The sequence below is a fragment of the Dasypus novemcinctus genome, chromosome 12 (assembly GCF_030445035.2).
Source record: "Dasypus novemcinctus isolate mDasNov1 chromosome 12, mDasNov1.1.hap2, whole genome shotgun sequence".
NCBI classification, from domain to species: domain Eukaryota; kingdom Metazoa; phylum Chordata; class Mammalia; order Cingulata; family Dasypodidae; genus Dasypus; species Dasypus novemcinctus.
In genome coordinates, this window is record NC_080684.1 from 15,605,232 (window position 1) to 15,727,127 (window position 121,896).

Here is a 121,896-nt window from a genome sequence, read left to right on the forward strand (position 1 = left end):
GTCCAAAGAAGAAATACAAATGGCAAAAAAACACATGAAAAAATGTTTGATATCACTAGCAATTAAGGAAATACAAATCAAAACTATAATACAATGATATATCATTGAACATTTATTAGGATGATCACTACTAAAAAGCAGAGAACTACAAGTCCTGGAGAGGATGTGGAGAGAAAGGAACGCTTATTCACTGTTGGTGGGAATGCAGAATGGTACAGCTGCTGTGGAGGACTGTTTGGCAGTTCCTAAGGAAGTTGAGTATAGACTTGCCACGTGACCCTGCAATACCATTATTAGGTAAATACCCAAAAGAACTGGGAGCATGACATGAACAGACATCTGCACACCAGTGTTCATAGTGTTGTTTTTCACAATTACCAAAAGATGGGAACAACCCAGGTATCCATCAACTGATGAATGGATAAATGGTGTATACACATGATGGAATATTACACAACTGTAAGAGGAAATGACATAGTAAAGCATATCACAACATGGATGAACCTGGAGGACATGATGTTGAGTGAAGCAAGCCAGACACAAAAGCACAAATACTGTATGATTGCGTTACTATGAACTAAGTATATTGTCTAATCTCATGGAGTTAATAACTTGAATATAGGTCACTAGAAATGAGGTTAGAGAATGGAAAGCTCAAGGTTAACTTGTGCAGAATTGGTAAAAAGGGTGTATGTTAATCTTTGGAAATGAGTAGAAAAGGTGAAAGCCCAGCATAATGCCTGTCACGAGCAGTATTATTATGAGGGTCTGAAAGCAATTGAAAGGGAAAGTCTAAGATCATATATATTACAAAAAGGAAAGATTAAAACAATGTAACATGGAACTGTATAGTATAGTAAAACCACATGTAAAATATGAATATGGGTAAAACTGCATATATAAAACTGGTTTTCTTTGAAATTGAACAAATATATGTTTTCATCAGACAAAAAAACCACAACATTATGCTAAGTGAAAGAAACCAGACAAAGTACTATACATTGTATGATTCCATTTATATAAAATTTGAATATGAATCACTTTATAAAGGTGAAGTTAGGTTAGTGGTTATGTAGTGCTGGGGAAAGACTAAGGAGTGTGGAGTTTTTCTTTTCGAGTAATGAAATTGCTCTAAAATTTTTTTGTGGTGAGGAATGCACATCATTGTGATTATACTAAAACCCATTGATTAAACACTTTGGCTATATTGTGTGGTATGTGAATACATCTCAATAAAACTGCTTAATAAGTAATTAAGTAATTATGCAAAAATAGCCAAAAATAGCAGCTATGTACAGCAGGGGAAGCATAGAGAGATTGAGGAGTGAAGCATTTTCTTGTGTTTTTTTTTTGTTTATTATTATTATTATTAATGAAATAGTAAAAATGCTATAATGATGAAGTGATGAATGCACAAATATGTGATTATACCAAATACCATTGATTATACACTTTAGATGAATTATATGCTTTATTAATATGCATCAATAAAATTGATTTAAATAAAAAACAGGGAGCAAATGTGGCTTCAGCAGTTGAGCGCCCCTGAACTTCTAGTTCAATCTTCTGATTCCCCGTATAAACTAAATAAACTAAAACAACCCATAAGCCTATAAAGATTAATATACCTTTAGATGATACACCCCTCAAAATACACAACTTAATTAAAATCTGAAATGACTGCCTTCTTCCTTCTTTTTGTAGTGCCTTATCACTAGATTAATTAAAATCAGAGCACATATAAACATCTGTAGCAAACACAATGAGTTTCCTCACAACTGGAAGCTCTCATTAAAGCTACTCCCTAAGAGAAGAAAGGAGGGGGAGGCTGATAATCTTATGTTTATTTAGGCCTTCTGCTTAGTTTTTGTTTCCAGGCACTGAACTGAACTTAGTTTTGGAGCCAGAAACTATCATTGTTTATATATCTAAATTTATGAATACTCTGCTTTTAGAAATTTTTAGATACAGTAAGATTCCAAGCGTATTTTGGGAAGTTCTCAGTGGTGAAATATAGATTGTGGTTCACTGGAAAGTCAAACATATACCCAAAAGAGTGATTGATAGAGTAAAAATTTGGAATATACGTAAGCCTCTTTTACGCATCTAGCACGTGGCACAGAGTAAGTGCTTATTAAAACTGAATGAATGAATGAATGAAAAGCACCTCAGTCCCTAGTTCTATTTCATTGGTTCACCCAAAATTTCTTTCAGCCCCATTCACAGAGACAGTTGTGCCCCCATTAGGTGGGCAGTTTGTTTTTTGTTAAATTTGCAATGGGAGGAGAGGAAAAAACACAGAGAACCAGAAACCAACTGTTCCACCATGCTCTGAACACTATCCTACCTGGTTGTGTGCCATAGCGAAGTAAGGCTTGTTCCAAATCACCCTGTGAGGAAGAAGCATTTGGTTGTCAATATGCTTTGGGACATTTGCACCACCCCCAGCTTCTATCTCAGAGAATGACAGCTGCTCACAGTGTCTGCTGGGAAGGATAGTCCTAAGTGGCCCTGACCCCATCCCACCTCGCCCCTGCCTGAGTAGACCAGAGGTCGTCTCGAGCAGCAGCTCTCAGACTCTGCCGGATCGGAGCAAGGTGCAGAAAGCACAGCTCGTGGTTGTGGGCTGGAGCTGAGAGGACACATCCAGCCAGGGCTGAGGTCAGCACCAGCACAAGCCAAAGCCAAGAACAATCCCAGGTGCTTAAGAGCAAAATTATAAATGAATGAGGAAGCCAAACACTATGGAGGGAAGAAACTAGCCATGCTTAAAAGAGCAAGGAGAAGAGTCAAAAGACAAAGGGATAGATAAAGACAAAGAGCGAGTCAGACCCTGGCACTGGTTTCTGACTTCTTAAGTCCTGCCTTGGTCTCTGTGAAGGGTAGCTGGCCTGTCTCCTGCCTGTGGATGTCGGTGAGGTTGCCAGCTTCATCTTTACAGTTAACTCCTCTTTTCTATTTAATTCGAGTGAGATTTGACTTGATACCTAGCAACCAACCATCTTCGACTAATGTGTTTTTCTCCTTCTCCCCAGGACAGGCAGTGCTTGGGTTTTGGGCCCTTCTCTCTCCTGTCAGGGAAGAGAGTGATCTGAAAAATGTTGATATTATCAAGGACAGTTCATTCTCACTGCTAATGGTACTTAAGTTCCATAAAGTCACCATAAGCATTGGATGAGCAAATACTGAACAACTGCTCCTAGGGGAGATAGAGGGTTAGTTTCCTGGGAGCCTCTAGTCACAACATGCTCATCAACCAATCAACACATAGCCTGGCTTTGTTTAAAGACACCTCATTTAATACAGATGGTGATTCATTAGCATTGCACTCGCAGCCCCCAGCCCTGTGAGTCAGGCCTGAGCGACGCTCACCACACACACAATTTCCCCATAAGGCCCATCACAGCCTTCTTCTGCTGAGGAACACCGCACAGCCCTTCAGCGCTATGCTGGGAACTTTTGAAACAACGAAGTCGTCCCCCTTCCCCCCGCCCCCCCAAAAAAAGGCACAAAAATGCAAAAAACCATGGCACTGAAAATACCGAGAAAAGGACACCTGTGTACCGTATGAGACCAGAAACGAGAAGGCGGAGCCGTGTTCCACGTCGGCTGGGAACACGCGTGTCAGTTGACTCAGGTGTTTAGCCGCTTGGTGTGTGTTCATGAATGACCGTGAAAGTGCCCCAAGTTTTGATTTGGGGGTTGCAAATAAATATTAGTGAGCAGGTGAACTTGCAAAGACAGAATTTACAAACAATGAGGATCGACTGTACTTAGTTTGCTGACCTTTCCAGCAACAATTTAGAAAAGTTACAGCAGTAAGAATGAAACATTGGACACTAAGGAATGACAATCCACTATATCATTTTTGGCATCAGTTGGAATATACTGAAAGAGGAGTCTTCCCACAGCACCAAATAGCATCTCAGTAGCTAACTACTTATTCTGCCTGAAAGGACTACTTGTCATTATATATAAACCTTTCCTTTTCCCCCAACCGTCCACACATGCTTACACATAGTAGGTTAACTCCTCTATGAACATGTCAGTGCCTAGAAAGCAGGGATTACGTCTCCACCATCCTGGCAGCCTCAGCACCTTGGTACAGTGTCCCACGTGTAGAGCAGTCCATAAGTGTCATTAGAATGGACAATGTCTCTCCCCACTCTGATGAAATTCTGAGAGTTTCTGGGCCTGATAGCCAGATAATGTCCTTTTTTTTTTTAAAGATTTATTTATTTATTCCTCCCCATCACCCCCACACCCCCCCGTTGTTTTTGAGCTTGCTGTCTGCTCTCGGTGTCCATTCACTGTGTGTTCTTCTGTGTCTGCTTGTCTTCTCTTTAGGCGGCACCAGGAACCTACTGATCCTGGGACCTTCCGGAGCGGGAGAGAAGCACTCAGTCTCTTGCACCACCTCAGCTCCCTGGTCTGCTGCATCTCTTATTGTCTCTTCTCTGTCTCTTTGTTGCATCATCTTGCTGTGCCAGCTCTCTGCACAGGTCAGCTCACCACGCAGGCCAGCACTCCCCGTGGGTCAGCTCTCCACTTGGGCCAGCTCGCCACACGGGCCAGCCTGCCTTCATCAAGAGGCCCCTGGGCATCGAACCCTGGCCCTCCTATATGGTAGACAGGAACCCAGTTGCTTGAGCCACATCTGCTTCCCTAAAGTCCTTGGAAACCCTCCTTTGCAACTTTGCCACTCCTCTGGTGTTTCATGTTCCCTTGATCTTCTCTGGGCTCTGCTCAAATTGTTTAAAGAGAAAGATGGGGAGCAGATGTAGCTCAAGCAATTGAGCACCCATCTACCACGTGGAAAGTCCTGGATTCGGTTTCTGGTGTCTCCTGGAGAAGAGGAGCAAGACTGCAAGCTGGCATGATGGGCAGACACAGCCAGCTGACACAACAAGATGACACAAGGAGACACAAAGAAGAAAGACAATGAGAGACACAACAAAGCAGGGAGCTGAGGTGGTTCAAGCAACTGAGCGCCTGTCTCCCACATGGGAAGTCCCAGGTTTGGTTCCCGGTGCCTCCTAAAGAGAAGATAAGCAGACACAGAGCATGCACAATGAAAGGACACAGAGAGCAGACAGTGAGCACAAACAATGGGGGAGGGGAATAAATAAAGAAAAATAAATCTTTTTTATAAAAAGGGAGAGAAAGACAGGAAAGCAGTATTAGTCCTTGCTTAGCCCACAAAAAAAGACTCAGAGGTGGGTCAATCACATTCATAAAGTGGTGATTTTTTAAAGGAATCAATAACGACAATCAAAAGGGACTTTCTGAGCCAGCACCACCTCCTATTCCACTGGGAGGTGCTGGCAGCATCTACCTGGTACTGGCAGCATCTACCTGCAACCCGTCAGGTTCACAGCCATTACAATCCACTGAATTTCCACCAGTGAAAACGCAGCAGCCGCACAGCACATTTGCATTCATGCAGGTAGAGGTGTCTAAGCCCTGTGTCCCCAAAGGCTTATATTGTTCTTGGTGAACTACTTACTCACATTGATTTGGTCTAAGGCCAAAGAGGGACTATTAGTAAGAAAATTTTAAATTCAGGGCTAGTCATAAATACAGGTTGTGAAAAATTATTTTCATGCATAAAAGAAAGCTTGTACTGACAGAAGGTCATTTACATTTTATTTCTCTGCGCTGTATTAGTAATGGTAAGGGTAATTGTATGCTCAAAAGTTGTAGACAGAAAATGAAGTTTGGGCTTGGTTTGCTTTGTTCTCTACCAAGTTATGTGCCAGTCTTTTCTGGTACAATAGTATGACTTATTTTCTAAACATTCCCATTTTTATGGAATTAGTCATTGTCATTGTTAAGGTATAAACCAGCTGAATCACCCATCCTTCAATTAACATACTTGTTTTTGTCTTTCTTCATGTTAATTATTATACTAAAAACATATAAGTAATTCTTCCATTTAAAGCACTGTTTCTCCCCTTCAGTTGTTTTGTTTGATTGACAAGTGATATGGCAAAACTATCATTAACTTTCTGTTGGTTCAGATTCCTATTCATGAACACTAAGTTGGAAGATTTAGTCATCTGCAGTCTTCAGATCTGTTGACTTCCACACCAGAGCTAACCTAAAGTCTAGAAAAGATAGCTAGGCAGGAAATCTTTTCCAGCCCTGAGAAAAATTAATCAGACTCTGGATTATGCTGATAAACCCACATCTCCTTTCCTAAGTCTTTAAGTAAGAGTTGACTTGAAAAATTAAAATCATTTTGTTTCCACAAATTGAAGAAACTTGTATATTCTACCCCATTTAAATATAACCATACAGGATATTTGTTTCACCTTAATATATTAATTTGTTGGACACATCTTTTGATCATTTGATTACCAGATGATTTCCAGAAAAAGAAGATATAGATAGTAAGGAGCAAAACATTACTTGGGACCAAACTATGATCTCAGCGTGTGAAACACATGGAGTCAGTGGAGTCCAGGAGTCAGTGGAGCTCGTGCTGAGTGTGCTGAATGCCTCTGTCGCGTCCTTGGCTTCCTTGCGCCTCAGTTTCCCCCTTCAGTACAATTAGATTCATCTCATGCCTGAAATCTCAGTGACCCTCATCTGACTATATCTTGACCCAAACTTGTGACACTACATCTTCCCAGGTATGCACTTCACAAGCCATTGTTCAGTAGACAGCATGTATTAAAAAGAACAATCATCATTAGCCACCTGACTCTTTCCCATTCTAATTATATCGATGAACTACATTATGAATTAAAAGGAAGATTGGGGAAATGACAAGGAAGATCTGGGGTTCTTATGCATTATTTCTAAGAGAATAACTCTTAGAGAAATAACTTATAGACAGTAACTTGTCTCCAAAGCACTTGGGGGAAACGGATTTGGCTCAATGGATAGGGCGTCCGCCTACCACATGGGAGGTCCACGGTTCAAACTCAAGCCCTCCTGACCCATGTGATGAGCTGGCCCATGCACAGTGCTGATGTGCACAAGGAGTGCCGTGCCACGCAGGGGTGTGTCCCGCATAGGAGAGCCCCATGAGCAAGAAGTGCGCCCCATAAGGAGAGCTGCCCAGCACAAAAGAAGTACAGCCTGCCCAGGAGTGGTGCTGCACACATGGAGAGCTGATGCAGCAAGATGATACAACAAAAAGAGACAGATTCATGATGCTGCTGACAAGAATACAAGCAGACACAGAAGAACAAACAGCAAATGAACATAGAGCAGACAACTGGGGTGGGGAGGAAAGGGAAGAGAAATAAATAAAAATATTAAAATTAAAAAAATAAAACATTTGGTGCCAAGAAGCTGAATTGCTCTTTCCAAATTAGCCTTTTAGTATATCCGTGCTATAGACATATAGGCTTCCTGCTCATTAAAACACATGATCTATCAAAATCACATTTAAGCATCATGGGTTTTTGTTTTTGTTTTTGAGGTACCGGGGCCGGGAATTGAACCCAGGACCTTGTGGGAAGCCAGTGCTCAACCACTGAGCCACATTTGGGTTTTTTTCTTTGTTTGCCTGCTTGTTGTTTGTTTTTTTGTTCTTAGGAGGCATCAGGAACCGAACCTGGGAGCTCCCGTGTGGGTAGCAGGCACTCAACTGCTTGAGCCACATCTGCTCCCAGCATTAGCTTTCCTTTTTTTAAAAAAAAGATGTATATATTTATTTACTTCTCCCCCCTGCCTCCACTGTTTGCTCTCTGTGTCCATTTGCTGTGTGTTCTTCTGTGTCTGCTTGTCTTCTCATTAGGCAGCTCCAGGAACTGATCCTGGGACCTTCCGGAGTGGGAGAGAGGTGATCATTCTCTTGCACTACCTCAGCTCCCTGATTTCCTGCATCTCTTGTGATTTCTCCTTTTTGTCTCTTTTCATCGCATCATCTTGCTGTGCCAGCTCTCTGCGTGGGCCAGCACTCCTGCGTGGGGCAGCACTCCTGCACCTACTCCATGCAGGCCAGCACTCTGCACAGGCCAGCACTCTGCATGGGCCAGCTCGCCACACAGGCCACCTTGCCTTGAACAGGAGGCCCTGGGCATCAAACCCTGGACCTCCTATATGGTAGGCAGGAGCCCAACTGCTTGAGCCACATCCACTTCCCAATTAGCTTTTAAATAAAATTAATTTCAATGCTTGGAAAAGTCTGGTGAACATGTGTACGTGTAGGGATTTTCAGATGGAATGCATCCAAGAATGCTGCCATTGTTATCTTGTGTTTACGTGTAATAATAACAATTGGTGCAAATGCAATAGGTGATAGTACAATCCTTCTCACCCCTCATTCCCAGGACTGCATTATACAATTTCCTTATCACAGTGCTGCCAGGCTGCAAGGATGACGTCAAGAGTCATTCTGGGTTTCCTTCCGAGGGTAACACATCGTAGTATTAGGCTGAACCACAAAACCACCAGTTTATTCAGAAATGTGGGAATACTGACACCTGCATATGCCTCAAGCTAAAAAGCCTTGGGTTTGAATTCTATTCCTGAGAGCCACTTGCATGTCAACTTAGGCTAGTTACTTAACTTCTGAGTTTTGTCTTGTGAAATGGGAATAACACCAACTCCTCCACAGGGCTGGTATGAAGCATAGCACTGACATATAGAATGCTGTCAATACATCAACAGTAACAGTAAATATTCAAGAAACAGTTAATAATATAATATTATTACCAATATAAGTAACCTAGGACATCCCCTTATTTTCTCTTCAGCAATTTCTGCACATACCGCGAAGGTGATGGTGGCTGCGCTGGTGAGGGATAAAAAATGTTAGGCATGCATCATTTTAAAAGCCCCGATAGCTTTAAAGACACCCCACTCCTGTCCTTTATAGCCTGGTATGTCCTAGTAAGGTCACAGATAAAGTTTGGTACATATTTCAGTGGAGTATCTAAATAGGAAATGTACTGAAGCAAAGCAAGAACAGAGTTTAAAAAAAAAAATCAAAGCACCGAGCAAACATTCTGAACTTTTGGCAGAGGGATCAGACTGCCTGAATCCCCAGACTCTTTGAGTTATTTATAGTGCCTCATTTTGCCATATTTTGGGTGGGTATATATTTATACACCATGTGGAATCTGTCTGTGGAGGCTTCCAGCGCTCGAGGGCCTTTTGAAAAACGTGTTGCCCTGGACGAGAGCAGGACAGGACAGTGGCATTGCATCATCTGCGTGGCACCTGTCACCCCGTGCTCATTAAATGCTAAGGGGAAGATGAGCCCTGCAGCGAGCCTGGAACGCGGGTCCCATCTGCTCGGCCAGAAGCCACGGTGAAGTCACGAGTTGCACAACGCTAGTAAATGCACAGTTATTTACGGCCATTTTAGTAGCGGAGGTCTAGATTAGAAGGCTGTGTTTACATGCTGTGCAACAGAATGGCTCCGGGAATCATTCTCACCGGCGCTTTCGGTTAAACCAATCAAAACCAACCAGTTGGTCCTGAGCTGTGAAGAGCAGGTCTCCCGGTTAGCCTTGACTTTCCCACCGCCGTGCCTGAGACTGGACCGACGCCGGCCCCCGTGCACAGCCCCATGGTCCAGCCTCCCCGCAGGCCCCTCAGCCCCTTCTCCACCCCCTCAAGAGGGCAGGTGAGTCAAAGGCACCCGGGAAACGCCCGAAGAGCACCTGTGAGCACAACTAAGCAGACATGTACAGCTCATGCTCGTTTTCTCATTGTCACTGCTCCACTGCGCCACTCTGGCTAGGGACTCTGATGGCTTATTTGCCTCAAGATCAGTAGAACCCTTTCATTTGTCCAATGAAACTGACTTGAGGTGTTTCGTTATCACTTCCTGACTGCTGGAAGGTTAGACCATCTCCTTTTGTTTCCCACAGCGGCTGCTCCCTCATTAAGAGTGATGAAAAAGGAATAACTAAACAATTCCGTGCTCACCTTTCAGGCGATGAGAAGACCTAAAATCCCAGAGGATCCCGGAAAAAGAGAAGTCAGTGAAGTGCTGAGGATCCTGCCCAGAGCAAATATCAAGTGAGTTTGTCTCCTCCGGCGTCATGGCAAAGAAGGTTCGGTTAAGCCTCTTCCCCTGAGTTAAAGCAAAACCAAGCAAAATGGAAACGAGCGTCGCTGGGCATCTGTCGTGTGGGTAACAGTGTGAACTCTGGCCCGTGGGCTCGGCCCTGCCACTCGCCAGCCGTGTGACCGGGAAAGGAGCTAACCTTGTTTTCTCTGTTGTAAAGTGGGGGTGATGCCGGTAACCCCGTTACAGAATGTCTGTGAGCATTCAATGCATTAACGAATGGCCAGGGCTTAGGACAGTACCTCCCACATAACCGTTAGTGAACTATCTAGACGTTTTCCTTATCACCTCGGGCACGTCATCCGCGGAGGGCTTTTGAATCACCCTTGATTCAAAACTGCGTTTCGGCCCTGGGTGAAGGGGAAATGTGTCGGGGGCTGGAGAGAAGACATCCAGGGACCAGCGCCAGGGCCTGTGGGCAGCCAGCTCTGACCAGTCCCCCTCTAATCACACTGAAAAGATCAGGGGTGGGGCGGAGGGTGGGAGGGGGGAGAAAGTCCTAGTAGAAGGGTCCCAGGAGACACCGGGTGGTGAGGAAGGGTGACCCCCGGAAAGCAGCCTGCGCTGTGCAATGTGGCTTCCTGCCACCAGTCCCAGAGCCGCCCCCCTCGACACTCACTGGTTCTCACGTCCCAGCCCCTGCGCCCCTCCAGTCCTGCCCCGTGGGGACCAGTCAGGGCTGCATCTTCGTACTTTTTTTTAAGATGTATTTATTTTTATTCATTTCTCTCCCCTTCCCTGCCCCCCAGTTGTCTGCTCTCTGTGTCCCTTCGCTGTGTGTTCTTCTGTGACTGCTTCTGTCCTTATCAGTGGCACAGGAATCTGTGTCTCTTTTTGTTGTGTCATCTTGTGTCAGCTCTCCGTGTGGGCGGCACCATTCCTGGGCAGGCTGCACTTCCTTTCGCGCTGGGCGGCTCTCCTTATGGGGTGCACTCCTTGCGCGTGGGGCTCCCCTACGCGGGGGACACCCCTGCGTGGCACGGCACTCCTTGCGCATCAGCATTGCACGTGGGCCAGCTGCACACGGGTCAAGGAGGCCCGGGGTTTGAACCGCGGACCTCCCATGTGGTAGACGGACGCCCTAACCACTGGGCCAAGTCCACTTCCCTGCGCCTTTGTACCTTGACTCCCGCATCATCTGACCATGATTTAGGACCACCTTAAGCTCCTGCAGACTACAAGTGGACGCGGCGCTACCACGGACATCCTGGTGCCACTAGGGGAAAACCTCAGTCTAACGTGGGCATTCCTTTTGCTGCGCCAGGCTGGGGACCGTGCCGAGGAGGGAGTGTGCCCTTCAGGAGGAGAGTTTCAGGGACAGCTCTAGAGTGGGGGACCTCTGGTGCATTTTCAAAGATCAGTAGGGTTTGGAGAGACAAAAGAAGGGAGGACGGTGTTTCAGGTAGGTGAGTAGGGTCAGGGAGTGGGGAGGGCCTCAGCTGTGCCCTGAAGAGGCTGGCAGGAGGCTCTGGGAGGGGGTGAAGGTGGCTACAGCTGCTCAGCACGACGTGCCCCAACCTGGAAGGGTGTGAGTGTTGGATCAGGGTCTTGGGCTTTGTCCTGCAGTCAACATAGATGTTGGAAGGGAGAGAAAGTGGGAAGTCCTGAGTTGCAGAAACAGCGAGGAGAGGCTTGAGGGGTGGAAGATTATTTAGGGAGCTAGGATCTGGGTAATGAGGACCAGGGAATGAAAAGGGAAAATAAAATGTATTGGGAGTCATTGTATGACTAGATGCATTGATTATATCCAAAGGGCGGTGGAGACCACTGCTCTAAACTGAATTTTTTTTTTTATTGTACTGGGTATTAAACCCAGGACCTCATATGTGGTAAGCCGGTGTTCAACCACCAGCTCCCCTGGGTAGGTTTTCCATTTGTTTTTCTTGTTGTTTGTTTTTGTTTTTTTAGGAGGCACCAGGAACTGAACCTGGGACTTCCCCTGTTGGAGGCAGGAGCTCAATGGCTTGAGCCACATCTGCTCCCCTTTAAACTGCATTTTTTTTTTAACACTTTTTATTTGTTTTTATTTATTTTATTTCTCTCCCCTTCCCCCCCCCCCCCCCCCCCCCCCCCCCCGCCGGTTGTCTGTTCTCTGTGTCTATTTGCTGCGTCTTCTTTGTCTGCTTCTGTTGTTGTCAGCGGCAAGCGAACCTGTGTTTCTTTTCACTGCATCATCTTGTTGTATCAGCTCTCCGTGTGGGCGGCACCATTCCTGGGCAGGCTGCACTTTCTTTCGCGCTGGGCGGCTCTCCTCACGGGCGCACTCCTTGCACGTGGGGCTCCCCCACGCGGGGGACACCCTTGCGTGGCACGGCACTCCTTGCGCGCATCAGCACTGCGCATGGGCCAGCTGCACACGGGTCAAGGAGGCCTGGGGTTTGAACCGCGGACCCCCCATGTGGTAGACGGACGCCCTAACCACTGGGCCAAGTCCGCCACCTAAACTGAATTTTAAGATTTGTCCTGTCAGTGCTTTTCTCAGAAGAGTCTTTCATTAAATCTTGGTTGAATTTTCATGGGGAAAACATTCTGCTCCTTTTAAAAAGTTTCTAGTAAGTTTCCAAGCTGCTTCTGGAAAAATAAAAGTCACAGAGGAAAGGGCAAGTGAAGAACTAGTGATTGAAAGTGGAAGATGTCTGTTGATAGAGCACACATGATGTTTAATATGACAAGTACAGTCTCATAGCTATTCATTCTTCAGTTTTGGGAAATACTTTCTACATCTTCTCAACAAGAATAGAAAAATAGTCTAATAATGATGCCGTTAACAAGTTTTATAGTCGTTTTTTTTTTAGGAGGTACCAGGGACTGAACCCAGGACCTTGTAGGTGGGAAGCAGGTGCTCAACTATTGAGCTACATCCACTCCCAGGTTTTTTTTGTTTTTAATTGAAAAACTTATAGGAAGGTTAGAAAATTAAAACTGGAAGAGAACTTAAATATCCTTTCACCATTTTACAGTAAAGGGACAAGAAAGTAAACAACTCACCCAAAGCCACCCAGCCCGTGCATGTCAGATCCTTTGCGAGAAGGTCAATGTTTCGACTCCCAGGCCCTTGCTCTTTCTGCTCTGCCTCAAGAGTCCAAAAAGACCGTTTTATTGCTGAAATAGAAGAGACGGTGTTCTCCATTTTCTCTTTCTGAAGTGAAAAACTTGACCGGAAAATCCCTCACATTTCTCCTTATTGCAGAATTTTTTCCTGTTCATTGAATTAAATAACTGCCGCCTGCGTAATCCTTGTGCTGAGGATTCCTTCACGCAGGGGGCAGGCTGCCTAGGGGGGAGACAAGTGGGCGCGCGCGGGAGAGGAAGTCTTCCAGGCGCCGCAGGCTCCCTCTGTCCGGGATCCGGGCTAAGGTTACTCCACGGCGAGGCATCGGCGGACACGGGCGGACGCTGGCTCGGAACCCACGAGCGCCGGCGCGGACCGTGCTCCCCGGCGCCAGGGCAGGGCGCGGCGCCTCCCGCAGAGAATCCGCAGAGGTCGCGCCCTGCCCCTTCCCTTTTGGGCCACCTCCTGGGTTTGCTCTGCTGGGGGCCTCTCTGACCTCCCAGGCGGCCCCACGCTCTTGATCGCCCAGAAGTCTCGATTCTCAGAGCGCACCCATTGGCCTCAATTCCCTGCTCCCCTTCTCCTGAGCTCCCCACCTTTCCTAGGAATGAGAGAAAGAAAGAAAGAAAAATCTATCCTGTCAGGGGATGCTCCTCTTCTTTTTCCTCCAACCTCTTTTTTTTTTTTAAAGAGGCACCAGGGATTGAGCTCAGGACCTCATACGTGGAAAGCAGGTGCTCAACTGCTGAGCTAAATCCTCCCCAGTGAGAGCTGGTTTTTCTTGGTTTGTTTTGTTCTTGGGAGGCACTGGAGATCGAAACCCGGGACCTTGTACTTGGGAAGCAGGAGCTCAACCAATTGAGCTACATCTGCTGCCCCCTCTAACCTCTTTTTTTTTTTTTTTAAGATTTGTTTATTTTTCTTTATTTATCATCCCTCCCCCAGATGTTTCTCTCTGTCTGCTCCTTGCCTTCTCCAGGAGGCACCGGGAACCAAACCCAGATTCCCGCACTGGAGGACAGTGCTCCACAGGCTGCAGCGTCTGCTGGCTCGTGGCACCTGCTCCTGGCAGCAGGGGCTGCGTCTGCTCATCTTTTTTTGGGAAGCACAGAGACCAAAACAGGACCTCCCATGCCGGAGGCGGGTGCCGATCTGCGTGAGCCACATCCGCTTCCCTCCAGCCTGCTTCGTTTCTCAGTCGCTGCTCTGTCTCAGGAGGAATTGCGCTCCTCCCTCCGGGCACACGGCTGCGGGACGCGGCTTCCTCTGCGCCCAGGGCCCGCAGCCTCCTCCCTCGGGCACCTTTTCCCCCAGACCATTTCTCTCTCCAAATCAAAGACCCGCCCTGGGGAGGCCGCGCGCCCTGAGCTGCCCGTTCCCGCGGTCTCTGTGACCAGGCCTGGCTTCGGGCGCAGGACGTCCTGGTCACAGGAGGCAGGGGCCTTAATTCACAGAACCGCAAGCAGCTGGGTTTTGTTAAAGTGTGCGCGGGGCAGAGCATGCGCAGTGAGGGTCTCTGAAAGGCCGTCGTCAGTGTAACTCAGCAGTGGTTTCCCTTAGGACGCGGCTCCAGTGAACAGGTCGGTTAGGAGGTGGGTCTGGATTTCAGGCCTCATGATGTTCCCACTTTAAAACTGAGTCTGGGGAGCGGCTGTGGCTCTAGTGGTGAAGCACCTGTTTCCCACGTGGGAGGTCCTGGGTTTGGTTCTGGCGCCACCTAAGAAAAATTAAAACCCAAACAAAACAAATGGAAAAACCAAAGCAGGAGAGCCGTTGTGGCTCAGTGGTTGAGTGCCAGCTTCCCCCGTACAAGGGCCTGGGTTCAATCCCCAGCCCTGGCACCTGAAAAACAGAACAAACGACTGATTTAATACAAATACAGTGAGAGGTGGCAAGCTGCTTAAACTTGACTCTGCAGCACTTACTTTTTTTTTTTTTAATTCCCCCCCCCTCCCCGGGTTGTCTGTTCTCTGTGTCTTTTTGCTGCGTCTTGTTTCTTGTTTCTTTGTCCGCTTCTGTTGTCGTCAGCGGCACGGGAAGTGTGGGCGGCGCCATTCCTGGGCAGGCTGCTCCCTCCTTCGCGCTGGGCGGCTCTCCTTACGGGCGCACTCCTTGCGCGTGGGGCTCCCCTACGCGGGGGACACCCCTGCGTGGCAGGGCACTCCCTGCGTGCATCAGCACTGTGCATGGCCAGCTCCACACGGGTCAAGGAGGCCCGGGGTTTGAACCGCGGACCTCCCATATGGTAGACGGACGCCCTAACCACTGGGCCAAGTCCGTTTCCCGGCACTTACTTTTTGATACTACCATATCTCTGTTCTGGATATTCCCTATAAGGCTATGCATGACAGGGCTAGTTGGATCTTCTAATTCTAAGCTTTCATCTTGTCTTTTTCTTTTCATCAGTGTTTCCCCTTTTTTTTTTTTTTAAGATTTATTTATTTATTTCTCTCCACCTCCTTGTTGTTTTCTATTTTCCTGTGTCTGTTTTGTTGTGTGCTGGTTTTCTTTTTTTTTGGAGGCCTGGGTAACCAAACCCAGGAACTCCCATAAGGGAGGGAGGTGCCTCATCACTTGAGCCACCTCCGCTCCCTGCTTTGCTGTGTCTCTCATTATCTTTTCCTCCTCCTGTCTCTTGTTGCATCATCTTATTGCATTATCTTGCTGTTGTACCTGCCCCTCACATCAGCCCACTGTCTTGCTTGTCTTCTTAAGGAGGCACCAGGAACTAAACCTGGGACCTCCCTGTGGTAGGTGGGAGCTCAATCGCTTCCCCACAGGTGTTTCTTAATTTGAGATCCTTTAACCAACTTTGTCAGAATCATCTGGTCCCGACTTATACTGAATCTGGCATGGAGGTTAAGTTGATTCCTCTTTCAATCGTTCACTGGATATGTTGGATGTCAGCCATGGGCCAAGAGTGTTCTAGGTGCTGAGGATATCACAGTGCTTAAAAGTGCCCATGGTTCCTGCCCTCATGGAGTTTACATTCTGCTTGGGCAGAGAGACAATAATCAAATGACCATACAATAAATATTTAATTAAAATTGTGGGGAGCCTATTTGGCTCAAGTGGTTGGGTACCCGATTCCCACTTGGGAGGTCCAGGGTTTGGTCCCTGGTGCCTCCTAAAAACAAAGACAGGGAAGTGGATTTGACTCAAATGATAGAGCATCCACCTACCTTATAGGAGATCCAGGGTTTGAACCCAGGGCCTCCTGGTTGTGTGGAGCTGGCTCACACGCAGTGCTGCTGTGTGCAAGGAGTGCCATGCCACAAGGGGTGCCCCCCACGTAGGGTAGCCCCACGCGCAAGAAGTGTGCCCCGTAAGGAGAGCCGCCCTGCGTGGGAAAAAAAAAAAGCACAGCCCACCCAGGAATGGAGCTGGATACACAGAGAGCTGACGCAGCAAGATGATGCAACAACAAAAAGAGAGACCTAGATTCTGTTGCTGCTGAGAATGCAAGCGGACACAAAAGAACACACAATGAACTGACACAAGAGAGCAGACAATGGGGTGGGGGAAAGGGGAGAGAAATAAATAAAATAAATCTTTAAAAAAATGAAATGAAAACAAAGACAAACAATAAGCAAACAAACGAAAAAACCAACTCAGGGGAGTCAGTGTGGCTCAGTGGTTGAGTATTGGCTTCCCACATACAAGGTCGTGGGTTCATTCCTTAGCCCCAGTACCTAAAAAAAAAATTGTGGTAAATGGCATAAAGGAAAAATATGGCTAATAAGGTGAAACCTAATTTCCAACAGTTAAGATTTTATTATTTGAGATTCCATTTGTAGAAACCCCTTTCATGGGAATAAAAATACCAAAACTGGCGATGAAAATTAAATAAAACCAATGTATATTTTACTTTTCTACCCAGAATCCCTTCCTTTTTTATGGTAACAAAGTCCTCTCCAGACAGTCACATGATCCAAAACAGTCAATCATAATCCTTTTCCAGGAGTTTTCTAAATGGAGCTTCTAGGAAATTCTTTTCCCTTGTTGGTCATGGAGTAGAGGGGATGGAAGTGAGTCTGGGTTACTATGCCCACCCTCCTAACTCCCCCAAACTCTCATTCATAGATATGTACTCAGACATATGACGCCAACATGCAGAGAGAGGCAAGTATGCTCTCAAATCAAGAGAATGCCAGGGAGTGAATGTGGTTCGGGTGGTTGAGCTCCCACCTCCCACATGGGAGATCCTGGGTTTTGTTCCCCATTCCTCCTAAAAAAACTAACATCAAGCAAAACAAATGGGAAGAAACAAACAACTCAGGGAAGCTGATGGGGCTCAGTGTTTGAATGCTGGCTTCCCACATGTGAGGTCCCAGGTTCAATCCCCAGCCCCTGGTACCTCAAAAAAAAAAAAGGAATCCCAAGTGGGAGTTACTGGCTTCAGCCATACCTGAGACCAGCCTCCATGGTTTTTTTCATGGGTTGGCTATAGGAGCCTTCAAATTCCTATTTAGAGCTTAAGTGAGTCTTAGTCAAGTTTCTGTCTCCTGCTAACAATCAGTCCACATTAATATAGAAAGCAAACATTTAATGTAATTATTTCTTAGGGTGCATTATTACATTGACAGGACTCTCGGGGGGGGGGGGGGTGCTCATGAAATGAGTCCAGTAAAGTTTTAACTAAAGAGAATTTCTGACTTTCTTGGTTAATCTCCTTGAAGTAATTCTTCACTATATGAAGTAGCTTGATTCTGCGTTCAGTATTGTAGGTCATCAGTCTTGAAGATGTTCATTGTTCATTCACGTGAATGAACGATTCCAAAGGTTCAGACTGGTGAATGCCTGGGTGACTGGCAAAGCCAAGTGCCGTCCGTCTACGGAGTCACCATGTAAGTCTGTGGAGTCACCACGTAAGTCTGTGGAGTCACCACGTAAGTCTGTGGAGTCACCACGCTACCTCCGTTTCAAAAGGCTGGGAACCGTGGTGGGGTCAGCCTCACTCATCTCCATGGTCTTTCCAGATCAGACCTGTGGGACAGGGGCAGCCATTGGAGGGAGGAGGCTCTTCTCTCCTCTTCTCCATGAGACACAATGGGAACTGACAGATATTAGCCCTTCGGGCCCAAATTTAAGAGGGTACATTGGGCCAACCTTGTTGAGGTTTTGACATTTTCCAAGAAGCAGCAGAAGGTGCCATGGATCAAAGTTAAGGCATGAGGGAGGGCCACAGCATGGGCCTGACAGCAGCCTGGGCAGAGGGACCAGGCTTTAGCCAGGGGCAGCAGGTGACCTCTCCCTCCAGTGACTGTAGAGGAGGTGACACAAGAACCAACATGCTGACAGAGCTGGCAGTGGTCCTGGCAAGGAAGGAGCCAATGAGCTGAAGTGGATGCCTGAGAGATGGAGAGCCTGGGGATGAACTGCGGTGACCCAGGCTTGGGGCTGATGAGGAACAACAGATCTTTCCCAATGACTTCCTCTACCAGGTTCTTCTTGGCTCCACCAACTCCTGTTGTTCATTGTTCAGATATGTCTGGAAGCATTTCTCTTTCCTTCGGTTGGATTACCTTGTTTTATTTGCCAAAGGGCTGCCGATCCAAAGTACCAGAAATGGGTTGGCTTTTATAAAGGAGATTTATTTGGGAGTAAAAGCTTTCAGTTCAAGGCTGTTGAAAGTCCAGACTGAGGCACCATAAGAGGTGCTTTCTCGCCAAAGTCAGCGAATGTTGACCTTGTTGTCCGGACATTTGGCAAAGCAAGATGGCCACCGACCTTGGCCAAAGTCTCAGCCTTCCCCTCCAGGCTCCCCTTCTCTCAGAGCCCAGCTCCCAGGGCTCAGCTGTGAGCAACCAGGCACAGGACTTCTCTCTTTCCAGGCCCCTCAGTCAGTCTCAGCTGTTCTGCTTTCTTCCTGAGTTCAGCTGTAAGCTGTCAGGTCTTGTCTCCTCTTGAGCTGCTCCGTGGGCCCAGCATCTTGGGGGCTTCTTGTTTAAATGATTCTCTAGTCCTCTCTCGCAAGGCAGGATCAAAAATGGTGTCTTTCCTCTCCTGTCTCTCTCTGTTTGTCTTCGTTTTTTATCAGACCCAACAAAAGGGCAGAGACTCCACCCCAGTCATGCCTCACTGACATAGTCCAGTTGAAAGGATCTCACACCCACAGGAATGGATTCGTTCACTAACATGATCTTTCTCTTTTAGGGATTCATAACTTAATTTCAAACTGACACATGCCTCTAAATGAAACATTGTTATGGGCTCTTTTTTGAGCTGAAAAGTAGATGAACAGAGAGAGGTCAATGCATGGACAGTCTCTCGTCTAAATCACTGATCCAGAGGACAGCCAACGATCACTCTTTCTGTCCCCACTTTGAGGTTGAAAATGTAAAATCTTGAGTTTAGAGGGGGTTAAGCAGGGGTCCGTGAGCGTGAATTGAAAAAAATCAACTTATTATCTTTCTTTTCACTGACCTCTACCTGACATCTAGCATTTCCTGCACTTTTGAATGTACGCAAGAAATTACAGTAGTATTCATTTCAGATCACACTACAGTTCTTACGTATCTCAAAAATCATGTGCGTCCATACTTTGAAATTACTGTAGTTGTTAGACTTGACGCTAGCTGAGTGTCATAAAACTATCTGCTGCTACATTCTGAGAAGGGGTCTGGTTGTCACCTGACTGCTGAAGGGTCTGTGGAACAAAAAAGGTTAAGAAGGCCTGGTATAAAGGGAACTTTGCGGAAATGGTTGTCAGTGAAGTGGAGATACAGTGTTTGCCATCAGACTTACTTCAATAAACTACTTTTTATCGGTAGCCATTCAACCAATCAATTATCAGTTATTATAGATTGTATAGATGATAGTTAGTGGTCATCAAGCATGACGTGTCCAACATAGAGTGTAGCCCAAATTTACTAAAGAAATCTGTTATCATCTCTGCTGCACAAGGATTTCAGATTATTCCTGGGGAGACAAAACACTGAAGATACAAAGTTATTCAATTATTTTCTTCTTAATTGTGCAGTGGAGACTATAAACGCAAGAAACGCAAGTTCACCTTGAGTGGCAAATGAGAAATGTTTGTAGGCCCTCTTTGTGGCCATTCGGGGGCATGGTCTATGAACTTGTATGAGGCTCCCCTAGAAGCTGCTTTGATCTCAAAAACATGAGCTTCGTTTTTGGATCAAACTAGCCTTTTCTTTCAGGTGATTATTGATCAGGCCCTTCTCTGTTTAGTCCATAACTGATGTGTAGTAGAGGTTAGAATTCCCAAGCCACAGATTCAGGGGAGCATGAGGTCCCAGCGCCAAAGATTTGAGCTCTTTAGCTCAGAACCCATAAGAAGCATGAAAAAAAAAAAAATCTGCTGGTGTTCTTTGAAGGTGGATTTATATAAATTCATGTTTCAAAAAGAAATATCTTTCTCCTACTGAGTTCTGTTGCTTTAGAAGTGGTCTGGTTTTTAAAACTTACTTTTGGGTAGAACCGAAGCATCCATTTCACATATGGACTGTCCTAATAAAAGTTCAGGAACATTGGGAGACTCATGTGGGGAAGACCTGTGCCCAGGAAAGGACAAAAAAAGAGCATCACTCTGCCCTGGAGGCGCTCCCACTCCAGGGCTAACCAACATCTCTATGAAAGGGCGTTGTGAAAGACTGCCATTAAAATGCTTCAGAAGCATTGACTGCACTGTATCACAGGGGAGGCATCGCCATGGTTTTCACCAACTCTCAGAGAAATAGATGCTTATTAGAGTTTTCTTAAGGAGCCAAGACTTTCAAGGGTCTCTTTGTTTTAGCTGAGGTGCCCCAGTATATTTGCAGGTCTTATGAGAAAGTCCCTTTTCTCGGTAGTAAAGGTAGCTGATTAGATGTAATTTTTTTAAAAACTTATTGATGTATATCACTCATACATAAATAATAAGTGTATAGTAATAGTTGTGAACTTACAAAACAAACATAGATACTATCATACAGGGCTCTCATACCTCACTCCATCACCAACGCCTTGCATTGTTGCGAAATGTTTTTAACTAATGATTAAAAAGAGCATCCTCAATCTGCAGGAAAGTGGACGTGGCTCAACTGATAGAGCATCCGCCTACAATATGGAGGGTCCAGGGCTTGATGGCCGGGGCCTCCTGGCCCATGTGGTGAGCTGGCCCACGTGCGGTGCTGCTGCGCGCAAGAAGTGCTGTGTCACGCAGGGGTGCCCCCGCATAGGGGAGCCCCATGCACAAGGAGTGTGCCCCATAAGGAGAGCCGCCCCATGCAAAAAGTGCAGCCCACTCAGGAATGGTGCCACGCACAGAGAGCTGATGGAGCAAGATGATGCAACACAAAGAGACACAGATTTCCTGGTGCTGCCTGACAGGAATGCAAGCGGACACAGAAGAACACACAGCTAATGGACACAGAGCAGACAACGGCGGGGGAGGAAGGGGAGAGAAATAAACCTTAAAAAATATTTATATATATTACTACGAACCAAAGTATTTTTCCCCCAACCCACCCTATTATTATTATTTTTTTATATCATTTACACATGAACAATACATAAACAATAAGTGTATAGTAAGAGTTGTGAACTTACAAAGCAAACATGCATCATATCATACAGGGGTCCCAGACATCGACTCTCCACCAACCCCTTGCATTGTCATGAGACATTTGGCACAATGATGAAAGTATATTGGCAAAATCTTACTACTAACTATAGTCCTATCTTACGTTTGGTGTATTTGATTAGATGTAATTTTGCACCCACGTCTGCACTCCAGGAGCTCTGTGAGTTTTTTTGTTTTGTTTTGTTTTTTTTGGTTATAAAAGCTTTTATTGAGGAGGTAGTGTTTCACAGAAGGAAAAACCTGGAACCCATTGATTTGGAGTATAAATACTCAAGCATCCTAAGAGAGCTTTATTCTCTCATATGGGCAAAATATAACTCAATCATTTAGAATGACACTAGTCTCTGTCTTATATGGTAGCCACTAATCGCATATGCCTATTTAAATTAATCAAAATTGAATAAAGTTAAAAACCCAATTCCGCAGTCCCGCCAGCCATGTTTCAAGTGCTTGACAGCCACGTGTGACCTCTGTGAGTTCTTGAGCCCTAGTAACCCTCTGTGGAGTTCGCACAGCTCCTCCCGAGAGGGCCAGGAGAGAAGGCCACCAGCCTGACTCAGAGCTTGCTGCGCCAGTCCTGGTCCACAGCGGCTCTGCACTCGATTACGGGTGTGTGTTGCCATCTGGCATGTGGGTTTAGCAGCAAGAATGGGAGAAGCAGGCTCCCCGTGTCACATGTTGCTATTATTTTATTTAGCGCTTGTTATATGGCCAACACTGCACCCAGCACAGCGTAAAACCTGGAATTATTAGAATCAGTCCTCGTCTATTATGCAAGGGACACTCCTGCCAAACTTGCTTCAGGGGCTTCCAGCCCATCCACTGCAAAGTTCATTTCCTAATGCCTTTCAAACACAGAGCCTTGATTGTTTAAAGTCTAAAAATAGTGCGGTAGAATTTTCTGTTGTTGTGCCATTTCACTAAGAGATGGTCTCTAGGCAGATTTCACTCCACTTCATTAGGTTTCTGTCTGAGAGGAAACCATATCCCTCCATATTTCATGGTTTCAGTGCAGGAAATGGAGCCACTCTTTCCACTCACTATTTCCCTTGCTGTTTCTGTTTGACAAAGCCATGATTTTAGCTGAAGTACATTTGTGAATTTAATCACAGCATATGTGCTGGACCTTAATGAATAGAATTTGAGTTTTCTTTATAGGAAAGCTGTTCCCAAGTGCATTGTTTCGCCATAAAGCCTTCTAATATTTTAATCCATTAACAAAAAATTTTACAAAGCCATATTATTTGAAAATTCTCAAACCCTACGTAATACCTGCCATTCTCTCATGCCCAATTCCCCTCGGGCTTCAGGGAGTATTAGAATTATTCAAGTGCCTCATTCCTTCAACTAACTAGTAAACTGAAGTTCTGTTTCTACAGTCAACAGCCTCAACCTGAAGCATGCAGTAACAGCTTCTTGAGCATGCAGGAGATAATCATTGATCTGCCCCAGGGGAGACACATAAGCTCTGCACATCCTGCTGGGTGCCGAAGCAAATGGAATTTTCCTTCTCTTCCTCTTAATTAATATTTCTCCACTCTTGGTAGTTCCCCAGCTGTTTTGGTTCCTTGCTGCTAAAACAAATACCAGGCAATGGGTTGGCTTATGCAATGGGAACTCACTGGCTCAGTTAGGAGGCTAAGAGAAGTCCAAAATTAAGGCCTCAGCAAGACAATGCTTTCTTCCCAAAGACTGTGGCCCTCTGGGGTCGGCTGCTGAGGAGCCTTGGTGCTTGGCTTTTTCAGCACACGGCAATGCCCGCGGCCGCCTCTTCTTTCTCTCCTGCCTTGTGGATGCTCCCTGCGGCTTCCCTCTCTGTTGGACTTTCACTCTGCCTGCAACGGACTCCAGTAATCCCGGGTAAAGCCCAGCCTGATTCAGGGGCTCCGCACTGGAACTTAAGTAACATCTTTTAAAAATTTTTTATTTATTATTATTTTTTAAAGATTTATTTATTTTATTTATTTCTCTCCCTGTCCCTCCCCACCCCGGTTGTCTGTTTTCTGTGTCTATTTGCTGCATGTTCTTCTTTGTCCGCTTCTGTTGCTGTCAGTGGCACGGGAATCTGTGTTTCTTTTTGTTGCCTCATCTTGTTGTGTCAGCTCTCCATGTGTGCGGCGCCATTCCTGGGCAGGCTGCTCTTTCTTTCGCTCTGGGCGGCTCTCCTTACAGGGCGCACTTCTTGCGCGTGGGGCTCCCCTATGCGGGGGACACCCCTGCATGGCAGGGCACTCCTTGTGCGCATCAGCACTGCGCGTGGGCCAGTTCCACACGGGTCAAGGAGGCCCGGGGTTTGAACCGCAGACCTCCCATGTGGTAGGTGGATGCCCTAACCACTGGGCCAAGTCCGCTTCCCTAAAGTAACATTTTGAAAAGATCTTATTTACACCAGAATGGGGACCAAGACCAAGCTCATGTCCAAACTGGGGTACCTACTTCAATACACCACATACTTACACAGCCTGCTATCAAAAACTAGCTACTAGACTTGGATTTCTTTAAAAATCACACTCAGTCCTCCCACCTATATGGGGATATCTTATTCCACAAATGAATTCTGGGCACTGGGTTTGATTTCTGGGATGTACTAAAATGAATCAGACAGCATTCTTGTCTTGGTGGCATAGGGGAAAGGATACACCCTCAATTACTGTAATACAAATCAGGACATAATACATCACATAAGAGAAGGCCGTGAAAATTCTACCAGGGGGATTCCCTGAATTTAGAAATCACAGGTCAGGAATGAAAATCACCAATTTTCATTGACCACGTGCAACACGTGTTCAACACCTAATACAAGAAAACCTGGCACATAGATGTTAAGCACTGCTAGGCAATTTACATTATTGCTTTCAATCCTCACAACCATGATTCGATTAGGCATTACTACCCCCAATTTAGAAGTGACAGAGCTGTGCCCTGGTCTGAATGTTTGCTCAGCTTTCATGCTTCTTACTGTACTATTCTATGCTGGTAACACTTCCTGCTATCTCATGTCCTACCATTGCCCTCATCCTGAACAACCACCACCACCAAAAAATAAGGAAAAATGAAACTTTCTTATAAGACAATTAGGTTTTACCAAATTTGAAAGCGCTTTTCATTTGTGATGGGAATTTGTGGGACTTGCATGCAGAGAAATAGACATGCCGAAATAATAGCCAACGATGTGAGGGTTTTGGTTTTTTTTTAAAAGAACATGATTTTGGGGACGCGGATATGGCTCAAGCAGGTGGGCTCCCATCCACCATATAGGAGGTCCAGGGTTTGATGCCCAGGGCCTCCTGGTGAAGACAAGCTGGCCCATGCAGAGTGCTGGCCTGTGCAGAGAGCTGACGCAGCAAGATGACACACAAAAAGAGGCACAGAGGAGAGACAATAAGAGACACAGCAGACCAGGGAGCTGAGGTGGCGCAAGAGAATGATCACCTCTCTCCCACTCCAGGAGGTCCCAGGATCAGTTCCTGGAGCTACCTAATGAGAATACAAGCAGATACAGAAGAACACACAGCGAATGGACACAGACAGCAGACAATGGGAGGGGGGAATAAATAAATTATTTAATGGAAACGGACTTTGGCCCAGTGGTTAGGGTGTCCGTCTACCACATGGGAGGTCCGCGGTTCAAACCCCGGGCCTCCTTGACCCGTGTGGAGCTGGCCCATGCGCAGCGCTGATGCGCGCAAGGAGTGCCGTGCCACGCAAGGGTGTCCCCGCGTGGGGGACCCCCATGCTCAAGGAGTGAGCCCGTGAGGAGAGCCGCCCAGTGTGAAAAGAAAGAGCAGCCTGCCCAGGAATGGTGCCGCCCACACTTCCCGTGCCGCTGACGACAACAGAAGCGGATGCAGCAAATAGACACAGAGAACAGACAATCGGGGGAGGGGGGGGAATTAAATAAATAAATCTTTTTTTAAAAAATTATTTAATTAATTATTTTTTGAAAAAGAGTGTGATTTTGAGCACACTTGGTATAGCTCAGTGGTTGAGCATCTGCTTCCTATATACGAAGTCCTTGGTGCACTTCCCAGTACCTCCTAAAAACAAAAATAAATGAATGTATTTTCAGACTCACCTATTTTATTTAGAGAAGCACACTGGTGAAGACCTTTTTTTATGCTCAATAATATTATTTTCTTCCTGTGATTCCACTAAGAAAGGGAAAAAAGACTAAATTGGGGACTTCGGTAATTTACTAAAGCGTCTCTGGGGATAGGGAGAGGCATAAAGCCATAATAAACAGAGAGGCACACTGATAGAGCTGTGAAAAACTCAGGGTCAGCATCCTTGTGCAAATGCCTGCTGTGCCCCACTCTATTAGGGGTTTATATTTTACCATGTCATCTTCATAGAAAACCCGGAAATTGGATGTTAATCTCCTCACTTGACACAAAAAGAAACTGAGGCCCCAATGGGTTCAGTGACTTGGGAAAAGCCACACAACTACTAAATGGTGGAGCTTAGATTCAAACTCAGGCCCTCTGCCTCCAAGTCCAGCTGATGATTTAAAAGCAGAAGAGTTTCAGATCCAGGCAGAAGCTTTTCAGCTAATTACAGTCTGACCTGCCACAGCTGGAGATTTGGCTTTCTCCACACTCTGGTCTGTTGCCTTAGCACACTGACCAAGAGAGAGAGAGCGGTACCCAGTACCCTTGAGAACAGGTCTGTCTGGCTTATAGCACATATGCACACAGATTGATTCTAGTTCAAAATTAGGTTGCCCTGGGAAGTGGCTGTGGCTCAATCAGTGGCTGTGGCAAGGGCTCCCACCTGCCATATGGGAGGCCTTGGGTTCGTTTCCCAGAGCCTCCTTGTGAAGGCAGGCTGGCCCGTGACTGCGGAGAGCTGGCGCAGCAAGATGACGCAACAAAGGGAGACAAGCAGACACAGAAGAACATGCCACAAATGGAAACAGAGAGCAGACAGCAAGCAAGTGGCAAGGGGGGGATAAATAAATACTAAAAATAAATCTTAAAAAATAAAAATTAGGTTGCCCTGGTTTGTAGAGTTTTAAGGTTTGCCTTTCTGCTACTCCTACTGCTAGACTTGTAGAACTTTCTCAAGAAAAAGCAAATGCTCCCATCCCAGAAGCCCTAGGATTGCTGGTACCAGCTCTAGCCCTCCAGCTGGAGCAGGTTACAAACCCTATCACCAGGGTTGCCACCAAGGTCCTGGCCTCAGGTTAAGTCTTTTTTTCTTTTATATATATATATATATATATTTTAAAGATATATAGATTACATAAAATGTTATGTTAAAAAATATATAGGGGATTCCCATATACCCGCTTTTCCCCAAAAAACAACTTCTTCCATTAGTGTGGTACATCCATTGCAATTGATAAATACATTTTGGAGCATTGCCACACTGCATGGATTATAGTTCACATTGTAGTTTATACTCTCCCATTCAATTCTGCAGATTATGGCAGGATATATAATATCCTATAGCTGTCTTTGCAATGTCATTCAGGACAATTCCAAGTCTTGAAAATGCCCACATATTACACCTCTTTTTCCCTCTCTCTGCCTTCAACAACTCCATTGGCCACCGTCTCACATCAATGATATTTCTTCCATTGCTAGAATCATAATACATTTATAGTAGAATACCAGTAAGTCCATTCTATCAGGGTTAAGTCTTTAAGAATTAATGATCATCTGCAATGCCAGCATGTGGCTTCCTGTGGCAATCACCTTATTCCAAGACACAGCTCATTTTAAAAGTTTCTACTTTCATGTTTCTTGGTGCCCATTCATTAAGCAAGTTGAATAACATCTGGACATACAGGTGGGAAGAAAGTTGGGGAACCCAAGAATTTGGGAACCCAGTTCTTTGAGGGAGGGAAAGTAAAAACTAGATCTATTTAACTTAAGTTGTATTTGCATTTCATAAGACTATGTGCAAATGAAGGATATGACTTTTGTCTGAATTACTCCAAAGGTGATATCTTGGTCAAAAATGGTAAAGAACAAATATAGCAAATTTAGAAAATTCTAGTCTGATTCACAGTGGTCTAGGTATAAAGTGATGTTACCAGCTTATCTAAGTATATAAAAGGGTATATATGAAAGCCTTGCACAAAGGTTATCAATTAATGTATAAATGGATAGTGGTTTTAAGGCCTTACCAAAATTAAGGATGACTCCCTTCTCTGGATTAGACCTAATTTTGAATCCTTATAATAAGGATGGTGAAGTTTCAGGCACAAGTATTAGAAACCAGTTAAAAGCTTCTTCTACCACTTCCTTATTCTCTGCCCAACACAACGTTGAACCACCTTCATATGGTGTCTTCTCTCCTTTCTGGCCTCTGATGTGTGGTCTCTTCCCTCGTGCCCCTACTCCTCCTCTACTGTCTGCGACGGTCTGGACCCTCCACTTTACACTTTTCAGGGGACAAATCCATAGCCACGTTCACGAGGTACTACTGGAAACTGTTTCACAAAAGGAAGCTGGAAGGCACACTCTTAACTTCCTCCCCGTGAGCAGAACGATGATCTCTGTAGCACCCAGCTGAAATTCTCTTAAGCCATTTGAGATGGGTTTTATGAACACATCTCTCTCTGGACACAAGGAGTTTCTTAGAGGAATTTTGAAGGTATCACAAGTTCTATCTGTTGTGATAGTGTTAATGTCCTCAGGAAAATGTGTGAGTAAAACTTTGAATGTGGTGACTGGTGCCGTTTGGATAATCCTGTTCTTTCTTTTTTTAATTTATTTTTAAAGGAGCTTTAGGTTACATAAATGTTACATAAAAATATAGGGGATTCCCATATGCCCCACTCTTTCCTCCTCCCACACTTTCCCACATTAACAACATCCTTCATTAGTGTGGTACATTTGTTACAATTGATGACCACATTTTGAAGCATTGTTACTAACTGTGGTCTATAGCTTACATTATACTTTACACTCTGTGTAGGTTATGACAAAATATATAATGACCTGGATCCTTCATTGCAGTGTCATCCAGGACAATTCCAATGTCCTAAAATGCCCCCATATGACACCTTTTCTTCCCTTTCCCTTCCCTCAGAACCTCTGGTGGCCCCTGCCTTTATATCAATGGCAGAAGTTCTTCCATTGCTACAATAGTAATAAGTCTATAGTAGAATACTAATAAGACTACTTCAGTCCATTGTTCATTCCCCAATCTTGAGGATTTGGGGATGGTGATGCCCACTCTGCTTCTATTTGAGAGGGCTTTAGATCCCCTGAGGCAGATGGATGGGACTGTCTTGCTTGCATTGTAGCCTCTCTCTGTTCCTTGGGATGGTCATTGCCCATTGTCATCTCCTTGTTAGTTGTCGTGGGTGAGTCCAATGAACTGGAGAGTAGGTATTGTAATTCTGCTGAGATTCAGGACTCAACTGGCACATGGACGGGCCAAAGAGTTAAGTCTCTGTGGCATATATTTAACAAGTATAGTGCTAATTACAGGTTCAAATAAGAGGGGCAGAAGAACCACGTGTAGGGAAATTATAAATGAGTCTAAATCTCTTACAATGGGTAGCATAAATTCCAAAGTAAGGCCCACTGTCAGGATGCCGAATTCCTGAGCTGTCTGCCCTGCTTATTGTGTCTGGATGTCTCTAGAGCCTTTAGGAGCCCTGCTATTTGAAGCGCTGGGTTGGACTATTCGTGGAATCCTGTTATTTTTCACAGGAGGAATGATAATCACTCATTGGTTCATGTGTGCTAGGGGCATCAGGCTTTAAAGGGGAATTTGACCAAGAGTGTCTCAAAACAATTGATAAACGAATGGATTAGTGAGTAAATGAAGTTAAGAAGTTGCCTCACTCAAGTAAGTGTATAGGAAGGCTTTATTTACCTGGCCTGCAGAGTCTTGCACCTCTTTTGACAACTCTTGGCTGGGAATCTAAAATCCTTACTATTTTGAAGAACTTTTCAATGGCGTTTGAGCTCACAGAGGTTTTTTGTTTTGTTTTGAGGTACTGGGGCCAAGGTTTGAACCCTGGACCTCATACGTAGGAAGCTGGCACTCAGCCTCTGAGCCACATCAGCTTCCCTGAGGTGATTTTCTCATTTGTCTGTTTGTTGTTTGTCTTTGTTTTTAGGAGGCACCAGGAACTGAACCTGGCACCTCCCATGTGGGAAGCAGCGGCTCAACCGCTTGAGCCACGTCCACTCCCCAGAGTTTTCATCATTAAGATTCTTCCTTGGTTTGTGTTAGTCCAAATTTATTGCAGCTCCAAGAAATATCTTCCTTTTAAAGATTAAAATTCAAAGTCTTGATTACATTTCTTTAAAAATATTCAGTCTTGAGTCACTTTTGTTTCAACCACGCATGAGCTCATATGGAACATTTCAGTTTGCAGCCTAAGTACATGCATAACATTCATATAATTGAGTTAGCTTTTCTATATTGGCATTTAAATACTGTTGTGCTTTTTAACTTTTTGAAAGTCATAGCCATCTGATGCCTACAAACAAACAGAGACCGAAAAACCAAAAAAACACAGTTGTTTAGTTCCCTTGTTTTTCCCCTTTTTCTTCTTGGTCTTCTTTTCTTCTTCCATTAGAAATGTTTTAAATTAGAAAGCAATCTGTTTCTTTGCTGTAAGAAATGTGGTATGAATCTCTTCATTCATCTTGGAGGTCAAGTTCTATATTCACCTAATGTGCAAACATGTATTCTCCAAGTGATGCGATGATTAGCCATAGCAATTTAGAGGCATCCTTTCAGATTTACACCTCTCACGTCTTCATATAATTCTTAAATGTGTGACTGCAATGAAAAATAATTTTCTGCAACAATTTGAAGTGTTATGCTAAGTCCTGATCCTAAGAAATTGTTGGCATCTAAAAGCATTGAGCTTTAGTTCAACACCAGTGAGACCATGGTCCTTTACATTAATGTACTTGAAATATATATTAATAACAATAATGAAAATTTTAAATATACATGGTATACAGACAATAAAAATATTCCGACACCAATTATTCCATGATTTATTAGTTTATTTCTTTGATGTTTTGTTTCAAAATATGACCTTTATTTCTCAGTATGTTTCTATTTTAATAAGAAATGAATACAATTTTGTCTTGGGTCTACATAGTTTCAAGTATCCAGGAGACGAATACAAATTTCATCCATCTAAATTTTTGCAGACACCCCTTCTGTGTGATGAGTCTTGACTGAAAAAGAGGCATTGATAAGTTCTGTCCATTCAAATAATTTTTTGCTTCCTTTAGATAGTTGCACAGCCTGCCAAAAACATGAATTATTTATAGTGTAGAAATAAATTTAATGGAGCAAATGGTTTTTAGGTCACTATTTGGAAACAGTGGCATCTTTATTATGAAAAGAACAAAGGTCCGTATTTTTAATCTGTTAAAAAATGAATAAATTTGCCTAGATGATGTCTAATTCATTTTCTTTTTTTAAGATTTTTTAAAAATTTATTTCTTCCCCTCCTCCCGCCATTGTCTGCTCTCTGTATCCTCTTGCATTATCCAGTGGCACTGGGAAACTGTGTCTCTTTTCTGTTGTGTCATCTTGCATCAGCTCTCCGGGTGTGCGGTGCGACTCCTGGGCAGGCTGCACTTGTTCACATGGGGCGGCTCTCCTTGCCGGGCACACTCCTTGCACGTGGGGCTCCCCTACACGGGGACACCCCTGCATGGCATGGCGCTCCGTGCACACCACAGCACTGCGCATGGGCCAGCTCACCACATGGGGCAGGAGGCCCTGGGTATGGAACCCTGGACCCTCCATATGGTAGACAGACACTCTATCAGTTGAGCCATATCTGCTTCCCTCATTTTCTTTTGCGATTTTTATTTTCAAAAAGTACAATCAGATAAGAAAATATGACCTATATTTGTCATACAAATATCCTACTAACCATAGCAGATAGCACCCATCTTTAAAATAGTTCACTCCCACTATAACACTGGGTATAAAATAGTTCACTCAAAAAAAAATTAAATTAAAGCAAAATAAAATAGTTCACTCCTACTATAGCATAAGGTATAATAGGTAGTTGGATCATTTGAGCCAACTTGTTTGCCAATCTAAATGCAAACATTTAATGAATGAATCATTTATTAAAATTGTTGGAGTTTCAAGGTCTTATACTGTTTCAACCATGCCTGTATGTAAAATCTTAGTCTTTACAAAGCAATAGTACAGGTATGGGTATAAGGAAATCAGATAGATCACTGAAACAGAATTGAGAGTCCAAAAATAAATTCCTTATCTATGGTCAAGTGATTTTCAACAAAGGAGCCAAGACCATTAAATGGGGAAAGAAGAGACTTTTCTAGAAACAGTGCTGGACAACTGGATACCCATGGGCAAAGACTGAGGTTGACCCAATTCAAAATGGGTCAGAGACCTAATATAAAAGCTAAGAGTATAAAACTTTTAGAAGAAAACATACTGGTAAATCTTTATGACCTCTGCTTTGGCAATGGATTCTTACATATGACACAATAGGCGTGAAGAGTAAAAAAAAAAAAAAAAAATCAAAAACAAACATTTGACCTTCACGGAAATTAAAAACATTTGTGCTTCAAAGACCACATCAAGAAAGTATAGAGTGGGAGAAAATGTTTGCAAATCATAGACCTGATAAGGGACTAGAATCTATAAACAATTCTTACTTAATGATAAAAAGACAACCAAATTTAAAAATTGGCAAAAGATCTGAATAGACATTTCTTCTAAGAAGATATATAAATGGTCACTACTCACAGGAAAAGATGCTCACCATCATTTGGTTAGCAGGGAAATACAAATCAAAATCACAATGAAGTACTACTACTTTATACCACTAGGATGGCTATAATCAAAAAGTCAGATAATAACAAGTGTTGACAAGGATGTGGAGAAACACTGATGGTGGGGATGTAAAATGGTGCAGCCACTGTGGAAAAAGTCTGGAACTTCCTTAAATGGTTAAACAAAGAGTTACCGTATGGCCAGGCAATTCTTCTCCTAGAGGAATGTTTATAGTGGCATTACTAATAATAGCCAAAAGGTGGAAACCACCCAAATGTCCATTCATGGATGAATGGATGAACAAAACATAGCATGCATATCAATGCAATGGAATATTATTTGGCCATTAAAATGAATGAAATATTGACATATGCTACAACATGGGTGAACCTTGAAAACATTATACTAAGTGAGAGAAGCCAGTCATAAAAGGCCACTTATTATATGATTTCATTTATGTGAAATGTCAACAACAGGCAAATCTATGAAGACAGAGAGTGGATTCATGGTTTCTTTTTTTTAAAAAAACAAATCTATTATACTGATACAAAATAATAAAGCATTCAATTCATCCTAAGTGAGCAATCAGTGATATCTGGTATAATCACATAGCTGTGCGTTCACCACTTCAATTGTTTAGTGGTTTCTTAGGGGCTGAGGGATATGAGGGCATAAAAGGGCAAAGGCTAAGGAGTACAGAGTGTCTTTTAAGGTGATGAGATGTCCTAAAATTGACTGTGGTGATGATTGTGTATCAAAGAACATATTAAAAATCACTGAATTGTACCTGCTGAGTGGGTAAATTTTATCCTATGAGAGTTATATCTCAGTGAAACTGCTTAAAAATGAGGCAAGTAATCCTCCTCTTTCAACACTGGGAAGGAAACCGTTGTGGTGGTAAAACTTGGGGATAGCTTATAGGTGAGACCCTGGCCAAAGGCTGGGGCCTCCGCCAGTATTTTTCAGGTTCCCTTTCTTAGCTACAAAGTTGGGGACTCATATGAGGGTGGGTCCTGCTCTGAAATCACTGACACTGTAGGAACCAAACTACTTTCAGATCTTGTGAGAATTAAAGGTAAAATGAAGCCCAGGACAAACTGAGTTTTTAAATTAAAGCCCCCTCTGCAGTTTTTCCTCAGTGTGCAAGAGTAAGAATTCATGTTTCCCATGCTCTCATACAGTTTATTATAAAACAATAATTTGACCTAGCTGTTGACGTAACAACTTGGTCAACCGGCCTGAGGAAGCTTGCTGGTCGGGGCAGTAGAGAAGTAATTAAGAGCATCACGGACTTGGGCTCCTGTCCTGGTGCTGTCAAAACCAGAAGCAAAGAAATGTTCTAAACTTCCCTTTCTTCATCTGTAAAGTGGGTATGATTATAGTTCAGGCTTCGTGTAGTTAATACTTAATACAACAGAATACTAAAATACAATCCCTCAGAATGGGATAATAAAAAGAAGCATTTAGTATATAGTAATCACTCTAAATACTTATTATTTTTTTAATTAGGCACTCTTCACTTGGACTAATAAGCACACCATCGGGGGAATATATACAATCTAGTAACTAACTCTGTCTTCTTTCTTTTAAAAAAAAACACCTTGGCAGATTTCCCACTGATTTCAGTGTTTACACCATAGAAAATTTGCCTCACTTATAATTGCAGCCAAAATGATATTTCCTTAAAGATGGGTAGAAAGCCAGTCACACAAACCCTTGGATCCGGAACTTGATAATTTCCTTTGCTAGAGTGTGACTTACGTCATAACTGCTCAAACTGTATTTTTTATGTGAAAAACAAATGCTTTTTTTATATCCTTGTTAATAGGAAGTCACTAAACTATCATACAGCTGCTTAATCATTTATCATGCTACATCGTATGAAAGACTAGATGGGTGGAATCTCTTCCCTCCCAATCTTGACTCTCAACACCAGTATTCTCCTTTAGAAAATGAACGATTTCCCCAGGGCATTGGACAGATTCTCTGTAGACTGTAGTTAGTCATCAGAACTCCTTCCAGTCTGGAAAATAACTTGGAGATGGTTAGAATCCTTGGTGCTTGAATGACAAGTGATTTAGAAGTCTATCTTGCACCCATTTGTAGAGCTTGGCTGTACAGTGTGAATCTTGTTAAAAACCTGTTCAAATTGATTGTAAGTCAGTGTCATTATATATAAGTGAATGAATCGTGTATATTAGCTACTTTTGGAAACTGAACAACATAAATTTTCACGGTTCATTAGGTGAATCCAGTGTTTAAACTTGTCACTATGAGTCAACATCAGTACATAGCAGCAAATGAAACAAGTATATTAGTTTTCAGAACTAAACAATATAGTGTTTAGTTCATACACTTCATGATATGAATTATGTGTTTTAACATTGTCAGTCAATATCATTATATAGAAATGAAAGAAGAAAATGTATATTATTTAGTTTTCAAAACTGAACAACAAAGAGTTTTCACAGTTTACTATGTGAATCTTGTGTTTTAAAATTGTTTGTAAATATCAGTACATAGAAATAAATGAAATATGTAATTTCTTTTTGAAATTAAAGAAGAGAGTGCTTTCACAGTTTAAAAAACAAAACAAACCTGTTCAATGATTAAAGATTCATTAAGTGCTCTACAATGTTCCATCCATTTTAGAGAACGCACAAAATGCGTCACTGACCTCCTGGAGATTATAACCCTAAATCAAAAGCAAATACTGGGAAACGAATGTGGCTCAACCAATTGGGCTCCCATCTACCATATAGGAGGTCCAGGGTTCGATACCCAGGGTCTCCTCCTGAGAGTAAGCGGGCCCACGCGGCAAGTTGGCCCATGCGGAGTGCCAGCCCACGCAGGAATGCGGGTCATTCAGGAGAGTCGTCCTGCGTGGGAATGCCATTCTGTACAGAAAACCACCCTGTGCAGGAGTGTCAGCCAACACGGAGAGCTGGCACAGCAAGATGATGCAACACGAGACACAGAGGAGAGAAAATAAGAAGTAGCAGAACAGGGAGCTGAGGTGGTGCAAGAGAGTAATCGCCTCTCTTCCACTCCGGAAGGACCCAGGATCAGTTCCCAGAGCCTCCTAATGAGAATACAAGCAGACACAGAAGAACACACAGCAAATGGACACCAAGAGCAGATAATGGGAGGAACGGGGGAGGGGGGGAGAAATTAATAAAATAAATTAAAAAAAAAAAGACAAATGAAAAAAAACAGAAACAAATACTAGGGAAGCAGATGTGGCTCAAGCAGTTGGGTGCCTGCCTACCTACCACCTGGAAGGTCCTGGGTTTGGTTCTGGTGCCTCCTAAAGAAAAAAAAAAAAAAAGCAAGCAGACAGTGAGGGTAACAGCAATGGGGGAGGGGAATAAATAAGTTAAATAAATCTTTTTTTTTTAAAAAGCAAATACCATAAGCCCAGTTTCTTTTGCTATTCTCATTAGGGTAGGGAACATCTGAACTTTCATGGGAAGCAGACCATAATGTGGGAAGCAGAATGAGGAAAATGAGGTTATTAATTAAAGAATTTAACATTTGCTTATTGTAAAAACCCTACTTTCTAGCATAATTCCACAGTTATGTCACAGTCTAGACCAGGGGTTCTTAACCTTTTTTATTCCATGGACCCCTTTACCAGTCAGATAAAATGAAAACTACTGTAATTTATTTATTGCTAACACTCATAAGCAAAGGAAATGCTAGCTTTCAATTAGAGGTCAGAGAAAATAAAGATAGTAAGTTGATTTTTTTCCAATTCAAGGTCACAGATCCCCTGAAATCTTTCCATGGACCCCCAGGGGTCCTGGCTAAGAACCCCTGATCTAGACTATTTGACCAAACATGGCACTTGTATGACTTCCATAAAAAGAAGTGCTACCTTTGCTAGTCGTCATGTTAAAGAGATTCATATCCAGTGATTAAAAAGAACTTTCTTACAACTTTCATTATTTAAAAAATGCTTTCACATTACTGAACACTGAATATTATTCTATAAAGAATAGCAAACATTATTTTAGCTCCAGAATGGTCCCTTCTAAACAGTGTGTAAATACAATCTTATATAAATCCAACTATGCCCAAGCATAGTTGGATTTTGCCCATGTAGAATTCAAATAAATGTGATTGATTTTTTTTATGAGGTTATAACAACAATTATCCATGGAGAACAGCGAGCACTAAAATATTGCCCTCTAAAGATCTTATTTGACCCATGGTTAAGATGTACATGCTTTCATTAAAATCAATCAAAACAATGCATCAAGATTATATAATAAGTCTAGCAAGAGAACCAAAAAAATTTAGTACCGCTGTCCTTTCCCTTCCTTAATGTATTTTATATTCAGGTGAAAACTAGGTGGCTATGGTAAGAAGTCCAGAACAGAAGTTGAGTATGGCTATCTAAGAGACCTGCTCCTGTCCCAGGTGACAGAGCCATTGCTTCACAGTGTTAAGCAAGTGACTTTTCCTCCCATTTCATTTCTTTTATACTTTTATTTTACAATATCAGGATGATGCCTACCTATAATTTTGAATTCTCTCTTTTATTAAAATTTGCATTGTAACATGACTTTATCCCATGTTATTGAGTATCCTCTGAAAATATTTTAATGCCTACATGATAATTATATTGTGTTAAAGAATCATTATTTAACCATTCTCCTACTGTTAGAAGTTTCATTTCCATTCTGAGGGTTATACTAATAGCAGTGCAATGAACTTCTTGTATATACATTTCTACCAGCTTTATTGAAGCATAGTAAACTGTACAAAAAGTATACATCTTGATAAGTTTTGATGTATATATAAAACTCATGACAATCAACATAATGTACAAGTTTATCACCCCAAAGAGCTCTCTTGTGTTCCTTTGTAATTCTTCCTTGCTCACTACCCCTATCTCCAGGAAATCATTTTTCTGCCTTCTGCCACTATAGGTTACTTTGTATTTTCAATAATTTTATATCATGGAATCATACAGTATGCAATCTTTTTTGTCTGGCTTCATTCATTTGGTAAAATTATTTTGAGATTCATACATGTTGTTCTATGTATCAAGAGTTCATTCCTAATCTCTTATGTTTTTTAATGTAACATTTTGTGTGATCTATTTTTTAAAAGAAAGAGTTCATTAGGGGGAAAGTGGGGTATATGGGAACCTCTTGTATTTTTTTTTTAATTTTTTTATTTTTATTGAGTATTTGTTCAGAGTTGTATTTTTAAATGTAACATTTTGTGTGATCTATATATCTTTTTTTAAAAAGACAAAAAATTTTGCTTCAAAAAAAAAAAGTTCATTCTTGGGAGCAGATCTAGCTCAATGGTTGAGTGTCTTCTTCCCATGTAAAAGATCCTGGGTTCATTCCCCAAAACCTCCTAAAAAAAATAAAATAAAAGAAGAGTCAATTCCTTTTTATTACTGAATAGTCTTCCATTGCATAGCTATGCCACAATGTGTTTATCTACTCACCTGCTGATGAACATTTGGATTGTTTCCAGTTTTTGGCTATTACAAATGTAAAGAGGTCTTTGTGTGTACATATGTTTTAATTTCTCTTGGGTACCTAGGGATGGAATGGCTAGGTCACATGGTAGTATATGTTTAACCTTTTAAGAAATTGCCGGCTGTTTTCCTAAGTGGTTGCTTCATTTGACATCTACCGCAGCAGCGTCTGGGAGTTCCGGTTGCTCTACATGCTCACCCACGTTTGTTATGGTCGGTCGTCAAGTCTGGTTGGTCTAGTAGGGCTTGGCGACGCTCACTGTGGTTTTAGTTTGCATTTGCTGATGCCTAATGATGTGAAGCAACATTTCATATGCTTTTTAACATCTGTATATCTTCTTTGGTGATAAATCTGCCCGACTCTGTTTGCTATTTTTTAAACCGCTTTGCTGTTTGAGTAATATTAAATTCTAAGAGTTCTTTATATACTCCAAATCTGAATCATTTATCAAATAGGTGATTCACAAATATTGTGGCATGTTTTCACTTTCTCTTAACATTGTCTTTTTCCTTTTTTTTAGATTTATTTTTTATTTATTTCTTCCATGCCCTCTGTTCCCCCCATTGTCTGCTCTCTGTGTCCATTCGCTGGGTGTTCTTCTGTGTCTGCTTGTATTCTCATTAGACAGCTCCAGGAACCGATCCTGGGACCTTCCAGAGTGGGAGAGAGGCGATCACTCTCTTGTGCCACCTCAGCTCCCTGTTCTGCTACATCTTCTTATTACATCTCCTCTGTGTCTCTTGTTGTGTCATCTTGCTGCGCCAGCTCTCCACATTGGCTGGCACTCCTGTAGAGGGTGGCTTTCCCGCAATGGGTGGCATTCCCACACAGGGTGGCACTCCTGTGTGAGGCGGCATTCCTGCGTGGGCCAGCTCTCCCTCACCAGGAGGCCCTGGTATCGAACCCTGGACCTCCTATATGGTAGATTGGAGCCTAATTGATTGAGCCTCATCCATTTCCCTTAACATTGTCTTTTGAAAAGCAAATGTACTTAATTTTTATGAAGTCCAACTTATCAGAATATTATTACATGAAAAAATTATAAATAAAATAAAATTTTTTAAAAGGGGAGCAGATGTAGCTCAGTGGTTGAGCACCTGCCTCCCACATACAAGGTCCCAGATTGAATTTCCGGTACCTCCTTAAAAAAAAAAAGAACTTTATTGTATGACTCAGATTATTGATGTCATGTATGAGAAATCTTTCCTTAAGTTCACAAAGATTTTCTCCTATGTTTTCTTTTGGATGTTTTATAGTTTTAGGCTTTACGCTTAGGTCTATGATCCATTTTCTGTTAATTTTTGTACATTGTGCAATCTATAGAATGAAGTTCTATTTTTGTGTTCGCATGTGGATTGTAAATTATACCATTTGTTGAAAAGACTACCCTTTTTTAGTGAATTGCCCTTGTACCTTTGTAAAAAATCAATTGACCATATATTTGTGAGTCTATTTCTAGACTCTCTATTCTGTTTCATTTATCTGTCTTTATGGAAAATCATGCTGTTTTGATTATTGTAGCTTTATAATAAGTCTTTTTTTTCTCTTCCCCTTCCCCACCCTGCTGTTTCTGCTGTCTATGTCCATTCGCTGTGTGATCTTCTGTATCTATTTCTCTTTTTGTCTTTGCTTCTTGTCTTTCTCCTCTAGGGTTCCATCCTGGAAACTCTGATGTGGAGCGAGGTTCCCTGTCAACTGCACCACCTCAGTTCTTGGTCTCTGCTGTTCTTCATCTTGACTCTCCCCATCATCTCTCTTGCTGTGTTATCATCTTCCTGCGTGACTCACTTGTGCGGGCACTGGCTCACCTCGTGGGCACTGGCTCACCATGCGGGCACTCACTCAGGCGCTCAGCTCACCACATGGGCACCAGGTCACCACGCGGGCACTCACATGGGCATTCAGCGCACCACACAGGCACTTGGCTCACCACACAGGCACTTGGCTCCCTGAGCGGGCACTCAGCTCGCTGCATAGGCATGATTTCTCTTCTTCTTTTTCACCAGGTCCCAGGGATCGAACCTGGGTCCTCCCATATGGTAGGAGGAAGCCTTATCATTTGAGTCACATCTACTGCCCTTTAGTAAGTGTTGATATAAGTTAGTATTAGCCCTCCCATTTTTACTTCTTTTTCAGAGTAGTTTAGACTATCTAGATCTTCTGCATTTCCATATAAATTTTAGAATCTGCTTTTCAACAAAAAGCCTGTTGGGATTTTTATTAGAATTGTATTGAATCTATAGGTGAATATGAGGACAATTAACATCTTATTGCATCTCTGATGCACACAGTATATCTCACCATCTATTTAAAACTTTTCAAATTTTTCTGAGCAGTGTTTCATAGTTTTCAGTATATATGTTTTGTACATCTTTTGTCAGATTTATCTTTAAGTATTCCCCAGGATTATCTACATAGACAACAATGTCATCTGTATAAAAGACAGTTTTACTTCTTCCTCTCCAATCTGAATGCTTTTTATGTCTTTTTCTTTTCTTATTACACTGGCTAGAACCTCCAGTAAAATGTTTAATAGAAGCAGTGAGAATGGACATATTTGCCATTGCTTCATATATGAGAAAAAATATCGTCAGTCTTTTATTATGTATTGATCTTCTAAAAGAAAGTTTTTTTGTTGTTTCATTCATTTTCTCTATTTTCTTATTTCCATTTTCTTATCATGATGCACGGAAGCATCTTTCCTTAACTATGTGTGTGTGTGTATATATATGGAAACAGTACCTAGAAAAGTTACCTAGTAGATTTAGATCTTGAAATAATGCCAATTGACAGTTTCAGTAAGAGCAACTATGAAGTGATATCATGATAAGAACCCTGTACTCCAAATGCTGATGATATAGTAATTTTGTGACTTTAACTTTTTTTTTCTTTCTGGTTGCAAACATATTCCTCAAATAAGATTTTACTAGGATCCTCAATACATATAATATAAATAATTGCTCAGCCTCACTTTTTATTTATTTATGTATTTATTTACTTATTTCTCTCCTGTTCCCCCCCAGTTGTCTGCTTTCTGTATCCATTCACTGTGTGTTCTTCTGTGACCACTTCTATCCTTATCAATGGCACCGGCAATCTGTGTTTCCTTTTGTTGTGTCATCTTGTTGTGCCAGCTCTCCGTGTGTGCAGTGCCATTCCTGGGCAGGCTGCACTTTCTTTCACAGCCTGCTCTCCTTTCAGGGCGCACTCCTTGTGCATGGGGCTCCCCTACACGGGGGACACCCTTGCGTGGCAGGGCATTCCTTGTGTGCATCAGCACTGCACATGGGCCAGCTCCACACAGGTCAAGGAGGCCTGGAGTTTGAATCGCGCACCTCCCATGTGTTAGGCGGACGCCCTATCCATTGTCAGCCTCACTCTTGACTCCACTCTCCTTCCCCAAGAGGCAACAGCTAAGATATCTTAAGTCACTACGGAGGTCATATTGAAAACCAAAGGCGGCCCTAAACACTCTGCTCCACAAGACAAGACATGATCTCATTCAAAATACCTCCTAAGGAAGCCGGCTTGGTCCAATGGATAGGGCCTCCTTGACCAGTGTGGAGCTGGCCCATGCACAGTGCTGATATGCGCAAGGAGTGCCCTGCCACGCAGGGGTATCCCCCATGTAGGGGAGCCCCACGTGCAAGGAGTGTGCCCTGTAAAGAGAGTTGCCCAGTGCAAAAGAAAGTGCAACCTGCCCAGGAATGGCACCGCACACATGGAGAGCTGACACAACAAGATGATGCAACAAAAAGAGACACAGATTCCGCTGACAACAGAAGCGGACGAAGAAGACGCAGCAAATGGACACAGAGAACAGAAAACTGGGGGGGGGGGGGGGATAAATAAATAAATAAATCTTTTTAAAAAAACAGTAATAAAAAAACACCTACTGAAGTGGGATGGTAAATAAGTTTCGACTCTTGTGTCAAGTGACTTGGATTGATGACCTAGAGAACTCTTTGAAAAAAAGTCTGAAGTTACTTTCTGTCTCAGCAAGAAAATAAAATATTATGTTCAGCAGGAATGGAAACCAGAAGAATACATGCCAACTATTTGATATTCCTGGTCTTGAGATAAAGACAAGTCTGGTTTCAAAATCTGGTTTCACATGATAACCAATGATATCATGTAATATCCTTGATATCAGCTCATAATAATTCAATGAGTTGAATTATAGTTCTGATAAATTAGGAAAACTAAGCAATAGAATTACTTGGGCTTGTCCAAATTGAAATCAAAAGAGAAATGCTTAGGAAACCTTGTTAAGATCTAGAGTTTTATAAAGATATGGGAAAGTGAGGAAGTGTAAGAATCCATCTCAGAATTTCTTTGGAGGCAGGTCACTAGGCACAGGGGTCTGGCAAAAGAACTCTGGAGCAGGCTACTCTGCTCCCTGCCCGGGGCTCTGCCATCATGCCTCAGCTGCTCTCTGCCTCTTCTTTTACTGCTCCTGCCATAACAAATGCACTCCAATTATCATTGCCTCAAGGCTTCTGCTTTCTGCCATCTTTCTATGTCTCCCTACTGCATTCTTCTCCATATATCTCAATTGCAAATTCCCTGCTAAGAGTGATAAATCAGCAAGTGACCATGCGGAATTGGTAGAATTCAGACGCCAAGTTATGTGGTGACACTGGACAGCTTATCAAGAGCTGTTCTTCAAGTCCTAGAGCTGCAGGGTGCCTAAGAGTTACCTCCTGAGAGCCTCCATGTTGCTCAAATGTGGCCAGTCTCGGAGCCAAGCTCAGCATGTAAATGTGTTGCCTTCCCCCCCAGTGTGGGACATGGCTCCCAGGGATGAGCCTCCCTGGCACCGAGGGATTACTACCAAGTACCAGCTGGTGATGTAACTAGAAAATGATCTTGGGTAAAGGGGTCAGCTCGGACCAGCAGAATATCTCAGTCTACATATAATACCAGGAGTTAAAAATGCTTTTTGACCTGAATAAAAGGGGGAAATTGAAAGGACAAATGAGTTTTTATGGCTATGAGCCTCCAAAAAGAGCTGGGAGGTTATCAGAGGGGTTGCCCTTATGCACACCTCAGCAGAGTCCCAGAGACAGATAAAGTAGATACAACCCCAGGTATTGGTTCTTCTGAGGGCTACAGAGACCCAAAGGTTCTATGGTCTGCCGATGGAGTTCAGTGCCATGTCAGTTGGCCCTACTTTGGAGTTTGTGTTTCTGTGTGAGGGAGCTGGACTCAGATGTGATCTTTGTCCACAAGTCTCTCCTGTTACTTTTACCAGAACTGTAGTTGGTGCTGGGGTTTAATGTATACCCAGGGGACCTGAATCTCTGGACTGATCATGTGATAGCCAGGCCCTGAGCCTCAACAGACTTGCAACTCCTACATTCTGATTTATTGGACTTGCCCCACTCAGCTAACATGGAGGTGAAGAAGCTCAACCATCACACCAAGGAGCCAAGAGTGCCTACAACTGAAAGCAGAATTGCATCCAGCATCCATGAGGAATCTAAGTCCCCTCTTGATATAGATGTGGAGTGGACACAACCATTCCAGGGTCCACAGGATGGAGGAATAGAATATGGATTAGAGTGGACTTCCTGATATTCTATTCATGAACTATTGTGATTAGTAATCGAAGAAAATGTGGCATTGGTGTGGAGAAAGTGGCCATGGTGGCTGCTGGAGGTAGGGAGTGGGAGGAAGAGTTGTGATGTGGGGGCGTTTTCGGGACTTGGAGTTGTCCTGGGTGGTGCTGCAGGGACAGTTACCAGACATTGTTTGTCCTCCCATGGCCCACTGGGTGGACTGTGGGAGAGTGTGGACTATGATGTGGACCATTGACCATGAGGTACAGCGGTGCTCAGAGATGTATTCACCAAATGCAATGAATGTTTCATGATGATGGAGGAGATTGTTGTTATGGGGGGAGAAGTGGGGTGAGGGGGGTGGGGGGTACATGGGGACCTCATATTTTTTTAATGTAACATTAAAAAAATAAAGACATATATATATATGTGAGGCCTAGTGTATTGCCAGGTTCCATTGGTAGGAAAGTGAAAGAGTAGTGATGGTTTACAAGATTAGAAATAGAATACACAATAGAGTGTAAACTATCATCCATGCAGTGCAACAGTGCTCCAAAATGTATTCATCAAATGCAATGAATGTGCCCCACAGATGAAAGAGGTTGTTGATGTGGGAGGAGTGGGGGTGGGTGGGGAGTAGGGTATATGGGAACCTCTTATATTTTTGAATGTAGCATCTTGTGTGATCAGTGTATCTTTAAAAAAAGATAAAAAATGAATGGGGAAAAAAAAAAAAAAGAAACAAAGACTACCGGTGCAGGTGCCGCTGATAAGGAGAGAAGCAGACACAGAAGAACACACAGCGAATGGACACAGAGAGCAGACAGCTGGGGGTGGGGGGAGGGGTGGGCCAGGGCGGGCGAGGAAAAATAAATAAATCTCAAAAAAAAAAAAAGAGTTGTTCTTGGCATAGGTGACGCGGCTGCGCCTGGCGCCCCTCGAGGCTGGCGGCCCCCGCCCCGCCTGGGCGCTGCGCTCCCGAGCGAAGGTCAGGGGCAGGACGGTGCCCCCGCGCGCGTCTCAGTCATCAAGCTCGGCCACTGCACCTCCCTGTTCCTCGGCGTGGCCTGGGGAATCAAGCGCGACAGTTATCTAAAACCTCGGGCAGAAGAAAAGGAGGAAAAGCAGCTGAGAAGAAAAAGCAGCAGGATGAGCTGAAACTGGATTGCAAGAGAATTGGCAGAAAGCCCAAGATGACAGCAAATTAAAACGAGAGATTCGCGTAAGCTTCGTGTTTTCCTGGAGCAGTAATGAGTGAATAAAGCTTTCTGTGATGTAAAAAAAAAAAAAAAAAAAAAAAAGAGCTGTCCTTGCATCAGATCCCCTTCCTAGTAGTGTGGCTCGGTTGTCAGGATGATGAGGCACGACGTGCACAAAGAGAAGGAACACGGTTTGGGCAAGAGTTCTGAGGAGTCCCAGCAGGGGGCAGTGTGCTGGGCAGGCAGGGGACCCGCTTGTCCATTACAACCATCTTCTAGAGTGGACTGTGTATTGATTGGGCATGCTTGGTATCAGATGCAGAGCAAATGTCCTTAGGATGTGCTAAAGCAATGGTTTTTTGTTTTTGTTTTTGTTTTTTGCTTTGTAATATGTTTTTTTTTTGTCTTTTTTTTTTATTACATTCAAAAAATATGAGGTCCCCACATACCCCCCACCCCCCTCATCCCACTCCTCCCCCCATAACAACAACCTCCTCCATCACCATGAGACATTCATTGCACTTGGTGAATACATCTCTGAGCACTGCTGCACCTCATGGTCAATGGTCCACATCATAGTCCACACTCTCCCACAGTCCACCCAGTGGACCATGGGAGGACATACAATGTCCGGTAACTGTCCCTGCAGCACCACCCAGGACAACTCCAACCACCGAAAACGCCTCCACATCACATCTCTTCCTCCCACTCCCTTCCTCCAGCAGCCACCATGGCCACTTTCTCCACACCAATGCCACATTTTCTTCGATTACTAATCACAATAGTTCATGAATAGAATATCAGTAAGTCCACTCTAATCCATACTCTATTCCTCCATCCTGTGGACCTTAGAATGGCTGTGTCCACTCCACATCTATATCAAGAGGGGGCTTAGATTCCACATGGATGCTGGATGCAATCCTCCTGCTTGCAGTTGTAGGCACTCTTGGCTCCCTGGTGTGGTGGTTGACCTTCTGCACCTCCATGTTAGCAATGGTTTTTAAACTGGGCTTGGCAGAATATCTTCAGTTCTGCCCAAAGGAGAGACTTAGCAGGGAGGACTCTGGGCTCTCTTTGCCCTTTCAATCAAACAGTTTCAATTCTTCACTTTTATATATTGGATTTTTTTTAAAAAATTTTTTACCTGAAAATAAGATTCCAGTATTAAAAAATAGTTTGAAAGCTACTGAGCTATAGGAGCAGAGAAACTTTTGTTTAGTTAATATTTTAAGTAGTGAGGTTTTCATCATTAAAAAATAAAATAAAGAATAAGAGTTAAAAGACATGTAATGAAATATGAGATGTCATTTGATGTATTTTATCCATTTTTCTGTAAAAAGCTTCTGTGAAGAATGATTAGGAAAATAGAATAAGGGTATTTAACATCCTGCTCATCATCACATCTGCCTCTATGTCTTGGATATTATGATGGAAAATTATTTAATTAGGATTGTCAATATTTGTTTGATGTGTAGAATCTAAATCTTAAAAGCAATGAGCAAATTACAAATTCATAATGGTTAAAATAACATATTATTAGGGCTTTCATTTTTTTCATTTACTGATATAGAGAGCTGCCACATCAGTATAAAAGTCATTTCAATAGCTATTTACCTTAGCGGACTTGGCCCAATGGATAGGGCATCCACCTACCACATGGGAGGTCCGTGGTTCAAACCCCAGGCCTCCTTGACCCGTGTGCAGTGCTGATGCGCGCGAGGAGTGCCCTGCCACGCAGGGATGTCCCCGCGTAGGGGACCCCCACACGCAAGGAGTGCGCCCCGTAAGGAGAGCCGCCCAGCACGAAAGAGAAGTGCAGCCTGCCCAGGAATGGCACCGCACACACGGACATCTGACACAACAAGATGACACAACAAAAAGGAACACAGATTCCTGGTGCCGCTGATAAGGATAGAAGTGGTCACAGAGAAACACACAATGAATGACTGAGTCTGGTCCTTGTTTGCTCTCTGTGCCTGCTCATCTTTCTAGGAGGTGGCTTAATCAATTGGGTGTCTCCCTCTCACATTGGAGGTCCCAGGTCAGTCCCAGGGCCTCCTAAAAAAGAAGACAAGCATAGAGCAAATGCAAACAATGGGAGTGGGAGAAGGAAGAGAAATTAATAAATAAAATAAATCTTTAAAGGAAAAATCTTATTGTACATGAAGTAAATCACAACTCCTCAAAGGCTAATGTCACAGTGCACACATAAATTATATCCAGGTATCAGGGAAAGGGAGAGAAAGGAAATCAAAGTGATGACTTTTAAGGCAATTATTACCTTAAATGGTAAACAATTTCCAGAGAAAGGGGGTTTCTGATTGCTTTTTGTATTATAGTAAATCCAGTCATGAGAGCTCAATATATTCAGATGCTCAAGAATGTAACATAATCATTTTGTGCCACACCTGGATAATAAAAAGGAGAAAATACAAGACCTTTATTAAGACCTTTATTAGATTAAGAGAGGAGATATTGTGAATTTACTTTGTTGATAGGATTGTTAATGTGTTTTCCCTTATCGGCATGTAATCCCATCTTTCCTTCCCTCCATGCCTCCATTTTTCCTCCTACTTTTTAAAAATTTTTATTTATTTATTTATTTCTCTCCCATTCCCCCCCCCCAGTTGTCTGCTCTCTGTGTCCATTCGCTGTGTGTTCTTCTGTGACCGCTTCTATCCTTATCAGCGGCACCAGGAATCTGTGTTTCTCTTTGTTGCGTCATCTTGCTGTGTCAGCTCTCCATGTGTGCGGCGCCATTCCTGGGCAGACTGCACTTTCTTTCGCACTGGGCGGCTCTCCTTACGGGGCGCACTCCTTGCACGTGGGGCTCCCTTATGCGGGGACACCCCTGCGTGGCAGGGCAATCCTTGCGCGCATCAGCACTGCGCATGGGCCAGCTCCACACAGGTCAAGGAGGCCCGGGGTTTGAACCGCAGACCTCCCATGTGGTAGGTGGACACCCTATCCATTGGGCCAAGTCCGCTTCCCTCCCCTTACTTCTGAATAGGTTTAATTTTCTTTTTAAATCAGATTTTTTTTCCATTCAGAGAAATGTAGAGAAGACATCCCTTATTAACATTTAAGACAAAAAAATAATGCATGCACATGGGTAGAAAATAGAAAATTCAAAATGGGCAAAAACTGCCAAAAAAATTACAAGCCCCTCCTAACTTGACCCCCTTTCCATGGTGTCTTTCATCTCAAAGGGAATTGCTGTTTAACAGTTTCTTATGACTCATTCATGACACAGAAGAATATGTATGCATATATTTGTGTTCATATGTGTTTTTCAGCCTATCTTCTTTTTTTAAACTATAAAATAGTGATCATTCCATACACACCTCTTTACTTGCTTCTTAAACATATTACCAAGAATTAAAAATATTTCTATATATAGATTTTATTCTCTTTTAAGCACCAGTGTTTGCATTTATGGATTTACCTTTATTTTATTCCACCAATTCCTTATCTTATGGACTTGGTTGTTTCTAAATTTTTTGTCCCTACCAATAATGCTTTAATTAATGAAAATTTTCTCTATGTCCATGGCTATAGGTGAACTTCCATCATTACATCCATAAAGTAAGTTTTCTGTAATGGTCTTGCTTCCTCAAAGGATATATGCATTATCTATAGATAATGACACATTGCCCTCCAGATGGGTATTCAGAATTATACTTTCACCGGTCGGGTACAAGAGCCTTTTTTTCCTTTCTGTACCTTCAATGGTACTGATTATCATCCAACTTTCTTCTGAAGCAGGCTACTTTAGGGAGTGAAAAGGTGAATCACACCTGGCAGAAAAACATGGCCATGAAACATGGGACCATGGAACCCACCTGCACAACCTGCCCAAGGGAAAGACCTCCGTGCCCCAAGGCCGCTGGAAGAACCTGGCAAGAATGCTCCACTTGGAGCAAGATTTCATCCAGGATCGAGGAAAATCCTGGGATATTCTCAAGGGCCTTGTCATTGGGCCCCCTGGGGGAAATGACAGGTGGGGTAACCAATCAAAACAGCAAACAGCTGGGACTCCTCCTTCGAACATTAACAAGGGGAAAAATAATTAATGGTTTAAAAAGCAACCACACACGCTCACTTTCTTTCTGCTTGGACCAGCCCACAAGTATACCTGGGACCCATTATCTGTTGTTTTCTCCTGTTTCTCTTCTCTTCTCTCAGTTCCTTAATAAACTACTGGCCTAACTGAACTGGCATGTTCGTAAATTCTTTCATGTAACATAGCCAAGAACCTGGAGGAATCTGGTTACCCTTCCTTCCTTCCTTCTTTCTTTTTACCAAAGTGTGTTGGATGATTGTTTCTTTTATTATAAGTGTCTTTCATGTATTTATTGGCCATTTGTACTTTTTGTACTATAAGCTACATGATCATATTTTTTGCCCATTTTCTTACTGGTTTGCTCACCTTTTGATTCATTTGAATGAGCTCTTTGTAAATTAAGAAAATTGGTCTGTCCATCTGTCAAAAGTTTCTGATGGTTAAAATAAATTATTTCCTTCATCTTAACAGATGGAATCCTTAATCCCTCTTATAAAAAGAATTCCAGTTTGATTCCATTTTAAAATGAGAGGTAGGAGATGACAAAAACCAAAATATCACCTCCTTCAAAGGACAAATGAACAGTAAGAAGGCAGCATGATGTACCCAAGGGAAATTTGATGGATCAGAGTTGAGAAAGCAACCAAATATTCATGTCTTCATAATCTATGTAAAACTCAACACCAGATCTTCAAAAAGCTGGCTCTTTCATGTAGCTCTTCAATATCTTTCATAAATCTGAATCTCCCAAATTTGTAGAGCTGTTGCTGACAAATTTTAAGTTCCATTTTGAGCATCTCGGCAGCACTATGAAATAGTAATAAGCAACTCTTTATGTTAAAATGTTAGTGACTTATAATAGAAGAAGTTCATCGTACAGCAGGAGAAGCATGTTGTGTAAAGGCCATTATGACTTGGGTCAGTAAAGTTGGATTCTAAGTATGCCTCTGTTACTTTCTTGCCCTGAAATCTTGGGTAACTCCCTCAAGTTTTCTGTGCCTCAGTTTTCTCATCTAGAAAATGAAATTAATAACTTTTCTGTCTATCCAATAGAGCTGTTTTGTGAGTTAAAAGAACATAGGGCAGGGAAATAGATGTGGCTCAAGTGATAGAGCTTCTGCCTACCATATGGGAGGACCTGGTTTTGATCCCTGGGGCTCCATGTGAAAAACAAGAAGAGAGAGGGTGCCTGCACAGCAAGCCAGTGCCTGCGCAAGTGCCAGCATGGTGAGCACAGTGCCCGCATGGTCAGCCAGTGCCCTCACGAGTGCCCACGTGGTGAGCTAGCACCTGCGCAAGGGAGTCACGCAGCAAGATGATGATGCATCAAAAAGAGAGACAAGGGGAGAGTCAAGGTGAAGTGCAGCAGAGACCAGAAACTGAGGTGGCGCAATTGACAAGGAACCACATCAGGGGTCTCCAGGATCGAATCCCAGTGAATCCTAGAGGAGAGAAAGTAAGAAGACAACGCAGACAGCAAAAACAGCAGGGCAGGAGGAGGGAAAGGGGGAAAACATAAGTAAATCTTAAAAAGAAAAATAGGGCAAACCATACATTACTCAAAATTACTTTGTTGAAAAGTAACACCTATGTAGATTTAGGTTCAGCAATGTCTTTTTGGTTCCTGATTGTTCTCCAACTCATGAAATAACTTGCGGTATTGATTATAGAATATAATATAAATCTTCCTATGAAATGAGTTTAAACATAGCCCTAGTTTTATTTTATTTCCTTCATATTTAAACTCACATATTTTGATTATAAATATGCACATTTTTCAACCAACTGGGCTCCCGTCTACCATATAGGAGGCTCAGGGATCAATGCCCAGGGCCTCTGGTGAAGGCAAGCTGACCCATGCAGTGAGCTGCCCCACATGCGGTGCTGGCCCACACGGAAATGCGGCCCCATGCAGGAGTGCCAACCGACATGGAAAACTGGCACAGCAAGATGACGCAACAAGAGACATAGAGGAGAGAAAATAAGAAGACACAGCAGAACAGGGAGGTGGTGCAAGGGAGTAATCGCCTCTCTCCCACTCCGGAAGGTCCCAGGATCAGTTCCTAGAGTTGCTTAATTAGAATACAAGCAGACACAGAAGAACGCACAGTGAATGGACACAGAGAGCAGACAACAGGGGGAATGGGGGGGGGGCAGGTGCAGGGAGAAATAAATAAAAATAAATCTTAAAAAAAAAATCCACATTTTAACTTCTTGTTTGACCATGTTCAACACATGTCTTCAAATATAGAAATGATCAGAATTGTAATCATTAACAAATCCAAGGCAATCCTTTGCAAAAATGATTTCTCTGTTATAGGAAATGAAATTTTTAAGGCATATAAACTAAAATGTAAAAGAATGTCATTAGATAGATTCCCATATGAGAACTATTTCTAAAATGTTCCTATACTAATTTCTAAACATTTGGAGAACGGGTTTTTCCCTCTTCAAAAAATGAATCATTTTAATGTTTAAAATTATAAGGCTGATGTTGTCCCAAGGTTCACCATGTCCCCAGCGAAGTTTATATCAGAATTTTGAGCCACCTTATAGTTTTGAAACTTTATTCAGAACCACTCAACCTTCTCAATGCAGAGGGTGTTATTATTTATTATGTTTCCAGGGCGATTCTTGGACATGTAGTCTCAAGCCTACACTCAGAGACTGTGCCTCCTTTCCAAATCCAAATGACCCCCTTGCTGAGCTTTCTGCATTCACAAGCCAGCCTGCCATCCAGCCGCCATCTTGAAAAAACAGGTGCTTTAACACCTGGAGAATTTCCATCAGACTATATCTCCATTTGCCTTGGGATACTGTTTCTAAACTACTGCTGGCTCTTTCCTCTTGATTCCTTTTCCCACACACTATATATAATTTATCTGTATCCCTGACTAGAACGTAAATTTCATGAGTTCAGAGGCCTTGCCTTTTTTCTATCCCTCTTTCCCAGAACCTAGAAGAATGCCTAGCACATAGTAGGTGCTTACTAAATATTTGCTGAATGAATGAATGAATGATTTCTGTAACCTTGGGCAAGCTACTTCTCATTTTGAAGTTTCAGTTTTGTTGTCTGCCATATGAGGACATTAGACTAAATTAGATGGTTTCTAAGGACAATTCACATCTTATGGTGGGATTCAGAAGAGCACAGGGGGTGACCAAGGGAAGTTGGGAGAATGAAGGGGAGGGGCAGATGATCACACAGAACGAGGGATCCGGGTGCTCGCCTGGACAGGGGGTCAGGGAAGGGCTCTCTGAGAAGAGCACAGTAAGTTACGTGCATATCCGGAGAAAGAGAATTCCAGGCAGGGGGATCCACAAATGCCTAGGTCCTACTGGGGTGTATTTGACGTATTCAAGAAACAGCAAGGAGGAAAATGTAGCTGAAGTGTAGTGAACGGGGCGGGGGTAGGAGGGGCGCTGGGAATCAGGTCGGGGAAGTAGCCAGTGGCCAGTCGGTGTTTGTGTGTCTGTGTGCTGTGTATGAATATATGCTTGTCAGCAGAGGGGAGTGTGCATGGGCTATGTGTGCAAGGGCACAGTGTGTGCACAGTGCAGCATGTATGTGTCCGTAGGGTGTGCATGTCTGTGATATGAAGTGGAATGTGTGTCTTTATGTGTGTTGTGGGAGGACAGTATATATGGTATAAGTAGGGTGTGTGTGTCTCTGTCAATGTGTAATTTTTTTTTTAGGAACTGGGTCCAGGGAATGAACCTGGGACCTCGAATATGGGAAGTCAGCGCTCAATCACTGAGCCACATCGGCTCCCCTGAGTTGGTTTTTCCATTTGTTTGCTTGTTGTTTTTTTCTGTTTTTGTTTTTAAGGAGGCACTGGGGACCGAACCTGGGACCTCCCATGTGGGAAGCAGGCGCTCAACCACTTGAGCCACATCCGCTCCCCTGGATGTGTATTTGATTTGAGAGAGGTGTGTGTGCTATGGTGTGGTGTGTGTGTAGTGTGGTATGTGCGGCAACTGTGTGGCATGCCCTGTAGGTGGTATGTGTGTGCGCAGTATGTGTGTTTGTAGTATGTGTTTGTGTGTGATGTGTGTGCATGTAGTATGTGTGTGGTGTGGTATGTTTGTGTGTAGTGTGTGTATGTATATAGGAGGCATGTGTGTGGTGTCCTGTATGTGGTATGTGCACAGTATGCTGTGAGCGTGGTGCATTTGTGTGTGGTGTGTAGTGTGTTTGTGGTGTGGATGGCGCATGTGTGTGTGATGTGTGTTTGATGTGGGAGGGGAGTAAGTCTGGTGTGGTGATGTGTGTGTGTGTGGTATGTATGACTGGTAATGTGTAGGTGTACTGAAGTTAGTCTTCTCACAACAAAAGCTGATCAAGACTCATCCTGCCAGATGGTTTGAAAAAAAAAGAAACATTCCATTGATTGTTTCCTTCGCAACAAGCTCACAGGATTAAAAGACCACTTTGCCGATGTTATTGCATACTAATAAGGACTTTTACTTATTAACTCATCCAGATTTTCAATAATGCACTGATGCTTTCTGAGAAAGAACAATATTGATTTGCTTCTGCTAAATCATCATGATGTTTGAAATTAATACAACTTCACAAATACATAATGCAAGAAAACATATATGTCAAAACAACTCCATAATACATTTTAAATAAGTAGGGTTTCCAGATTTGTTTGTTTGGGTTAAAACCCAAACTTGGAAGCACAAGGATTACTGACTTACATTATCTAGTCTCTTCTACCCTGGTATCTTGAGCTGCCAGTAAATGTATCAAAGTCTCAGGGACAGCAAAATATGTTGTGACTTTCAGCTCTGAGGTATGCATTAATATCTGTAGCCAAGTATCTCTCCTCCTTTAATCAGTGGCATGAAATGATATACTGTCTCCATGACCCACATAGAAAATACAGCCAAGATAGAAATACTAAACATTTGCTTCACAACTGAGATTTCAGCTATCTCAGCTGACAGTGAAAAATGCTTCACATATTTGACAGAAGACATAACAGAATTTTCCCATAGTCATGATCATGGCAGTTGTAGCCAAAAAAGAAAAACTACCCAAAAGACAATGGATATAAAAGAGGTGAGGAAAAGAAGGGCATGTGGTTGGCTGGCTTGCTCCTAAATGTACCAAGGTAAGTTACTTTCTGAATACCATGAACAAAAACAAGGCAAAATCCTTCTTAGTTAAAAGTGGTATATGTCCTAAGGTGGCCTTGATCTAGGGATGGTTTCAAAGACATTCTTTATAATTTCAGATAACAGACTACACATCTCTAACTGTTCATACTTAAAAGATTGAGTTTGCTGAAGGTACTTAGAATGGAATGGAATTATATAATAGTTTAATGTTTGAGCTCTGCAATCAGAAAACTATGGTTTGAATTCTTTTTTTGCAATTCACCAACCAATGAACCTTGGGTAGATTGCTTAATTTCCTCCTTGCTAAGGTTAGGTTTAAGATATAAAATGGGGCTGATGAGAGAACCAGTGTGGCTCAGTGGCTGAGTGCCGGCTTCCCACATATGATCCTGGGTTTAATTCCTGGCCCCAGTACCTCAAAAAATAAAATAAAATAAAACGGGGCTGATGATAGAGTGAAGAATAAGTTAATAAAAGAATAAACACATGTAAAGTAGCTAACAAATTAATAATTCCATACAATTTTCAAAGTGCTTTCACATACATTATCTGATGTGCTGCACACAACAACTCTGTGTAGTAGGCAGAGCAAAGACTGAACCATTCGGCAAAAGAGGAAGCAGTCATAGCGAAGATCCATGGCTTTCCCAATGCCCCATGTCATGGGACCAGGATGTAAATCCCAGTTTTCCCAAGTCCTAGTGCTCTTTCCAGTAGTCCAATCGATCTAATACAATATTGAGTTGATACGTGGTTCTCGGGAGAATAAAAAGAGATTCCAAGAGAAATGCTCAGTTTCCAGGTAGTGAGGGCCGGCAGTGTCTGGTCATCTGGAAGATGCAAGGTGCTGCAAGAGTTAATCCAGAGGCAGACCCAACCCAAATTTGCACCTATGAACCAATTTCCAAATTTGCCCTATAGACCAGTTGTGTGAGCCCATGGGCATTTGCAGGCATTGCATTGCCTGACATCCTGGGAAAGGCTGCCTTTGATCCCAGTGGGAGCATCACAGCTCTACTGTGACCCATCAGCATTCCGGGCGTGTCGGGAGCTCCCCATTCTGGGAGACGTCCCACAGAGGGAAAGGGGGAGTGGTCTTACTCTAACTCAGTTAGCTTTCAAGTAAGGGTTTTATGGCTGCCATGTTCAAAAGTTCATCGTAAAAGCTAGCAAATGAAACAGTTAGGACTCCGGTAGCAGAAACTCAACTCAAAATAGCTGAAAGAACAACTTATTGTGTGAGTTATCTCACACAATAAGAATTCCCAATTTCATACAACCTCACAGTCGTTCACTTCAGTGCCCTGATACACCATCATCAAGAACCCAAATTTTATCTTCTGCTTTTCCATCCTTAGCATGTTGGTTAGGTTTCCTCATGGTTACAAATGACTGCAGTAGGTCCACACTCAATGATACGAAAACAAAAAATGGGACTTTTCCTGGTATCTCTTTTAAAGAGCAAAGAAACCTTTCCCAGAAGCCTCCCCCACCAGTGTTCAAAACTGCTTTTTCCTAAGCCATTCACTAGCAAGAGAATGAAATTATCTCGAGTTAGTGTAGTCAAAATTCAACAGCTGGGAATCTGAGTGGAACCAGAATTCCCTAAAGTCCATGGCTTCTTGGAAAAGTGTGAATACCAGAACAAAGTCAGGGTTCTGTTAAGAAAAGAGCGGGTAGGAAGTTGCCATTGGTCAGGCAGCCTAAGGGCCTGCTGCTGCAAACTCAGGGGCAAATAGCAGAACATCGGAGGAGATTCTCCACGTCCTCTAAGTCCCCCGGTTTTCACGGGGGCCTCTGGGGGTCACTGGCGATGCCTCCATTTCACAAGCCTGAAGAGGCAGGTTTGATGCTCATACAAGCTTTATTTTCCCACTTTTGTGCAGGTGTTCTCCACAAAGGAAAGCCTCTAATCAAGGAAGGAAGCACAACCTTTGTTCCACAAATTCATTCGTGATTAATTCAGACGTACATACCCCACTGACCAAATTTTGGCGATGCCACCTAGATGCCTTCAGCCTGCTTTCTCTCTTTGATACCAGAAGGACAACTGTTCTGATCACTTGTCAGCCTGAAGTCTTTCCTTTCTCCCATGGGATTTTACAAAGTTCACACCTTCTGTCCTCTTCTCCCGCAGCCCCACCCATTTCATTTCCCACAGGCTTGGTAGCATTCTCTCAGGAGGTGGAGGTGCTGAGAATCTCCCCCAGTGGAGCTCAGATTCCATTCATCTAACAGTCCCTTTGGCTCTTCCGGCTCTTTCCAATTTACAGAAATAAATCTGTCTTCTAAACTGGTCGACACAGCGTACCAGCTATCATTTCTCAGTTTAGCCATCATTCAGTTGTTTTTATAAGCTGGTACTTTATATCCGGCTTCCAAACACTCACCTGGGATGGACTATACATTTCACTTATCTTAAGTGCTTCCCCTCCAGAGTTATTTGCCCTTTCCCCCTTCGTTGTGTTTAAATTCAGAAGATGCATGGGCATCCTCACGCCCTGTTAGAGCTAATTTCATTTCTTCTCACCCATCTCTCCCTTTGTCAGGCTCCCTGAGAAATAGCACAATGGTTGCTTCACACTTTCTGCTATCTGTCATTATTTCCTTATCCTGCTTCTCCCTGTTAAATGACTTGGGATAACTGTCTTTATACAGACTGGCTTCCACAATAGTAAACAGCTTATGTGTAGGTGTAAATATACTTCAGGATAATTTTTTTTTTTCAGACGGATGCCTTAAAAGTTGATTCTGGAGCCTGTCAACATTAAAGATTCCTCAGGAGAGTGAGGGGTGGCGATGAGGCATCAAAATAATTCAATGGTGAGGACTTAGGTTTCAACTTACAACCTTGTTTCAATAACTTTTGCTTTTTAAAATAATTATAAAAATGATACATGTTCATTGTAGAAAAGTTCAGAGAGAAAAAAAAAAGTAGTGTCCTTCCTATCAGGACAGGCAGCTGTTAAAAGAGATGTGGAGGAGTATACTGAAGGGAAACATTCCAATAAATAAGGCTGACGCGCATACTGTACCTGCACAGGTACTGTAATGTGGATAAAGCGGAGATGCAGGTTGCCGGTCCTTCTGCTGGCTGTTGGTTTTCAGCTGACGCTTATTGTTCTGCCTAAGATATCTTTAAAATATGTTCTTAAAGAAATATGAATCAGGTTAATTCAGCGAATGGCCAACAATAAATATCTATTAACTTCCTACTATTTCCAGGCACTGTCCTAGGTCAGGGAGTGGGGCGGTAACCAGGACACAGCTCTCGTGGAACCTGAGATCCTCAGCTCAGGGGCCGCCCTTTTGATTAGATCACTTCAGTAGGCATGACCCGGGGTGGGTCTTAGCCCTCTTACTGCAGTCCTTTATAAACAGGGGATAAAAAGCTGCAGACACAGAAGGAAGGCTGCAAAGACAGAAGCCTCCAGAAGGTGACAAACCCCAAAGAGAAGAGCCGCAGTGGAGCAGCCTGAAGCTGAAGGCAACGAGGGCCACGGGGAGGCCTGGCCCGGTGCCCTGCCTCGTGCCGATCGCCCACAGCTGCATTCGGGGGACAGCTCTCCTGATGGTGCCTTGATGTGGACGCTCGCACGGCTCAGCGCTGCAAGCTTTTCACTTAGTAAACTGCCCCCGGAAAAGCCAACCCACGGCTGGTGTATCGCTCTCAGCAGTTTTCAGCAAACTAAGATAATGGATAGGAAGCATGATCGCTGGGTGGTTAGATGGCAGATGAATAAATAGATGGTAGACATGGAAATATAGAGATAGGAAGAGATGGGTGTGTGTGTGCTGACAGGCCTAGAAGCAAAGCACCCAGTAACAACGAGCACACCTAGTGCCCAGATCTGTTTCTAAACACCATTCTCTAATGAAAGGGACCAGGACTCCTTAGAGAAATGCCTGATTCCAGGGCTAGTGCAGGGAAAACACAACAGGAGCCTGGGCTATCTCGTGGTGCCAGAAAGTAAGAAGTGGTTAAAATATATATATATATATATATATATATATATATATATATATATATATATATATAAGGGGGGCATATCAAAAGAATAGAGGAGACATTTGAAGGTGCTCCCAAGGGCCAAATAAAGGACAAACTGAGCAAGAAAATAAATAATGGCAGTATAACCCATAGGATAAAATTAATATTCATGAGTCCATATTGATAAAAGTTTGTAACTAAACAAATTATTCAGTTTTTCCTTACAGTAGAATTTTAATTGACAAATGTAGAGGAAATGATGGGGAATAGAAAATCACAATTTGGCGAACAGCAGCAAAAAAACTCTTGCAGGCTAACAATGCCAATGGATGCTAAAACTATGATAAGAAACAGAATGTTTTTATAGTCTAATTACAATGGGAAAAATCATAATTTTACAGTGGAGAAACTGCCAGGCACTACCTTAACCAAATGATCAAAGTCAACATCACCAATAATAAGACATGCTGACATCATTTCCCTCCCTGTATCATGCACTAGAAAGGGCGTAATATCATTTCTGGTCTTGCCCAAAAATGCATAAATTCTATACGATCATGAGAAAACATCAAACAAACCCAAACTGAAGGATTCTTCAAAAGCATCAAGGTCATAGAAAATAAAGATTGAGGAATTTTCCCAGATTAGAAGAGACTTAAGAGGCATGAAAACTATACATAATGTGGGATCTAGGAGTGAATTTTAACAGAAGGAGGATATTAATGGGATGAATGAGGAAATCTGAATAAGGCCTGCAGATTAAGTAATAGTATTCTATCAATGTTCTAAAATAGCATTAGGCTGCCAGCTAGTGAAAGTTATTGAGGAAATGTTTATTACATAGAAGTCTACAATCAAATGTATCAATTCTAGGAAAAGGAGAAAATGCTGAGAATTTAGAAATTGAGAATTTAAAAATTCAAATTTTGGGAAACGGACTTTGGCCCAGTGGTTAGAGCGTCCGTCTACCACATGGGAGGTCCGCGGTTCAAACCCCGGGCCTCCTTGACCCGTGTGGAGCTGGCCATGCGCAGCGCTGATGTGCGCAAGGAGTGCCGTGCCACGCAAGGGTGTCCCCCGTGTGGGGGAGCCCCACGCGCAAGGAGTGCGCCCGTGAGGAGAGCCGCGCAGCCTGAAAAGAAAGAGCAGCCTGCCCAGGAATGGCGCCGCCCACACTTCCCGTGCCGCTGACGACAACAGAAGCGGACAAAGAAACAAGACGCAGCAAACAGACACCAAGAACAGACAACCAGGGGAGGGGGGGGAGTTAAATAAATAAATAAATCTTTTTTTAAAAAATTCAAATTTTAGCTGAGCCACACACTTTAAAATTAAGCAAACCATGCCAATTGGATAGTTCAGTTTATAAAAATTCAGTGTTGGGAAGCAGACGTGGGTCAACTGATAGAGCATCCACTTACCATACAGGAGGTCCAGGGTTCAGTACCAAGGGCCTCCTGGCCTGTGTAGTGAGCTGGCCCATGTGCAAGGAGTGCCGTGCCACGCAGGGGTGACCCCAGCATAGGGATGCCCCGTGTGCAAGGAGTGCACCAGGCAAGGAAGGCCGCCCTGCACAAAGAAAGCACAGCTCACCCAAGAGTGGTGCCTCACCCACGGAGAGCTGATGCAGCAAGATGACACAACAAAAAGAGACACAGATTCCTGGTGCCTCCTAACAAGAATGCAAGCGGACACAGAAGAACACACAGCGAATGGACACAGAGAGCAGACAACGAGGGGAGTGGGGAAGTGAAGGGGAGAGAAATAAATAAATAATAAATAAATATTTTTTTAAAAAATTCAGTATTACTCATCCTCCATTCATCTCAAATATTGTAACTTTATCTCCCAAGTCAAGTCCTTTGAGGATACAATGAACTATGAACTGCTAGATTTAGAAAAAAAAAAAAAAAAAAAAAAGGAAATGCCATATGTGCAGAAAGATGAAATACATGAACTCTCCATGCACTCTGAACCTTTGAAATGACTTTAGAGAAAGATTTTCCAACTTTTTTTAAGCATCCAATTTTACCCTTTCCTCTGAATTATGAAACATATAATGTGTATGGCTCTGAACAAAGAGGGAAAAGAGCAATATTCTCTGTTTCCTTTGTCCTGTTTCCTTCTCCATGAATCAGTGTTTTGGTTTTTTTAAAAGATTTATTTTATTTTTATTCTATATCTCCCCCCACTCCCACCCCATTGTTTACACTCACTGTCTGTCTGCTCATCTTCTCTTTAGGCAGAAGCAGGAACTAAACCTGGGACTTCCCATGTGGGAGAGGTGCTCAATCGCTCGAGCCACATCATCTCTCTGGTTTGTTGTGTCTCTCATTGTCTTTCCTCTCTGTGCTTCTTTGTTGCCTTGTTGCATCAGCTGGCCACACCAGCTTGCTTTCCCCCAAGAACCGAACCTGGGACTGCCCATGTGGTAGGCGGGAGCTCAGTCACTTGAGCCACATCTGCTTCTCTGAATCAGTTGTTTCATTCAAGTTCATACCTGTGAGAAGACCAAACCTGCACTGCTCCAGGCTAGAGGCGGACAACGTGAACTGTCTAGCCAGGCTACAAATCTGCACCTTTGCACACTGATTCAATGTTTCAGTATGTGTTTGTTTAATGTGGTGGGAACTGCCATGCACTATTTCCATGTGTCTATTGCATTTAACATATCACGTCAGTTCTCCATGGGTTTTCCCATTTCTGCACATCTTGTCAGTGAGGCATGAACTGTCCTTTTTTCCAGATTATTTGACCCTGACCACTTGTGTCTTCTATCAGCAGCCATGAAACAGTGCAAGTTTTGTTGTTAGCATGCAAACAGGGTGAAATCTTGGGCCTTCATAGTTCCTGAAAGTCATTTTAACATCCTGACCCCAATTTCAGGCAAATGATTTCAGGTGTGGTGCTCCATTCCCTAATTTCATTGTGAGGCTTGCTTATGAGCATCACAAAAACACTCATTCAAAACACCTCTAGCACTTGCAGGGAGGTTTTTTTGTTTGTTTGTTTGTTTTGCTTTTTTAAATTCTTTATCCTAGAGGTCAGTGTCTCCTTATCGGGAGCAGAACCCACTTGTGTTTCAGCTATGTGGAGTTGCTTCCAAAAACCTGAGCTAGCTCGTATCATATTTCTGATTTATGCTAATTCTGTTTTAGTACCCTTATAGACTGGTTCACCAGGCAAGTGCTAACTCACTTTATAATCCACTTCTGCTACCCCCCCCGAAGAGAAAATGCGCATGTGTGTGTTTCCATGAGCATCTCCCAACCTCCTCCCCCAACAATAAGCCTTGTTGCTCTAATCAGTAAGTCTTTACAAGTCTGGAAAATTACATTTATTATGTTCTTGCCTGGTTCCATTTTAGAAATGGCTTTGAAACTTCCAAAATAAGTGTTTTTTTGTTTTTATTTGTTTTCACAGGAACACGTGTGGTGGGGAAAGGGCAGGTTTAGGAGATGGGAAGGAGTGCCAGATGGTAAGCATCACATCTGAGACCGTGGATGGATGATTCTGACGTGTTTTCTCTAAGGAACAGATGTGTTGCCAGGTTGCAACAGCTCAGAAAGATGAGATGGGTCCTTGCCATGAATCTTATCTTTCCTGTTAGAGATTTATTGGGTAGGAATAAGGTTCCTTTCATCTGTTGGCCTGTAACCAAAGTAAAACGCTCCATATGCTGAAAGGGACTACCCTATTTCATCTAATCTAAGATTTCCTCAATTGTAAGATGCTCCTTTATTTCATGATCAACTAAGAAAAAATATACTGCCAATTAAACTGCAACACATCGTATATTGTAAGACACATCTGAATTCCAGAGATGTTAAAATGTGAAAAACTGTGTGTCTTGGAATCCATGAATTATCAGGAATTGCAAACTTTTTTTGTCCAGGCCATTTCATGGTGTTTTACCTTCTGAGATTTATCCATTTGACTTTGATGATCCTGAATAAAAAAATAACCGTTACCAATCATTTACTCTAGGAAGTGTCTGTTGCGTTTACATTTATAATTCCCAGTCCTTCCAACTATACTGCAAGGAAGGGGATACATATCCCATTTTCCAAAGCAGGAGCCTGAAGCTTCTGGAGACCAGGTAAGGTGAGGTTGGTAAGACCAGGCAGTTCCCAAGTGGGAGTCGAGATCTGAACCCCGGTCCTTCTCCCTTCAAAGTCGAGGTGGTTTCAAGGAATTGCTCTCTTTGAAGAGACCGCCTGAGCACCAAATCTAAATATTTGTGGATTGTTTTAGAAACAGGTTCCCACCCATCACACAGCTGTCACACACTCGTTGTGAGACTCCTCGCCTCGCCTTCAGCGGGAGTTAAAAGGGAAAGGGAGCGGGAGGCGGGGGTGGTGGTTCTCCTGCACAGAAATCATTACAGACATAATGGGGCTAATGCCTTGTGAAAGCACAGAGCGCCGCGTCATTGTTTACCTTCAGGCAAGTCTTGATTCCTTCTTCTTAGGAGGGAGAAGGCTTTTCAGAGCCATCCGCCTCCATCGGGTCTTTGGCTCTTTCCAGCCTGAAAGGTGAAGGGTTTAGAATTCTTAGAGCATCTGCATAAAGTATTTCCAGTGATTATTTAAAACACGCATTCTTAACTGTGATTTGAGGAGAACAGAATTTTAGCCGATGGGAAAAATACAAAGCTTTGGGGTGATGCGTTGTCACTCTTTCTTCACTGTTTCCAAAGAAGAGGCCCCTCTGACAAGTGTCGAGGCTGCTGGTTACCATGGCAGTGATCGGTCCAACAGGGCTGGGGTTTTTAAGGCCTGCTGAACCCGTTCTCGTACTCACCAGCGCAGAACCGGTGGAAACGTTTTCATGTCGTGCAGCATTATTGGATGAGGCAAGTCTGCTCCTCTGCGATGAGGCCCCGCCTTGCCCCCAGCTCATTTGGGCATCTCCCCCGCACTCACCGTGCTGACCCAAATGTGATTCCAGGGGCGTGCCAGTCTCCCGGGCCTCTGAGCACAGGTGCGTGTGACTGCTTCTGCCTGGAACACAGCGCCTGGCCTATGCATCCCCTACGCCGTGGAGTTGGGGCCTCCTCCAGGAAGTCTTCCTGCTCTTCTCCATCCAGGAGGGGCTCGCGATGCATTCTGAGGGCTCCAGGAACACTGTGTTCACATGGCCTACCTGGAGTCGAAGCAGTCCTTCATTACTTACTAGCCGTGATCTTGGGCAAGGCACGAAAGCAGGATAATAGTATCTACTGCCCAGAATTATTGCGGGCATCCGTGAGCTGATCCGAGTAAAAGACTTAGCCCCAGTGAGCACTCAATAAATGTTACAGTAAAAACGTGTCTCCCCACAGAATGTAAGCACCGTGAAGGCAGGGGCCACGTCTTTCTTCTTTGAAAATTCAGAACCTAACAAGTGTATGGCACGTAGCAGACATTCCCAAAGAATCTAAGATGATGTGGTCAAGGAATGGGTTTCTCCACCTAAATGAGTTTTCCATAAAACTAAAGTTTACTCCTGAACACAGAAAATCCCTTTTTTTAAAACCTTTATTTATTTTTTTAAATGTTACATTAAAAAAATATGAGGTCCCCATACGCCCCCCACCCCCCTCACCCCACTCCTCCCATATCAACAATCATGGGACATTCACTGCACTTGAGGGGACGTTTTGAAGCACTGCTGCACCACATGGATGATGGTTTACTTTATAGTTTACACTTTCTCCCAGTCCACCCACCTTTTTTTTTCTTCTGATTATAACATTAATTCACACCCATTGGTGAAAATTTGAAAATCACAGAATTGTTAATTTTAAAAATTGGAAAATCAGAGATCCACATATATTAACCACCCACAGTTAATATTTTAGTGTCTGTTCTTTCAAACCACCCTTTTTATGAAACTGTATACATTTATGCTGTATTGTAATATGCTAATTTAAGTTTTAAAAAGTATTTAACTCTCACTGGACAATTACACTATTTCCAGTTTTCTGTTGTGTGTTTTTGCTACAATGAACATCCTGGTATCATACAACTTTGTAAGCATTTTGCTCTGTGTTCCTAAACCTTTTTTCCTGAACTGCTCCTATACCTTCCAACTGTTTATAACAGTTTATACTGTGCCCTTATCAGCTCATCATTGAAACCTTTCTAATGCCGCAGTGCCCATTCTGTGCGTCAGGTACCGTATCATCCCCTTGGTCAGCTAGCTGTTCTCAGGGGGAATGAGGTGTGTGCAGCAATTTGTCCCTGCACTGACTGGCCCCAGGTGACTGACTGGACTTTCTCCTGAGCCTGTCCATTGGTTTTAGTTTCTTCCCTCACTGTCAACTGCCCTATGTAACTTCTTGCTGTTTTCAGCAAGACTTCAACTCTTCCAATTGTCTGCTTTTGATTCATTGCGTTTAACAAGCATTTATTGTATGCCTGCAGTATGCAAGGTTTTTGGAAAGATTTTGACGGAAGAAAAATATTAATAAGACATAGTAAGTACCTACCCTGGAAAGGGAGGCAGAGATGAAAACAAGTATACAAAGGAGGCAACTAGAGAGAGAAGCACTTTGATAAGTCTGAGGATAAAAGAGCCTCAACGTTCCACAGAGGGAGCTAGTATTTCTTGAAGCATGATCACTTTAAAATTCTACCCTAGGAAATTAGAATTTTATAGATACCTTCCAACCTATTGGCATAGAAACCAGATAAATAAAGTTATTTAAATTCTGTGCTAAATGAGATTAAATAAGCTCTGATTTGGGGCTGAAGGGTTTTTGTTTGTTGGTTTGGTTTAGTTTTGTTTTGTTTGTTTTTTGGTTTTTGGTTTTTTTGGCTAATGAAGAGAGTTTATCTAGAAATGAGAAAAAGGAAAAGTACACACCCGAGACATGGGTGCAGGCATGCTACAGGATGAAATGCATCTCAAGAGGTTTTTCTTTGATAAGGGGTGTAAATCTGCCGGCACTGACTACAGTTGGCTGTTCACAGCCCATTCACACTTCTTTCTTTGGTCTCAGCTATGTTAGAGTGGAAATTTGCGGCTGGCGTTTTCCAGTTAAATGCTTCTGTGAAACAGCGAGAAGGACAATGTTGATAACAAGGCTTCTTTGCACTGGAACCATCGGAGCTTCTTTCTCTTTGTGGTCTCTTTGAGAAAGAGGTTTGTGCACAGGTGACCCAACCAGCCGAAATATAAAATATGTTACTTACTAGCTTAGATGTTTGATTTACATTGGGCCAAAATACACAATTTGAAAACTCCATTTGCACATGTTTACTGAATGCCTGCTGTGTACCTGGCATACAATATGCAGATATGGGTTTGCAAATTTTCTAGCTATGATTGTTTTGTTCAAAGTTCATCCAGATCTCCTGGCATCTTCCAAGCCCAAATGTGATCTTTAGTAAGATTACTTTTTCTTTCCTGTTGGATCTTCAGCATGCAGAACAGAAAAACAGCCTCACCAGGGGAATATCTGATTTAGTGAAACATTCTATTTCCTTACAGTATATTATCCCATATAGCAGTTATTGTGATTCCAAGGATAAAACTCTTTTACAACCAATAATGAATGAATGATAGACAATATTACTAGAACGCTATTCATTTTTGTCAGCTTTATGAAGGTTTTCACATTTTCACATATATTCTCCCAAATCATGTATGTGCATCAGGAAAACATTTTGAGAACTAATTTGGCATATATTCTTTTAAAAACTCCACAGAGAACATATACCACTTATTGCTCATTGTTTCAATAAGTTGTCTACAATGAAGGAATTCATGAGGTAAAGAGTTCCCATCTGTATTTGCCTATAGGCTTTTATGACGTCTCAATTTTCTGCTATCACCGCATAAAGTTCATGGGCAAAAGTTGACTGAGTTATGTGCCCCAAAAACCTTTCTCCTCCATTTTAGAAAGTTGTTCCAGATGGCTGACTTAAGTTATCCTTTGGAGCTGGTTATATATATAAAGTGCTGTTTCTTAGGAATGTCTAAGGGCCTACTGAGGCATAATGAGTGAATTAAACTTAAAAGTTCAGTGTGGAGTATAGATTTGACTTTATACTAGTAAAAGTAGTTCTAATTTAGTAGCAAAGAGTAATCAGACGGCACCAGCTATACATACAAAGGTCATTACTATAGCATGATTTCACTTAGGTTATGTCCAGCCAAAAATTTGAAGCAGACGAATTCAAGTATGGATGCAAAGAAACTTTGAGGTCAACTCAGAAATATGTCAATAACAATAGTCTATGACTTAAGTATATTAAAATGGCAGCTGGCCAAGTCATGACAGTGGCTGATTTACAATCTATTCCAGTAGGAGAATTAGAAACAATGTTTGGCTCATCTAATTCCTGCCTTAAAATTAAGGAATCAAAGAAGAAAGTCTTTTTGTAAACAAAGAACTAATCAAGATGAGTTGTAGTCAAAAACAAAAACATGCCCCTCATCAAAAGGGTCAATTTTGGGAAGCAGATGTGGCTCGAGCAGTTGGATGCCTGCCTCCCACATGGGAGATCCTGGATTTGCATTCCCGTGCCTCCTAAAGAAGATGAGCAGTGACAACAAACAGACACAATGAGCAGACACAATGAGCAGAGACAATGAGCAGGCACAACAAGCAGACAGACAAGGGAGCCATGTTGACGGAGGAGATTTGTAAAGATAGATTAGATAGATAGATAGATAGATGCCACTGGCTTGGGCACTTTAAAAAAAGGGGGAGGGGGGTGTCAATTTTTCTATTGGTGATGACCTCTATTTCTGTTGGGGATTCCAGGACTGTTAGTGCTGGATTTTCCCACTCAAGCTGAGAGAGATGGAAGTTAGGAACAGAAGTGGACGTTGTAGTTGGCTAGCAGTCCTTTCCCAGCTGATTTGTCAAAGCCAACCAGGTTCCTTACTGGTGATTAGGCCGATGAGATGTGGGGTATGGTTTGGTGGAGTTGTCTGAGAGAAGCCGTCTGCGTTCTCACCTGGCTTGTAGGCAAGGAGGCATGCACCCTACCCAGTTGGCGCTGGTAGCCATCCTGTGCAATGAGGGAAGCCAGCCTTCCCAGGAAGCAAGGGGCCTAAACAGCAGAGTGGAGAAATGCAGAGAAGCTGGATTCCAGATGAATCAATCCACCGACAGCTTGTCTCGACTTCAAGCTACGTAAGCTGGTGAATTCCCTCATTGTTGATGACGTTTTAAGTCGATGGCTTGTCACTTGAAGGTGATTCTCAGTGGAGACAGGAACCCCCATGGTGTCTGTGAGGGTTCCCGTAACAGAGCCCACAAGAGGGAGCCAGTGTTCTCCAAGCAGGGAAGAGGGGCTTCAAACCTTAGACGCCCCTCCGGAAACAGTGAAAATTCTCCCCAGGGGTACCCTGAGCAGGGACGATTGGCCCAGAGCAAAGAGAAGTTTTGGTGAGGGAAGGCGATTGGGAAGGGGGTGAGCGGGAGTAATTTTGGAATCAGCAAGTCAGTGAAAGCCCTAAATGTGTCTCTGTTGGGGAGAGTGTGTGGCAGGTTTGAGTGACAACTGGTAACAGTCGGGGAGACAAGCATTGAAAAGAGGGAAAGCGTTGAAGAGAAGACTGAAGACTTCTTTCTCCCTATTCTGGAAAGCTACAAATTACATTTGAATCACTGGTTGGTTGGTTGATTTAAAGATTAGCTAGAATTTAGTCCTGAATCCCTCTGGTCCTGGCAATTTTTAAAATACTCAGTCTTTTAAGCCCTGTCCAGTTTTTTCTTTGTCATTTGGGCTATTCAAATTTTGTATTTCTTCTTGGGTCAGTTTTGGTATTCTTTCCATTTGCTCTAGGCTTTTTAAAGTGTCACCACTGAATCTAATATTATGCTGTAATATTTTAAATTTCTTATCTGTAATTGTCTTTTTCTCATTCCTTACCTTTCTGTGTTTTCCTTAATCAGGTGTCTATTGCTCTCCTGTATTAACTTCTCTTTTCTACTTTATTTATTTGCTCTCTATTTCATTGTTTAGTACTTTAATTCCTTTACTTTCATTTGCTTTAGTTTTTTTTTTCTAATTGTTTAAAGCTAAGTATGACTATCCTTTAGTTTTTAGTCTTTTTTTTTTTTAAAGATTTATTTTTTATTTATTTAATTCCCCTCCCCTCCCCCGGTTGTCTGTTTTCTGTGTCTATTTGCTGCGTCTTGTTTCTTTGTCCGCTTCTGTTGCCGTCAGCGGCACGGGAGGTGTGGGCGGCGCCATTCCTCGGCAGGCTGCTCCCTCCTTCGTGCTGCGCGGCTCTCCTTATGGGTGCACTCCTTGCGCGTGGGGCTCCCCTACGTGGGGGACACCCCTGCGTGGCACGGCACTCCTTGCGCGCATCAGCGCTGCGCATGGCCAGCTCCACACAGGTCAAGGAGGCCCGGGGCTTGAACCGCGGACCTCCCATGTGGTAGACGGACGCCCTAACCACGGGCCAAAGTTCGTTTCCCTACTTTTTAGTCTTTATTCTTTAATGATGAAGGCATTTAAAGCTTTAAATATTCCACTCAGAAATTTTCATGCCTCATTGGTTTGATATGAATTGTACTGTTTTCAAAATAGTTTCTAATTCCTATTTTTATTTTCTCTTTGATCCAGAGTCATTAAAAGGGTTTTACTTTTTAATTCTTAAGTATTCAGGATTTATTTAGCAATCCTTTTTTTTTTCTTTTTACTTATTTGTAAGTTTTGTCAAAGGATTGACCTATATAAATCTTTTTTTTTTAATTAAGGGTTTTTTTTTCAACATCAAATGTCGTAAATATTCCAGAGACACATAAAAATATTAATATTGTCTACTCAATGCATGTATAGTTTAATAGTTTTACTATTAATGTCAATTTGCCATTACTATTTTTTATCTCTGGATCTGGATTTCTAGAAGTATATTAAAATCTTAATTTTTAATTGTATTTTAAAGCAAATTCTTGTTTATCTGATACTTATATATTTAGCATCTATCTTATTTGAAACATACATGTTTATGACTGGAATATCTTTTAGGTAAATTGCACTTTTTTATCATTATATAATCCTCATCTTTAACATGATTAGTGCTTTCAAATTTAAGTTCTGCCTTATCTGACATTAATTCCACTTTCTCTTTGTGATAGCTCTTTGTCCATCCTTTTATTTTCTAGCCTTTTAAAAATCACTGTTTTAAGCATTAAAACAATTATATTAAACATTAAAACAAATCAAAATAAAGGAGTTTATTGCTGGGTTTTGTTTTTTAACCCAATCTGGCAGTCTCTGTTTTTAAATAGAAAATTTAGTCCACTCATATTAAGTATGTAACAACAATTTTACTCATTCCATCTTAATGTTCATGCTTGGTTTTGCTTTGTGTTTCCTCTTTTCCTTTTTTTTTTCCTTCTAATTTTTTCTGGTTTGTTCAAGTTTCAGCCCCAATTTTCTTGTTAACTGGAAGTTCTAATCAACTCTTCCAAGCTTGTTACCTATCATGAAATTCACCCTCTATTTACTCCCAATCAAACCATGCTTTTCTCACCATCCCCAACAATAAAATCAGACCTTTGACTATTTTTACTGCCCCACCCTTCTTACTATATTACATTTAAAATGTTTTCATTCTGCAGGGTAGAGTCTACTCCCAAATGCTTCTGTTTTGCTGATGTGGCTTGTTATGTTAAATTTCCCTTGGGAAGTGGATTTGGCTCAACTGATAGAGCATCCGCCTACCACATGGGAGGGCCAGGGTTCAAATCCAGGGCCTCCTGACCCATGTGGTGAGCTGGCCCATGCGCAGCGCTGATGTGCGCAAGGAGTGCTGTGCCCCTCAGAGGTGTCCCACACGTAGGGGAGTCCCACGCGCAAGGAGTACACCTCCCAAAGAGAGCCACCCCACACAAAAAAAGCACAGCCTGCCCAGGAGTGGCACTACACACACGGAGAGCTGACACAGCAAGATGATGTAACAAAAAGAGACATAGATTCCTGGTGCCACTGACAAGAATGCAAGTGGACACAGAAGAACACACAGTGAATGGACACAGAGAGCAGACAACGGGGGAGGGGGAAGGGGGGACAAATAAATCTTTTTTAAAATTTTCCCTCGTAGCAGATCTCTTCTCATTAAAGACTACTTATTACACAATCTCACTCTATCAACATCTGTTTGCATTTACCTATATTTAAGGCAGATGTACTAGTCATCTCTTTACCCTCCTCTGTGATCTGATTCCCCTAGGATGTAATAGGAAGGTGGTGTTTTTGGAATCCTTGTATAGCCACAAATATGTTTTGTTTTGTTTTGTTTTGTTTTCTTGACAACTGTATAATGTCTTGCCTGGATATAGAATTCCTGGATTGTAATTCTTTTCTCTCTGATATTATTAATCCTTCTTATTTAGGCTCTAGAATTGTAGATAAGAAGTCCTATAGCAGTCTGAAGCTTTTTCTTTTTTGATATTTGTTCTTTTTTGTCCTTCAGCTTATGAGTTGTTTATTTTTTTAATCCTTAGAGTTCAGAAATTTTTCCAGCTATGAGTCTGTGCAGACTCAATGAAATTTAATATGTATTTAATTTTGCATCTTCTCGATCTGGGTCTTTACTTCCTCCTAATATTTGCATATAGGCCTCCTGGATCTGCCCTCAAGTCCCTTTTCGGTCATGATTCTGTTTGAATTTTTGCTCTGTATTTTAAGTTGCTTCTAAAGGATATTCCAGGTTGCTAGTTTGCGTTCCAATACCAATTTCAATTCACCCACTCAACTGCTGAATTTATTTTATTTATTTATTTTTTTTAAAGATTTATTTATTTTATTTTATTCCCCCCCTCCACCGGTTGTCTGTTCTTGGTGTCTATTTGCTGCGTCTTGTTTCTTTGTCCGCTTTTGTTGTCGTCAGCAGCACGGGAAGTGTGGGCGGCGCCATTCCTGGGCAGGCTACACTTTCTTTCACACTGGGCGGCTCTCCTTACAGGTGCACTACTTGTGCGTGGGGCTCCCCTACACGGGGGACACCCCTGCGTGGCACGGCACTCCCTGCGCGCATCAGCGCTGCGCATGGGCCAGCTCCACACGGGTCAAGGAGGCCCGGGATTTGAACCGCGGACCTTCCATGTGGTAGACAGACGCCCTAACCACTGGGCCAAGTCCACTTCCCCTGAATTTAAATTCACGAGTATTTTGGTGGTTGTTCAGTTTCGCTTTGTTGTTTTGTGTTATAAATGATAACTCTTACGTTCACTGTTTTTCCCCCTGTTCATGTTGTTGCCTCTCCCCTCCAGCAGCTTTGTCTTGCTAGGAGCTGACACCTGTAAGTTCTATTATTTAATCCTCTTTCCGGCTGCTTGGGAGCCTTAGGCCATTTGTTTTCTAGACAGTGCACCTCAAGCTTTTGTGTACATGTGAATCACCCGGCACTCTTTTTATTTTATCTTTAGAAAATATTTCCCACCATTATTTATTCATCTATTTTTTTGGAGGTACTAGGACCTCATACACAGGATGCAGGCACTCAAGCCCTGAGCTACATCCGCTCCCCCTGGCAATCTTTTTAAACTATCAGTTATGAGTCAGAACATCGGGAGTGCGGCCTGAGCGTTGGCATTTCTAAGAAGCTCACAGGGAATGCCAGTGCTGCTGGCCCCGTGACCACACTTGTAGACCCGCTGCTGCAGATGGAGCTCAGGCCCAGCCGGTCTAGCCCATGGTAAAAGGTGCCTCTGTCCCTGAAGATGAGTGATGCTCACGCCGGCAAAGGTGGTGCTTTTAGGGCACCAAAGGAAAGTCCGTCTCTGTCTGGGTCATCTCCTTGGCTACAAAGATCAATGGCCTCCAGGACTGTGAGAACTTGGTCAACTTGCTTAGCTCCCCTGAAAGCCCAGATGGAGCAGCGGACCTCTCAGGAACTCTTCCAGGGGCTAGTGCCATCTGTCTCCCTTCGGAGGTCTACAGAGCTCCTCAGGGCCCCTCCGATCCCTTGCAGCTGGTCTCCAGGCTCTCATTCATTGCAAGCCCAGCCTGCCTGCCACCTGCAGGAACTGCTCAGCGCAGGAGTGGGCCTTTGCATTGACGTGCAAGAGAAGGGTGAGGAGCGTGAACTTCCAAGCTCCTTGTGTGCTTGGGAGCAGAGTTGTAGCTGCAGGAGTCAGAAAGGCCCTGTGCAAGATGAACACAGTAAGTTTTAAAGGATGGGTAGACTTGGGAGAGGGAAAGGGAAGGATATTCCAGGGCAGTAGGTAGGAAAGCTGCATGATGATTAGCCTGGGTGGGACTTTTGGGAGTCAAGGCACATAAAACTGGATGATCAAAATGGATCAATGAGGGAAGCGGACTTGGCCCAACGGATAGAGCGTCCACCTACCACATGGGAGGTCCAAGGTTCAAACCCCAGGCCTCCTTGACCCGTGTGGAGCTGGCCTATGTGCAGCGCTGATGCACTCAAGGAGTGCCCTGCCACGCAGGGGTGTCCCCCGCGAAGGGGAGCCCCACACGCAAGGAGTGCACCCCGTAAGGAGAGCCACCCAGCGCGAAAGAAAGTGCAGCCTGCCCAAGAATGGTGCCACACACACGGAGAGCTGACACAGCAAGATGACACAACAAAAGGAAACACAGATTTCCAGTGCCACTAATAAGGATAGAAGCGGTCACAGAAGAACACACAGCGAATGGACAAAGAGAGCAGACAACTGGGGGGAGGGGAATAAAAAATAAATCTTTAAAAAAGAATGGCTCAATGGGGGATAGACGGATGAATTTTTGAGTTTGATGCTGTAAGTGGTAGAGAGGAGGATGACATGGTAGAAGAGCATGAACCTTGTGGTGAGAAAGACCTGGGTATAAATCTCAGCTCTGTATGTCCTGGTATTGTGAACTTGAGCAAACTGCTTCATTTCTGCCATCTTAGGCCTTGAAAATGGAGGCAATTGTGCCTTTCTCCAAAGTTCTTGTTGGGAGATCGTGTCTGTAAGAGAAGGACTGACACGTGGTGAACCCCTCTCCTCTGTTTTCTGGTGCTTTTGAGCCGGAAAGGTCTTGTCTCCTAAGAGCCAGCTAAGATCTCCTGCTAAGAGGAAACTGAAATGCTGAGGAGGGAAAGGGGTCGAGGAAGTGGCCAGAAGAATGCATTTGAAACAGATGAGGCTGGGAAGGTATCCAAATGTGTGTGTGCATTTGCAGGGCCAGCTTTGGAGGAGACAAATTGTTGAAAGAGGCAGTGGGGAAGTCAGGACTGTAAAGTGAGGAAAAGGGACCAAAAGAGTAAAGTGAGAGGACACCGAAGACTTACTCTGCATTGTTGACTCGGGCTTGGACATAAGACGACAGGGGAAGTGGCAGAGAAGGACAGTTCAGGCTTTCAGTGGCACAGTTCAAGCAATGACAAATCAGAGAGAGAAGAAACCAGCCATCGGGGGTCCACACTGAGAAGCTGTGGATGGATCCACCTCTCCTGCAAGCTAATATATAACTTAAAAGAACACTCAGGAACGTTCAGAATTATTTATTATTTCTTAGCTTTGCACGCGAACACATAAATGTTTTGGTTTCCTCTTGAGCGTGGAAGTGGTGAAGGGTTGGGAAGAAACAACGGAACGGCCATCATGTTTATAATGGAATTTGAACCACCTGCTAAAGAAGATTCACGATCACTAATTTTGGGATGAAAGTGTTTAGTCTTTGCCATATTAGATGAACAATGCAATGCCCAAATAAGATTGTTTCTGTCAATTGTTTAAATATTATTCATCTAAAGGAAAGTTTCAGATCTTAGAAAAAATGATAAGAGCCTCACAAATACCTCTCAGGTTTTTCATATGTTTTGAAACACTGAGGAAACCATCTGCTGGAAATGCAGCAGATTCAGCAAAGAGTATTTTTATTGAAACAGAGTATATATGTGCAAGTGGCTAGCATTATGTTTGGAAAACAAGACAAGCTCAATATTAGGGGAATTCAATTAAATCCCTTAAAACAAACTGAATTCAAAGTACAATCATTTTGTGTGATCTATTAACTTTAAAAAAAGATAATTTTAAAAACATAAATAAGTAAATAAATAAAATGTATAATCAGAGAACTCATCGTCTTAAAGGATATTTTGGTCCAAGAATGTGACTGGGCTAAGTCTCAGAGGTCACCACTGTCAGTTCAAAAGCCCCTGGGACAGTCTGGGCGTTATTTGAAATTCACTCCATTTTCCTGTATGCAGTTCTGTGGCCTACAAAGATAGTGTTCTGTTGCTCCTTTAAAAAGTCAGTGGCTACACGAAGGTGTGGTTAATTGGAAGGCTAATGGGACTGAGGGGGTGTCTCTGGTCTTAGAAAAGTGAAGAGACCGGGTCCAATAACAGAGTGGACTTGAGCACCCACCTTTGCCTCACTCAAAACTTAGCTGGTTAAGATGCATTAACTGGAGGTTGAATTTTTTGTATCTAGACACTTCCCATTTACTGAGTTCGTATATGCTATGTATTTTATAGATATCCCATTCAATGCTCCTAAAACCCCTCTGAGATAGATACTACTCTTATCTCCACTTTACTATAAGAAAATACAATCAGCACTAAAACCAGGGTTGTAGTTAAGCAGAATTTGGAATTAAACTGATCTCCACTCAATCTTGACCTATTACTTTGGTATTTTCTACCCTGAGTGGGCCTCGTTTGACTCATTCTACCTCTCGTAGAGTAATTCTCACAGGACTAGACTTCAAGGCCAAGGTTGTGATTACCTACCCAACTTTTTTTTTTAAAGATTTCTTTTCTTTCTTTCTCTCCCCTCCCCCCCAATTGTCTGCTCTCTGTGTCCATTCGCTGTGTGTTCTTCTGCATCTTCTTGCATTGTCAGATGGCACCCAGAAACTGCGTCTCTTTTTTGTTGCGTCATCTTGCCGCATCAGCTCTCCTTGTGTGGGGCACCACTCCTGCGCGGGCTGCACTTTTTTTCATGCAAGGCGACTCTCCTTACGGGGTGCACTCCTTGCAGGTGGGGTACCCCTATGCGGGGGCACCTCTGCGTGGCACGGTACTCCTTGTGCGCGGCAGCACTGCACGTGGGCCAGCTCACCGCGCAGGTCAGGATGCCCTGGGTTTGAACCCTGGACCCTCCATATGGTAGGCAGATGCTCTATCAGTTGAGCCACATCCGCTTCCCCTCAACTTTTTTTTAAACATCTGATAACAGTCAATCATGGACACCAAATACACAATATGAAGTGTGTATTAGCCAAAGGGATGCTGATACAAAATACCAGAAATCAGTTGGTTTTTATAAAGAGTATTAATTTGGGGTAGAAGCCCACAGTCACCAGGCCATAAAGCATAAGTTACTTCTTTCACCAAAGTCTGTTGCCACATGCTGGAGCAAGATGGCTGCCGACATCTGCCAGGGCTCAGGCTTCCTGGGCTCCTCTCTTCCTGGGGCTTGTTTCTCTCCAGGCTCAGGTCCTCTGCTCTCTCCAGCAAGCCAGCTATAGACCATTAGGCAAATGGCTTGTTTCTCTTCCCAGGCCCTTTTCTCTTTCCTGATGACCAAGCTCCTCTGTGTGTTTACTTCCCCAGGTTTCAGCTCAAAATTCCAGCCTCCCTTCTCTGCGGGCAGTTTCTCTGTGAGTCCCTGCCCACCAAGGGTAGGGACTCAATGTCCTACTGATGTGGCACAATTAAAGTCTTAATCATTACGTAATCAAGTGTGAATGCCCCGGCCAGCGGGGCAGTAAACGGGGGCTCGTGGTTGCGTGGATGGGAATGGTGAGACAGGAGACGCGAGGAATGACAGCGAGACAGGGTGAGGATCAAGCTGCAAATTTTATTGAGGGGAACAAAGCATATATACTCTTGGGAAGGGGAGGGGTAATAGGCGGAGGTGGAAGTTAGGTATTGGTTATGGTTGCTACTGACGTGTAGGGTGGGTTTCAGTTTCCCCGCCTTGCGCCTGCGCACTGCCTTATCAGTCTGGGCAGTGGCGGGAAGACGGAGAACAAAGGCCTGAAAGGGAAGAAGAATAAGGAAGTGACAGGGCAGATTTGGATTCTGCCATGTTGTGGGACCTGGCATATTGTGAGGAGCTAATTATAGTTTGCTCAAATGAGAGGGTTGGCTCTTCTCTGGCAGCCGTGCTACTGACTCTCGCTGAGTTCGGCATACATTCTTTTTATCGCTCCCAACAATCAAGTAACTCTAATATGCCCAGAGGAAAAGACCAGTTTACAGATATAATCCAATATTTCTTTTTGGGATTCATCAATAATATCAAACGGCTACAAAATGTTTGGGATTAACTGGTTCAGATTTGTTTTATTCATCATGTTCTTTGGTATCATGAAGATCCAGTTTGAATCTACACTGTACCATGGAATCGAGCTAGAACTATGTATTCGGGCGCCGGTAGTCCCTGAGCGATTCAGTGACTTTGCCCTTATTTCTTTTTTGTTTGTTTGTTTTTGGTTTTTGTTGTTGTATTTTGTTTGTTATTTTTTACTTTTTCATTCTTTTTTTAATCTTTTTTTTTTGCCCTTATTTCTTAAACTCACTTGCCTACACCATCCCCCTTCAGAATGTAGGTGTCCTGTGTTCTACCCCACCCCCCACCAAGAAGAATAAAGGAAGAATGAGGAAATGCATACATTTATATCATATTTACTCTCGTATTTTCCACTTCCAATGCTCTTGTTTCCTTTCTGAAGATCTAAGTTCCCACATGGTAGCATTTCCTAGTGCAGCTCTTCTAGCAGTGAATTCTCTTAGTTTTAATTTACCTTTTTTTTTTTACTTTACTTTCCCCTTTAAATTGCTTTGAGAAATAATTTACCTTCAGTACAATGCACAAATCTCAATCTATATTTTGATGAGTTTTTGCTTATGTAGACCCCCTTGTTAACTACCACCCGAATCAAATTTAGAATATTTTTTCACCCCAAAATTTTCCTGGGTACCACTTTGGAGTCAGTCTCTCCCCAACCCCCAGCTCTTGGCCACAACTAACCTGTTCTCTTATGGCTATAGATTTGCCTTTTCCAGAAGGTCATGTAATAAAGTCAAATACTATGTATCCTTTTGAATTGCTTCTTTCACTTAGAACAATGCATTTGAGATGCATCTAATCATCAACTATATCAGTGTATTCTTTGTATTGCTGAGTAGTAGTCCATTATTTGAATGTACCACAGTGTATACTCTTACCTCTAATGATATCCGGGTTATTTCCAGTTTTGAGCAATTTTGAATAGAGCTACAATAAAATTAGGGTACAAGTTTTTGTGAGAGCATAGATTTGCATTTTACTAGGGTAAATATCTAGAAGGAGGGTTACTATATTTTATGATAAGTGTATGTTTAATTTTATAATAAACTGCCCAACTCTTTTCCAAAGAGCTATACCATTTTGCCTTTCCACCATCCGTGTGTGAGTGTTCCAGTTTCTTTGCAACCTCCCTAGCACTTGGCTTTGCCCATTCGATTTTATTGTGGTCATTCTAAATGTGTTATCTTATTGTGGTTTTATTTGTATTTTCCTAATGACTAATGATACACAGCATCTTTTTATGTTGTTTGACACCTGTATATCTTCCTTGGTGAAATCTTCCCATTTATTTATTGGGTTGTTTGTTGCCGTACTGCTGAGTGTTAAGGGCTCTTATGTACTCCGGCTATAAGCCTTTCGTCAGATATGCATTCTTCTGCAAACATCTAGCTTGTCTATTTTCTTAAGTGCCTTTCAAAGAGAGGAAGCTTTCATTTGTAATAAAATCCAATTTATCATTTTTTTTCTTTCACAGTTTGTGCTTTTGTGTCATAGCCAAGAAATCTTTGTAACCCAAGGTCACAGAGATTTTTCTAGACTTGTGTAGTTTTATGCTGTACAGTAGGTCTTTGAGCCATTTTGAGGTAACATACATGGCTCAAGGTACAGGTCATGGTTCACTTTTCTGCATATGGATGTCCAGTCTTTCCAGCCCCGTTTTTTGACATGACTTTACTTGCTCTGTTGAATCTCTGCCAACAGTTTATTGCATCGTTATTATATTTTTTCAGCAATTTTATTTCATATTTACATTGCCTAGCAATTGAGTTTTAAGCTTTATTAATAAAACACTTGAATGATTTAAGAAGGAAAAAAAAAAAGGAAGGGAGAGTAAGGAAGTCTGGAAGAGGAAAAAACAAACAGCTCAGCGAATGAACAAAAAGCAAACTGAAAAGCCGGGGGCTGCCGGCCGTTCAGCCGGTTGCCTCCGGGCTGAGAGTGCTCCAGCCTTCCGCCCACCAGGCCTGAGGACAGATGTGCGCCTGGGCCCTGCCTGGAGAGGGAGGTGCACGGGGGCGTGGGTGCCTGGCTGGGCCTGTGGGCGCTCCGTGGTGCTGCAGGAAAGCTCTCCTAAGACAGGAGGCGCCCAGAGGGCAGGCGCTCTCAAAGGGAGGCAGAAGTACAGATGGAAACCTTACCCCTTTTCCGTTGTAATCAGGGTTTTGTTTTTGTTTTTTTTAAAGATTTATTTATTTATTTATTTATTTCTCTCCCCTCACCCGGGTTGTCTGTTCTCGGTGTCTATTTTGCTGTGTCTTCTTCTTCTTTGTCCGCTTCTGTTGTTGTCAGCGGCACAGGAATCTGTGTTTCTTTTTGTTGCGTCATCTTGTTATGTCAGCTCTCCGTGTGTGCGGCGCCATTCCTGGGCAGGCTGCACTTTCTTTCGCGCTGGGTGGCTCTCCTTACGGGGCGCACTCCTTGCTAGTGGGGCTCCCCTACGTGGGGGACACTCCTGCGTGGCAGGGCACTCCTTGCGCGCATCAGCACTGCACGTGGGCCAGCTCCACACGGGTCAGGAGGCCCCGGGTTTGAACCGCGGACCTCCCATGTGGTAGGCGGACGCCCTAACCACTGGGCCTAGTCCGCTTCCCGTGTAATCAGGGTTGAGCCAGTGTTCTCAGCTCAAAATACCAAGAGCCCCCATAACTGGATAGGTAATCTCTTATTCTTGCCAAGACTCAGTTTAGTGGAAGACCAGTGTAAATTTGGGAGTCCAGTGAAAACCGTGAGAACATGAGAAGAAAAGGTTTTTCTTCTTCCTCCTCCTTTGATCTGTCTGGGCGGCAACATAAAGGAACAATTAGGGGAATGGATGTAGCTCAAGTGGTTGAGAACCTGCTTCTCACACAAAAGGTCCCAGGTTCAGTTCCTGGTGCCTCCTAAAAACAAAACAAAACAAACAACAAGCAAACAAAGAAAAAAAACAACTCAGGGGAGCCAATGTGGCTCGGTGGTTTAGCACCAGCTTCCCACATGCAAGGTCCTAGGTTCACTCTCTGGCCCCAGTACCTTAAAAAAAAAAAAGACGGTGGTGGACTTGGCCCAGTGGTTAGGGCGTCCGTCTACCACATGGGAGGTCCTCGGTTCAAACCCCGGGCCTCCTTAACCCCTGTGGAGCTGGCCCATGCACAGTGCTGATGAGCCCAAGGAGTGCCCTGCCACGCAGGGGTGTCCCCGCGTAGGGGAGCCCCATGCGCAAGGAGTGCGCCCCGTAAGGAGAGCTGCCCAGCGCGAAAGAAAGTGCAGCCTGCCCAGGAATGGCACTGCACACACAGAGAGCTGACACAGCAAGATGACGCAGCAAAAAGAAACACAGATTCCCGTGCTGCTCACAGCAACAGAGTTGGACAGAGATGGCGCAGCAAATGGACACAGAGAACAGACAACCCGGGTGGGGGAGGGAAGGGGAGAGAAATAAATAAGTAAAACTTGAAAAAAAAAAGAAAGTCAACAACCTAAACAAGTTTCAGCTGTAGTTACCAAAAATGGTGTTGTCATCCTTGGCAGCTGGTTGCAGGATGCAGAAATCTAGAGACAAGGCATACCTGAGCGGTCAGGGGTATTCACCCCCCTTAGGGCGCTGCCTGCTCTTCTTGACCTTCCTCGTGGCAGCTGGAGACCCCTTCGCTCTCACTCCTCCTTGTCATCTTTGAGCTCTAAAGGAGGTAGTGTATATTCTAAAGGAAGTAGGATATATTCTAAAGGAGGTAAGATATATTCTAAAGGAGGTAGGATATATTCTAAAGGAGGTAGGATATATTCTAAAGAAGGTAGGATATATTCAGTGTCTCTTGTGCAGCGACTTTCAAGTTGGTGTTGTCTTAAATACAAAATCACAGAAAGCTCTGGTACAAGGAGATATTTGTAAACTGCTAGTCTATTTGTCATGTCCATCAATATTAGTAGAATCGAGTCCGTGTGTTCTGCTGTGATCAGCACATGTGGGACAAAGTCCATTCAGTCAAACATTGGGTCCAGTTGTTCTAGGCAGGTCCAGCTCCAGACTGGATCTAAACTGCTCCAACCAATTGGAAATTTGAAAACGGAGATATTTAATGAATGTTAGGTATATAAAAACTGAAACGGCTACAAAAGCAAGTTGATCAACTGCTTAATTTCCAGTGCTTTTGTTGGACTTCGCTCATGTGGCTTATCAAGTCGTACTGCACTTAGCCCTGTTCATGACTGCTTTCCCAGGGCAGGCCGGTGAGCTGCCTGAGGACCAGGTGTGTCCACATATCACCCATAGAGCTCATTCATCCTAGCATCTAAAAGAGAGGTTAATCCAGAGTGTTCAGTCAATACTTGTTGACTTTGAAAGTAGTTTAATTCAATAAAGACCCAGGAGGAATTTTGTGAAATCTGCAGATATCGCAGAGCTCCAAAAAGATAATTTTTTGAACGATAGACTCAGCAGGATGGAAGTTGACCCAATATCAGCAATTTGGAATATTGGGCCAGTAAAATTGCCTGTATTCCTGTTCATTTCATTGCAAAGATTCATGCTGAAGTCATGTTTATGAGTACAGAATGGATACCTGGCTTGATAACTCCTGCTTAATTGAAAAAGATCTACCACACTAATGACAGAAGTTGTTGATGTGGGAGGAGTGGGGGGTGGGGGGAATGGGGTATATGGGAACCTCTCATTTTTTTTAATGTAATGTTTTGTGTGCTCTATGTATCTTTTTAAAAAAAGAGAAAATTAAAAAAGAAAAAAATTAAGCATCTTTCAAACGAAAAAAAAAATTGAAAAGGATCCAGCAGTTTTCAGTGGCCACAAACTCAGTTACGAGGGTGATGCAATAGATTACAGCGCAAATACAATTATAAATAAGTATGATAAATACTAAAAGCTGAAGGGGCAGATTTAGGGAAGTGGCACAATCATTGCCCTCTCAGAAGGTGAAGCCACATGTAGAATGAAATACCCAGTTTCTGGCACTGCCTTCTGACAATTAGAGCATGACCGGCAAGATGGGACCAAATGAGTGGATTCCAAGAGGAGAAGACTTAGAAGACAGTGAGATGTGTATGGCTCTGAATAATATGCTATTTGCTGAATCACTGGGGGGAAGGGCCCTGCAAATTATAATACAGCTAGGAAAGTATTTTCTTTGCCCTTGTAGGTCCAGATTGAACTGTCTCAGAGCTGATATCTGCCCTTGTGAGACAGGTGGGCATGATCTGGAAGGGCTCTGTAGGGAGCAATGAGCACTGGTGAGCAGAAGAAGCAGATCCCACTGAATAACATTATACTTCCTGTACCAGTTATCTTTTCTTTTTTTCTTTTTTTTGTTTAAGGAGGTACCAGGGATTGAACCCTGGACCTCATACATGGGAAGCAGGCACTCAACCACTGAGCTACACCACTCCCCAATGAGAGTTGGGGTTTTTGTTTGTTTTTAGGAGATACCAGGGATCGAACCCATGACCTCATACATGGGAAGCAGGTGCTCAACCACTTGAGCTACATCGCTTCCTCCAGGTATCTTTTAAATGCAGCCTTTAGCCAGGATTTTCTCGTGCATAAATACCAACGATCCCCCTTCTGTCTCATTTTGGTGCCTCCAATTGCCAGTTCCCACCCCAGTGCCCTAAGTCTAGATGCATTCTGCTGAAACGAGCTACTGACCTTGGGAACCACGGGAAAACGCAGAATCAGGGACAGGAACAATCATGAATCGAGCTTCCTTGGTACACGCTTCTGCTTTCTGTACACCTCTGCCCTCTCATTTCCTGCAATCCTTCTCACCCCTGATCTTGCGTGTGATTGTCCTGCAGTCGCTTCTTTCTGCCTGCCTCATCCTCTTTTGCTGATTCCTGGCTCCTGGCTGGTTGCTCATTGGCATCCTCCAGTCACTGGTCTGGGCATACACTGGACCCTTTTGTTCTTAGTTCCTCATCTTTGTCCACACTCTTGGATAATTGGAATGAATTTATTTCATGAGGGGGTAGAGAAATTATATACCCTTTTGCATATGTGGGATTTAATAATTTTTTTTAAGTGACTCTGTCCTTCCTGTATCACAGCAGAGGGGCCAGGTACATGCCCTCTGGGGTCAGTCAGATGCAGGTTCAAAGCCACTTACTGACTGTACTATATTGAGCAAGATGCTTATTATCACTGAGCATTAGTTTCCTTACCTGTAAAATGATACTTAAAACTATCTACCCCATAGGGTACATCAGATAATATAAGCAAGGATGTGGCAAGGAATCTGGTACACAGTAAGCCTCAGTAAGTGATACTTTTTATTGTAACTTATAATGAAATGAAGTTGGAAATCTATTGTTACAATACTTACATTATTATATAAGTATTTGCTGTATTATGTATTATAATTGCATTTTTAAATTCTAAGAACACATATAATTTATAATACTCAACATTATTGTTACTTATAGCATTTAAATATAACCCTTATAGTGCTCTATCCCATATAATTTTCTATATCTATATACTATAACATTTATAGCTATTTAAAAATATCCGCTAAAGATTCTTCCTCAAATTCCTCCAGTTCTCCATTTTTTATGTTTAGTTGAGGAGATTTAGTAGAGGAATCACAAATTGTGGAAAAATGGAATGGCTAGCTGAGTAGAATATAGTAACAAATGGTACTGGCTTTATCTTAGGAATCTGATCTTAGAAACATAATATGATTTTTGTTTTTACTATCACATTATCCTAGAAGCAAAGTGGCAGAATTCCCATAACATCTGGGCAACAAAAACAAATTCAATGTAAAAGTTTTTATTCACTCTTGACCCTCATATTACTTGAGTTGGTAAATCAATATTAACTTCCACAGTGTCCTCGTATCTATGAATTCAGTTAGTTCAGAGCTTTTTCCAAAGTAGCCAAGCCTCATAATTGATTTTATTTGGTCATTATCTAGAGTCTAGAATGTTGTAATGATTTTTAACATTAAGTCATAGAAACTTCTAATATAAGCAAACCCTAATTTGCAATTCAAAAACCTGTTTGTTCTTTTTATTATTCATATGTCCTAGCCGACTGCTGTTTAAATAATATTATTGTTCAGCACTTGTCCTTCATAAATAGTGGATTTCAGACCAGGCAAAAAGAGGAAAAGACAAGGAAGAAAATTCAGTCATCCCCAGTGGGGATATCAAGAAGTCATAGTTGGGAAGCAGACTTGGCCCAATGGATGGGGCATCCGCCTGCCACATGGGAGGTCCGCGGTTCAAACCCCGGGCCTCCTTGACCCGTGTGGAGCTGGCCCACACGCAGTGCTGATGCACGCAAGGAGTGCCGTGCCATGCAGAGGTGTCCCCTGCGTAGGGGAGCCCCACACGCAAGGAGTGTGCCCCGTAAGGAGAGCCGCCCAGCGCGAAAGAAAGTGCAGCCTGCCCAGGAATGGCACTGCACACACAGAGAGCTGACACCACAAGATGACACAACAAAAAGAAACACAGATTCCCAGTGCCACTGATAAGGATAGAAGCCGTCACAGAAGAACACACAGTGAACAGACACAGAGAGCAGACAACTGGGGGGTGGGGGGGAAAGAGAAATAAATAAAAATAAATAAATCTTAAAAAAAAAAAAAAGAAGTCATAGTTGCTGATGAGTAGCGAAGGGCAGATGGAAAGGACTGTTCCTTTGACCGAGGCTGAGCAGTCCTGGATGAAGCATTAGTTGGAAACCCTGAGGTGCCTTACAGTGGAGTGAGCAGTTCTCAGTGGCATTTCTCTTTGTGGCTGTGGAGGAAAGCTGGGAAAGGACTGGAGTAAGCAGACCTGCCTCAGGAGTTGATCACATGCAGCATGGCATTAGTCTTTTCTCCCCCCCTCTGCCAGAACATAACAAAACCCTAGCCCCCAAGAACATGGCAGCTCTGGGACGGCCGCTGATATTCTGGTAGGTCAAAAGCAAACGGCAGAGAGAGGGCAGCAGAGGACGGGCAAGGCGCATGTCAGGGAGCGGCCGTCCAACAGGCTGGTCTCTGCAAGAAAGTGGAACACTTCTGTGGGGAGTCCCTAGAATAAGTAGGGACGATTTAGAGGATGGGTGCTAGATTACTGCTTAAGAAGATGGAGGGCTGCCACAGGAACTTCTGTGGGCTGGTGAGGTCAGATAATATCAGTTTTACACTTTCAAACAATGGAATGAGAACAATTGGGTATCCCATATAGCTCTTGCCACAGTATCAAAAAAAAAAAAAAAGGGGGGAAAAAAAATAGAAAAGGAGTGGTACTTCAGATGTACCAGTGTAGTGAATTGAATGTAAGACTGGCCCTCTTGATGCTTTTATTTACAAATGCCCCAAAGGACATTGGCCTTCATTTCTACTTTGAAGAGCAAAGAATAATATAACTTTGTATCCAGATGACATAAATGGAAGCGATGCCATAATTTGCTTTATAAAACACCCAATTTCCCACCATGAGGTAGCACCACAATTTAGACAACAATCTCCATCTTCCCTTTCTCTGCTTCTGATCTTCTACTTCTCTAAAAGGCTTATACACATCTGTGACAGTTTAAAGTTTTATGAATCCCAGAAAAGATCACATTCTTCGAGCTAATCCATTCCTGTGGGTGCAGGGCCTTTTGATTGCATTAGATTCTGTTAAGGGACCTTGATTAGATCACTTCGATTAGATCACTTTGATTAGATCACTTTGGGGCTTTTGATTGCATTAGGTCAGTGAGATGTGACTCAGGTTAGATCTCACCCTCTTGTTCAGGTTTTTTACAAACAGAACTGAAAGCAGAAAAACAGGGAAAGACAGCCACCATTTCAACCCTGGCATGTGAAAGAGAGAGCTGCAGGAAGACAGAGAAACCATGAGAGGCTGAGAGAGAGGCCTGAGAGGCCAGAGGCTGGGATCAGCAGAGCAGGCCAGAAGGATGAGAAGCTGCCATTTTACCTCACCACATGGCAGGAGTCCAGGATCCCACCAGCAGCCAACCTTTGGTGAGAAAGGACCTCTGATGCCTTGATTTGGACAATTTCATAACTTCAGAAATGTACACTTTTGCCCTAATAAGTTCTCATTATAAAAGCCAACCCATTTCTGGTATTTTGCACCAGCAGCCTTAGCGAACTAAGACAAGGTCCCCCTGTGCCAAAGTTATCTCATCCCCATCAAGTGCAAGGAAACTAATACAGAGTTTAAATTGGGGTGGACTGTTCTCAAGGATGAAACCAGGACCATCTAAGCTTATCACAACATCTGGGAAAGCTAGCTGAAGGAGGGATTTTCATAAAGCTTCATGATCAAATACAATATCAGCACTAATTACAGCAATTCATGATCTCAGAATCTGCACCTTCATTGTTTAAATTTCAAGCCTCAACTCATTGGAATTGATGGCCATTCTGATGAAATAATTTTTCCAGTTAATCAAACATTTTTTGAAAGTTCAGCTCTTAGTCAGAAAATCTTTCCAAGTATTTTATAAGGCAATGGCTCTGCTTTACAAGGTATGGTTCCTTCTGACTTAAGTGAGATTTTGATGTTACAGACCTTGCAATACCTCTGCTTCATAACTCTGAACATCACTTTCCATTTTTTTCCAGCACAGACATGCTTTTCATCCACTTATTTATTCATCCATCCATTTGACAAATATTGACTGAATGCCTACAATAATTCAGGCAATTTTTTAGAGGCTGAGGATATAATAGACTCAGACAAAAATCTCTTCCACGAGTCAAAGAAAAGCACACAACAGTAGTTAAAGTGGAAGGCAAACTTTGCCATGGGCAGGGAAGAAGTGAAGCTAGCAGCAGCTGGTCTCAACGCTGATTAGCACTCAGGTAGCCAGGTTTTTTTTTTTAAAAGGGAACAAGGGAAAAGGAAAATGGAGAAATGGCAAATTCCTGAGAAGGGAAAGGGGGAACTGGAAAATTGTAGAGAGAGGTCTAGGAAAGGTCAGGGGGTCTAGCAATGGGCTTACTGAAGTAGGTCAGGCAGTTCAGTCTTTCTGAAGATATTAAGGTCTTTGGTTTAGATAATATTGACTCACATTAGATAAGCGCCCAAGATAGGGTCAGGGCACATGGCCTAGCACCCTGAAGTTTGGACAAGTAGTAGGGTCAAGCAGAGTTTCTTGCAGGGAGTCACACAGGGAGATTAAATTCAAGTGCAACTTTAGATGTATATGGAATAAGACAGTGAGCTGACTTAACTTCTACTAGGGCATACCCCAGTATTGATGTTTGATTAATCACTGCGGTCAGCTAGTTCAATTGTCGTGAGACATTTTCTCCTGAAGTAGATATCTCTAATCTATTTAAGTAGTGGTTCCAGTGTGTTGAGCTCTGGTTAGGGAAGGTATTTTCAGCTGTATTTCTTTGACTGATTATAATGAGACAGAAAAACCATGTATATTAGAAAAATTGCTGGATCTCCAAATTCTTTTAAATTCAGAACTTTTTCCCCCTTTAGTCTAATTTATCTCTCCTACTGAAAAAAAAAAATGACTCAACTAAGTCAACTCTTTATCAGTGTTAAATAGAGGACAGCACGTCTTTACCATTTCAGCCCTTCTGCAATCTTTGTCCTGTCGGAAGAAACAGCCTGAGATTTCTCCCCTTCAAAATCAGAATTGAATCCAAGAAGATCAGTGCAGAACTCAATGCTAATAATAGTCCACTCCCACTGATAACGGAAAGACTGACGGCTTCATAACCCTTTTCAAAGAACAGTTGGGTGTAATTTTGAAGTTACAAATGGTTCTGTTTCTCTAGGCAGGCATTTTTCAGAGGACTGAGTTCACTTTGAAATCTTAACACTGAAGAGAGCCAGTGAAATCTTGGAAATAGTTCAGAAAAGAGCAGCTGACATGACTGAAAGCTTGGAAGATACTTCAAGATGCTAGAGGAACCAAATTTATTTATCTGAAATAGTTGGATGAGAAAGAGAAGACGTGGAAATACTCAAATGTCCATGACAGAGAGCAGTAGACCTTTAGAGAGAAAACTAAAGTGATGATAATGCTGTTAAGTGCTTTATATGTATTATCTTATTATTTAATCCTTTCAGTAACTCAGGAGAAGAATATGCCCATTGTATAATTCCCATTGTACAGTTGAGGAAAACTGAGGCTTAAGAAACCTGTACACGACCACACAGCTAGTGATGGCAAAGATTGGGACATGAATCCAACCCATGCTAACTCCAGAACCCCACTCTTAGTTACTATGTGATACTGCTTTAAGGGTAGAAACATCCAGCTTCCCATGAGGATGAGAAAAAATTAGGCCATATAAACAAGGTTTTGATACTCATCACTCCAGAGAATGTAGATGAAAATGAAGTTTCTTGTGGTTCAGGACTGCCTGAAAGACAGTGGCTGGAGAATGGATATGGCTCAAGCAGTTGGGTGCCCACCTCCCACATGGGAGGCCCTGGGTTCAGTTCCCAGTGCCTCCCAAAGAAGATGAGCAAGACAGCGAGCTGACATGAAGGGCTGGCATGGCGAGCTGACTCAACGAGATGATGCAACAAGGTGACACAATGAGAGACACAATAAGCAGGGAGTGGGTGGGGCTCAAGCAATTGGGCATCTTCCTCCCATATGGTCCCAGGTTCCGTTCTGGGTGCCTCCTAAAAGAAGACGAGCAGACCCAGAGAGCACACAATGAACAGACCCAGAGAGCAGACAGCAAGTACAAACAGTGGGAGTGGGGGGGAGAAATAAACACATTTTTTTTTAAAAGCCAATGGCTAAATTAGAATGGGTTTGGAGGTCTCTTTCGACTAATGATTGAAAAGGTGATTTTTACTTATTACGCTATTTGGGAAAGAGGTAACATAAAAGAGATTAACATCTTGATTAAATAACATCTCTGATGCCCTGGGAGTGTTAACTACCCAATTACTGAGTGAACTTTTCCCAATTAAGGAAAAACTCCATCTAACATAATTACCTACAACTAAGTCACTCTAAAATTATAACAGAGTTCAATTCTTGGTGATTCTATATTGGTACAGAGGTAGGCAGAACGTATGTAGGAAACTTCTGACCTGCCTGCCTCTGGTCCATCCAAGACGGAATTCCTAAATACATTTTGCTTTATTGCCTAATAGAAAAGGCCTTCCAGGAGATTAGCTAGAAACCCTTCGAGTTAAGAAATCTAAAGATGCCAATGCGCTGGTGCTTCTAAAGTGTGCTCTATGGAACACTTAATTACAGGCGATGCTTCACAAAAATGCATCCCATAGTCAAATTAAAGATTCACAAGCACATCAACATATTAAAGGCTCTGAGAGGTTTAACAGTAAAGAAATGGATTTAACTTGGTTTACCCAACACTTCCCAAATATATTAGCTACAGAACCCATTCTTTTTTTTTTTTTTTTTTTTTAAGTGCCAGTAAGCCTCGCTGAACCAGGGTTTTACTGAAAAACTACAGTGGGTTGTTTAGAATTCACACCCTGGTGATTTTCACTACTTGAAATTACATCGTATGTTTGTTGCCTACATATCTTTGCTCAGTGGTCTTAGAATTTGCAGTTCATAAGGACAGGGAACTCCTCTATCTACAGAGCACTTTCATTGCTGAATATTTTTTTTTAAATGTTGTAGCAACTTTTGCCCCTAAGTAGCCTAATAACTATGGAATCTCTGGTAATGACTCCTAGAAAAATGAGGGCTCCCTGTACCCCTCTGTGCTGTTAGGCAGTGGGATATTGCAGGAACAGAACGTGTTTCCTGCCCAGACAGAGCTTATATTTTAGTGGGGACAATAGACCATCAGATAAACAAACGAGAGAGAATACCTTTCATTGTAAGTTAATAAGTTAATAAAGGAAGTCCATATTAATCTCATACATGTTTTAGTCAGCGAATTTTCCCTGGCCTGCTTACCCCTTGGATGCTTGCAAGAGACAGGTTAGGGACAGTGGTGAGTTGGCAAGCAACCCATTTGGTTCTTTTGGGGGGGTGGGGGGGGCACAGGTGGGGTGGGGACTGATTTACAGCATTTTCAGGTTGTCATGCCGTAAATAAATTCCCCCACCCTGTCAGGTTTCGAGCTCCCAAGGGGATGTCAAGCAGCCTCCTGAAAATGAGCCATCTGCCCTGGAGAGCCGGTGCCAGCTGCTCAGCCACCACCCGTTGATTCCGGGCCTGCAAGGCAAGCCCAGCCAACATTCTTCTAGCCACAGGCTCTTGGGTTTTTCACAGGCTAAGGGAAAGATTTTTCTCTTCGAGAAATTCTAATTTCACAAAACCTTGGGGATTTTTTGTCTTTCCCTTCCTTTATTTTTTCTTCTCTCTCTCCCTCTCTCTCTCTTCCTTTCTTTGCCAAACAAGAGCATTAAAAACAAACCACAATCTACAATCACCATTATTTTTTATGAACTAGGAAAAATTTGGTGATGCACTCAGTAGGATACTCTTCTATTTAGCCTTGTAAACCACTTCCAAATTCAGCTCAGAACAGATCTTTGCAGCCCACAGAAACACTCAGTAATTTGGGTAAAGGATCTGAAGAGGTAGCTAGATCCACGGTAAGAATTTTAGGGAATGATCTTGGTGGAAAGGAAAGAAGTTAGGGTTGCTGTGGGTATCTGAGAAGTTGTGTTCACAGGGAAAGGCTATGGGATCTCGTCTGAAACCAAGAGAGGGAGGGATGGTAAATTTAGGGAAAATGAAGTATGAAGAAACTAGAGGGAAGCAGATGTGACTCAAGCGACTGAGCTCTTGCCTACCACACAGGAGGTCCCAGGTTCAATTCCCAGTGCCCCTTGAAGAAGATGAGCAAGACAGTGAGCTGATGCGATGGGCTGGTGCAACGAGCTGACACGACAAGGGACACGAGGAGGAAAACATAATGAGAGGCACATTAAAGCAGGGAACGGAGGTGCTCAAGTGATTAGGCACCTCCTTCCCACTTGGGAGGTCCTGGGTTCAGTCCCCAGTGCCTCCTAAAAGGAAGATGAGCATACAGTGAACAGACAAACAATGTCGTTTGCAAATGCAAACAACGAAGGGGTGGGGAGAAATAAAAAAAACAAATCTTTAAAAAAGAAAGAAGGAAACTAGAAATTTGAAGGAGGAGAAAAGACAGATGATCTGATCTTGTACTGATGAAAATCTCCCATCCCCACCCCAGGGAATTATTAACCCTGTTCTCCCCCCCCCCCCCCCCAACCCCCCCATGAGAGAATTGAGGGAGAGGCAGAGAGGGTAACAGTACCTGCAATATATAGTGAGAAATGTTTTGAACCTTAGCTCAGTGACAGGTTTCAACAGTTAAACCCAGTGCTAAATAATAAATGTATCTTTTTTTTATTATATTTTTTCACGGCTAAGATGGGTACTAGAAGTGCTAATGAATTCAGCGCTGCGGCCAAAGGCACTGCTGCCCAGGCATTCCATCTCCCAGGCAACTCCCAACCCTACACCTAGGAGTCTTCCTGAACATTCAGTTGGCTTCACGGCAGGCATAACTGGGAAGTGCAGCCTCCCCCTACAGAGGCTAAGTCTTGAGCTCTGCACAACGGGGCTGCAGTTTCACACGGCAGAGGGCAGTTAAGCGTGGTGCGACCTTCTTCTGGGCAGCAGCCCAGCCCCATCTGCCACCTTGCCCGTCTTGCCTGCTCCAAGAGCAGCGTTCTAAGTGGCCGACTGGCCTCCCGCCTCCTCCTGAAAGCACTGAGCCTGTGGACCCACGCTGCCTTCACTCCCACTGCTGCCTCCGCCGGGGAGCATCTCCTCCTCTTTGGTGTTCCCAGATCCCCAGACTATGTATGTCATGACCTTTGGTGGCATTTACTCTCCTCTCACTGAGGTTTTTGGGGGCAATGACTGTGCCTTTGTTATCTTTGCATTCTCAGTATCTAACACAGTCGGGGTCTATTAAATGTTGGGCAAACAAATAAATTATTAAAAGCTAATTCCTAGCAGAACGGATGATGCCAGAAACTCCTCATTTGGAACTCATCGGGACTGGCAATGTCAATACCTATGAGTTCCCTGAGGACAAGAATTCACAATAGGTGCCGGCTGCAGATCTTCCTGGCTTATGAAAAGCCCGGGATATACTGCGGGCATAAGGCAAAGACCTTTTGAATGAATCTGCTAGATCTCTATAAATATTCTCTGCACAGGTATTATCATCTCCTTTTCTAACGTGCAAATTCTGCTCTCCTTAGAAATTGGAAGGAACTTGGCTGTTTCTTACGCACTCCCCCCATTGGCTCCCTCATCTCTTTGCTAGTTGCTTTTGCTTGTTGTTTGTGCCCACTGTCTGCTTGTTGTCTGCTCATTGTCTGTTTTTGTTTTTTCTTTAGGAGGCACCAGGAACCAAACCTGGGACCTCGCATGTGGGAGGCAGGCTCTTAACTGCTTGAGCCACATCTGCTCCTTGCTCATTTGTTGTTTTTTGTTTTTTGTTTTTGCTTGTCTGCTTTTGCTCATTTCCTGCTCATTGTTTTTGCTCGATGCCTGCTTATTGTTTGTTTTCTTTAGGAGGCACCGGGAATCAAACCCGGGACCTCCTGTGTGGGAGGTAGGTGCTCAACTGCTTGAGTCACATCCACTCCCTTGGCCATTTCTTAAGTAGCTTCAGCACCAGATTGCTTCTTGGAGTTAAGGAATTCCTTCTCTGAATGTGTACTTGATCATTCAGCCTCTACATATGAGAGGGGCAGAGCCTTGTGGATCAGAACATAACATGGGAGCTCTCATCATCCAAATCGAAATTTGAAACATAAGTTATACCCATTTAGCTCTACCATGGTGCTGGAGTGGGTGTGGAGTACAGAAGAGGGAGGGAGTTTTGACGAAAGTGCAAAGAAATCCAGAGCATCATTGAAAGCATATTCATTTTCCTTGTTCTCCCTAAAAACAGACTTGTTACTGGCAAAGTGGCCCTTTTCCAGCCCTGGTTATACAACTGCTGGATTTAGGTGCCCAACTCATGTTGATCCTTCGTGCAAAATGCCTCTGCGTGCATTTTGCCCTATTTTCATTTCTGCCATCCATTAAATCGCTGTGAACTTTCTCTCCATGTTTATGCACCATGCCAGAAATACGCCCTTCTCTCGACCTTCTACTGCTCTGGAGATTCACTTCAACGTAGTGTTCTTTTTCAGTCTGTCTCTTCTATCTTTTGATTGCTTCTATCTTCTCTTCTCCTTTGTACCTCATTTCATTGGTTTCATACTCCTGAGTCTGGAAGTAATCTTGAGAAGTTATCTAAGCAGAAGAACATGTGTTTTCAGACTTGCAGAGACAGGGCTGCCACTAGCCCATGGGGGTCTTCGGAGTGAACTGGGAAAAGACAGCCCTTCCTCTGGGTAGACGTAGCAGCACAGCAGGGCACATAGCTTGGTGAGCAGAGGGAAGACTGCTTCTACCGTGCCCTCCTGTGCCATGAATAACCTGCCCAACTGGAGGGGGCAGCCCTAATTAGAGAATGAGCATCCATAATCTTGTTTAAATACGTCATTACAGTGAATGCTATTCTCACGAAAAAAATTATTCTTTAAAGTCCACTTACTGAATGAGTGACCTCAGACACATTTATTTCCTCATTTTTCAGTAGTTTACAGGTCCTTAAATACCACTCAAGGGTACAACATGCTTTTGCTTACCAATAACATCAAATCCAAAATACTGTGGACTTATTTGCAAGGCCAAATCTCCATTTTACTGGTACATCATCATCCCACATTGTGTATTCATTTCAGCAATTAATGAGCATGGACTCTGTGCCAAACTCTTAAATCTCATCTTTTGTTTCTCTCCAGCTTGGCATTTCTTTTTTCATTTTTCAAATTTTATTTCAAATTCGAAAAATAAAATAACAGACAAAAGGCAGCTCAACAAATTATGGAAGCATTACTCCCGAACAGTTCTGTCCAGGCACTTTTATCTCATCTAATTCCAACAACAAACTCAAGTGTTCCTCCAGTGTTCAGAAAGATACACAGATGAACACAGATTAGTTCAATGACACAGTGAAAGTCTCCTTATTAATGAAAAAAAAAATGAAGAGGAAAAAAAACTCTTAATCATATTCATGTCTCACAAAACCAGGCCCCATATGCTATTTTTTAACCTTTAGCATTAATGTAGTAAGTACCTTCTTGACTTGTGCTACAAAAGCATTGCAATATTGTTAACCATAATCTATAAATTACATGAGTTACATTTTCCCCATTATCACCACATTCTTAACACCTTTTAGTAGAAGAATATTCCTGTATTTATATTATTAATGACAATCCTCATCTACCACCAAAATCACTGTTAAACATTCCCTATATTATCCTCCAGCTGTCCTCCAACTACCATTAACTTCCCTTGACTACTCATTTCAACCACAATCATATCCATAAATCAGTAGTATTTGTTACACTCATTATAATGTGCTACAATCAATACCATCCATTACCACATATTTACAATTGATCTTTTAAACATTCGACATACATCCAGCATCAGCTCCCCATTCTCAACTCACATTCCGTCTCCCAGCAACTTGCACTTAGTAGTCTAATTCCTTCATCTACTCATTGTATTTAGTTCATATCAGTGAGACCATACAGCATTAGTCCTTTTGTGTATGGCTAATTTCTCCTAACATGATGTCCTCGAGGTTCCTCCATGTTGTCATGTGCTTTCCCAGATGATTTTTTCCTTTAGCTGAATAGTATCCCATCTATGTGTATACCAATCTTGCTTATCCAATCATTGGTTCACAGACACTTAGGTTGTTTACATCTTTTAGCAGTTGTGAATAATGCCCTGTGAACAGTGGTGTGCAAATATCTGTTTGCATCCTTGCTTTCAGTTCTTCTGAATATATTCCTAGGAAAGGGATTGCCAGTTCATATGGCAGTTCTTTGTTTAGTTTCCTGAGGAACCTCCAGATCATCTTCCACAGAGGCTGCACCATTTTACACTCCCACCAACAGCGAAGGAGTGTTCCTTTTTCTCCACATCCTCTCCCGCCTTGTAGTTTTCTTGTTTTTTGTTGTTGTTGTTGTTTTAAGATTTATTTTTTATTTATTTCTCTCCCCTTCCCCCCCTCCCATTGTCTGTGCTCTGTGACCATTTGCTGTGTGTTCTTCTGTGTCCCCTTGCATTCTTGTTAGTGGCGCTGGGAATCTGTGTCTCTTTTTGTTGTGGCATCTTGCTGTGTCAGCTCTCTGTGTGTGCAGTGCCACTCCTGGGCAGGCAGTGCTTTTTGCATGTGGGGCGGCTCTCCTTGCAGAGTGCACTCCTTGTGCTTGGGGTCCCCCTACTCTGGGGACACCCCTGCGTGGCACGGCACTCCTTGTGTGCATCAGCACTGCGCATGGGCCAGCTCCACATGGGTCAGGAGGCCCGGGTTTGAACCCTGACCTCCCATATGGTAGGCGGATGCTCTATCAGTTGAGCCAGATCTGCTTCCCTCTGTTTTTTTAAAATAATGGCCATTCTGTATGGTGTGAGATGATATCTCATTGTAGTTTTAATCTGTAGTTCTCTAAATAGTGATGTTGGGCATCTTTTCATGTGTCTTTTAGCCATTTGTATTTCCACTTTGGAAAAATGTTGGGTTGTCATTTTGTCATTAAGTTGTGTGATCTCTTTATAAAACTTGGAAATCAAATCGTTGGCAGATCTGAAGATGTTTTTCCCATTGAGTTGGCTGCCTTTTCACCTTCTTAACAAAATTGGTTGAAATACCAAAAAAAAAAAAAAGGGAGTGGGTTAATTTTGAGGCAGTCCCATTTGTTTATTTATTTCTTTTTTGCTCATCTATTTTTTCTTTTGTTGCTCATTCTTTGGGTGTAAGGTCCAAGAGACCACCACCTACCACAAGTGCTTAAAGATGCTTCCCTACCATTTTCTTCTGGGAGTTTCATGGTTCTAGTTTTTATATTTAAGTCCTTTTTATATTTAAGTCATTCTGAATTAATTTTTGTATAAGATGTGAGGTAGGGTCCTCTGTCTTTCTTTTAAATAGGGATAACCGGTTTTCCCTGTTCTGACCTAGTTGAGTGAGCTTAACAGGCTTGTCAAAAATCACTTGACCATAGATGTGAGGGTCTATTTCTGAACTCTCAATTCAGTTCCATTGGTCAATCTATCTTTATGCCAGTACCATGGTGTTTTTTTTTTTAATCACTGTAGCTAAGTAATATGCTGTAAATTCAGGAAGTGAGAGTCGTCCAAATTTGTTCTTCTTTTTAAAGATAATTTTGGCTATTTGGGGACCCTTACCCTTCCAGATAAATTTGATAATTGGCTTTTCCAATTCTACAAAGAAGACTATTGGAATTTTTATTGGGATAGCCAGCTTGGCATTTCACTTCAGCTAACCCCATGACAGAATGGGTGTTTTTGAAACTTCCCAACAGAAGGCTCCACGATGCTTGGCAAGCCCCCAGTGTACCATTGCTGTTGCCAGCCACAGAAGAGATGCCTCTCGCCTCTTGGTCAGTTCTTCAGCCTGCCAGGGCACCTGTCCTCACCACTCGAACCCTCCTTCCCACGAGCCCACTTCAACACAAATGCTCAGAAACCTGTTTGAAGGGCACTATTTTTTTTTAAGATTTTTTTTTCTCTCCCCTTCCCCCCCCCCCCCCCCAGTTGTCTGCCCCTGAAGGGCACTATTTTAATACCCTTTGAAGGAATCTCTAGGTATAAGCCACACAGAAAAGCAATAATGGTTTTATTCACACTATGTTTTGTTGTTTAGAAAATACTTTCATATGCACTAATGATGTGGGCTATGGGTGGAAGGCTCTTTGTCTCTTCAGAAATAACTAAGCTGTTTGACTTGTGTCTCTTCAGAAATAACTAAGCTGTTTGACTTGTGTCTCTTCAGAAATAACTAAGTTGTTTGACTTGTGGGTGTGAAACGGTAAGAGGCTGCAGTCCTGCTCTTAGGGACCAGCAGGCTCCAGTCCCAGGAAATGTTTAACAAAGCAAGGGCTATAAACTTTAAGTATTTAGGGGAAATGCAAAAACCAAGGCTTATCTAAAATGTCTGGAGTCCTTGCTAAAAGCTTACCTAAGATGTGGAAGAGATATATGCTAATTGAAGCCTATTGAGAACTGAAACAAAGGGACGATTTGGCCTTTCCTCTCTGTATAAAAGACGTTTGAAAATCTTGTTCCGGGCTCGGGATTCAAACAGAAAGCTCCCGAGTCTGGCCAGCCGTCAATAAACCATTTTTCCTTCTCAAAATCATTCCTGAGTCCTGGCCTCTCTATACTCAAATAATTGAACTTCTCTTAAATTCCACAACATTAATGGCGACCACGAAGGGACAAAAATGAAGGCCAGAGACGGTAGCATTTTGCTGCCCCTTCCAAATCCCCGAGGAAGCCGGGAGGACTCGGGTGAACCCCAAATCTGGGCGCCCCTGGATTAAATTTAATCCAGAAAAGATGTGGGCTCCACCAGAATCTTCCCGACAAAATCGAGGGGCAATGGAAGGTCTGAAGAGAAAGATTCTGGGAACGAAAAAGAACTCCGAACAGGGAAGAAGGTAAGACTCCCCGGGTGAGCAGAGTCTGGAAGGCCCTAGCTTTAATTGCTAGGAAGGGGAGGCTGATCACCTCCCGAGAGAACCCTAGTAGCCCCAGAAGGCTGGGGGGAAGCCGTTCTCTCTAGGCTTGGGAAAAGGAGGAAAACCGGGGAAAAGCCCTGGTGTTTTGGGTTTGTCTAACTGCATGTTAGAATCTGGTACTGGTCTTATATCCACTAAAGGAGTGGAGTCTCGATTTTAATAGGAAGGGTATTTATAGGTTCGAGTCCTAATGTCCTGGAAATTGGTCTAGATTAAGGAAAACAAAACTTGGTTACAGGAAAATGGATCGACTTTTCTGGTGGAGCTTGGTCTGGGTGTAAAGTTTAAACAGTGGAAAAGTCTAGCTGAAATCTTTTGTTATGGTGCTAATTTGTGAATGAATTTGCTTTATACCAAATGTTAAGTGTTCTGAGGTTTGTGATGGCTGTGGGGGCAGCCATAGTGAAAATAAATATATAAACTTGTGGGTCAGATTAGTGACCTTTGTGCTTCTGTCTGTGTCAGCTCAAGGCTAGTGTTGGAGTTGTGTCCTTATGTAGAGTGGAATTACAGCTGAGCTGGAGCCCTCCCTTGCCATTGGCAAGGGGGTGAAATGATTCTGGGGCAAAAGCTGAGGAGTCTGGATGTTTGCGGAGTCTAGATGTTTGTGCATGCTCTGCTGTCTTGTCTCTGGTCTGGCCCTTTGCCGGGGCTTGGAGGCCATCTGTGTCCGTGCCACGCACCCAAGTTTGTTGGGGATGTCCCAGTCAGGGTGGCTGGGTCCCTGGGAGAGTTGCCAAATTTGAGTAGGTTCTGTCTGCCCATTTTGGCTGAAAGCTGGAAAGGGGGGAGCGGCTTGCCCCTTTCCAGTGAGTCCACCCTTCTATTCATAAGCCGCATTCCTGTTTGTTGTGCACCCAACTGCCTGGAAGGGGGGGAAGTGAAGGAGGTGAAAAGCAGAATCAGAATAAATGCAGTAAAGTTCCCTCCTTAGGGTGTCAAAGCCAAAATACGTTTGCATTCTGCTCAGGTTCTTAGAAGGTATTGTAGTAACCTTAAGTAAGAGAATGTTCTGTGAAGGTAAAATCTGTCTTAAGGGTATAAATATAAAGGTTTTACAAAGCATTGTTTAAGGTATTTAAGTGGCTAATTGCAGAAAGTCATTATTTAACAAAACTGAATTGATAATAATAATAATAAGGCAATTTTATAACAAACTTATTCGGCAGCCAATCTCCCCTGCCAACTTACTTCCAAAAAAACTGTTTCTGGTATTACATGCTACTAAGTATTTAAAGTGAAGAAAAGTTCATTATTTTAACAAACTTGTTTAGTATTAATGGCAATTATATGTTGTAAGAAGTTTGCCTGGTAACTTAGTATGTGGGATATATGGAGTGTGTTTTTATTGTTAAGGAAACAGAAGATGATTTTGTCCTAAGATAAAATGATTGATTATTGGAAAGAGTAGAGTGTGGGACAGAACCTGAATGAATACTGAAAGTGTAGAAGGTTTGTGGAAGGGAAATTTTTATGATTAAATTGAGTAAGATCAATATATAAAGAAAATCATTTATCAATAGCTTCTTGTGCTTTAACCTCATCATATCCTCAATGTTTGAAGAAGAGTCTTACCTCTTTTAAAAGAACATTTTATGTTCTAGAAATCAAATCCTGAAAAGTAGCCTTTTATTTCAAACTAACTGCAAGAGATTTATTCTTTCACTTTAAAGGAAAAATTAAAGTAATGGTTAAGTTCATTTAATATGTTATAAGTTGAATGAAAGGTATTTAAAGGTGTTATAAAATTAATAGGTTTTAAAAAATTAATAAAAACTGTAACTAAGAGTTAAAATCATTTATAAATGCATTTATATTGTAAAACAGTGGAAAGACAATAACTGAGATTATAGCTGGGTGAATTTAGCCTGAAACTATTATTTAAGTGTAAATTCTACACTAACCTTTCCTTTGTTTATGGTTGCTTCAGGCCTAACCTCGCCCTTTGCCTTTGCCTGTGGTTATTTCATAATTGAGAAGAGCTGGGACATCACTGTCTCCTCTTCTGGTATTAGTAACCCTTTCTCTCATGAATTCAAGTGTAAACTAAATAAATTGCTGCCTGATAGAATAAGGTTAAATGGCCACTGGAGTTTTATTATCTCCAAAATCAAAAAGGGGGGTGGAGGGGGAGAAGTCTCCTGCCTTGACGGTCAGTGTTCCTAAGAGTGGCAATTCATGAGAGAAAGCAGTCTGTCTCCCTGAGGCTTCAAATAGCCTCAGTAAATATATATAAAGTTAATCTTGTGGCTTATCCAAAATTCTGCTAATTTCAAAGTAAAATATAAAGTTCTAAAACAAAATGGTGCTAAGGCATTGAGAACATTTTGGTTATTACAATCCATTAAGTAAGAAAGAAAATTCTTGTGGTAAACTGCATGGTCATAGTGCAAATTAAGAAGAGTTTCAAAAGTCTTTGAAAAGTTTAAAGTAACTAAAGTCATGTTGTTGTGTCAAACTATTCATGTCTGCCTATTTGCTCAAATTGTTGAGGTTAAATATGCAGTTATATAAGTAATATGTATTTCTGGACCCCTAATTAATTAAGTTAAACAGTATATAAAATAATGCAAATTACAAGTAATATCAATGAGTTGTGTTTGTGTCTAACTCTTTGTGTCTGCCCATTTTTAAAAAAAAGCTCAATGTATGTCTTCATACATCAGGATAATATCAAATTAACAAATAAAAATTCTTAAAAGAGGTCTATTCAAGTTGTTAAAAATTAAATATGCAGTTATATTTATAAATATTCTTAAAGCCCAAATTGAACTAAGCAGGATGAAAAAGTCATAGAAATCTGATTATGGAAACAATTGGGAAAGGGCCTCCTCTTTGCAAGAGCTTTTAAGGCAAGACTAGGTGTGGCAGATTAAACCTATCTACTAGGCTAGGGAATTAAGAATCAGTTTGCCTGGTAATTTCCCAGTTTAAACCTTTGTCAGCCATAAATTGGGAAAAAAAAAAAAAAACAAACAAAGATTAGGTTAATTTTCACAGAAGAAAAATGTTGATGTAACCCGGTGGCCTGCTGCCTCAGTCTCCCACTCCCGGTTGGACAGCAGTGGAGGAGACCAGTTTAGGCCAGTCCTATGGGCAGTGGAAGGATGCCCAAGAAGGAGCTAACTAAGTCGGTGCCATTTCAGCACTAAATTCTATTCCTTATTTGACAAAAGGGGGGAGCAGGTAAAAACTAAAATGGTTGGAATGTGATAGAAGAAGCAGTTAAATCAAACTTTTGCGTGGGAAAGTTAAATCTCAGATAAGCTGTAACTTCTGAAGTATCCAATCTATGGAAAAACAGGAAGAGCTTGCATGCTAGGCTTAGGGGTATAAATTGTGTCATTTTTCTTTGTTCGTGGCACCAGCCATATCTGGCTCTGCACCCCTTCTTGCAAGATTGAGAATAAATTATTTTCTTCTCCACAATCTGGTGAGCCTTAATTCTTCCAGAAGATTTCTTTCCAATGAAATAAAGGTAATTAGTGGCTCTATTAACAAATTTCAGTAAGTAAAGGAAAGTCCATAAAAACTATAGAGAGATCTTTCCTGGGTTATGATTTTAAAAAAATTAAGTAATTGTGTAATGTGTTTTAAAACCTGGTAGTCAGTATGCTTTTAATTTAATAATTTTGATAACTTAAAGAAAAGAAGTTTTTAGCTTCCTGTAAGGGAAAAAGAGAACATTCCTTGCATAAACTATTATGGTTTCAATTTTATTTAACTTGAGTGTAATCTCCCATAGTTAATTTATAAACTAAATTAACATATGTACAAAATCTTTACAGTAATGAAAATTGTAAGTGAAAATTGTAAGTTCACATTGGTGAAATTAGGCTAAAGGGAAAAGATTGTAGATATGCTCTCTTAAATAGAGAGTAAATTTCTTTCATTGGTAATTGTAATTTAGTAAGTTTATTTAAACATGAGGTGTCTAGTCAATGCGGTTATAGTCAATTATAAAGAGTTTGTAAAACATCTTCCAAACTGAAAATGTTTAAATAATTCTAGTTGTAGAAGTCATTGTTAACTAAAGAAACTTAGATTGGTATTGGTAGCAGAAATAACTTCATGATAATAAACCTGTCTGAAGGCCACTGCAAAATACACATTTAAGTAAATGGTAATAAAAAGTTGTCTTGATTCTATTGGAAATATTCTGTTTTCATTCTAACAATGAAAAGTATTTTTCCTCTATTACTAAAGTAAAATACCTACTGTTATCTTCATAGTAAAATTGTGTAAGTAAATAGTCATTTGATATATGTATTGCGTTAAGTTGTTTAAAATATATATAAAACAAGGAATAAACTTTAACATTGTCAAACTCTTGTGCATTCGAACCAGGCCTTTGTATACATTACAGGTGGCCTCTCCATGTGAGTTATTGGCTAAGCTGGTCACTGACCCCTCAATTAAAAATATGTGCTATATCAGTCTCTGGTTCTGCTCCTGAAGTTGATGGAAACTATATTGCAGTTTCAAGCTCCTGCAGCCAATAATGACTCGGTACAGCCAAGTGTACAATGGATATCGCCTCCAGACTGGCACTGTTCCATGGTGCCAGAGAGCACTATGCACCAGGCTAGTAGAATACTGGAAAATCTCTCTAAGATGAAGGATGCTGCAACTTGCTCACTGCGTTGAAGAACATGCTAAGTGGAGCCATGATACCAGGATACTGTAAGTAAAACTTAAACACAATTGGCATTATGGCCTGCTCTCATGGAGAGATAACATGTAAAGTATTACAAACCTGAAACTCAAAACTAATAATTGCAACTCTGAATCCTTATGCATTAAGTAATACATTAGTTAATATTAAGTGCTGCACTTTTATCCTGTACTAAATATATGCCTAATAATTGTAATGTTATCTTTTCTATTTTGGATCAAGTGCAGAAGTATATTAGACATGTTAAATTCCTGGTAAAATCATTTTCTAAACAGTTAATAACATGTCTATAGAATAAGGTGGCAGTCTCAGCCAGTCTCAGTCAACTTCTATATTCTGCTGTACTCTGCTGTGTAGCAAAAGTGAGGCTTGCTTGCTGATGGTGAGTCACCTATTGAACAAGTAAAAATTGCTAGAAATTGTACAATGAAAACCAAGGTGTAAAAATCTTTATTCTGTAGTTCTGATCACTCCCACAGGTGAAAACTAAGAGTATTTCCAAATTAGTGTTCTAATCCTGAGTGAAGCCAGTTGCCCAAGGAGTGCCAGTTCACCAGGAGCATCTGACAGAGCGAATGAGTGTCAATCATTGAACAGCTTGGAATGTGTCTTCAGACAAAGCTAAGTGTCTGTTGCAATTTCTCTCTAAAGATGGATAACTTAAAAAAGAATATATGCTGTTCCCACCAGCTTTTAAGGAATGCCATCTTTATAGGCATCTAATCTTGTCTATCTCTGTAATCCAATGTGTCCTCTTTTAAAAACGGGTATTCCAAATTTTTAATTAAGTTTGTTTCTTTCAGAGTGAACATCTTATTAACCATATGAAAACTTCATCCAACTTCGTACAGAATGCCAGATCCATCTTCCTCCAGTTAGAATAAATTAAAGAGTTTTTACACCTTATTAGGCAATGACTACAGCCCATGGCCAGCAGGAAGCAGTTACAGAAAAGAGATCGTCTCCCTTCAGCACCCCTTTTAAATTAAAGGTGTAAACTCTTTAAGAGTAAAATAAAAGTAATAGATGGATCTGGAACCTGACTGGAAATCCACGTGAGTGCCAGTGGCAACAGAATAACTGCAGGAGGCCCCTGCCCAAGATTCTGCTGTCCAGAATGAAAAGCTCTAAACTTCTAAAAACAGTCCTGGATGCTGTACTAAAGACTGATAAATAATCAGTCAAGACAACAAACAGCCATCCACCTCATAGCTCCAACAATAATTATGCCAAAGCTTAGCAAGTTAATCTTTGGCAGAAAGGGGGGAATGATGTGGGCTATGGGTGGAAGGCTCTTTGTCTCTTCAGAAATAACTAAGCTGTTTGACTTGTGTCTCTTCAGAAATAACTAAGCTGTTTGACTTGTGTCTCTTCAGAAATAACTAAGTTGTTTGACTTGTGGGTGTGAAACGGTAAGAGGCTGCAGTCCTGCTCTTAGGGACCAGCAGGCTCCAGTCCCAGGAAATGTTTAACAAAGCAAGGGCTATAAACTTTAAGTATTTAGGGGAAATGCAAAAACCAAGGCTTATCTAAAATGTCTGGAGTCCTTGCTAAAAGCTTACCTAAGATGTGGAAGAGATATATGCTAATTGAAGCCTATTGAGAACTGAAACAAAGGGACGATTTGGCCTTTCCTCTCTGTATAAAAGACGTTTGAAAATCTTGTTCCGGGCTCGGGATTCAAACAGAAAGCTCCCGAGTCTGGCCGGCCGTCAATAAACCATTTTTCCTTCTCAAAATCATTCCTGAGTCCTGGCCTCTCTATACTCAAATAATTGAACTTCTCTTAAATTCCACAACATTAACTCATATAACACAGAGGTAAAACTATCATCCCCAAAGCAGAAATGTATGAACTGAGACTAATAAAATTTGATTATCTTTCAGGCTACCTATCCTATCTTTTTTTTTTTTTTAAAGATTTATTTATTTCTCTCCCCTCCCGTCCCAGTTGTCTGCTCTCTGTGTCCATTCTCTGTGTGTTCTTCTGTGACCACTTCTATCCTTATCAGCAGCACTGGGAATCTGTGTTTCTTTTCATTGCTTTATCTTGCTGCGTCAGCTCTCCGTGTGGGCGGCGCCATTCTTGGGCAGGCCACACTTTCTTTCGCGCTGGGCGGCTCTCCTTATGGGATGCACTCCTTGTGCGTGGGGCTCCCCTACGCGGGGGCACCCCTGCGTGGCAGGGCACTCCTTGCGTGCATCAGCACTGCGCATGGCCAGCTCCACACGGGTCAAGGTGGCCCGGGGTTTGAACCGTGGACCTCCCATGTGGTAGGTGGATGCTCTAGCCATTGAGCCAAATCTCTTCCCTATCCTATCTTGTTCTATTCCATGGTGCCAATTGGTTCATAAAGGAGAACAAGTTAAAGCCCTATCCCCAATGTAGCCCCAGTTTCTGGGTCTCATTCTCAAAAATGGGTATAGCTCTCACCCCAGTTCCATCTGCTCTGACCCCCTTCCTCCTTGCACTGGTCTCTGAGCCTGTGCCCTCCACCCCGGTCACTCTGACTTCCTCTGCCAGGCCTCTTTCCCTTCCAGCTCCCTGCAGGCTAAGGACTCACCTCCCTTTGTTGTCGGAGTCCTGTCTGTCGGTATCGGGAATGAAAGACAAAGAGAGATTGGGATCAGGGGATCTGAGAGCCTTGAGGCCTCAAGCTCATCAGACGAATTTATTGGTCTCAGAGGCTTCCTTATATACCCCAACCATCATGAGAAGCAGCAACTATTCTAGATAACTATTACCATTATCTCATAATAACACAGTGGGTTAGCTAGTAACCAAAGCTCACAATGTTCTATTATGATATTGAAACAAATATACTCATAAATCTTGTTGCCCAGGTCGTTCCGTTCTATCAAGTCCTGGTTCTGCTGGAATGTTATATCTGGTTCTGCCGGAATGTTACATCTCCCTGAGAGATTTGTGACCTGCATGTATACCTCTAGGGACAGCATGACCCAGTGGTCAAGGAAGTAACTTGCTATTATGGAAACAACATGCCTTTGTTTCCCACACTTTGTAATAGAACTCAAGGTCCTTTATGCCTACACCAGCTTCCAAGGCAAACCTTTACATACTGCCCCCCCAGATCCTGAGTCTGGGATCCACGTGATTTGTGCACAAAGACTCGTTATCCTTTTCAAACAGCAACAATCATATTAGCTATTTATTACTTCCTATGTGACAGGCATGGTGTTCAGTGTTTTATATGTACTATCTCATTTAATCTTCACAACAAACATATACGGTAGCTACTATTATCATGTCCATTTACAAATGAGGAAACAGAGGCAGAACTGAAGCAACTTTTACCAAGCCCTGAGCTATCTGTTTTCAGAATTCCTTCACTCCTTTCTCTTCTGACAGCTTCATGACTCCAGCATTTAATTGAATTCATCCTCAGAGATGTACAATTTTTGCTTCAAGACTGTTTTGCTTTAAAGTGTTTTTCCCTAATCCCATTCCCCCGCATCACCTCTCAGCAATCCTTCCACCAGATTTCAGAGATGGCCTCCCCAAATACTCACCCGGACCTCCCCCAGGAAGAAATTAGCACATCCACAGCCCCGTGCTTTCACATTGCTCTCCTCATGGGCAGAATGGAGGAAACCGTGTGTCCATTACCATTGGGGGAAAGAAGTATTCCCTACAGGCTTGCGGGTCTGGCAAATACTCATCCTCCTGTCTTAGCCCTACAGCAGAGGTTCTCAGTCCTGCTTGCACATTAGAACCCTTGGGCATTTCACCTGGGCAGTGTGGATTCCTGGGCTCCACCCCAGAGGAAATGAAACAGAATCTCTGGGGATGGGGTCTAGGCACAGGTGGCTTTTTAAGTACCATGCGATTCCAGTGAGAACCATCGCTGGCATTTCTCCTTGTCAATCCATGTCATTACTATTTTCTAGAGCAGACTCAGAAATAATTTTCTCCAGACACTACGTGCGGCACCTAGCAATGTTTGCCAAAGATGTGATCGTTTTCTCTCTACATCCTTGTTAGCTCTTGCCCAACAGAAGGTTAATTACAGTTTTCTCCTCTGTGCAAATATCCCCAATTCGCCCCTTATCACTATGTGTCTTAGAGTGCCAGGGCTGCTATGACAAATACTACATGCTGGTTGGCTTAAGCAATAAGAATTTATTATCGCATGGTTTTGAAGGCTGGAAGTCCAAAATCGAGGTCTGGACAGGCCGTGCTTTCTCCTGGAGTCTGCAGCTTTCTGGCACTGGCTTGCTGCAATCCCTGGGGCTCCATGGTTGGCATCTCTGCCTCGGTCACACGGCTTCAGCTTCTGGACTCTCTTCTGCTCAGTCCTCTGTGTCTGTGAGAGTTCCACTGCTTCTGAGGACTGCAGCCAAATGGATCGAGGCCCACCCCGATTCAAGTTGGCCTCATCTAAATAGGATCTTTGACGAATTCATTCACAAATGAGTCCGCACCTTAACTAAAGATAACTAAGGTCTTCAAAGGTTTTATTTGCAAATGGGTTCACACCAGGGGCATGCAGATTAAGACTTGAACAAGTCTTTTGTGGGCTCTGTGGTTCAGTCCCCAACACTGTGTAACAACAATATACTGTTCTAGAATTATTCTTTTCTCATTTCATATAGATCTGGTTTACTTAATAAATAAATTTGTAAATATCTCAAAGATGGAGGCTGTTTGTAATCCTTGCCTCTTTCCAAGGTACCTGCAAAGAGCTTAAAGAGCTTCTAAGGCACAAAAGAAAGTAGATGCATGTTGATTATAAGTAGAACCTACTATTTTTATTTTTATTTTTAATTTTTGGCTATAACTCTCATTAGTTCCTTAAGGTATAATCAGAGAAGTAGGGTGTGGTGGTTTGGAGCTGCAAGTAGCCCCAGAGAAACATGTTCCTTTTTTTAAAGATTTAATTTAATTTTTAAAATTTTATTTAATTTTATTTTTATTTATTCCTCTCCCCTTCCCCTCCGTTGTCTGTTCTCTGTGTTGACCCACTGATGTGGGCTATGGATGGAAGGCTCTTTGTCTCTTCGGAGATAACCTTAACCTAAGCTGTCTGTCCTGACTTGTGGGTGTGGGATGATGAGAAGCTGCAGTCCTGCCCTTGGTAACCATGGCAACGACTCCAGTCCCAGAAAACAGTTTATCAATGCAAACTCTATAAACTTTAAATATTCAGGGAAAATGCAAACCAAATGTGCTAAAAGCTTATCTAGAATGTATGAAGTCCATGCTAAAAGCCTACCTAGAATGTGGAAGATACATATGCTAATTCAAGCCTATTGAGCACTGAAACAAAGAACGATTGAGCCCTTCCTCTGTATAAAAGGAACTCAAAATTCTTGTTCGGGGCTCGGGTTTGCAACAGAAAGCTCCCGAGTCCAGCCAGCCATCAATAAACCATTTTTCCTTCTCAAAATCATTCCTGAGCCTTGGCCTCTCTATACACAAATAATTGAACCTCTCTCAACTGCTACAACACCACTACGTGTTCTTCTGTGTCCCCGGCATCCTCAGTGGCACTGGGAAAGTGCGTCACCTTGTTGCGTCAGCTCCCCGTGTGTGCACTGCCACCTCTGGGCGGGCTGCGCCTTCTTCTCGAGGGGTGGCTCTCCCCGCAGGGCGCACTCCCTGTGCGTGGCAGCACCCCTGCATGCTATGGCACTCCTTGCTGTGACAGGTTCACGCGTGGGCCAGCTCATCACACGGGTCAGGAGGCCCTGGGTATCGAAACCTGGATCCTCCCATGGGGTAGGCAGACGCTCTATCGCTTCCCGAGAACCTACTATTTTTACTTTCATTAACTGCTGAGACCAGCTCAGCAATAGGTTTGCACGAAGGGAAGGCAACGCAGAACTGAAAAAATAAAAGGACAGAAAGAAAGACACAAGGGAGAAAATAAAGATGGGACCAGGGGACTCAGCAGCTGCTGGAACCGAGAGCCTCGACCCTAGTTTCCATATCGTATTTATTAGAAATTACAAAGCAGTAGCTACCTATGTTTAATTTCCAGGCTGCTTGTTATTAAAGCTGCAGCACCTGCAATGCTAGGGAGCAGGCCATAACAAAGTTCAAAAGTCTCCACATGCAAACAGTTTTCGTGCTGACCTGACAGCGTTCCATCTAGTCAAGGCCGGTGATCTTAAGCCCACACTTTTTATCTGTATTATGGAAATATTTCAACTTCAAGCCAGGTTCCCACATTCAAATTCAAGCTATTTTCCCACATCTCCCCCTTTTTTGTTTTTGCAAAGCAGTGAAGGCAGATTTTGGAGATTTCTTGGTGCTTCATACCCCGGAGGGTTTGTAGCGTGCATCTGAGGACTAAATACATACAAAACAGACAGGAAGAGATAATTAATGTACCTCCTAGAGGACCCCTTCCCCAGCTCTTAATCCACATCATAGGGTTCAGGATCTTAATCCATCCGCAATTCCTGTCATAGTTTGTGAGGCAGGAGCATGTTGAATTCTTGTTATTTGAGCTTATAATTGAGAAATATCTAAGCTTAAATTGTTTTTATGACCATGCAAATGACGTTCCACTGATTTCTAAGGAATATCACTGCTATTGTATGCATAGGGGGTCACACAAAAACTAGATATATTCCAATCACATTGTAGGCATAAGCACATAGTTACAGTTTGTAATTCTTCTAAAAAGCTCAAAACTGCCTTTTATACATAATCTATAACTGCAGATTATACAACAACAAACAATAAGACTTCCAACTAGCAGATATTTAATGAACAGACTTTCATTTCTCATGGGCTTAAGACTCCCAACCAGCAAGGCTACATAGGCCAGTACTCGATCAAAAATGACCTCAGTTTCCCCAGTTTATATAGTTTGAGGCATAGGCAGCGACAAATTATTGTTACTCCCCCATTTTGGGCTGTGGGGCAGCTGGAATTTATCTCATAATTTCAATGCTTTCATTGTTCCTGCTCTTATCATCTTCGTTGGACCTAGAGCCACAACTCATTGTTGTAAGGATTCATTTTCTAGCCAGAAAATAGTAGCTGTCTTGTTATAAGAGTCCCAGTGCAGTGTCTGCAGCAGTGAAAGCACACCTCATCCCTCCCGAGAGCAGGAGGGGTCCGATGTCACAGTCATTGGAGTGAGCACGATGGACACTCACGGGTGAAGTCCACGAGCTGGTGGCAAGTAACAGGCAGCTGGACCTGCTGGGCTAGGCACCACAGGGTCTGGTAGTCACAATGTTCGTCTTTCTGGTGGAGCCACTCAGCTGCTTCTCAGGTCTCCATGGTATGGCTCTGGATCTTCATGAGGCATCTGCCTCAACATTCCTGACAGAGATGTTAGAGGAGTGGGCAGGGACATGATAGACAGTTACCTGTCACTGCTGACAAACATCCCAGATGTTCTTCCACAAATCTCTCCCCCATAGAGGGTGATTCTCAACAGTCAGTGGTTTCTGTCTTGTTTTCAGTATTTGCAATCCACCCCTAGATATGAATGGCCGTCTTCACGGTGACCAGACACTATTGGGGTAAGCCTTTCACTTTCAGCAGGGCTTCTTATGCTGCACACAATTACTTTTTTATCATGTACTTTTGGCCCCTTCCCAGAATTATGACTAAAACCCAAGGGGTACTTGTTTAGAATGCTGCCTTTGCCACAAACCCCACCCAAAGCCAATACTGGGGCTGGTCACATCCAATTCACAGGCTAAGCCATTGTCCACCTTCTCCCTCTTTTATTTTTTAAAGCAGCCTGCTGGGGGTCCTCCCACTCCCATGAAGGACCTTTCCCAATCAACACATACAACGGTTTCGATATTTGAGCTAAGTGAGGGATGAAAGATTTTTAGTAGTCCAACAATATTACAAACTACATTAACATGAGAAAACATTGTACTTTATCAACTACAGCAGAGGGTATAGTTTTGTCTTACCCAACCAAACAACATTTAAGAATTTGATAGAGCAGCAGGGACCTTGCAGCCTGTCCCAATTGTTTGCCTATTTTAGGCTCTTAAAATAAGATACTATTGTCTCTGATGTTTCTTTTACTTCTAAAAAAAGGAATTACTGGTTAACATAATGTCATCAGTAGGGTTGCAGCCACAGATGTCTTCTAGGTAGCCAGACTCTTTGTCACCAGACCAGGGCAGATGGCTGGGCTATGCACACAGCCTTGGGGAAGCACTGTAAAACTCCATTGTTGGGTTTTCCACAGGTAGGGGATTCCAGGCTGGCTTGACTTGTCTAAGAAGATACTAAAGAAAGTCTTAAAGTTTTAAACGAAGTGATAGTGATACAGTTGGATGTTAATTTTTTGCAACAAAGTAGCAATATTTGGGACTGCTACATACAGCAGTGGTGTTACTTTAATTTATGTTAAGAGGTTTCTGTGACACTATTTTTTAATTTCAACCATGATTAACAACATTGTACTTTTGTCTAATATTATGCTGGGACATTGGTAAATTTCTGGGAATTTTATACACTCTTTAATTATTCATATGAACTTTTTATTTATGCAACTTTAATTAACAGAGGGTTGAAGAATCCTTTTAATTTTATAACACTTTTAAACACGTTCCATTCAACTTATAACATATTAAAGGAACTTAACTATTTTATTACTTTAATTTTTTCAAGGTAAAAGAACAAATTTTTTGCAATAGTTTGAAATAAAAAGATACTTTTTAGGATCTGACTTTGAGAAAACAGGTTTGAACATTATGTTCCTTTAAAAATGATGAGACTTGCTTCTTCTTAAAAGACCAAGGAAATAAGATTAAACTACAAGAAGCTATTCTGATAAAACAGACCTCTTTTGTACGCTGATTACTTAGAAGAAAAACTCTTTATAAACTTTTACTAAAACAGACCAATGACTTGAGAAACTGTGAGAAAGAATAAAATTTTAACTTTGCATCAATATACTATTTGATCCTAAAGCTTTTAAAACTTTATAGATAGATCCATCAAATCTTACTCAACTTTAACCATAAAAATTACTTTCCCATGAACCTTTCACACTTTCAGTATTCATTCAGATTTTGTCCCACATTTTACTTTTTCTTAATAACCAGTCATTTTATTTTAGGACAAAATTATTTTCTGTTTCTTTAATAATAAAAACACATTCTATACATCTTACATACATAAGTTACCAAAATGATTTTGGAAACTGTCTCCAAGCAAATTTCTTACAATGTACAATTACCATTAACACTAAACAAACTTTTTAAAATAATGATTTAGTTTGGTTATATGTAAAAATAGCTTTATTTTAAATACCTAGTAGCATGCAATACTAGAAACAGTCTTTAGAAACAAGTTGGCAGGGGAGACTGACTGCCAACAAGTTTTCCTGTAATACAATTACTTTTTGTTATTATTATCAATTCAGTTTCTGTTTAATAATGACTTCTTGGAATTAGCCATTTAAACACTTTAATTCAAACAATGCTTCCATAAACTTCTTATAATTATTTTTAACCATATAGGCTATAATCATATTATTTTAAGACAAATTTCACGTTCACAGAATACATTCCCTTACCTAATGTTACCGTACTACCTTCTACAACTTGCCACATGGATTCAAGTTCTGTCCTGCATATGTTCATTCTGATTTTATGAAAACCAGCCATCTTATTTTAGGACAAAATACACTTTTTTTGAACAACTTACTGAATTTCAGCCAGCACTCCCACAAACTTTTTACCTTCTTTAATTATTCATTTAAGTTTTACATCCTTCATTTTATCCTGTGAAGAAAAATAAACTATCCATTTCAATTTAGGCAAGAGCTATTTTTTATGAAGAGACTTACAGTAATCAAGACTTATAATTTTATCATTGTAGAGATCTTATTAACATTTAAATTTATGTATTAATATAAGTGCTTGTTTAATTTTTGGTCATTTGAATAGAGCTCTTTTAGAAATTTTTATTTATTAATTTATATTACCATCTGGAGGTATAAAAATATACACTGACATTGAACAAATAGACAAACACAAAACAATTACAACACACCAACAGAAACATAAAGTTTACAATTTGACTCATAACTCTTACTTTTCTGGTATAGCTGTTTTTAAGTTCTCCATCATTTCACATCTTAGATTTTATTGCTTTTAAGATTTTTTCTAGAATCCATGCTGCCTGAAACATGCAAGCTTCTTCTTGGAAACACTTTTATTAGTAATCAGCAATCAGTTAGGATAACTTGAGCTGCATAAATGCAGTTAAGCTCTTATTTAGCAGTTTAGACAGTTAACACACATTTTTTGGATTACTACTCTTGAAGACCACACTAAGACATGAAGTTCAGGAGTAAGCTATTGATTCAAAACCAAAAATTCCTTTTAACAACTTGATAAAAATTTTGTACTAATTTTATTAATTTGGCCAAATAGGCCCAATCAGAACCAGTATGGAAATAAAACAGAACACCAGTGTTGCCATTTTTTCCTCCTTTTCCAGGGGCTTAATTCTATTAGCCCCCACTAGCCCACAGCCACATTATCACGTAGGCAGCAGGGGGTTTGCACAGTTGCTGCCAGAATATTTTCCTTCTCTTAGTCAACACTTTAACAGAGAATTTTCTTACAAGCATGATTTCACTAACAAGGGCCTTATTTAGCACTTTTGCCTGTATGGGACATTATATTTGTGAGTTAACCTTTCCTTGCACAAACAGCTCCGCATGATTTCCCTCCATTCTAGCCTGCAAGATGCCCTGCTGTAAAGCTGACAACTTTGGCTGAGCATCTCTGGGTATGCAAGGAGGAGGAGGTATCAGTGGAGGGGAAAGTGACTTTCTAAAGTCAATTAATGAAGGAGCTGAAGGCAAAACTTTAGATTTAGTATCAAAACAGATTTAATAATAGTCCAAGTGGGCTAAATAGTAAGAGGGAGCAAAACACCTTGTACATGTAATTTTTAAACTCTTTTCAACTCTTTCCTAATCTCTTAATTCTAAACTTCCCATTGCTGGAAACTATGAGCAATACGTTTCTATAATCTGTAAGAATTCTAAAATATGAGACTCACTGGCTTCGGCTCCTCTTGCCTTGAGGATTTGTTTTAGGAGGCAGACATACAGGTGAACTATCTCCATTTCCCATTGTAACCCTGCTAGAATACTCAGGAGTGTCACGGAGGACTGGGAAGCCTTCTAAACCACTCGGGGCTCTGTGCCATGACAACACCTTTAGTTTCGCTCAAAGCGATCCTTCTTCCCCTCAAGTCCCTGTTTGGGTGCTAGTTACTGAGACCAGCTCAGCGATAGGTTTGCACGAAGGGAAGGCGACACAGAACTGAAGAAATTAAAGGACAGAAAGAAAGACACAAAAGAAGAAATAAAGACGGGACCAGGGGACTCAGCAGCTTCTGGAACTGAGAGCCTCGACCCTAGTTTCCACATCATATTTATTAGAAATTACAAAGCAGTGGTTATCTATGTTTACTTTCAAGGCTGCTTGTTATTAAACCTGCAGCACCAGCAATGCCAGGGAGCAGGCCATAACAAAGTTCAAAAGTCTCCACATGCAAACAGTTTTTGTGCTGACCAGACAGCATTCTGTCTAGTCAAGGCCGGTGATCCTAAGCCCACCCTTCTCATCTGCATTATGGAAATGTTTCAACTTCAAGCCAGGTTCCCACATTCAAATTCAAGCTATTTTCCCACAATTAACCTTTAATAGGAAAGTCAATTAAATAGTTTGCAGAGAACAGCATGTTTAGAGGGCTGGGGGAAAAATAGAAATGTCCACTATGCGAAAGTGAATTTCATTATATTGCTGACTGATTAGCACTATAGAAGCAGGTAACCCTTTTAGATATGAGCTCTTTCAAATGCTGAATGATTTCATTAAAAACTTTCCTTTGGAGAAAACTGCTGCAGTCTCTACTTCATGCAAAAGGCTCCAATGCTCTCTTTAATCTCTAGTAGAAAAAGTGGGATTCTTTCAGTCCAGGGCTCTCTGATTCTGGAACATAACACTGGTGGCATGAATCTTAGCCGACACTTTGCTAGGACCTTGATATGTCATTGAGTCCATCAGGGCTGAGTGACTTCCAGTTCTCTCTAGTAATAATGGCAATAAAAGTAGCTAACAGTCATCAAGTACGTGCTGTGCTAAGCACTTTTCATGCATTATTTCATTTAATCCTCAGATTCATACCTTGAAATGAGTACTATCATTATCCCCAACAGAAGAAACTGAGGCTCCAAGAGCTTAAGTAATTTGCCCAAGATCACAAAGGAAATAAACGCATTTTGGTGAAACCCTATTCATTTACCCAAGTGTTCAGTTCAAAGGCCATATGTGAAGAGAGCACTGTTCTGGGCCCCCTCACCTTCTTGCACACTGATATTTTAACTTCTCCCACCATATCGTGTTGGAGTATTAGCCAGCATAAGGCATGCTGGGAGACTTGACATGACTGCTTTAAATAGATATGTGTGCGGTTTGGCATGGAAATAAATGGCTCAGAAAGAAGTCAATGAAAGGAGACGGTGGCTTCTTGTTCCTCATTTTACGGGTACATGTTAAGGTCAATGTGTGTAATGTTTGCCAAGTTTTTAATAATAGCTTTGCAAGGGCCTTTTTGCTAAACAGAGCGTTGTTTGGAATTGTGCAAATACTATGACTTTGTACAATAAACTTGTCAGCAGCATTTGCTCTGATCCCCTGAACCCCGGTCTGCATGATTTTTCATTTCTTCATGAGTCACCGCTGACAAGTGGCGTCCAATGTGGGGCTTGAAGAAACCGAGATTGGTAAGTATATAGCAGGTACGAAGACGCTCTTCTCTCGGGATTTAGTGAACATTCAGGGTAATGGGGAATTCGCATAGTAAATTCGAAGAATATCAAGCAACTTTGAAGGCTTTATTGCAAGCCTCAGGATATCCTGTCAAAGAGTCTACTCTTAAGAAATTATTTATATTAGTAGAAAAGGTTGTCCATGGTTTCAACCTGAAGGAAAAAAATTATTAAGTTATCCTCACTGGCTGAAGGTTTTACAACAATTAAAATTACATTACAGAGAAGGTAATCCTATTTCTATTAAGAAATGGACATCATCTAGTGCTTTGTCTATTTTTCTTATGCCATTGCATAATTTTGATTCACTATCAGACAGTTCAGATTCTAGTTCTAGCTCCAGTTCTGAGTCTGACTCATCTTCTGAGGAATCTCAGGCTTCAACACTTTTGCCTTCAAAACGAAAGAAGAAGTATGGTGCATTTTCTGTGCAGGCATCAGAACCTGAAATAAAAAACGTCTAAAGAAACTCCTGCTTCGGTTCCATCTGGTTATTCTGTAATTTGGCCTCCAGGAAGTTATATTCCTCATGATTTTACTAGAACTAGATTTCCTATTAACAATCACGAGACTCCTTTGTCTGCTGCTGTGACTCATATGAATTCCATATTATCTATGGATCATGATTCTCAGTTATATCCTCTTTTTTTCTAAATCCACAAGCAGGAGGTGGTATGCACGTTAACTATGAACCTTTGGGTTTAAAAAGTTTAAAGGAACTGAAAACAGCCTGTGTGCAATTTGGCACTACTAGTCTTTATACATTTGGGTTACTTCGAGGTCTCTCACAAGAAATGAGACTTCCCCCTTGGGACTGGGATATGATGGGCAGAACTGTGTTGAGTGCATCAGAATTTTTGCAGTTTAAAACCCGGCGGACAGAGAGCAGACAACTGGGGGCAGGGGGAGGCGGAAGGGGAGAGAAATAAATTTAAAAAGTGGATCTTAAAAAAAAAAAATTAAAAACTGGTGAAACAACGAAGCTCAAAGAGTTGCTATTAGAAATGTAAATCAAAATCCTCCTGTACCAATTACCTTAGAACAATTAACGGGCACAGGGGCTTGGTTCGGTATCCAACGTCAGGTCAATTACACAGATACAGCTATCGTACAAGTTAGGACATGCTGTTTGAATGCTTGGAGAAAAACTGAAGATCCAGGTAAAGCAAAATTAGCTATTTCAAAGTGATTCAAGGTTCCTCTGAGCCATATACTGAGTTTCTGGCTCGACATTGAAGGATATAATTCATAAAGCTATAACTGACCCTGATATGAGAGATATGCTTTCACAAATGTTGACTTTTGACAATGCAAATAAGCAATGTAAGGCAGCACTTCCATCTATTAAAGCAGCAGGAGGAAAGCTAGCTGATTTCATTAAAACTTGTCAGTATATTGGTGGAGCCAATGATAATAACACTTTGGTGGCTACCTTATCTAAGGGACTGACCACTCGCCGCTCCACTATAACCTTTTTAATGTGCAAAGGGGTCATATGCAAAAGGAATGTTAGCAAAATAAATCAGTAAATAATTCTATAAATAATAGTTCATCCCGCTTCCCATCACAGTTATGCCCAGTTTGTCAAAAAGGATTTCATTGGGCTAATAAATGCTGGTCTAAGTATCGGAAGGATGGTGCTCCGGTCCTGGGAAACTTCCCACCGGCCTACCTCTCGGCCCTCGGCCAAACAGTATGAGGAAAAATCCCCAGAATCGTCCCCTAACTGCAACCTCCCTCTCAGCAGTGGTCTCAACCACAGGATGTTGAACGAATGGATATTAACGATTTATGCACAGCCACTGAAGGTAGTGCAGCTTATGAAATTTTTGCAGCAGAATCAGTGCTTTTACATCCATCTTTAGGAGTACGAAAATTAAAAACTCAAATATATGGTCCCCTTCCTAAGCATATGGTAGGTTTGTTGTTAGGAAGAAGTAGTCTTACTTGCAGAGGTGTTTTCGTGCATACTGGAGTGACTGACTCAGATTATACGGAAGAAATATTGGTTATGGTTTCAGTAACACAATCTTATCATGTACAACCTGGAGATCGCATTGCACAATTACTTTTTATTGCCATATCATACACCTAAAAATCATACTCCACAAAAAAGGACAGGAGGTTTTGGATCAACTGGGAAAGGGTATTTTTTGGACTCAAGATCTTAGAGAAGAACGGCCTGAAATTTCAATTACTATTAATGGTAAACCTTTTATTGGGCTGGTAGATTCCAGGACTGATGTTTCTATTATAAGTAGGTGAAATTGGCCTCACAAATGGCCCATGCAAGCAGTTTCCACAGTGTTTTTGGGAGTTGGATCTATTTCAGACATACTTCGAAGTTCAGTGGTACTTTGAGGTTATTGGTCCTGATGGACAAAAAACTCAGCTGCAACCTTTCATTGCAGATGTAGCCATGAATTTATGGGGAAGAGATTTGTTAGCGCAGTGGAAAACAGTTATTTCTATTCCTAAGGAGAATACGTTAGAAAAAAATTTGTCCCAGGAAGTTAGATATGGCAATGACAAAAGATGTCTTGGAACTAGTTTAAACTAAAAAGAGCCATTGCTACATTCCCTTGTGTACAAAAACCTCTGCCTTTAAAATGGAAAACAGGAATCTCCTGTTTGGATAGAGCAATGGCCCTTAACAAAAGAGAAATTAGAAGCTTTGCAAACAATCAGTACAGAGCAACTAGCTGAAGGACATATTGAACCCTCAACGAGTCCTTGGAATTCACCAATGTTTGTCATAAAAAAGAAATCAGGTAAATGAAGAATGTTAACTGATCTCTGAGGAGTAAATAAAGCAATGGAGCCTGAGTCCTTTGCAACTGGACTGCCTTCTCCTAGTATGATTCCAAAAAATTGGAAACTCAAAATAATAGATTTAAAAGATTGGTTTTTTTTACAATTTCCCTACAAGACCAGGATAAAGAAAAATTTCCTTTTACTGTGCCAAGTATAAATCATATGCAGCCTACAGCAAGATATCAGTGGACTGTATGACCGCAGGGAAAGACGAATAGTCCTACTTTAGGTCAACATTTTGTAAATCAACCTTTGCAATGAGTTCGAGAACAATTTCCTTTATAATATACAATTCACTGTATGGATGATATTTTATTTGCTGCAGAATCAGATAAACTTTTTCAGCAAATATTTGAACAAGCTGTGCTACAGTTATCTGAATATGGTTTGTGTATTGTTCCAGATAAAGTACAAGATACATAGCCTATGAATTATTTAGGACATAAATTACAAGAAGCCACCGTCGCCTTTCACTGACTTCTTTCCGAGCCATTTATTTCCATGCCAAACTGCACACATTTCCATTTAAACCAGTCATGTCGAGTATCCCAGCATGCTTTATGCTGGCTAAGACGCCCACAATATTGAGCCCATTGGTTTTGCATGCCTCTCCCGCAGACTGAGAACACTTGGAGATGAGGGACAGAGTTTAATCTTCTCAGCACTCAGTCCACTGCTTGGCAATCAGGAGACACTCAACATTTGGCAATCCGTAGACACTCAACATTTGTCCCAAGGTTGGGACTGTGAAAGCTCAAGTGCCTACCTCATTTAATCCGCACGGCAACTTTGTGAAGTAGAACTAATATAATCTCCATTTTACAGATGAAGTCTCAGGGAGGTGAAGTAATCTGCTCAAGGTCACGTGGGAAGAAAAGAGTGGAGCCAGGTTTTGAGTCTGGACATCATGCTGTCCCCACTTCCCCTTGGCACCACCCCCCACTCGGCGGCTCAAGCCAGTGCAGACACTGGGGGGCTATTCTCTGCACTGTTCCCCTCTGCTTGACCCACCCACAACTACACTCCTGTAATTGTTCAACCCGCCGCCCTCTTCCCAACCCCCTCTGTGGGCACCCTAATTCAGAATACCGCCTTCAGAAACCTGCATTACCATAACAGCTAGGGTAGAAGATTTGGAATTTTGGTTCACCCTACAACAAAAAGATTAAAAATTATTTGCATAAATGGCTTTTGTGAACTACAAACATTTCTAATAATCTTCCTTAGAGGCAAAGCCGTGCTTCTGCACACTCAGCCCTGAGTACCTGAAATCATGGTTCTGTAGCTAGCTAGAATTGTATTTGAACCCTGTGAGGTAAGTTTCGGCATGAGGGTTAATTCACTGCTCTTGTACACCCTATAAATCACTGGGGGCAACCTGACAGTCTTCAAGATTCCAGTCTCTAGTTTGCCGTTCACCTCTTTTCTGATTGAATTTCACTGGCTTTTTTCAGAACATCTGCCATCTCCACCACAAGTTCAGTAACTGCGCTTCTTTTCTGAGGTGGGTTTTTTTTATTACACTGCTCAGTATTTCCAGGGCTGGGGCCCTGCCTCACCCTTGCCCTTACGGGGGATTTTTCCCTGCATGTTGCCATCTGCTAATGGACTCCCACTAAGCTGCATTCCTGGTTTCCTGGCTACCTGCCTTGACTTTGCATAACTATCGCATGCCCCAAGCATCCTTGCTGTGCTCTGCCACCTGCAGGGCACTTGGTCCTGCTGGGTTAGCCTCCCTGCAAGACTGGGTGCCCTTTGCTGCCAACATCCTGCAGAGACCTCGCCTCCATGTTCCCGAAACAGATCTGCCCTCCCACTGCCTGCCACATCTCAGGTACGGGTCCATCTACAAGTACTGGAGCCAGTGTAGACCCATAAATGTTCCTTCGATGTCTATTTATTGCAAATACAAGAGAAGCTTCTTCAGAGCAAAGGAAATCAATAATTTTTGGCAGATTGCTCGGGCAGTTTCATCAATGAAGATTCTCAGAATATTAAGGTCTCCTGCTCTGCTGGGAACCGTGGAACAAAGTACTCAAGCTAATATTCTCAGATGACCTGCCAAGAAGAAAGGTCACGCTGGTAGGAGTTCCATGTGCTATTTAAAGAACAATCATTCCTTACACGGGAACAGCAGTAATGTCTGGCCAAGGTATTAACGAGGCAGGGAAAGGTATGATGCAGAAAAATTAGAGAGTGAATGAAATAATTATAAAACCACTGGCCATTTATCTTTTTTTGAAACTCCCTTTGAAATTATCGCTGTCTTCATTTGGAATATGTGAATAATTTAATGGTATTATATATTTAACTTGTTAAATGAAGAAATGTATCCAGTATTAGGAAAAAAAGAAACCTGTTTGAGCCACCTGTAATTTGCATTTAGGAATATTTCTAAATTAGAGCTAAGTCTCAAAAGAGACAAGGAGGGTCCTGAGAAAACGGAACAATTACTCTTCATATTCATTATTTTGACAGTGTAATTCCATCTCATAATCGGTGGCTGTTAGACTCTTCACTTTCTCTCCGTCTCTCCCTGTTCCTCCTGTGAGCCTAAATGAATTTGTAAATTCCCAGAAAACAAGGTAGGAGGGAGGCTGAGGGATGGGTATAAGCTGCAGGAAGGTGCAGTCCCATGGGATAGGCGTGAGCGAGATCCAGAAACAAGAAGACTCCTCGCTGCAGTTTTGGGGTCTCGTTTAACATCTCAGATATCAGGCAGGTGAGGAAGATGCGAGAAAATTAGTCCCGTAGTGTCTGCTCCCACTTTCTCCTTTCACTTTTTTGGATAATTTAAATAGTCGCCCTTGATTTTATTAGGCCCATGCAAATAGCATTCACAGCTTCATATTGTAGTATACTATGATTCCAGCTTTTTTCTCTCTGTTGTTTGCTTTTTTCCTGAAGCTAATAACTGCCTTTTAAAAAATTGCCTAGTTTTCAGGGTCTCTATTGTTAATTCTTCCCCCACCTTCCATTATCCTATCAGTATGATTTTCTACAGTCAGTTATACCAGATAATATATGAATTCCAATTCCAAAATAAATTTAACTTTGCTGGGACTATTTCATTTAGCTTTATGTTAAGAAAGTTTCGAAATCTTGACATTTTCAAAGTAAAGTGTTTAGAAATGTAATTTTTTAAAAAATTGGTAAATTAATTTTGGTAATAGAAAACTATGTAGATAGATAATACAATCTTCAAATGGGAGGGTCTTTCTAGGAGACAGAATAGCTGAGGGGGCAACACGCTGGCATTAGAGTGTTCAGCTTGAAATCCTGGCCCTGACACTGACTAGATGCATCACCTGGAACAAGTCACTCAACCTCTCTGAGCCTCAGTTTATGATCATTAAAAGAGGTAATACGGGAGCAAGTGTGGCTCAGGGGTTGAGCACCTGCTTCCCATGTATCAGGTCCTGGGTTCAATCCCCCAGTTTGTCAAAAATAATAAATAAACAATAGTACCTACCAAAAGGATTGTTGAGGTTTAACTAGATAATATATGTAAATCACTTAATGTAGTGCCTGTTGCATTGCTAATGCTCACTAAAGGTTAGGTAATATTTACCTTACTATCAGAGGCAGAAACCATTAAAAAAAAAAAAACTGGAAAGAATCTCCAAAATTTACATATGAAAAAATACAAACAGAGTTGAAAGGAAAATATGAAGCTGGGGGAAAAAAAACGTTTGCAGCATGTATGACAGACCAAAAGGTTAATATATTTATATCTAATAAGGCTAAGATAAAATAGAAAAATAGGCAAAGTACATAAATAGGCAATTAAAAAAGCAAACAAAAATGACTGTATGAAAACATATATTCCCTCTCTTGTAATAAAATTTACATATTAAAATATAACGATATACCATGTTTCACCCACGACATTTCAAAATTATTTTTACATTGCAATATCCACCATTGGTGAGTTATCTTGATATCGGCAACTAGCAACTAGAATTCTCCCCTTGATCAACTTTGACAACTTCACTAATATATATATAATGCATACATATGCATGCACATATACACGTCCTTCTATATGCATATACACACAAACATACACATACATAAGCACACATACCTATGTAACCCCTCCTTGAAGGCCTCCATCTGCTTCTCAGAATCGGCAGGACCTGAAGCACAGCCACGACTTGCAGAAGCGGCAAGGTTATCATTAACCTGCCCCACGTGGAAGGGCGACCAGCCGTTTCCTCAGAAGGAGCCACGTTCCACGACAGGCACCGCCCCCCACCCTGAGCCTCGCGTCCAGACACAGTTCATTTCCTCACAAGAACAGACAGAGAAGCCACAGGCCCCCCAGCCCCGCCCACACCGCTAGGCTTCACTGCCCAGCCCACCCCCCCTGCCCTCCCTCTGGAGCTCCAGGTCTGACCCAAGCCCCAGGCCCGCCCACCAAGCCCGTTTCCGCCCCCAGAAGTCCTGTGTAAACCCATGACTGCCCCTGCCGGCATGACAGACCCCTTCCTGTTGGAGTTTCTCAATAAATCCTTGCCTGTAATCGCTGGTCTCCACGTCCCAATTGTCTCCACATCTAACAAGTTCCCTCTTTAAAAAAAAATACATATTCACTCCATGCTTGTAGACCCTAGAGCAGTCCTAGTCTCCAGAAGAGACTCCACAAATATTTGCTAAATGAATGTTGGGTGAACATCCCAAGTATTCTCCTGCTCTGCACCAATTTTTTTTTAAAGATTTATTTATTTACTTATTTCTCTCCCCTCCCTCCCCCCCACCCCGGTTGTCTGTTCTCTGTGTCTATTTGCTGTGTCTTCTTTGTCCGCTTCTGTTGTCCTCAGCAGCACGGGAATCTGTTTCTTTTTGCTGCGTCATCTTGCTGTGTCAGCTCTCCATGTGGGCGGCGCCATTCCTGGGCAGGCTGTGTTTTCTTTCGTGCTGGGCGGCTCTCCTTAC

General features: G+C 42.3%; 1 long non-coding RNA gene across 1 annotated transcript; it reads right to left on the reverse strand.

Moving 5' to 3' along the window:
* Positions 1 to 61,151: 61,151 nt before the first annotated feature.
* Positions 61,152 to 121,150, reverse strand: LOC111767051 (uncharacterized). The gene is made up of 4 exons (XR_002798955.2): positions 121,046 to 121,150; positions 62,789 to 63,008; positions 62,304 to 62,391; positions 61,152 to 61,811 (listed from the first exon to the last, which is right to left on the reverse strand). It is a non-coding gene; the product is annotated as an uncharacterized lncRNA (long non-coding RNA).
* Positions 121,151 to 121,896: the final 746 nt, after the last annotated feature.